At 52.2% G+C, this 140563-nt stretch overlaps 1 protein-coding gene across 2 annotated transcripts; it reads left to right on the top strand.

Annotated features, from left to right (window-relative positions):
* The first annotated feature begins 25008 nt into the window (after positions 1 to 25008).
* On the top strand, positions 25009 to 98561 carry MGAT5B (alpha-1,6-mannosylglycoprotein 6-beta-N-acetylglucosaminyltransferase B). 2 transcript variants are annotated; one of them, XM_038157410.1, is made up of 18 exons: positions 25009 to 25295; positions 31599 to 31711; positions 52673 to 52817; positions 65611 to 65723; positions 66840 to 66913; positions 68350 to 68520; positions 69254 to 69418; positions 70426 to 70595; positions 79658 to 79789; positions 81122 to 81255; positions 83642 to 83772; positions 84395 to 84400; positions 86066 to 86221; positions 87221 to 87367; positions 89494 to 89610; positions 96092 to 96166; positions 96603 to 96877; positions 97941 to 98561. In XM_038157410.1, exons 1-18 carry the CDS (start codon positions 25228 to 25230, stop codon positions 98137 to 98139), a joined length of 2391 nt encoding a protein of 796 aa, XP_038013338.1. In that variant the 5' UTR covers positions 25009 to 25227; the 3' UTR covers positions 98140 to 98561. The 2 variants fall into 2 exon arrangements, with proteins under 2 accessions (XP_038013338.1, XP_038013339.1); XM_038157411.1 differs by lacking the exon at positions 84395 to 84400.
* The last annotated feature ends 42002 nt before the right edge of the window (positions 98562 to 140563 follow it).

Raw genomic sequence — 140563 nt, forward strand, 5'->3', positions numbered from 1 at the left:
CCAATTAGAGTGGGGAAAACATCCTTAAAATGCAATAAAGAGCAAATCTGGAAGTGAAAATTAGTCTCAGTGGGCACATGAAGGGGGTGGTTTGTTCAGTTGAGTTTGTGCATTAGAAACTGAGGTTTCTATTGAGTTCATACTGCCTCTGTTAAGTTGGTTATCTCAGCTGCTGAGACTCTTCCTCCAAGCTCTCTCTTTTATTTACATTTTGAAACTGAAGTCTAAATGATGGCAACTTTTTTACCTTAAAAGGGTTTCCTTGGGTTGGAATTGGTGATAATTGGGAGCAGGCTCACACAATGATTATCCCTAATGGAACTCTGATTTCGAGTGAGTGTACTGATTCTCCCTTTCATGGTCACAGGCACGCAAATAAAAGCGAATTACAGACATTGTTTTTGTTAATAGGCTCGTTAAGTTGTCGGGATTGCTCTTGTCACTGTTTTAGGAGAGGGAGACACAGTCTGAACCCTGGCTTTGGAAGTGCTTTGTAAGAGCCAGCTTAGGGAAATGAGGTGGTTGGTTTAGGGCTAAGTAGTCCCTTGGCAATGCTTCATTCTGGTTTAGACACACCAGTGAAGTGTCTCAGGGAAACCAGAGGCTGCTTCAGCCTCAGCCTGTTCCCTTGTCCTGTCTGAGCCTGTTCCCTTGTCCTGTCTGAGCGCCCATCCTAAGGAAACCCATGCTGTTGTTGAGAAGTGTCTAAATGCTGGTTTGGGGCTTTTTGTTTGTTTGTTTCCTCTCCCATTATCTTCTCCCAGTATTTCAGTTACTTCCTTTTAACTCCAGTGGTCTGGTCTGAAAGACTTCAGAAAATCAATCAGAATCGTGGAGTGCTTGTGTCCTGTTTATCTAAATTTAAATGTGGCTGTGCAGGGCTTTGTCCTGGCTCAAAGTCAGGATTCAGTGCAGGCTCCATCCTGCAACTGAGGGGAATGGAGGGAGCAGCAGGGTACTGCCTCTCATTTGCCTGGGAATACGTGAAATAATTCAATTGCAGAGGTGAAGATGCTCAGGGTAACAAGGAGGAGGCTGGTACAGATGAATTCTGCCTGCTGCAGTTTTCCCTCGAGATTTAGTAATTTGCAGATGGGCCAAAATCCACTGTGGTTTCACCAGTGTGATCTTTGGATGGCCTTGGCATTCTGATTTCTGAGGGGAAGAATCTGTATTCAATACCTGACTGTACAATCCTTTATGTGAACAAATAGAAAAGAACCTTGCAGGTTAACTTTTGCTGTGCACAGCCCTTTGAGTCTTGGATGAAAGGACATTCAGGAGTTTGCACTTCAAAGTTAATCATGAAGGGAGGAAAAAACAGAAGGTTTGTGCCCTAAATTTAAAAAAAAAATAGTCATTCTGTCACATGAAAAGGAAATTGCTATGTAAGATCACTTAGTGAAATTAGCTTCAATTAAACATCCTTTCTAAATGCAGTGCTTGTTGTCAGAGCCACTCATCTTGTGGTAATGCCTGACCTGCTGAGTTTACGATGATTAATCTGTGTAAAAAAAAAACAAAAAACAAACCCTAAACCCCCTAAAACCAAGCAGGTTCTTATCTGTGTAATCAGCTGTTGAAAGGAGCCCTGCCACCATACATCACTATTTGTTTTGTGCTCACGAAATTGTGACTGACAGAGCATTTGTTTCACAGCTCCAGAGCTGAGTGATGGTGCTGAGGAGGTGTTTCCTCAGCTGGAAATACCTCTGAGCTGAGTTTTGTGGGCTGAAAGCAGAGGAGTGGAGAGAATCAGAAGCTGCTTGAGTGTCCCTGCTCTGTTCCCAATGTGTGACTAATGGAGGAAAGCACAGCAGGGAGTGCTCAGCCTTTTCCCTCACTGCAATTTCTCCAAATGCTCATTTAAAATTTGCAGGCCAAACTTCTTAAACTGCCTTTCTTCCCATTATACCTATTCCCATAAAATATCTGTAAAAAATACACCACTGTGGTGTCACTGTGCTCAGTGACACAGGCAAACCCAACACGTTCAGCTGCTGCTCCCATCTCAGGGTTTCCTCTGTGTGTAGGTGACCCAGCCATGGAATTGGCTGCTCTTCCTCCCTGCAGGGCTGGGATTCAACAGGCACCTGTGCTGTAATTGGAAGTTTTGGAGAAAATAGGACACGAGTGAGCCTGAAAAATGAGTGTTCCAGTGCTTGCATTCATCTGCCACCCTTACCCCGCTGCAAGTGAAAGAGAGCAGCGATCACAGGCACATCTTGATGGCATTTATGAATAATTATAATAATTATACTTCACAAGAGCCTAATTCTGCTGATTGTCAGACGTGTCAGTGAGACACGAAGCAGTGTCCTTGGCAGGGACAGGGCTGAGCACCCACGGGCGTTCAGTGGGATCAGCTGGGACTGTCCCTGCCCACGCTCCCATTCCACAGACACAGGTGTCTTTGCACAGACAGGTGTCTGCCAAGGAAGGCAGGAGCCTCCCCTGAAATGGGAAATGTGAATCCCCTCTGTCTGAATTATTAGAATTTTGAAATTAAGGGGCTCTCAGGCAAAGATATGGGAGTAGGAGTAACGGTTCTGTACTAGGAAAATTAAAAATACAAATGCAACAGTACAGAAAAGAAAACAAACCACTGCCAGAGCCAGACCAGGAGCTGACCCCCTGTGGGTAGGGTGGTGGCAGCAGTGCCATTCCATGGTGGCTCAGCCCTCCTGCAGTGCCAGCTGTGGTTCTGCTGGAGCAGGGATCCTGCACAAGGGGGGAGTTTTCCTCTGGAACTCCAGGGCTGCTGGAGATGGGCCTGGAATTCCTCTGGGAATGCAGGGCAGAAGAAAGCTGCTCCTCTGGGAATGCAGGGGGCAAAGGCTGCTGTGCTGTTGCCAGGCTCAGATTGTATCCAGGTAGGAATGCTTGGCTCCTTCCCTGGGCAGAGCATCTCCCATGGGATGATGGAATTTGATCAGCCCTGCAGGGCCACTCAGTGGCCATGGACAGCAGAGATCTCCTGGAGGGAGGATTGGCTGTGGGAGAGATAAAGGAAACTGCCCACTGCACAGCAGAGAACTGCCCCAGCTCTGACAGATGGTGATGGAATGCACACATATCTTACAACACAGGACAACAGGAAGGAAAATGACTTCAAGGGAAGGAGAGGGCGTTATGCACACTGGGCTTTACATCATGCAGAAAGCAATCGGATTTAAGTTTGCTACCTGGTAGAAATGTTTATGATATTGTGCAGCAAATAAATAAACCACCACTGGTGGAGATTGCGAGGGGACGATGGCTTAAAATGCTTCAAGGCTGAAAAGTTAATGTTCAAGACTTCTTCTTTCCTGGATAAAACACCTTTGTGCTGAGGCACATCCTGGTGTGTTTGTAATGCTGTTAGTGAAGGTGCTTGTTTGGGTAGCCTGTGCCCTTGCTGGGGGTGGCACTGCCTCAGGTGTTGGGCAGCTCAACCTGCCTTGGTAGCCAGGTGTGCTTGGGGAGCCCAGTGGGTCTGCAGGGGATGGATTTCCAGCTCATGGATGCATTCTTGGGGCTGGCAAAAGGCCATGGACTACCAGACCCTTTTTTTACCCACTATGAGCTTTTTCTTTCCCCAGGCAGGGGAGGTTTTGCTTGGCATTGGTGACTGGGCTGGTGAAAGGGTTCCAAGGGCATAAATTGGGCAGTTTTGAACACCCCAGTCTGAACTGTGGGGGGGGAAATATATTTGCATGGTTTTTCTTGGCTTTCCAGCAGCAGCTCACCCCCACTGTGGGTCTGGATCCACTACAGAATCAAAGCCAAAGATTTCAGTTAATGAGGGAGCCAAAGGCTGCAGCAACATGTGGTCAGGAGAGGTTGGTAACAAGGCAGGTGAGAAGCAGAGGGGAGTGCTAAAATATGTAGGAGGAGAACAAGAGGATTATTTTTCATATTCAGGCAGCCAGGAGTTGTGAAGTGATGATGTGTTGATAGGTAGCAACACTGAGGGATCAGCAAAGCTTGGGTTCTGCTTGTCTGTGAGGCTGGACCTGTGAGCTGGCCCTGTGCAGAGCACAGAAGAGCTCTCTCTGTCTTCACTGCCTTTTGAACTCACAGCATGTCGTGGTGTCGTTTGGTTTTCCTCTGTGGGAACACGTGTCACTTCATTTGGAGGGGAAAGAAAGGTCATGTTGCTCCATTAAAAATTAAACTTCTTTTCAGCTGGTGGTGAAGCTGTAAGGTGACAGGTGCTCAGGCTGTGGAAAAAAAGGAGTGGGAATGCCCTGGGTGGTTTTAAACAGCTGAAAGTGCAGTTTGATGGTCAATATTTTCCTGAAGGGCTACATTTAGCAAGAATGATAATGTTCCCAAGTCATTGACTGAAACTCTCAAGTTGACTTGTTTTGTTTCTGGTGTAATTAAAGGCTTAAGATATTGATAATACTTAGATGTGGAAACTGGTCAATATTTTCTACTGGAAAGTACTGCTGGAGAATATTTGATTTGTTTTTCCTCTATTAATATATTCCTTCCCCCCAAAAAACTACTTCATGCAGGAAATAAATATTGCAGAAGAGGAGAATTTTGAAGCAGAAAGGCAGTGGTTGTGCCTAAGGCAAGAAGCAGCCTTAGAGGAGGAGCTGGGATTAGCAGCTGGTTGCTCCCAGCTAATCCAGTTTGTAAATCCCCAGTCAGCACCGCTGTCCTGGGAGCTGCCTGGAGCTGTGAACAGCCCGGGGCTCTCCAACCCAAACCCAGAGCCCACTGCAGGTCCAGGCTCTGTGGCTGCAGAGGGTGCTCTCTGCTCGTGTGGTGGCTGTTCCCAGCCTCTGCCACCCTCCACGGAGCCTCCCCAAGGTGCCCTTTGGATCTCGTTCCAGCTGGCTCCCAATTAAATCCAGCTCAGGTCAGCTCTTGACAAGCAGCCTTCCTTGTAACTCAGGGAGGTTACCAGCCAGCAGATTCTTGAAATGCATCTTAAAAAGAGAAAGGTTTGGGCTGGGAGCCAAGATGATTTTCAATCTTTCTTTATATTTTTTTCCTGTCTCCTGCTTCCCTCTCTCCAGCAAGTCTTTTGGCAGAGCTGTGGCTCAGCTGGGAGGTTGTGGGGACCAAGAGCACAATGTTAATTAGCTGTTGTACCTTCCAGCTTGTAAAACCCTGATAGAGACCCAGTTGTCATAATTAATGACCACAGAAATAGCAGAAGGGCTCTTAGACCTTGTGCTGAGGGATGTGAGCCAATTCCTCAGTACTGGAAACCAGGAAGAGGCTTGAGTGAAGGTAGGTTGTCCTGGGTGTGTGCAAAGGGTGTCCTGCATCCTCCTGAAGTGTCCAGAATGGGATTTTTAGTGGGACACAGCTGCTCCCAAACACAAGCTGCTGTTTTGGAGTTTCTGAAGTTACCTCTGTGTCAATAATTATAATTGTTTTCATTAATAAGTTGTTTGGTGTGGCACAGCAGAGGTGGAAGATGGGTTTAGTTTATAATTGAGCTCTCTGTAGTGTGTTTTGTACAGAGCAAAAGGAAAGGAATGAGGTGATGTTTGCTTTGAGGCTCTAAGTGTGAACAGTCCTGTTCTGCTGTGACAGGACACAGAGCAGGAATTGCTGCTGGGCTGGGAGAGGAGCTCCCTGTGAGGAGCAAATGCAGCTGCAGCAGCAGCCAGGAGTGTGAAGGTAACTCCTTGCTCCAGCTAAGAGCCAGCAGGAGCTGCTGTCCCTGTCTGCATGGTTGTGGAGATGGCAGGTCCTGGATTTGGGGTCAGCTCGGGTGGGACACCAAGGGAGGAGCTGGAGGAGCTGTGGGGCTGACCTGCTCTCTGCTGGCAAGGACTGGATTTTGGAGCAAACCCACCCAGCTGTGGAGGACATGCTGGGAGAGGGAAAGTGTAAGAAGAGCACAGAAAGGATTGGGAGATGTTGTGGCTTTGGGGAGGAGTTCATGGCCAGCTGGAGGGGGATCAGTGGACACAACACTGCTCTGACTGGGCATTTGAGGATGTCTTAGGTTGGAAATGCAAGATGTGGCTGGGGTGTGCATTCCATCACCATCTGTCAGAGCTGGGGCAGTTCTCTGCTGTGCATTGGGCAGTTTCCTTTATCTCTCCCACAACCAATCCTCCCTCCAGGAGATCTCTGCTGTCCATGGCCACTGAGTGTCCCTGCAGGGCTGATCAAATTCCATCATCCCATGGGGAGATGCTCTGCCCAGGGCAGGAGCCAAGCATTCCTACCTGGATACAATCTGAGCCTGGCAACAGCACAGCAGCCTTTGCCCCCTGCATTCCCAGAGGAGCAGCTTTCTTCTGCCCTGCATTCCCAGAGGAATTCCAGGCCCATCTCCAGCAGCCCTGGAGCTGCAGAGGAAAACTCCCCCCTTGTGCAGGATCCCTGCTCCAGCAGAGCCACAGCTGGCCCTGCAGGAGGGCTGAGCCACCTTGGAATGGCACTGCTGCCACCACCCTGACCCACAGGGGGTCAGCTCCTGGTCTGGCTCTGGCAGTGGTTTGTTTTCTTTTCTGTACTATTGCATTTGTATTTTTAATTTTCCTAGTACAGAACTGTTATTCCTGCTCCCATATCTTTGCCTGAGAGCCCCTTAATTTCAAAATTCTAATAATTCAGACAGAGGGGGTTTACATTTTCCATTTCAAGGAAGGCTTCTGCCTTCCTTAGCAGACACCTGTCTGTTCAAACCAAGGCAGAAGCCTTTTCTCACTGGCTACTCCTGGCAATTAAATCCTGATTGTGGCAGTATCTCTGTTCACCAGGAATTGTGTTCCACCCAAGCCAGACCTGTGGCTGGGCTGGCTGAGCACACAGCACTGGTGTCATCCCAGCAAGGCTGGCTCTAGCAGCTCTTGCTGGCAGAGTTCATTCCCCTGTTGGGCACGTACAGCTCCTGAAGCAGCATTTGCTTCTCCCTTATCTACAGGAAAGACAATTCCAGCCTCTGTAATTAATGGCTCTGTCCTGCCAGGGTCTGGGGTGAAGCATCAGCACAGGAAATTGGCTGGGCTGAGTGGTGCCTGTGCCTGGATCTGGGCCGCAAAGGCAGCCCTCAGCCAGCTGAGATGAATTGTGGCTGAGTTGCTGAATTCATTTTTCATCCTTGGGTCTGACAGCGACACAGGAAGAGCTCCAGTGCAGCCCAGTGTAATTCCTCCATCTGCAGCCTCCTTTGTTGCAGATATCCCATGACTGGTGGAGACCCAGGGCTTGTTGGGCTCTGTCCCTGGGGATTACCTGTGCTGGGGTTCTGCAATGGCATTCAGGGACCAGACAGTCCAACACCACTCCTCAGGGAGACCAGGTTACAGGACAAAGGGTTGATTCTCAGGGAGCTGCTAAAGGGCAGCACAACTGCTCTGATCTGACCTAGCACTAGGTGAATCTCCCAGAATATGGGTTCTGAGGTGCTGTCAGGCTCCCACACGTGGTGTGCTCTGTTTCCTTCCTCTTAGAAAAAGCTAATTTATTTCACTTGTTGTGAAGCATAGCCATGCATCAGGAAGCTCCTGTTCCTGTACCCCTGTGCTCACCTGATTTGCTCTCTCTCCTGTATTTTCCTGGCTTCTTGTTTGCCTCCTCCTTCAGTTTATCTCTCTTTCCCTCACCCTTCCTTCCCCTGTAGCTGGACAGGGAGCTGTGGTCACCTCTGTCCCAAAGGTTCAGCAGTGTCACCTTGGGCCGTGTCCCTCTGTGGTCCAGGTGAGTCAGTCTGGTGAGCTGAGCTTTGGATTTCTAATCCTGGCTCCTTTGCTGGCCTTAGGTGCCTTAGGACAGGTTTTGGCTGCCTCACCTGCAGGGTGGCATTGCTGCTAAAACAGCCCATGTCTGGGGCAGTGTGAGGTGGGTCAGATTGGAGGATCAGATTCAGGGGGAAACAGGTAAAAATGGGTTACTCAGACTTGCTGGCCCTTCAGTTTCAGTACCTTCCTGGGAGCAAACCCTGACAAGAACAGCCCAGCCTTAGGCTGCAGATGGATGCACTGGGGGCCAGGTGGGGCTTCCAGATGTGACCCCTGGCTCCAGGCTGCCCAAATAATGTGCCTTGCACCCAGGAGGGGGCTGTGTGTCTGTGTCCTGAAGCAGAGCTGGGAGCAGGTGATGCTGCTGGAAGCTCTCAGTTATTTTTGGAGGCTGTAGGTGAGTGGGGAGCATCCAGTTCCTCTCCAGAAGCTGAGCCAAAGGCTGGCCTGCCAGTCAGACCCAGCTGCAATGCCTCCCTGGGGGTGTTAAACCCAGTCTTTCCCCTCACACAGACCTTTGGAGCTCCTGCCTCCTCCCCAGCCCCAGGAAGAGCTGGGAGCCTGTGCCCTGTTGCCAAGAACAGCCAGGAGCAGTTTGGCCCTGGGGAAAGCCTGTGGCAGTGCTGGGGATGCTGGGGACAAGCTGCACCTCCCCACAGGTTATTTTTCCTTGCTTTTAAGGCTCTAATATTTGCTATTTTTGGCACATAAAGATATTTTGGAGGCTGCTGGGTGGCTGAGGAAGGACAGCAGCGTTTTCCCATTGCTGTGGTAAAAGAGCAGCTGGGAGGGAAGGAGCAGAGCTGCTGGAGGAGGAAGGATGCTGAGTGCTCTCACATGGGGTGGCTTTCAGCCTGTGCACATGAGAGGGGAAGTGCATTTTGCAGGAGTAGCTTTTCCTGGCATTGCACTTCATCTTGTTAATAAATCTCTTGTAACGCCTCCCCGCAGAGCCCCTCAAGGAACTGGCTAACCAGGAGAAAGTGCAGCTCCAAGAAAAGCCTCCTAATCCATTATCAGCAAATGCAATCAGACTCTCCATCTGCTATCCCAGGCCCCTGCAGCCCCACAACTGGGAGCCAGCCCCTGCTGCCTGCTGCACAGATGTTTGGTCACCGTGTGCCTGCGCTGTCTCTCTCTGCATTCAGCCCGGTGTCACCTCGGATTAGTGGGCTGGTGCTCAGAGCCTGTGCCTGCCCTCGGGAGGAGCCAGGTACAGCTGACAGGCTGAGGCAAGCACACCTTGAAAACAAGGGTGTGTGTTAGAGGTTTGCACAAAGGAGGCAGGACTGCTGGGGTATGTTCCTTGAGCTGCACTGCAGCATCAGCCTCATTGCAGGGCTGAGACAATTAAAAGATGACAACAGCTCCCGTGTTACCAGCAGCAGCCAAAGATTTCTTTGTTACAGAACACCTTAAAAACTTTCTAGCCAATAACACATTGCTAAAGCTTACAGATAATTTGTTGTAGTAGCTCTCTGGTCACAGAGAGCAACAGACAACTTTCCCAGGCATCGTTCTGGGAAAGGCTGTGAGAAGATCAGAGAAAAAAAAATGAGAGACAATTCTTGTCTTAACTTGCTGCACCTGGTGTTGTGAAGGGGTGGAATGTGTTATGGAGATTTGTTTACCAAAGGGTGGTTTCTTAATTAGCCAGTGGTGATAGTGTCTTAATTAAAGGACCAATCAAGTCCATCTGTAACAAAGTAGGGTATAAAACATGGGCTTCTTAATGAAGATTATTATTAGCCTTCTGTAAATGCATGGAGTCTATGTCATTTATTACCTGGTCCTGGCCCATTGCACTAACAATAATTGTTCTAGCCAATCCCTAAAAACACATGTACATCTGCTTCAAACAGTGCTTGCTTGTCTGCTTTCTATTAACAACACACAATACTCCATCATTAAGCTTAAAACCTTCTACTGTCTTGCTAAACATATTTTTCTACAGTCTTAAAGTCTATCTTAGCCAAGTCTAAAACTCAAATTATTGTTTCATTACCTTACTTGCTGTACTCTAGTAATTCTTCTACTTTCAGACCTTGCATCTACAGCTAACTCTAAGTTCTGTGCTCTTTCTGTTTCTGAGGCCTGCTTTCACAGCTTTCTGAAAGTCTTCTTACCTTTCCTATTTCCCACACTGGGTGGTTCACGGAGCCACGTTAAATTCAGTGCTGTGTGCTCCAGTGTGGGAATGAGGGCTTTGTCTTGGCCAGGGTTGAGTTGGAGAGAGTCTGCAGGAGGAGGAGGAGACAGAAAGAACCTCCTGTGATGGATGGGTATGAAGGACACGGGTGGGAGTGCTTGGTTTTCCTCCCCCTGCCTCTGAATCACAGAATGATTTGGGTCGGAGGGACCTTAAAGATCATCTCTTCCAGCAGAGCAGGCTGTGCAGGGCCCCATCCAGTCTGTGCTTGGACACTGACCTCAGGCCTGTACACAGTGGCAGCATCTGGGAAGCCTCAGGTCTGTAGTTGGTCACCAAGGGGACAGTCCTGCCTTGGAGGAATCTGTGATCTAAGCTGGGGACCCTTCTTTGCAAGGAGGGCACAAAAGATGAGACCTGACTGCTCGATGGCACCTGAGTGTGGAGCCCAGATTTGCAGGCAGGGCTGGTGGGATCCTACAACACCATCCCTCCTGCTCCTCAGGCTGGACACCACAGAACCCCAGAGGGGCTGAGTTGATGCCTCAGGTTTAGCTTTTCTATTTTTCAGATTCTGTACTGCTTTAGTGTGTGGGTCTGAGCTTCATATTAGGGGATGCTGAGCTCTCTGCACAGAGCAGGGAGACAAAACAATTCCTGCTCCAGCTGGGCACCAAGGACAAATGATCCAAATCTCAGCCCAGGAGCACAAACAGCGTGGGCTGAGGAGAGAAAAACAAGCAGGATGGGAGTGCCTGGGCTAAAGCTGGAGCTGGACAATGAACTGCAAGGTGCAAATAAACCAGAACTTATAAAAGTGACAGACCCTGTGAGCGCTTGTGCATTTTGTGACCATTTGGGTTCAGCTTGGGTGCAGCCCTGGCTGGGCTCTTGTGCTGCCCAAGGTGGATCCATTGAGGCCTTTTAATAAATCCCCAATTTATTCTTTAACTCTGTCCAGCCTCTGCTCTAGGTCAGCCTTCTCAGGGCATCAGGTTGGAAAGGACCTCTGGGTATTGCCTGGTCCAACCCTCTGGAGTCCAGCAAGGCCACCCCCAGCAGGTGTCCCAGGACTATTCCAGTTGGATTTTAGACACCTCCAGGGATGGCAAACACCACCTGTCTCCCCTCAGGGATGGGTCCACTCCATGCACAGCACAGCAGTGGGGCCCAGGGGGCTGGGCCAGCTTTGTACCCGAGCTGGTGGCCCTGGTTTGCCCCGGTGGCAGTGCTGGGGCAGCAGAGGGGTGGTGGGATGGAGATCTGCCGGCAGAGCACCTGCCCCACGAGGGCACCATTCAGTCTGTGCCAACCACGCCGTGCTTTGTCCACCAGCCCCATATTAACATTTGGGCACCTGCTAGCATTTCCTACTTTTCCTCTTTTTTCCTGTGTCCTTTGAAATATTCATTATCCAGGATAAAAATCTGTCCCAGGTAATTTCAGGATTCAACTGCACAAAAATGAGAAAAAGAGCCAAAGTAACAGCAGGTAAAGAATGGTTTAATTTAGTAACTAATTTTCTATAAAGTAATTATTTCTTTAAAAACCTGGGATTTGCTCAAAGTATCCCAATTACTTTTTTCATTATGGCTACAGAATGAAGTTCTTGTTTAATTAGTAAACATTTGGCATGCCTTTAAATAGGTTTTTAATTACATTAAAGGGACACTGTCAAGGTGTCTTTCATAATTTTTAACAGACCTAGATTTCTTTTTTCCCCTCGCAGTTGGATGCAACTCCTTGGGTTTGATTGGCTGTTCCACACAAAAACTGGAGAAGCCATTTCCCTGGAAAAGATTAGACAGAGAGGCTCATTTGTGGGTTTGGAGCTGAGCTGTGGTCTCCCCACCTCCTGTTTTTCCAACTTTCTGCCAGCAGCACTTGTAGCCTCCTTTGCAGTCCTGAGGGTGACCCTGTGCTGAGCGCCCAGAGCTAAACCAGCAGCTTTTCCCCCCAAAATCTCCCTGGTGCAGCAGATGCCCGTTCTGCAGCCTGACAGCTGCTCCCCAGAGTAGCTCTGCTAATAATCCCCAGCGCTCTGACTGAGCTTGGAGGAGCTCCTGGAGGAAATTGGGCTCTAGGTGAGCCCCCAGGCTCCTGCTTGCCTTTGGATTCACAGCCTGCTCCTTCCCTGGGCTGGGAGGTGCTGCTGGCAGAGGCCAGCCCTGATGGAGCTATTGTAAATTCACAGGGTGCCCTGTGGCAGGGAGGAATGATGAATCTGACTCCATGTTCTCAGAAGGCTAATTTGTTATTTTATGATACTATATTATATTAAAGAATACTATACTACACTAAAGAATGCAGCAAGGATACTTACAGAAGGCTAAAAAGATAATAATGAAAACTCGTGACTCTCTCCAGAGCCCGACACAGCTTGGCCCTGATTGGCCAAAGAGTGAAAACAACTCCCAGCAGAATGCAATGTTCACCTGTGGGTGAACAATCTCCAAACACATCCCACATGTGAGCACAACACAGGAGAAGCAAATGAGATAAGAATTGTTTTCCTTTTCTCTGAGGCCTTTTGCTGCCTTTCAGCTTCCCAGGAGAAAAATCATGGGTGAAGGGATTTTTTCAGAGAATGTGAATGCCACAGTGGAGCTGCTGGTGCTGCCCGTGCCCAGCCCAGCGTGGGGCAGCTGCATGTGCCCATGGTCAGCGTGAGATGGGTCAGGCTCAGAGCAGCCACCCCCAGTGTGGCAGGGGACCTTTGTCTGTGTCCCCCCTCTCAGCTCACAGGAGCTGGGGCCTCTGGTGCATTTTTGGGGAAGGTTCATTAACTGAGATGGACGGGAGTTGCTGCAGGTAGCTGGGATTGAGCACAGGCTTCCTGGGTGTCCCCAAAGGGAGAGCAAACAGAACCAGAGCATGGGGTGTGTGACACAGGGGCTGCCTGGGGGCATGTGCCAGTCCTTTCTGTCCCCTCTGAGCCGTGTCCGTGCTCTGCTCCCCGTGTTTTGCAGGCTGAACAAGCAGACTGAAGTGTCTCTGGCTAAATTTCTGCCTGTGTTTCAGAAATGCTCACTCTCCGCTGAGGAGCAGGAGCTGCAGGGAATGAAAATATCCAGTGTCTTTGCTTTAATATCATTGACTTTCTGCTCTGCTGGGTCCTGGCAGGCTCCCCTGAGGCCACATCCTCCTCCAGCACTCTCTGAGCACCTCTTCTTGGTTTCCTCAAATTTCCCCCTTACTCCCATCTGTTTTCCTCCTCCTTGTCCACCTCCTGCTCCTTCTTCCTCCTGCTCCGTTGGCTCTCCACGAAGTCCTTTGCTTTTCCTGCAGTGACTGAATCACTGTGGCCTTGAATCCAGGCACTGATCCCTCCTGACCCCAAAGCAGATGGAGATGTGGAGCACTGGGGAGGTGTGGGAACGGCTCCTGTCTCTCCACAGCCTGGAGGATCCCTGGGAAGGGAAGGTCCCGCCTGACACAGCTGGAGCTGGGCAGCAGAGGAGCCTCAGCCTTTCATCCATCCCCCTTCCTGGAAGGAATTGCTGCACAGCTTGTCCACCCACCTTTCCCAAAGGGAAGTGATGCCCTTTCCTGCTTCCAGTTTCCAGGGAGACAGCTGCTGGGGAAGCACTGGAAGTGCTGGAGCTGGCAGGAATGCTCAGCCCACCATCAGGCATTGGCAGCCCAGGGGGCCCCTCTGCCCCGGGCTGTATCCTACCCATCAGGGGACAGAGGGACCCTGGGAGCAGCTCCTGCCCATTTGTCCTGCTCAGCATCACTGAGGAGTTTCCTGGGCACAGGGAATGGTGCTGTGGGCACTGACCCTTTCCCAAGTCCCTCCATGGGACCACAGAGCCTCTTTGCTTTGGGAGTCAGAGCTGGGGAGGGCTGTGTGGTGGTGGGTGCAGGAGTGGGGTCGTGGTGGGAGCCCTGCTGCTGTGCCAGTGTCCCCTGTCCCCTCTGCCCTGGGATGGCTGTCCGCAGGAGGTACTGGGGGATGCATGCTGGAGTGGAGGGGCACAACGCAGCCCTAGGAATGTGGCTGCCCTGGTCAGCTCCATGCCCTGCCCCAGTGCCACAGGGAGCTGAGGTCCCTGAGCTGTAATTCCCACTCCAGCTCCCAGCACCCCTCACTGACAGAGATTTCTAGAAGGGAGCAAATGGTCGTGAACATCCACGGCTTTGCAAGACTTCCATAAAATATGAATGCACGACAGCATCTGCATAAATTATTCAAGATAATCAGCATGGAGGACATTTCCCTGGCAACTTCATGGGGGCTCCTGGAGCTTGATTGTCCCACCCGTGGGGTGTGTGCCAAGCTCCTTAAGGCAGAAGGGAAAGTCCTGAGCATCCCAGGTCTCCCTCTCCTCACATTGCCAACTGCTTTCCTCCTGCCTCCGTGTGCTTTCCCCCAGCTCCCAGTGCTATTAACACCTCTAATTAGAGCTGCTTATTGATGTGCTGCTGTTTATCTAAGTGCAGCTGATCAAGGCACAGAAGCCGTGGAGCTGAAGTGAATCACAGCCTCCTGCAGCCTGCACAGCCAGCACGGCCTTCCCGGGGCTGGGGAACGAGGAGACAAAAATCCAGACAGGAACAAGGGGGTGCTGCCAGCCTGACCTGATCGCTCTGCAAGTTACTCCAGGGAATGCTGGCCTTTCCCTACAGGAGCATCCCTCAGGAGAAGGGTGTCCCTTGTGTCCGTGCCTGCAGTCAGTGTTGTCCCATCCAGACTGCCTTGGTCCAGGAAAACCCCATTGGAACAGGGGATTCTCCAAGGAGATGTCTTCTTCTTCCTGAGGGGTCACCCAGAGCAGATCCAGGGAGGATGGATGGATGGATGGATGGATGGATGGATGGATGGATGGATGGATGGATGGATGCTAACCACAGAACATGAACACAGGCACCATGTGGGTTTGAGCATTGAGGGAGGATCCAAACCCCCAAAACCAGCTGGACACAGGGATTTACCCCACACTGGGGTGCTGGGGGGCACAATCCTGCTCTCTCCTCCCAGGGCAGGGACTCGGAGGGGCTGTGTCTCTGCAGTCCATAAAGCCACTCTCAGGTGAGAGCAATTCCTGGTGCCGAGGCAGCGCTCCAGGCACCAGCAGCTCCTGCTGCATGCAGAGAGAGGAAGGATTAGCACAGCTCTGTGAAAGCACACCCTGGGACTCTGCCAGGGGCTGTGCAGTGACCTGGGTGTGCTGAGCCAGCTTTCCTGACTCCCTCACTTGGTTTGAACCCGGCATCTCCTCCTGGGCCACCAGCACTGACAGAGGACGGTGGCACTCTGGCTGCAGGAGGCAGGATTTGGCTGTCCCTAAAGCATGGCAGCCCCTGGCACCTCTAACCAGCCATCCCAGGGACAAGAGGAGAGGCTGATGTGCACCAGGAGTGCTTCCCTTCCCCCTTGCCATCAGGGTTTATTAATTCCTCACTCGGTGAAGTCTCTGTTAATAATGGCTGCAGGATCTGGCTGGGAAGCTGCGTAATGAGATCCTCTGCTGGCTGTTCCTGGGCTGCTGTGATTGTGTTTGGAGGACAAAATTCTATGTGGATTAATTAAAATGAAAAACAAAAGGGGAAAATAAAAAAAGAAAGCAGGGTTGTTTGAATTATTTACTAGTTTCCAGGAGACAAAGCAGTAATTGCAAGTGTCTTATTGCAGGTGTTTGGAGAAGGGATGCTCCTACCTCTGGGCAAGGAGCAAAGTCTGGTTATTTACTGGTGTGGAGGAGACTTATCAATCCTCTTTAAGCCCAAGTGCAGCTCCAACTGCTCCTCAGTTTGCTGATTTTCTCCTCTTCCTTTTGGAAATTCGGAAGACAGAGGCTCTGAGAGAGCTTTGATGTGGCTAAATGTGGGAACAAGCTCTGCCATCAGTGTGCTCTTCCCTCCTGAGCAAGGAAATGGAGAGGGAAAACCTCAAACCATCCTTCCCTGAGGACCTGCCTGTCCTCTGTTGGCTTTTCCCCCTGCCAGGGCCCCTCTGGGTCACACAAATGCCACCTTGTGCTCCTTGTGGTGCCCCTTTCTGGATGCCTGTTGTCCCAGGGGGATGTAGAAGGATTGGAACCACCCCGTGATGGGGCCAAATGCCCTTTGGGAATGAGGTCTAGTCCCTCATGGACACATCTGGGCTAGATCCAAGCCCAGGGAAAAAGCCACCACGTGCTGTGTCCCAGCTGTCCCAGGGCTCTGGGGTGGCTTTGGCCATGTGTCCCAGCCGTGCCCTGGGAAGGAGGGTTGGTACAAAACCAGCTTCAAGCCCTGGCTTCCTTCACAGAGCCTCTTGGCTGATGGATCAGCAGCATTTTAGGCAATTGCTCCGTGCTTCTACTGCTCTTTTACTCAAGTGCTGCTCCCCTTGATTGCCTCCGTCCGTCTCTTTTCAAGCCAGGGCCTCGGGAGCCGCCTAATTGATTTCAAAGGGAACAGGACTTGCTGGAAATTGAGTTTTGCATTCCTCCCTGCCTCTGTGACAGAGCACCTGGCAGCTCCAGCCTCGGCTCCTGCAGCAGTTCACCTTCACTGCCTTGTCTGTAGGAGAAGAATTATAGAAAAGAAAGAAAAATGAAGGAAAGAGGTACAAAAAATTCCATTTAGCAATATAGGGCGTGATCAATATTCTTTTGTCTCCATATTCAAATTGTAATCCTGCTGAGCAGAAATAAGTGGAGCTGCCTTGCTGGAGATGAGAAGTTAATCTTTAAAGCCAATAAAGATTTAGGGCAGTATAATTGCTTTAAGATTTGATGCTTAAGACTATTCAAACTTTAAGTTTTTAACCGAAGGACCTGGATACTTGGCAGTGGAGATGAGATGAGGAGCAGCAACACCTTGTGAGGGAACCCGTGGTGTTGCTGTGTGGCCTAGGATGGGGACCCTCAGGAGGGGACAGGGGACAGCTGGATGCTACCTGTCCCCAAAAGCACCAGCAGTGAGTGGAGAAGGTGAAGAGGAATGGGATGGGAAGAGGAGGTGCTCTGTAGGAGAAGAGGACCAGCCTGATGGGGGTTGCCAAGCACAGCACCCCATTCCCTCCCCTGCTGGATGGAGGGCAGAATTAAACCCCAATCTTTTCCACTGTTGTGATTTTACAGTGTTGTTACAGGAAGGGAGCACATAAGGGATGAGGTAGATCATTATGTGCTTATATTATCAGCAGTGAAGCAAAGTCTCTTAATTCCTAATTCCACCATTGTCTGACACATTTCTTTGTGAGTTTCCTATTCATCCATATTTTTTTCCCCCGTGGTCTCCACTAATAGAAATTGCTTTGTTGTTCAACTCAATTTCACTCTTGACTGGATTGAAATATGCTTATTTCCTTTCTAAAATAATAATAATAATAATAAAAATCTAAAATTATTTCCACTCATTGTATGTGAAAAGTGAACATTTTTCTTCATGAGGTCTCTCAGGTTTGAATGTCTGAGGGTTTCAGGGGTTTATTTTCTAACAGTCTAATTGCATGATCCCAGCCCGTAGCTGAGGGCTTTCCATTTGTTTCATCATGAATTTGAATAACTCAGGACAGTTTAGGACTTCCTGGATTAATTTTGAAGTCTTTTGGCAGAGAGGGGGCTGCAAAATGAGACTTCTCCCACTTTCAGCCTCCTGACACACAACAGGGCTGTGAGTGCTGCGCAGCAGCCTTGACTCTCCCGCAGTAATTAAAAGGTTGGAGACTTCTCCTCACCCCTGACTTGATTTTCTTTAATTACAGCTGAAGCTTGATGTATCTTGTCACTCTTAATTTGGCTGAACCTTCCTCCTGCTCCAGCGCTGCTCACTGCAGGACTCGCAGCTCTGGCACTCCCCAGCTCCTTGCAGGGGGTGTGAGTGCCCTGCTGGGCTCATTTTGGGGTGTTGAAGTGAGCCCTGGGTTGCTGGGTAAGTCCTTGTGCATACAGGAGCCTCCTGGGGAGGTTTCAGCTCTCCCTTCTTCCCCTCCTCAGCCCCACGTGAAGCACTTTTCACCTTGAGCTCCACCACGACTCCACGCTGTGCATGGTGATGTCCCCAGGTTGGTGGGCTTGTTCCCCGAGGGATAAAATCTATCCTCATCCTTTGGGGTGGCTGGGAGTGCTCCTGAACTCCCCCAGGTTTGTTCCCCAAGGGATAAAATCCATCCTCATCCTTTGGAGTGGCTGGGGGAGCTCCTGGACCCTGCTGGGCTTGTTCTGCAGTGGATAAAATCCATCCTCATCCTGTGGGGTGGCTGGGGGAGCTCCTGGACTCTCCCTCTCGGGCAGGCAGCACTTGCTGCAGGAGCTCAGGATAACGTGCTACAAGCCGGGGAGGCTCGTCCAGAGGGTTTTTCTTGTCCTTTCGATGCTAATCCAATGGCTGAGCAATGTATTGTCCTCCTGGGACCGCACCGGGCTGGGAAATGTGCTCAGCTGAGTGTGACAGAGCGGCACGGGGGGAGGCAAACCTGCGCTGGCAGCTCTGAGAATCTGCCTGGCAAAGGGGCAGATCCAGCCCTCGGGGCTGACTCTTTCCCTGGTCCCCTTCCCCGTGAGGGCTCTCTGGAGTGTTCGGCCTCAAATAACCGCACCCAAAGGGAGGAAGGATGCTCTCTGCCCTGCAGGAGAGGTGGTTCAGCGTTTCCCACCCTGCCCTGCTGCTCTCCTTTCCCCTGGGCTCTGTCCCTCCTTTCCCCTGGGCTCTGTCCCTCCTTTCCCTGGGCTCTGTCCCCTCCTTGTTGCCTCTTCCCTGCCTGGATGGAGCTGGGCAGAGCTGCCCAGGGAGGGAGTTGTTCTCCCCGGGTGGGTCAGGAGCTGCTCCTTAATGCTCTGCAGCCATCCCAGGGCACCTCCCTTCCCTGCTGCACACATCTTCCTCTCTCTTTAATTTTTAATTGCTGCTCGTGTTTCCTGTGAGCGTCTCCCTTTGCAGCCGGGGAGCCAGGAGCCCTTCGTGACCGATAAAGCTGGTTCAGGTTTTCCTTTCACCTTTTGTGTTTGCTTCTCGGTGAAGCCGGGGTCGTTGCTGGGTTTAATTAACATAGTGAGAAAAATGCATGAGTTTATTTAAGCAGGAGGAGAAAGGGAAATTCAGCCTCCCCGCTGCTCTCAGAACACATAATCCTATTGGGAGCTGAGGAGTGATCCCTACATCGATTATTCTCCTCTGCTGAATTAGCAGCTAATGGAAGTGAAGGATTCGCAGCGCTGACAGGCTGAAGGGCAGGAGCTGCCCAAATTCCCCTGCAGGGCAGCGCTGACAGCCCTGTGCTGCAGCTGGAGAATCCCGTGGTTTACTCCTGACCCGCTCTGCTCCTCCAGCAGTACCCGAGCACAGGACGTGTCCCGGGCTGCGCTGCCAGCGCTGGGGGCTGCAGCACCCCTGGGGACCCAAGGGCTGGCATGCTCCTCCTGCTCCCCCCTGGATGCTCCCGTGGGCTGAGAGCCCATCCTGAGTGCCGAGGGCTGCAGCCAGCCCCAGCCCTGCTGGATCTGCCCCCGGCCCCAGCCCTGCTGGATCTGCCCCGGGGATGCCTTCAGGCAGTGCAGAAGGGCTGAACATCACCGCTGGGCTCCCAGCTGCTGTCCCAGGGCAGGAGGGGACAGAGATCGGGGTCTGCCTGGTGGGGCACCCCACTGAGACCCAGCCATGCAGGGAGCAGAGAACAACTCCAGAAAACAGCTCCAGGGACCAAATAACAGCTCCAGGGATCAGAGAACAGCCCCAGTGAACAGCTCCAGTGACGAAAGAACAGATCAAGAGACCAGGGAACAGCCCCAGTGAACAGCTCCAGGGAGCAGAGAACAGCTCTGGGGATCAGAAAACATCGAGAACAGCTCCAGGGATCAGAGAACAGCCCCAGTGAACAGCTCCAGGGATCAGAGAACAGCTCCAGTGAACAGCTCCAGTGATGAAAGAACAGATCAAGATACCAGAGAACAGCTCTGGGGACCAGAGAACATCCCTGGGGACAAGAAAACACTGAGAACACCTCCAGGAACCAGAGAACAGTTCCAGAGACCAAAGAGCAGCTCCAGGGATCAGAGAACAGCCCTGTGAGCTGGAGATCTGCCCCAAAGAACAGCCCAGGGGAACAGAGAGCAGCCCCCTGGCGCAGAGGACAGATTCTGGGCCCCTCATGATTGGTGAATCTCCCCAGGGCAGTGCCAGGTGCCCTCTCACTGCTGCCTGATAGCTCAGCAGTGTTCCTGCATTTCAGGTGTTCCAGGGAAATGCTGCATCTTCTGCAGGCTGCAGTCACAGGGACTTTAGTCTGGTGGATGGATCTTCAGCACCCACATTTCCTGCTCTGGCAGCAGCAAGGCCACCCGTGCCCAGGGTTTCTGCTGGCTCCTCTTGGTCTCTTTCAGCAGTCTCGGGGAGCTCCTGAGCATCCCGTGTGTGGGGACACTGCCATCCCCTCCCTGCTCTTTGCCCGGTGTTCTGAGGAGCAAATTTAGGGTTTTTTTGCTGCCCCTGGCTGGTGATGCTCAGTGGCACAGAAGGTCCCTCGGAGCCTTTCTGCCCTGGTGTTACAGAGCGGGGCAGAGGCGCGAATGCAGCAACTGAGGCTGAGCCAGTGGTTTGTGTCGATAAAAGAGCTCCCTGTCCCCAGCAATGTGGCCTGGGGGGACAGAGGAGTTAGGGTGACTGAGTGATCCTAACGCCCAGAGCATTTGGGCACAGCAGCTCCTGCAATCAAATTCTCTCTCTTATCTCAAGGGCGAGGCTGTGTGCGGGGAGAACTTAAGGAAGTGGCTTGTCACAGCACATTACAGCTCCGCTGCTTGCTGTCATTCTCCCCCTCTGGGATCACTGTTTTCCCATGAAGTCCCAGTAGCTAGAGGCTGGAGAGGAGGCTCCAAGACGAAAGATGGGCAGATCCAGCCCCCAGGTTTTGGAAAGCCCTGAAGGAGGGTCTGGGCTGGAGTGGGGAGGCTCTGGAGGGTCCTGGGGTGCTTTCAGGTCCCCAGCCCATGGCACTGCTCACCGAAAGCCCAGATAAATCTGTCACTGTGGTTCTCTGGAGGTGCCCCCAGCTGAGCAGTGATGTGTGCGCGTCTGTGACCTTTGCAAGAATACATTTTAAGCTTTATTTCTGGTGGGTTACAGCCCCCCTGCATTCATAACCCTTTCCTGCAGCTGTGGTGACCCAAACCATGACGTTCTGTGCAGCCATGGCTGCTTAGGGAGCTCTGGGGCTCGGGGCTCACCAAGGGTCAGCTGAAGATCCCCAAGATCTTTTGCCAGGTGACCCAGGGTGACTTTATGATGCTTGCATCCCCAATTGTCTGTTCTGTTTGTACTGGATATTAGGTTATCCACCCTCAAGATTGGTTCTGACAAGGAAGGGGGTGAGAAGAAGTGTGGAGTTTGTTAACAAAGTTAATAACAAAGTTGTTAACAAAGTTAATAACAATGTTATTAACAAAGAGTGGTTTAATACTTTTTGTTAAGCACACTTATTTTTTAATAACAGAGTTAATAACAAAGTGTGGTTTTCAGAAACTGCACTTGCTCCTCTGCATTCCCTCTCTGGACTGTGTCGTCTGCAGCACAGACAGACAGCAGGACAGAGCTCTCCTTTGCTTTGTAGTTATTTTTTTTAGCTAGCTGAGGCAGAGAAGTTCCCCAGACTGTGGCTTTTCTTTTTCTTGGAACTGATCAGCCCTGCCCTGGACTGAAAACCCAGAAAAACACCAGGAGCTCAGACCTGTGGCCCACTGGAGCCCAGGATGCAGCATTTTCCAGCACAGGTGGATAAGAGACTGAGACGAGCCACAAAAGGAGTTTCTGAGTTTGCCATCTCTTCAGAACAGCCAGAGGTTCCATTGTTTAATGTTATTCATTTTCCATGTCTGTGAGTACTTTGCTTGTTAAATAAATGGTTTTTAATTGTTAAATAAACAGTTTTAAATTGCTAAATAAACAGTTTTTTCCACTTCTTTTGAAGGAGGTTTATGTCTCCCAAACCAGTAGAGGAGAGGGGCCACTTGAATTTTCTTTTTACAGGGACCCCATTTTGGAGGTTTCCTCCCAAATTTGCCCTAAACCAGGACGCTGGGGCAGTGGTGCAGGATGAGTCCCATCTCCCAGAGGATGCTCTGGTGTTGGATCTGGAACTTTGGCCCTGCCCCAGTTACAGGCAGAGCTGGGGAGGGGCAGCCTGGAGCCTGCACGGGGATGCTCCGTGTCTGCCTCTGGGTGGGCAGGGGCTCTAACTGGTGCAAAACTGGTTTCTTTTGGGCCAGCTGGCTGCTGAGTCGGTTCTCTCCATTGCCTGCTGCTGCTGAATCCAGAATAACAAACAAATGTGTGTGAGTGTGCAGTATAACTTCAGCATATTGATTTTTGGGGCTATTGCTTCTCAGCTGCCGAAGAAGATAATTCACTCCTTTATTACCATCCCTGGATTGTAGATTTATCCCTCTAAACAGACAGTGAGCTGGTAGTTAATTAAGCTTTTGTTTCAAACAGCAGCACAGGGAAAGGACTGGCTGCTGCAGCGCTTCTCCTTGGGGATGAGGGCCCTGGGGGTGGGGAATGCCACATTCCCATCCCTGGGGTGATGGATCCTGCATGGCTGATTCTGGTGGGAACTGGGAGCTGCAGAAGTAACTCTGACTGTTGCTCCCTTCTGATCCCAGCACCCTGCCAGGCTGTGCATGGAGATTGACAAGAGCAGATTTCTTTATTTTATATTTTATTATATTTTATTTTATTTTTATTTTATTTTATTTTAATTTCCTGGTCAGTGCTGCAGGAGGCACCTGGAGGAAGCCAAGGTGGCTGAGCTGCTTTCTGCCTGCCCAAGAAACACCCAAACCCTTTGGCGGTGTTTTCCAGCCCAGGATCAGCTCTGGAAGGAGGAATGGGAGGACACCATCTCCTCCCTGGTCCCTTCTCCCCTCAATGTCACTCACCCTTAATCCTTTATAATTAACGTGTGGTGCTTTGCCACACCCCAGACTTTTCCTGCTGGGAAGCTGCTGCCACCGGGAAGAGCTGGATTGGCACGACCCAGAGCTCGTGGGATGTACAGAAGGACCTTGGGGTTGTCCTTATGGAGGCCAGAGGGTCCCACCCCACAGATTTCACCTCTCGCTGGAGCTCTGGTCCCCCCTGCTCTGCGCTCCTGGCTGGGGTGTTCCCTGTCCCTCCCAGGCTCTTGGGAAGGCACAGCTGGATCCTGGCACACGCCAGGCGGTGCCCTGGTTGCCCCACCACCCACTCCATGCAGTGTTTATGTGCACTAGGAAGGTTTCCAGCCCCACGGAGCTGAGCTGATCTTGGAAAGAAGTTCTTGGAATGAAGGGCTCTGCCTCCTGCTGCCGGGCTCTGGAGGGCAGCACCAGATTTTGAGGTGGTTTTATAGCTCAGGTGAGCACCTGTCAGGAGCTAGGAATGGAGTGAGCAGTCAGGAAATCAGGGGTAGCAGGATCCCCACAGCACCTTCACTAGGCTGCTGCTCCCGCCCTGCCCAATGGCCAGGTGAGGATGCCAGGTGGCTTTTCCAGAGGAGGCCAGGTGCTCCCAGCTGCACCTAAAAGAGCAGGGACTGAGCACCCAGCTGGTGTTTGGGGTCTGTCCCTGCCTGGCTGTGTCCATAAGGTCCCCACAGGCTCCAGGGAAGGGTGTCCTTGCCAAGGTGACCTGAGGGTTTGGCTTGGCAGTGCTGGCTGCTGCTCCCGAGCCACACTTGCTGCAAATCCTCTGTCTGTGCATCCCTCTGCATCCTGCTGTGATCCCAGCCAGACCTGGTGTGGCCATGGCTCCTTCCCTGTCACCTGCCCACGACAAGTGTGGATGAACACGAAAACCCTCCTGCATTTAAGAAGTCCTGGAGAATACGGTTTTGCCTCTCACTTCTGCTTGGAAAAAATAGTTTTATGGGGAAAAATTCTGGTTTGGGGTAAATTTCCATCTGCTGTCCCTCAGCTCACTCGTGGCTGGTGCTGTTGCAGCTTTATGCTCCCTGGAGCTTTGCTGACCCTGGTTTCCACTGGGGAGAAGGAAGCAGTGTGAGCATCTGGGGTGCCTATGGAAATGCAGTGCCGCAGCAGCATCCCTTTCCTCCTCCTCAACCCCACGGGGAAACCCTGGGACTGTGCACAATCAGGGTTAGTTTGTAGAGGAGTGGGTGGCTGTGCTGGGAGGATGTTGGAATTCAGCACCTGAGGTGCAGATCACTAAGCCAGGCCAGGCAGGTGGGGCTGGAGGGAGGTTTCTCTCTCTGCAGGAAAAGGGGATGGAGAAAGGCTGGGGAAGACCATGGGAGGAGAGCATCCTGCCCTGAGGAAGGCAAAGGGACAGCTGTCCCCAGTGTCACCCTGTGCTTTATGGTACCTGTGGTGGTATTCGGAGCAAAGAGGGACAGCCAGCCATGGGCCAGCGGGGCATGAGGGGGCCCTGTTGGCACCACAGCCCCCCAGACCACGGCCTGGCCCTGTCCTGTCCTGTAGCCTGGCCAAGGGGGGACAGTGTTGTCCTTCCAGCCATCCTGTGCTCACCCCGGGTGCTGCATCCCTTCCCTCACCCCCAGTGGGTGCACCCATCGTGGCTGGGGTTGGAAATGGGGCATCTCTGGTCTCTGTGCACACTTGGCTCCTTTAAGTCCCAACTTTCGGGGGGCTTTTTGTGCTTTTCACTTTCCACGGGAGAGGCGGAAACACCTCTGCTGAGCTCAGCACTGCTTCTCCTGCCTCAGCTCTTTGTCTTCCCAAGGACACTGCCCCGCTCCTCTTGGCAGCGCCCTGGAACACCTGGGGACTTTGGGGAGCCACATCGTGGCTGTGACTGTGCCCCCCCGAGAGAACACAGAGTGATGGGGCCGCCGAGCTGCAGCCTGCTGCTGTCAGGGACTCCAGACACGCTTTTCCCCCCAAGGGAGGTTTGCCCTGCTCCTGAACCCCCAAATCAAACAGCACCCGGCGCTGGGTGGCATTTCTGGTCTGACTGCCCCCCCCAAGGGCCACCCCTGCCTCCCGAGGTCCCCGCGCCGGGGGCTGTCACCTGCGCGGGGATGCTGCCGCCCTGCCCGCCCAAAACCCGGTCATGCCCCGCCAAAACGCCATCCCCTCACCTCGGGGGGCTGCCCAGCCCCAGCTCCCCTTCCCCCGTGCCCCGACCCCCCCTCGGCGGGGCCGGTCGCCGCTAGATGGCACGCGGAGCCCGGCGCAGCCCGGCGGAGGCTCCGCGGGGCGGTGCGGGGCGGAGCGGAGCCGCAGCGCGGGGTGCGCGGAGCGGAGCGGAGCCGAGGGGCCCGGCCATGGGCTCGGCCGGCAGCGGGCAGGGGCAAGGCTAGGGCGGGGGGGTCCCGGTGCTGCCCCCGCCATGCGCCCCCGCGCAGCCCCGCGCCCCGCCCGCTGAGCCCCGCTCGCTGCCGCCTCGCTGCCGCTGGGGGGGTGCGGGGCCGCCCCCTGCCCGCAACTTCGAACGATGATCACTGTCAACGCGGATGGCAAGATAATGGTCAGAAGATGCCTCGTCACCTTGAGACCCTTTAGGTAAAGTTGGTGCTTCCTCCCGGCGCTGCCGCCTCGCCCGGCTCCTGCGGCCGGGGAGCGCGGATGCTGCGGGGGCTGCGGCGGGCCGGGCTCGGCTCCGGGGGGGTGTGCGGATCGAGCCCAGCTGGGCATGGCAGGGATCCAGGCAGGGATCAGGGAGCCAGGCAGGGCTGCCCGCGGGGCAGAGTGCGGCTCCTGCAGCTCTCGCCGGCTCCCGGCTCGCCCCGCCGCCCGTGTCTGCGGGGTTATCGCGGGGCTGCTCGCCGCTGGCTTTTTTGGGAGCCGTTCTCGGAGATGTTGGTACTCGGGGGGATTCGGTTCCTCTGGTTTAAGCCTGCTGGTGCAGCTGGGGATTTCGAAACGCACCCTGAGCTGTCAGTGGGGCTGGGGTGGATGTCCAGACCTGAGCCCCTCCGCCTCCAGCACACCCGTACCCACCCATTGCTTTTTGCCCTTGCTGTAACTCCCCATTTTTGCTTCCACACATTCGCTTCCCCTCTCCAGCCCTTGCTCTCCGGCTTCTTTGCTTCACTGGAGACGTGCTGGGGTTGGTCCCGAGCCTGAGACACCCGGCAGATGTTGGCAGATGTTGGCGGTTTCGTGGTTTTCCGGTGGGGAGAGGGACCAAAACCCCTTGGAGATAGAGGGGAACGTGCCGGGGGACGGAGCTCAGGGTGGGGTGAGCCCAGCCCAGCGGCTCCCCGCCGTGTTTGGAGCTCTGGGGTCACCGGAGGGATCTGCTCGCTGCCTTTTTGCTTAGCCCAGGTACCGCCCGGCGTCGGGAAGGACGGGCTGGGCTGGCACCGCTCGCTTGCACTCAGGTGCGGAGAGGTTTTCTGCCTCTCCTCGGGAGCTGCCTGGCTCTGCTTGCACTCAGGTGCGGAGAGGTTTTCTGCCTCTCCTCGGGAGCTGCCTGGCTCTGCTTGCACTCAGGTGCGGAGAGGTTTTCTGCCTCTCCTCGGGAGCTGCCTGGCTCTGCTTGCACTCAGGTGCGGAGAGGTTTTCTGCCTCTCGGGAGCTGCCCGGAGCGATTTCTGCTGCTGGATGCCGCGGCACTGCCCTGGGACTGGGGAACTTGGCCAAGGGGATGCCACAAAGAGTGGCAGAGGTGTGAGGGCTCCCAGAGCTCAGGAGTGGAGCAGGGAGTGACTGCGAGAGACACGAGAAGGGCACACTCACCCCGCGGGTTGCTCTTTGCCTGGCTGTTTGCTCTCTTAACAGGGTTTGAATTCCACAGTGAGGAGGTGACTGGCTGGAGCATCCCTGTGCCCTGGGAATCGCCCCTGAGGCAGGGAACCCCCATCTCCAGCAGCGACCTGGGGTCAGGGTGGGCGAGCACGGGGAGTGCATGGCAGGGTGATCACAAAGTCCTGTTAGGAATGAGGATGTGTGTGGATGAGGGGTTTGTGATGGCTGGATGGTCTCTGGTGCCCAGGTGGAGAACTTGCACTGTCCTGGCCATGTGCCCTGGGCTGGCTTCTGCTCTCCAACCAGTACAGACCAGTGTCGGTGCCACTGGAACCAGGGGGGTTACCTTGTTGTTAACAGCCAGGCTCTCCCTGTGCAAGAGGAGGAATTCCCAAGACCCTCTCCTTACTGTCCCACAGTGTCCAGGACCTCTGCACTTCCTCCCTGCTGCTGTCATGCTGAGTGTGACCCCCCCATGCCACAGTCCTGCGTCACCTTGCTCCCAGCCCAGCGTGGGTGAGTGTTGGCACTGCCCAGCTCCAGCCTTAACCCAGATCAGCTCTGCACCCCTAACATCAGCACCCCCCATCCTCAGCTGATGTGGGGCAGGATAACCTCCAGCAGCGGCAGAAGGTCCTGGCAGTCAGGATGGGTCCTGTAAATGTCCAGGTTCCCTGCTGCTGGCTGGGCAAAGCCTCCCTGCTCCGGAATCCCGTGGTGCGATCCCCTGCCTGATGGGAATTGGTGCCATCGGCAAACAGCACACAGGAAACCTGATCCTGTGCACCAAAACATTTCATTAACCACCCTCCAGACACTCAGCAAAGCCATGCAGAGCCCTGAGCTGGGAGAGCTCCTGCAGAGAGGGAGCAGATCAGTCTGGAAACCACAGGAATGTCCAAGGGTGCTCTGACTGCATCTCGGCAGCAAAGGGGGTCTCACTTGTGATGGTGAGAGGCAAGAGAGCTGGATCCAGGCAAGAATTCATCAAGGAGTCCTGCTCCAGCTCGCCCAGCTCTTGGCTCTGTAGCTCTGTTTGCCAGCTGGGAGCCAAAGCCAGGCTTTCTGTGGGATGTGGCAGTGGTCAGTGAGGGCTCACTCTGGTCCCTTGCATGGATCATGGTGCCCATGGCTGAGCATCAGTCTGACAGCACCACAACCCTGTTGGGCTCCAAGCAAAAAGGGTTTTGAGGGAGAGGAGTCATTCATTAACCTGACTTCTGCTGGTAGGAATGGTGGCTCAGCTTTTGGGAGTTGAAAACTTGTCTAATACAAGGCTCTGTAGCCCCTGGTTTCCCCCTGCACCAGTGTAGGATTCTCCCCGTGGGTTCCAGGTGGGTGATGTGGCACCATGGGCACAGCCCCAGTGTCACATTCCCAGTGTCACAGTCCCATCCTACTGAGGCCTTCCTCCCCCCAACACATCCCAGCTCAGCACTCAGAGCCTCCTGGTCACATCCAGCTTTCAGTTCCGTGGGCCAAAATCCTCCATGACTGGGGCACCACTTCCAGTTTTCATTTAAGACTTGAGGAATTTCACCTCCTTTTGTTTTGGGCACCAAGTCCGAGCCCAGAACTGTGAGCATTTCATTTGGGGAGGATGTGGAGAGGGACTTGGCACTAGAACTGTGCTCGAGTGATGAATTAAATGTGACATGGGATGACAGCAAAGCCAGCATGCAGGATAGGTGTTATTTGGTCCTTGGAACTCCAAAGTCTTCAGGGAGTTAGTTTTGATTTTGGGGGAGAGGACCCAGTGCATTTGGGCCAGCTGGGATCTGTATGTTTTACCTACTTTGTGGTAAATTTGTTTTTTGTATAAGGAGGTTCCACTCAGCTGAGGCTGGGTTTATTCACCTGGAGAGTATCAGTAAAAGTAAAGGAGTTGGGGTTCTCAGGCTGAAAGCCCAGCCCTGCTCCCTGGAGCACTGTTCTGGGCTGGATCCACTGATCTCCAAGGACAGTAATTCCAGTAAGGCTCCAATTCCCTTTTTTTTTCTTTTTTTTTCTTTTTTTTTTTTTTTTTTTTTTTTAAGGAGAAAAGCATCTTGCATCTCCCCTACTCTCTCTGTAATCCAACCAAAATGAAAAAGATTTAGTTTCCTCGGGAGATGGTAGAGCACAGATCACCTTTGTATCTTTTTCTTCCCTTCCCCCTTTTCTTTCTGCTCAGAGTTTAACGATCCCTCCTTGCCAGACTATAATTATGAAGATTAAAAAGCATCAACAAGGTCTCGCATAATGATGAAGATATTGCCAATAGGAGGTGTGAGAGCAGGATCAGGGCTGAGTATTTGCTCAGGTGATGCTTTGTTAAAATGCCCCCTGGGGAAGGGGACACCAGGACAGGGCCATGGGTGGGTTTTGTACCAGGATGGACCCTGGGGCGCAGGACCTGCCTGGGCTTTGAGCCCTTTCAGCTTGTTTCCTCTCCAGCCTGCTGGTGTCCTCTCCTGCCAGGGAAGCACCATGGCAGACAGCATTCCCTAAGGGCAAATTCAGCCCTCCAAAGCCAAGCTGGGTGCAGCAATCCCCTCCAGGGTGCTCCTGAGAGCCTTTCCCAGAGCCAGCACTGCGCTGGGCTCAGGCTGTGATAATGGCAGACAATGCACTGACGTCCCCAGATCACCCCCTCTCCAAGCTATTTATGGGACACCACGTTACTTTGCAGCATCAGGGACGCTCTGCTGCCTCCACAATCACCTCCCTGCTGGAGCTGGACCACAGCTCTCTGCAAACCCTTCTGCCAGGTCTGCTCTGGAGAGGGGCTGAGGTCTGTATCGTGTCTGTGAGCACATCCCACAGCTCCATGGTTCATCAGCCTCTGCTGGGCAGGGGGAGGCTCTGCTCCCCTGCTTGCTGCTTGTGGGGCTGTGCCTGCAGCCAGGCCTTTAGGGATGGGAGCCTGGGTTACTGAGTGCACAGGGGTTTATGGTTCTTGTAGAAACTGCTTTCCACACCTCCAGGGATGGCTCATTCAGAAATAAAGGAACCTGAGCTGGTCCAGGCTGCACGGGGATGTCAGGCAGTTCTAGTGATGCACTTGAGCATCCCCTCTCCCAGGCCAGCTCTGGCCTGGCTGTCAGGGAGGGTTTGTGCTGGTGCTGAGTGTGCTGCTGGCAGAGCTCATTAGTGCTGACAAGCCCAGGGTGTTGCTTTTCCCCTTGATTAGGTGGGGGTTGAGAAGGGGATGGGGAGCTGGGCTGTGCTGCTTGCCCAGGGCCAGGTGCCCCTGATCTGCTGGGGATGGGGCAGGGCTGATCCATAGGGATGGGCAGGAGTTGTCTGCTGTGGGCAAGGCTGATCCTCCTCGGAGCAGGCAGAGAAACCCTTTGTTGTTGAGCTGGCTGCTGCTGAGATGAGGCTGCCCTGGATCTGGGCTCAGGTGTGTGCTGTCTGTGTGACAGCAGCATCAGAGCTGCCTGGATGGAGGTAGGGAGCTCGTGGGATCCCCTGTAAGTGCCATACCTTGCCCAGGAGTCTCTCCAGGCAAAGAAAGCCTGGCTGTGCTGTGCAGGGACAGCAGGGAGCTGCCCTGGGAGCTCCTCCACTAGATCTCCCTGGGGAAGCCCAGCCCTTCTTGAGCTGCTTGACCTGGTACTTGAGCTCTCCACAACATCTCCAGTCACTAACGAGGGCTTTGAAGCAGGTCACTTTATTTGTTAGCCCTTTCCAGCAGCAGATAATTGCAGTGCTGGCGTGCTGTAGCCCAGAGTTGAAGGCTGTTCCTACTCCTCTGCCTTTTAGCTGCACAGGAATGCTTAGGTGGAGGGCTGGGGACTCCTCTGCACCTGGAAAAGCCTGGGTGGCTGTGCTGTGGCTGTGTGCAGCTCCTGAGCCCTGTGGAGGATGCTGTGAGCTCCTAAAGGAGAGCTGCAGGCTGCTGTCCTCTGTGGTTTGCTTCCCTTTGGCTCAGGGATGCTGAGAGGCAGCGATGCCCGGGCGCCCCGAGGGCTTCCTCAGCTCCCTGCCCCACACGGGATTGATTTACCTGTTGGAAGACAAACCTGTTGTTTCTCCAGGCTGGCTGGGGGTTGTCTTTTCTCTTTCTCCTCCTCGAGCTTTCCCCTGGGTTTGAGATCACGCTGCTGCTCTGGGAGTGTCACACTGACACCTGGCAGTGGCTCTGCCAGGGCTTTTCCCGTGTGGCTGCCGGAGGCTGCTGCTCCTCCACGGAGTCCCGGGGATGATGGCAGCGTCTCTGAGCAGTGGAAGGAGGCCAGACATCCATCCCTTGGCACACAGCACTCTGCTTTGCACTCCCTGGTGCACAACAGCCAGGCTGGCACAGGGCTCTTGCCTTCAGTCCTTCCAGCCCCGAAAGAGGGACTGGCTGAATTTGGGCTGAGCAGGAGCAGTGCTGGGAGCTCCTGCCCCTCGCTGGAGGTGACATCCTGCCCAGGGTGTCCCCTGGGAGCCACTTCCCTGCCAGCCCTGTGAACAAAGCAGCGATGGGGTGGCCCCAGGCCACATGAGTGCTGCCGTGCAGGTCCTTCCTTGTCCCCTTGTGCACAGGGGACACACGACACTGCCGGTGGCCTAGTTACAGGGGAACAAAAGGCTTTGTATAAAAAACTAAAAGGGTTTTTTTTTAGATCCTTTGGGAGGAAGGGAAGGTAAAGGTCTCTCTTTACTCCTCTCTCCCAGGGGAGCACGGGTATTGTTTGTTGTAGTGGTTCCTGCGGTCGGGGTTGTTGGGCTGCACCTGGTGGAGCATCACAGGGCAGTCGTGGTCTGGCTCAGCTTCCCTGCTGAAGATGCAGATCCGCCACTCCCCCTGAGTGCAGCCGAGGATTCCTCAAGGCCTGCCCGTTGGAGAGGCTGCAGGGATTTCAGAGGGGGTTCTCAGGCAAACCCCCCGCTCAGTGCCAGGGTTAGTGTCCTGGGCTCTTTGTGAAGGGTCTGGCGTGGCTGGGGTGAGGTGCTGGTAGGGCTGGGGCTGCACGGATGCTCCCTGCCAGGGCTGGGTGGGATGAGACACAGGGAGGGAGCTGGGATTGTCCCAGACACCCGAAGCCTCTCCTGCTGCTGGGCAAGGGGATTATCCCAGGGGAATGGTGGGGTGGGGCTGGCTCCTCATCAAACCTTGCTCCAGCTCTGCTTTCTCTCCTGCAGGATTTTCGTGCTGGGCATTGGATTTTTCACCCTGTGCTTCCTGATGACATCCCTGGGAGGGCAGTTCTCAGCCAAGCGCCTGGGGGACTCCCCCTTCACCATCCGCACCGAAGGTGAGCACGGCTCTGGTTTGCACAGACAGGTGTCTGCCAAGGAAGGCAGGAGCTTCCCTTGAAATGGAAAATGTAAACTCCCTCCCTCTAAATTATTACAATTTTGAAATTAAGGAGCTCTCAGGCAAAAATATGGGAGCAGGAATAACAGTTCTGTACTAGGAAAATTAAAAATACAAATGTAACAGTACCAAAAAAAAAAAATAGAAGTCAAACCACTGCCAGAGCCAGACCAGGAGCTGACCCCCTGTGGGTCAGGGTGGTGGCAGCAGTGCCATTCCATGGTGGCTCAGCCCTCCTGCAGGGCCAGCTGTGGTTCTGCTGGAGCAGGGATCCTGGACAAGGGGGGAGTTTTCCTCTGCAGCTCCAGGGCTGCTGGAGATGGGCCTGCTCTCCCTCTGGGAATGCAGGGCAGGAGAAAGCTGCTCCTCTGGGAATGCAGGGGGCAAAGGCTGCTGTGCTGCTGCCAGGCTCAGATTGTATCCAGGTAGGAATGCTTGGCTCCTGCCCTGGGCAGAGCATCTCCCCATGGGATGATGGAATTTGATCAGCCCTGCAGGGACACTCAGTGGCCATGGACAGCAGAGATCTCCTGGAGGGAGGATTGGCTGTGGGAGAGATAAAGGAAACTGCCCAATGCGCAGCAGAGAACTGCCCCAGCTCTGACAGATGGTGATGGAATGCACACCCCCATTTCCAACCTAAGGCACTCATGTGGTGCCCCCCCATGCACGGTCCAGCTGAGCTGATGAATGCCAGGAACACAGGAGGATGGTGCTTGCATCTTCCATTCCTATGGGTCCTTCCTGGCCCTTTTTGGGATTATCAGGATGGCTCAGAGTCCTGTTGGCCTCTCTTGCCGTGTGTGGCTTTGCTGTGTGGCTCCAAGCTGGCTGCGCTCACATCCCGAGCCGTGGCAGGAGGGGATGGCTGCTGGGCTGTGGATGCTGACCCTGGCTCGCAGCAGAAGATGGGGAAGCAGCAGGATCAGAGCCTCAGCTGGCAGCAGTGTGGCTGTGGGGGCTGCCCCTGGTCTGATGTGTGGAGGATCTGGCTCAGGTGCTTGGAGGTCTCAGTTTGAGCACCTGTGGCCTGCAGGGAGTGGGAATTGCTCCTTAGGGAAGGGAAAATAAAAGGCCTTTGTGGTTTTATGCAGGCTCTGAAATGTAGAAGAGAAATATTCTAATTTTTACCAAGTGTGTGTTATGTTGCATTTAACACCTCTTTTGGTGAGACACGAAGCCAGCTCAGGAGACCCTTCTGTGGTGGGACAGTCCTGGCCTGTCCCTGCTCTGGGAGGACACTGCTGCCATGGATTGAGCTTCCCCCAACTTTTTCTCTGAGATTCCAGTCAGATGAAATGCACAGAGGGAACTGCCCGGCTTGAGCTCCCCTGAGCAGGGTGAGATGGGCTTGGTCAGGCCCCTGTGGTGTTCTCCTCCATACCAAAGCCAAGGAAGGATCTGAGCTCCACAGCCTCACCTAGGATGTGATTTTGGAACATTAAATGCATTCCTTGAGGTGCTGGAAGAAGTGCCAGCTGCTTCCCTATGGGAGGAGAGGGATAAAGTGGTGGCTTCCAGAAGCTGGATGGTGTTAAACATCTTAGTTGACTTTCCAAGAGCTGGATTTGCAGCCTGTGGAGGCTGGATCTGTGTTCTCCCTATGGATGGAGGACATGGTGGCTGATGTTCCTCCCCCTCTGCTCCCCTAGCTGTTCCCATCACCAGCTCCATTCAACACCTTTCTGAGGTCTGGTGTTTTCCTGGAGACCTTACCTGGTCAGTGTTTTCAGGGTTCCTGCAGTTGCTCAGGGCACGTGTCCCCATGGGGAAGGTGGGTTTTGTGTTCCTGACCCCAAGCCAAGCACATGGCTGGTGAGTGAAGTCTGGTTTGAGGGGATTTCTTCCTTCTTGGGATAAGAAACAGCGTAAGGAAAGTGGGCAGGAGCCCCCAGACCAGCACCTTCTCCAGACCTGGCTTTTGAGGAGATGGGTTCTGAAAAGATTGCTGAGTTTGAAATGAAAGGTGTCACTGTTACAGCTGCCCAGAGGAGCCCCAGTGTCCTGAAAGTTTGCAGAGAACAGAAGGAAAGGCAGAGATGCTGATGAGCTGTGGGGCCAGCTGGGGTGTGGCACAGGTTGTGCTGCAAAGAGCAGCAGATGTTTCCAGAAACCTGCAGAAGCACCTGGGGTCACCCCAGAGAGCTCTAAAGTTGGGCTGAAATAATGGCAAAGAGACCATTACTCAGCTCTTCACCCCCTTTTTGGATGCCTTGGGGTGGTTTTTCCCTTCCTTATCCTTATCCTTAACCCAGACCTTTGAATCCACTGGCTGCATCCTTGGCTGTCTCTTGTTTCCTGGGAGCAGTGTCAGCACAGCCCCAAATCAAAACAAATCTCCTTTTTCAGGCCCTCACACCTCAAATCCTCCACATTCAGGGGTTCAGGTGATTAAATCAAGGAGTGTTAATGGGTTCACCCTCTCTCCTGATCCTCTTTGGCTCTGCTGAGGGCTGTGAGCAGCAGCCTTGCTGGTTGGGAGAGTTACTGCTTTGCTCCAAGCTGGTGCAGGCTGAATGTTGCTTCTGGTAATGCCTGACTGGTCTCATTTAAAGAAGAAAAGAAGTAAATTATGACCTAGGTCCTCTAATTTTTCAAGGTTTTGGTCTCTTAGCTTTCTAACTGGGTAAGGCAAATCCTGCTTTGTTAGAAAGCTCAAAAATTCGATGCAAATCCAATTTTTTTCCCCTGCATTCAGTGGCTTTGCCAAACAAACTATTGCTTCCAGATGAATTGCTGCACATTTGGCTGTTGCTGTGCTTCTTATTGGGGAAGATGAGCTTCATTCATGGCCTCACACACTGGTTTTGAACACAAAGCATCCTCTCTCCTGTCTCTGGAGGAAGATGCTGGAGGACGGTTGTGTTCTTTGTCCCCAAAGCTTGGCAGGCACAACCTGAGAGGATTTTTCTCACTCTTTAACACCTGGTTCAGGCTTTGGGGGTTCATCCTTTCCTGTCACACTGTCACAGCTTTTACAGAGGCTGCTGTGGTTCCCACTGTGCCAGTTTTATTTTCTGAAGTACCTGCTGCCTCCCGGGCTCAGGATGAATTTTGATTTAGGGTGATAAAAGCATAAAGAGCCACTAACATTCCTCCTGGCCACGGTGGGGTGTTTGTAGGGACTGGCTGTGCCCCAGGGTGATGCAGCTGTCCCCAGGGGAGAGTAACCCCCAAAGCAGAGTGGGACCAAGGCTCAGGGAATGTGCTGGCCAGGAGCTGGCCAATGTCACCACAGGCCTCCCCGTGTCACCTGGGAAAGGCTGTGGCTGTTGGGGGAGGGTCTGATGGCTGGGAGAGCCAGCTATCCCACCCATGGCAAAGGCAGGAAGGGTGATGGATCCTGGGCATCCTCCCCGGGAAATGGGGAGTCACAGCCTCTGGGGAGATGGGAAAATCCATCCCTGCAGACTCTGAGAGCACACCTGAGGTGAGGTGAGGGCAGGGCTGAGCCCTGTTTGGAGCAGGAGCTGAGCAGGGCACTCAGAGGGCTCTCCTGGCTGAGGGGAGCTGCATCTCACGTGGAGTGAACATCCACGTGGGGAGGGAGGGAGGCAGCAGGGGTGGATGTGCTGCTTATTAGCACTGTGAAGTCTCCAAAGGTCTGTTTGAATAACAAACTGGCATTTAATTAACATGTGTTCTGGATCCCAGGGAAGCCCAGGAAATTTTCCTGGCAGTTCTGGTGGCTGTTAAGCACACAGTGCTGGGCTGGAGGCGAGCTCAGAGGAGCAGGTTAATTGGGCTGGGCTGATGATGAGCTCTTGGCGCGATGAGGGATGGGAATCACCTGGACAGGTTCATGGCCAGTGACCTTGGGAGAAGTCCTGGGCTGTGGCCTCAGCTGTGCCATGCCCAGGCCTGAGTGTTTCCCAGGAATGGGCTCCTGGTGGGGAAGGAGCCTGCTCCCTGCTGCTGCTCCCTGCTCCACCTGGGCTCCTGGAAGGGCCTTTGGAGCATTATTCATTAACTGCTGGCTGTTGCAGGGAAGCTGCCATCCCCTCCACGGGCTCTGGGGTGTGCAGCTCTGCAGTGGAGCTGGGGTATTAAATGGGGTGGGCTTGTGGTGAGTGAGTGTCAGCTCCTTCCTGGGGCTGATCCCAGCTGTTGTGGCTGTTTGTGCTGCTCCTTGTTCCCAGTGTCCTACCAGACCCAGCTGTGCAGGGGAAGCTGCCTGTGCCCTGCAGGGCTGGGGTGGCTGCAGAGAGCTGGGGTATGTCAAAAAATAACTTCCTTTCAAATCATCCAAAAAATCCTTTGGGTTGTGGATGAATGCTGAAGTTCATGGTCCCTGGTCCAGTGCAGGCTGGGGCTGTTCCTGTTTCTCCCTGAGTGGCCTGCCCAGCCCAGCCTTGAGCCTCAGCTATTGCAATTCAAAGGGAGACATGAAAATGCCCCAGCCCTGCCCAGAGCTTTCCTGGCTCCTGAACTGTGCAAGCAGCCAGTCATAACCAAAATAAACATAGATGTGAGGCAGGAGCATGAACAGGAGAAATGGATAATGTCACAGTCCAGAAGTTAATCCCATTTAAAATTTGATTTTTGTATGTGAATACCTTTCTCAGAGGTTCTCTCCAAAAGCCAAGTTTCTTGGTGTGTGCCAGAAATCTTTCCTCAGATGGATTCTCTGCTTGGTGATTCGCTGCAGCAGAGGCTTTGCATCTTAACAATAAATAAAAAAAACCCTTCTGAAATGCAAGTTATTTTATCCTAATCCGCTGCTGTCAAGTAAACACAGACAGAGGTTCCTTTGTTTTGAAATGGCCACTGAGAGAATTTACATCTACAAAGATGTAGATAAAAAAGGGAAACAGAGAAGTCTATAAATTTTGAATGTGGGAGATGCTTTGGGAAGGGCTCCAGACTCAGGAGATTGAGTTTTCTGTGCCCTCTTCTCTCCCCTCATTTAGAATTTAATATGTTTGATGATCCCTTTTTTCCCCCAAGCATCTTTCTTGTGGTTGTTTTACTGCCAGAGTCAGGGGGCAGGAGGCTGCTGCTGAAAAAGCACCAATTCTGTAATCATGGTGCTGGGAGGGCTTTGGCTGTGGTCCCTCAGCCCGTGGCTGTGCCCCAGGCTGGATTTGGTGGGATGTGCATCCCGCTGGTGGAGCTTGCTGCTGCAGGGGATTAGCCAGGGAAAATCGGTTATTAAGTGTTAAAACGTGATTAGATGTGGCTGGAATATTGCCTGCAACTGCTGTAGCTGGTTCAAAGAATCCAAAGCCTTTGGATTCCCCTTGCTGTTGATTCCTGCAGGGTTGGACGTGAGGTGCTGGAGGAATTTGCTGCAAACCCAGGGGAGGTGTGGGACAGGTCCTGAAACGGCTGGAGCAGAGCTCTGCCCTCGTGCTGGGCCGCTGCTTCCTGCAGGAGGGGTCTGATCTGATTTCAGCTGACCTTGCTGGGACTTTGATGAAGCATGTGAAGTGGCTCACAGGTATCTCTGTGCCTGGGGTCTCTGCTGCAGCAGCGGCTCTGGTGCTGAGGTCCTGGAATCCTGCTGCCTTTGGGGTTTGCTGAGCGGCTGGGGTTGTGTTTGCTGTTCCCATAGCTGTTTTTTCAACCTGTTTTTAAGTGTTTCCTGCTGCTCAGCTGCAGAGCTGACACCTGCCTTTTCCCACTCCCCATCTCCAGCTGGTTTCCTGTGGCTGACCACAGCTGGGCTCCTGTGCTGTGTTTCCTCCACTGCTTTGGGAGCAGGATTGGTGGGAATGGGATGAAGGAAGGACAAGGGTGGGGGAGAGCTGATTTTAGAGCACAAGCTGGAAAACAGAAGCAAGGAAAGGTGAAGCTCAGCCTCTACAAGGCTGTTGCACCTTGTGCTAGGTTGCTGAGTTGTGTTTTGGGGTCTGATCTCAGGGCTGCAGGATATGGACCCTGATGGGGTGATAAGCAGCTTGTGGGCTAGAACAGAAATCTTCTCAGCCCTACAGCACTGGGACATTGCAGCTGGGCAATGGTAACTCACCCTGGAATCTGTCTGGGGGTGGGCAGTGCAGCAGCCCCTGCAGGGACTTACCATGGTCTGTGATCCAGCAGAATTGCAGGTCACCAAAGAACAGCTTCTGCTGCAAAATATTTGGTCATTTAAATTCATTTTGGAGGGAATAAAAATAAATGTGGAAAAGAAAAAAATATAAAAATAAATATAAAATATAAATATAACATATAGAATGTGGAAGCCTGCCTTTGCTGGCTTGAGGTGTCTTGTCCCACATGCATACCATGGGGGGGGGAGCTGAGCACTGGGGCTTCCTTGTGCTGTCAGAACGGCTCTGGTTTTCCACGTTGAGCTACAGGACTCAGGAGAGCTCCAGAGCCAGCAGCCAAGGCATGTTGTGCTGAGATGGTGTGTAACATCACCTGACAGGAATCCTGCCCTGCTCTCCTCAAACCCTCTCAGTATTCCAGCTCTGCCTCTCCTGCTGCTGCTTGCTCCAGTTCCTGGAGTCTCACCTGCTTAAAGCGATTTCTTCCATCAGTGAACACAGAAGAGGAGAGAGGGAGATGTTTAGGGCTGTGCAGTGCAGCTGTAAGCTTTGGTGTTTGTGGCTTCTGTTTCTCTCCAGAGCAGGGGTGTTGTGGAGGGGTGGGAATTGTGCTGCAGATGATAATGCTGAAGGTTGCTCGGGGTTTTGTAGGGCATTTTCACCATTTCAGAGCCACAGCACCGTGAAGCAACGGGATCTCATGTTATTTCAATGCCTTGGATTGCTCCCTGAGGAGAGGAGCAGAGAGGCCAAATAGAAATGTGAGAACCTACATGATCTCCTCAGAGGGGTCCTTTGCTCCTGCTCCCAGCTCTGCTGCTTTTCCTTCTGCTCCGGCAGCGTCCCAGCTGGGTTAGCATGGCCAGGTAACATCACCATTTGTTTTCACAGAGGAGGCAGAAAGGTCAGGCTGGGATTTGCTAATGATCAGGGTGAGCTTGAGTAACTCTGTCATCCCCCCTCGCAGTCAGCTGTGCGGGGAGGGCAGCAGGAGGAGGAGGAGGAGGTCTGTCCATGATCCTGACCCCCTGTGCACTCTCTCCTTGTGAGGGCTGACAGCAGAGGAGGGCACAGATCAGTTCAGCTCCATCCTGGCTGCACTGAGATGCTGCTCAGCCCAGGAGAGCTTTAAAATAAAACACAGGTGTGTGCACCCTCCCTCTCTCTTGGCAAAGGTAATTTTCAGGACCCATTTGAAAATTTGGGATGCTGCCACTTGTGACAGATCCCAGTCAGCTCCTGTGCAGAGCACACAGTTCTTCTGACAGGAGCTTGGGTTGGGCAGAATACCCAAAAGTTGCTTTGTGGCTTTGGGAATCCCTTTTCTTACCTGCTCTGGCTGGGGAGAGCACCTGGGAGTGAGGGCTTGGGCTGCTGCCTCCTTGAGACACAGCCCACAGACCTGTGGGTCCAGGGATGTTCCTGTTCCCTTTGCTTTCAAGTGTGGCATTCACATTCTGTGAACACTCCTTTCACCCAGGATTTTTCTCCTGGGAAACTGAGAAGCCATAGAGAAAAGGAAAACAATTTTTATCTCATTTGCTTCTCCTGTGTTGTGCCCATGTGGAATGTGTTTGGAGATTGTTCACCCACAGGTGATTGTTTCATTGCATTCTGCTGTGAGTTGTTTTCACTCTTTGGCCAATTAGGGCCAAGCTGTGTCAGACTCTGGAGAGAGTCACGAGTTTCCATTATTATCTTTTTAGCATTCTTTAAGTATCCTTTCTGTATTCTTTAGTTAGTATAGTATAGTATTCTTTAATATAATATAGTATTATAAAATAATAAATTAGCTTTCTGAGAAGATGGAGTCAGATGCATCATTCCTGCCTTCGTGGGGACATTCCCAGCAAATACAATATTCAAGAAGTCATGTGAGTTATAAATTTATCTTGCTGTCTTTAACGCTCAGTGGAGGCGGCAGGAGAACCAGTTGTGAAGGCTCTTGTAAGCAAGTGACAGTGACAGGGCAGGGCTCTGCTCAGCAAACGGGACACTAATTATTCCCAGTTTCTTCCTGAGTGAGTTTTAAGCCTCTCCCGGGCTGCTGGTGTCATGTTTTGATGTTGTCTGCTGAGCAGCCCTGGATAACTGCAGCCTTTGTGAGCGGCTTGTCAGGATCAGCGGATGCTGGAGCGTGTCTCGCTGGCAGTGCCTGGGATGCTGCTCCAGGAGGAGGGATGAGACTTCTCAGGGTCTGAATCCAGAGTTTGCTTAGGTAAAACTCCCTCAAAAGACAGGAGGTTCCCCTCTTGTGGGAAATGAATTTGTAGAAAATTTTTAAAACTTGATAAAAGGTTTATATAGTGTGTATTTTTATATAAATTTTAAGATAAGAAATGTTGACTTAGAAATGTTATGGAATAGGATAAATACAGATAAGATTATTAAGAGTAACACTATTGTTAGTGTTTTTAAAACACTCATCTCTCAGTTACCCCATCTCTTAAAAAAACCCCAAAACCTTAATCCAATACCCTCTCCCATTGCCTCTTCCTGCACTGCCTGGGGGTTGTTATCCAGGCTGTTTCCCAGGTGCCAGGTGTGGGTCTGAGCGTGGTGTCACCTCCTCAGCACCAGCTGGGACCTGCAGATCCTGCACGTCCCAGTGTTTCCTCTTCCTGCTGCTGCATCCAGAGCTGGATTAGGCTCTCCTGGAGCCTGTGGGTGCCAGCCAGGGGGAAGCCATGTGGAGGAGCGTGCTGGGCAGCTCTTCAGTGCTTGGGGCTCACTTCCAGCCTCTCTGCATCCGTCCCTTCCAAAGCCACTCCACGAATCCTCGGAGGCTGGAGCAGCCAGCTGATGCTGGAAGAAGTTGTCTGGTTGGTGCCAAGTGGAGCTGGCTGGCTCTGGGAGCATCTCCTTGGTGAGGAGCTTTGCTGGGAGCTGATGGGGTTTTGATTTCTCCTGGAGCAGGGGTTTGGCTCCTGGGCTCCCCTGGAAATGCTGAGCTCGGCACCGTTCCCCTCCTTCCTTGTCCGAGCATTGGTGGGGAGAAAGGAGTTAAGGGAGACCCCAAGGCCAGGGAGAGCCCAGCTGCAGGGTGAGGGCTTTCTGCCCCAAACACTGCCTTTTGCCAGCTCCTGCTGGAAGCTCAGCTGTCCCAAGGGCTCTTTGAGCAGGTGCCACAATGCCCACGAATGCCAGCAGTGTCACCGTGCTGGGGTTTCACCCCATGGCCAGCACAGGAGTGTCCTTAATCTGCAGTTTTTTGGGAGCAGACCATTGTTTTGCCTGAGTGGAGAAAATGAGGGTTGATTAAAAGCATGTGGCCTCTCCTTCTTGTGCTGGTGTCCCCACTTCAGCCCCAAGCTCTGCATCCATCGTTAGGTGCACTGTGCTCCCATCCTTGACTGACTCGTGGAAAGGGAGTTTAAAGTGGAGGTGTAAAACTTTACTGCCCTTATTAAATTGGTGTTGCAGGCAGGGAAATGAGAGCCATTGAAATAATGAAAATAAAGGCATCCCTGGGGCTCCACATGACACTGGATGTTCCTGCCCACTTCTGTGGGGATTGCTGGGGGAGCAAAATGCAAAATGCAGATTGGTGCTTTGCAGGGCACAGAGGGGTAAAGAAAAGTGTCAGGGCTGCTGTTGTAGTGGTTAAGGCTTAATCCACCCTGGGAAAATGTCTCTTCCTGAAGAAGTGCCTGTTTCATGCAATTACTGCTCAGAATTGAATGCCTGCAGGCTTCAAGAGAAGAAAAAAAAATTATGCCACCAAACTTATTGGAAAATGGAAGTGTGAATTCACACATCTTGAAGTGGGGCAGCAGTGACGAGGTCCTCGGAGCAGGGATGTGTGCTGGCCCCTTCCCTGCTGGCCCTGTGTCACAGGAGGCAGCAGCAGCTTCCTGCTGCCCTGGCACTCTGTTATCTCCATAAGCGGGGACACCCAGGGAATGATTAAATCAATTAATTGATTTTCTATAGCTCATAAGGAAGTCAAATGGCATTTCCATCAACTTGTGATGAGCCAACACCCCACCACGGCCAGGAGGAATGTTAATGGCTCTTCATGTTTTTATTACCCCTTTCCACTCCTAAATCAAAATTCATCCTGAGCCCGGGAGGCAGCAGGTACTTCAGAAAATAAAACTGGCACAGTGGGAACCATAGCAGCCTCTGTAAAAGCTGGGTTTTCCCATTGATTTATTTGTTTCTCTGGCTTAAATGAGAGAGCAGGGCTCAGTTCAGCTTGAGAAGAGATTAGCTGAGGCTCATCCTGCAGCTCTGCCAATGCCCCCCAGCTCTGGCCCTGCTTTGGGCTCTGCTGCTGCTCGGAGGATCCGGCCCCTGGTCTTGCTGGAGATTGATGGGTTTGGAGGAAGGGATGATTTATTTGCCCCTGGAAGCAAAGTGGCAGAATGCCCAGCACTGTCTGGCCAATCTTTTTGGCTGAAGGAGAAAGGGTGATCATTTTAGAAGTGTTAAATGAGTGAGTTCTAAGGAAATCATCTTTTGGGGCAGCTGTGAGTGTGGCTGTGGGCTGGAGCACTGGATGTGCAGGGCTGGAGGATTGCTGATGGTGCTGAGCCTCCTGCAGCCTTCCACTGTCTGGTTTTGGGCTGTGTGAGTGCTGGGTGCAATCCTTCCTTCCCTGCAATCCATGGGGCACTGGCTCCTGGCAGTACAGTTGTCCCTGGTTGAGCAATGGGGACCATCAGGAGGAGAACCTAAAATGCTGGAGAGACTCCTCTTGTAAACACAAAGAACCCACACAAAGGTTGGTCTCTGGCTTGTGGCTCTGTGGAGTCACTCTGGGGCTGTCCCTGTCCTGTGGGACCTCTGTGTGCTGCTTTTCCCCTGAAATTGGGGTCTCAGCTGCAAATCCAGGCTCCAGTTTGCCCCCAGTTCCTGCAGCATCCACCCCAGCGTGGGGTGCAGCCATGCCCCAGGAGCTCTGGTGTCCTTTGGGCTTTGCTACAGCAGCTGCCCTTCATCCATGCCTGTGCTGGAGCCCTTGTGTTTTAGGAAGCAATTTCAAATCAATGTTAATCTTGTAATTTGGAAGCCTGTCCTGCAGTGTGAGGTGTTTGAAGCGCTGCAGAACAGCTTAAAATGCAATTTAAAATAGTGCTGGCTGGCAATAGAGAAGGGACTAAAAACTCCCTGCTGCTGCTCTTTTAAAAGAAAAAGTGAAAGGGGGATGAGAAGGAGGAAGAAAGATGTGTTAAAAATATATATTAAAACAAATAAAAGCTGAACTGCAGCTTGTGTTGGGGTTGTGTGTATTTATCTCTCCTTCCCCGGCTTCCCAACTCCCCCAGCCCATCTCTAGGGGCTGTGGGGCAGAGGAGATGATCCAGCTCCCTTTGCCTGCCGTGATGGCTCATGGCAGGACTCCTGGGACTGTCCCCATGTCCCAGAGGGGACATCAGGTCTCTGGTGTGTGTATGGTGGGGTAAGAAACAATAAATTTGGGGGGAACAGCCCTGGGCTCTCCCTTGCAGCAGTGAAACGCTCCTGACTGGGATTGTGAGTGTTTGTATTGTTCATTTTCCTGCCTTTTCTTCTTTGTATGGAAATAGGGAGCAGACATGTTTGGGTGGAGCTGCAGGCTGTTCCTACAGGGTTTCCTTTGGCATGGGGGAGCTGGAGGGGTGAAAAAGCATCAGGACCCTCTTGTGCAGGCTCAGCTCGGGGTCCTGCAGCTGAGGGAGGGAGAAACGAGACCCCAGAGCCAGCAGGGCTGGGACAGGGACACCTCGGGGTGGTTCCCTCCTCCAGTAACCCTCCTGGGGCATCGTGGCAGCAGGAGAACCCGCAGTGTGAGGGGCAGGGCCTGCAGGAGGGGAGCAGAGGTGCAGCTCATTGCTGCTGAAGATGTTGGCCGTGGATCCCAAGTGAGAGGAATAGTGGATTTGTCTTTACAAACAAGCTGTGGGTCTGCTGGTAGATAAAACCAGCACTGGGAGATAAAAGAAACAATGGGAAGGATTCCACTGATTGATGAATGGAAAAAGATATTTGCCTTTACAAAATAACTTTAGGTTTGCTGATAAATGAAATTAGACATTGAAAGATGAAAGAAACCATGAGGAAGAAAAAACCCCTGAATTCCATAAGAATTAAAAATGAAAAGGGAGGGTTATACATTAGAGGGGAATCTTTGGTATCAGGAATTTCAGGAAGTCTGTACCTCTCAAGTACCTCAGAAATTGAGAGAGGGATACTGGGATAAAAAGGAGGCTGTGTCCTCCAAAAATTTGAGAGGCCCTGGGGTAATGCCCCATGGCCTCTCCCTTTATTCAAATAAAGTAAAAAGACTCCTCTGTCTCCTTTTTGGACATAAACCTCTGGTGTTTGTGGATTGATTTTCCTAGCACACGGATGTGGCTTTGCTGCTGTAGACGAGCAGTGGAATGGTTGGCTCTCACAGTTCAGGGGTAAATGCTATGTATATGTTAAGAGAAGTTTTGTAGATATACACTTAGGTTACTGTAATGTGTCCTCCCCCTTACACTGTTATCATGGGATGGCCTTGGTACGCGGGGCATTAGGGATGGTTGACCTGTTACTATGGCAACACCTGATCTCCAGTCAAGGTGTAAAAAAGTGATCTGCACCCCTGGACAGCAAGGAAGGAGTCAACTGACAGGGCTCCAGAAGGGGCTAGGGATAAAAAGGGACAGCTTCCATCATGAAGAGGAGCACGTGGCTGGTAGTCATGGGGGCTCTCAGTGCTGTAACTTTTCCTTACTTAGTCATTTTGTTGCATTTCTGTTAAAGTTTAATCAAATATCAAAAAGTGAGCAGTCGTTTCTCACACTGTGACAGTCTGGACAGAGCAGTGCCTGGCTGTAGGGGTGGCATGAGGCTTCCAGGAGAGGTTTTTGGGGCTGAACAGGGTTATTTCCTGCCTGCTGGTGCTGCTCTGGGCAGCAGGGAGCTCCTGCAGCACATTTGTCCCCCTGCTGCCATGGAGCCCAGGCACGGGTGCTGTGAGGGGCTGCAGCAAGGCAGGGGGGTGTGAGCCCAGGGAAGGGTTGCAATTGCTGCTGTCACAGCTGCACCTGCAGAGCTGCCTTGGTTTGCACAGACAGGTGTCTGCTAAGGAAGGCAGGAGCCTCCCCTGAAATGGAAAATGTAAACCCCCTCCCTCTGAATTGCTCTAAATTTGAAATTAAGGGGCTCTCAGGCAAAAATGTGGGAGCAGGAAATAACAGTTCTTTATTAGGGAAGAAAATAAAAGGATAAAATAAACAATGCAGTAAACCAAAACAACACTGACAGGGTCAGAACACAGCCTGACACCCTGTGGGTCAGGGTGCTGGCAGCAGTGCCATTGGAATTGTGGCTGCAGCCCTCCTGGAGTGTCAGGGCTGGTTCTGCTGGAGCAGGGATCCTGTGGAAAGGTGCAGTCTTCCTCTGCAGATCCAGTGGAAGAGGCAGCTGCTGTTCCTCTGGGAATCCAGTGGAGAAGCTGTGCTGGTGTTCCAGAAGCTCAGATTCTATCCAGGTAGGAATGCTTGGCTCCTCCCTCTGGGCTCACATCTCCCAGTGGGATGCTGCAGTTCTTATCAGCCCTGCAGTGGCATTCAATGGCCTGTTATCAGCAGATGTCTGCCCTGAGAGAGGATTGGGTGTGGAAGAGATAAGGAAAACTGCCCACAGAACAGCAGAGAGCTGCCATGCAGATGGCAAACAGAATACATCTTGCCTTGTGATCTGGGACAAGAGCCCTGGGTGAGGTCCTGCATGCCCGGGTTGTTGGGAGGGCACAGAGGGTCTGACAGGCTCTGGGATGCAGGGACAGTGAGGGAAAACACCCTGAGGCTGCACATTGACCCAGCAGTGCAACAGGAGAAGCAGAAATCCAGGAGTCAGTGATAGCAGGCGGGTGGGACATAATCCACTTTACCAGCCAGTGGCTTAAGGCTGCTTAATTTGGCTGATTACCAGGGAGCTGCTTCACTGCAGGCACTCCCAGGGCTCAGCAGCAGATCGATGGTGCAGCTGGAGCTCTGCTCAAGTGTCCACTTCACCAGCAGCCCCTGAGCTCCTTCACGGGCACCTCCAGCTGTGTGGCAGCTCCCTGTGTGCCTCCCGGCGCTCTCTTCCTTTGGGGCACTGGCTAAACAGGTCTGTGTTTTCTCTGTATAACTTAAATTAGTAAATCTGGAGCAGTTTCATGGCAGATGTGGGTGGATTTGCTGGCAGGAATAACTGGCTAGGAGCCCATGCTGGGGGATGGGTGCCCTTAAGGGGTGCAGCCACCCTGAGGGACCTTGTCCATCCCTGGAGCAGCTTCTCCAAAGGGATGGAGACAGGAGGGGGCCATTGGTGCCAACCTGAGCCTGGCCTTGGGCTCTCTTGTTTGCAGCTAGAGCTGGGTCTCTGGGCTGTGATTGCAATGGATTATGTGTCAGAGTTAGTCCTTGGCTAGTTGGCTCTTTGGTCTTTTAATCTGCTTGAATCAAAATCGATAGTGAAAGTAAATAGAGGAGCATCAGAGGGGCAGGCAATCAAAGGGCTGGGGCTTTGCTCCCTGGGAACATGCCAGGGTGAGTGCCCTCATGGGAGGATGGGATCCCCAGGACAGCCCTGGGTACCACCCCGAGGCATGAGGTCTGGGTGTGCCTCAGCCCCACTGGTGATCCCCTGGTTTCCTCTGCAATAAATCTTTCAAGACTGTGCTGCCCTTTTGAGGGGTTTAAGTAGCCTGGAGTTGTCCTTTAAAGGAGAAAACCATAGCAAATGATGCTTTAGATTGAAATTAATTCAGCTGGTATTTTCAATGGACATAGGTAATAACTCACTCTGTCTGAGCTCCAGTACCAGCAGGGGATTTGCTGTTGTGGGATGGCCAGGGAGGGCTGTGACACATCTGAGAAGGGAGGAGACCAACAGCCAACCAGCCAGGTTATGGATATTGGGAATACAGTGTGGGATTGCATTTTAAAGGAGACTCAGGGGTGCCCTCATCACTCTCACAGCTCCTGAAAGGTGCCTGTGCTCAGCTGGGGCTGGGCTCTTTCTCCAGGCAGCACTGACAGAACCAGTGCACACAGCCTCGAGCTGCACCAAGGGAAATACAGGTTGGATATCAGGAAAAAGCTCTTTACAGAAAGGGTGATAAAGTTCTGGAATGGCTGCCCGGGGAGGTGGTGCAGTCCCCATCCCTGGGTGTGTTTAACAAAGCCTGGATGTGGCACTGGGTGCCAGGGTTGAGTTGAGGTGTTGGGGCTGGGTTGAACTCGATGATCTTGGAGGTCTCTCCCAACCCAGTGATTCTGTGAATTCTGTGAAGTCAGGGAGATTCTTGGTGCTGTTCACATGGGTCTGTGGAGTTGTGGGTTGAGGCAGTGCCTTGGTCTCCCCACAGGAGGGCAAGGGAGGCTTTTGCTGCCCTTGAAATAACTTGAGTTTGGGTGTAAAGGTGTTTTTCCCCATCTTCTCAGCATGGAGCTGTTGCTGAGCAGTATGGGATGCCCTGAGCAGGATGGGGCTGAGTGACCCGGGGATGGGAGCTGCCATCATGGAGGTTCCAGTCACTCCAAGTGGCTAAAGGGATGTTGTGATTTAAGCCCAGATGGAAATTGAGCACCACAAGGCCACTCTGTCCACCCTCATCCCCCATCCCTATGGAAGGGGGAGGAGGACTGGATTAAAACTTGTATGTTGAGAAAAGAAAAATTTATTAATTGAAAATGAAATTGTGGTTAAAATATTTAGAAATATTTCTTCTGAAAATACAGAATAATTGTTTTACTACTTTTTTTTTTCAGAAGTAAAACACATTAACTATGGTACATGATAATGATAACAAAAAGGAAACAAACAAGTGATGCACACTGCAATTGCTCACCATCCACTGACTAATGCCAGAACCCCCTCTTCCTTCTTCCCCCACTTTATACCATGATGTGAAGGGTGTGGAATATCCCTTTGGTCGCTCTGGGTCCCCTGTCCTGGCTGTGCCACCTCTCAGGCACCCCCAGCTTCCTCACCAGCCTGGCAGGGTGAAAAGCAGCAAAGGCTGTGGCTCAGTGTGAGCCCTGCTCAGCAAGAACAAAAACATCAAACCCTGTGCTCAGCACAACTCCAAAACACAGCCCCACGCCGACACTCGGGACAAAATGAACTCTACCCCAGCTGAAACCAGCACAAGGGGACATGCCCCACAGTGCTCTTTTTATTTTCCTGGGGGGGTTAACTCCTTTTGAACACCTCAGCCCAAGCATTCCAGAGCCTGGGTGACGGGGTGACATCCTCTGTGCTGGGGAAGCGCAGGGTGGGGAGGGCTCCCACTGCGAGCAGTGCTGGAGGATGCTCAGGATACCAAAATGTGGAAAACTCAAGGGAACTCCTTCCTGTCTGCTCCTTTCCCTGTGGCACAGCCTGGGCTTTGCCAGCACCTTTTCACATCACCCTCACTGGCCCCAGCCCTGGGCTGGGCTGCCCAGCAGGGTCTCCCCTGCACTAGATATTAGCAGGAAATTTTTCACTGTGAAAGTGATGAGACACAGGAACAGAAAAGGTGTGGATGCACCATCCCTGCAAGTCCTCAAGGCCAGGTTGGATGGGGCTCTGAGCAACCTGATCTAGTGGAAGTTGTCCTGGCCCATGGCAGGAGGGTTGGAACTAGATGATCTTTAACGTCCCCTCCACCCAAACCATTCTGATAACATGAAGGAGTGGCAAGGAGGAAAGGAGATGCTCCTTTCTCAGCTGCTCTCCTCTCCTGCGTGGTCAGAGAACTGCAGAAACACAGAATACCCTGAACTGGGAGGGATCCACGGGATCACTGAGCTCCACTGAACTTCACCCTTGAGTTCACGTTGGCACACGCAGCAGAACTCCCCTGACTGCTCATCCTGGCTCCTCTTCTGGAGGTTCCAGTGGCAGGTACTGGCAGGGGGTGACGCCTGCTCACGGCTGCTTTCACTCCAAGCAGGTATTTTAAAGACAAGTGCATCATTAGTGAATTCCCTAGGGTTTCAACCCATCCAAATTTGAGCATATTGGCTGTTGACTATTCCACTGGTTTCACACAGAAGCTATTCCTTCTTCCACAAGACATCACCCTTAGGGGTTGCTTTCCTTTTTTCCCCTGATTTCATCCAATTACTTAGCTGTGTGCTCTTCAGAAGCCCCATAAATAATTCTCCTCCCTCTGCTGTGTTTACCAGCGTGTCTCATGAAATCCGGTAAGATATGATTGATTGCAATCATTATTTCCTAGTGCTGCTATGAAAACCTCTGTCAGTTCAGTGATTGCCTGGAAAGCGTGGCTGCCACTCAGGAAGACTGTCAAAACCCTGTCATACTTTAACAAACTCCAATTAATCTATTGGTTTGGTTTACTTTTATTTGCTGTCCCATCGCTGCTGATTATCAGGGGAAATTAGAATATTTTTTTCTTTCTAATTAGCAACTTGGTGGCTTTGTTTTCTAAAAGAAAATGGTTTTCAGCACTGCCTATTTTTTCAGAACTGTTTACTGGAGTTTTGTGCTGTTAAGGTGGGTTTGGGTTTATCCTGCCTGCCTGCAGTGCTGTGGGTAAAGTCTCCTTGGGGATCTTCATCGCTGGCTTTAGGGAGAAGCCTGAGCTGCTGGCCAGGATCTTCTCCATCCTCTGGATCCCTGTGCCTGGCTCAGGCAGCTGAGCAGCCCTGGGTGGGAGTCTGAGTCTCTGTTCCAAGTTAACAAATTAATCCTGGCTCTTGCATTTTTAAAAGAGTCGCTTCAGCACTTTTCCTCCTTTCTTCTGGTTTTAATGAGACACACTTTCCAAGAGATGTAATAATCATTGCCAAAAATGTCAAGTCGTTGTTAGCTTCCTTAAGCTGCTGGAAAAACAACAACAACAAAGACCAGGAACAGAAAGAGAGAGGTGTTGATGCGGAAGAGCTTCGACTTCATCTCCAAGTGCCAGGGGAGGGCTGGGGGAGATGTGTCCTGCCTCAGCTCTGCTTTCTGGCAGGCTGCCCCAAAAGATAGTACAGGGAAAGCTGGGAATTTTTTTCTATTACTATTTTTACTTAGTATTTGGGATTTTTTTTTTTTATTTCTTTATTTGAGAAGGAATATCTCGGCTCACTGTTGACAGCAAAGCGCAGAGCTCTGCTCTCAAAGCATCCTGCAATGGCTCAAAACCAGCTGGGAACTGGATGGTGGCAGTGGCAGGAGGGGAGATCTCAGGGAAATTCAGGGAAGCCACTGGGAATGTCAGGGGCCAGGCTGGTGGTGGGTGCAGAGCTGGAGTTGTGGCTCTCTGGGATCCACAGGGAAATGGATTTGTGCCCTGGTGGCAATATCCTTGTCCCTCATTAGTGATTTGGGAGCAGAGCTGTCTTGTCAGCTGTGCTTCTGTGATGAAGCCTTGGAGCAGGCATCCTTGCCTGGCCTGCCGGGAAATCTCCATCTCCATCTTCCCAGGCACAATCTCTGTGTGTTCCTAGCAAACTGTCACAACCTGACCCCCCAAACAAGCTGGGATCCAAATCCCCAGGTCAGGATGGACTCCGTGGGAATCTGGGGGTGATGGTTTCACCTTTCTGGACAGCTGTAGGGGTTGGGTCAAGTCTTTTTCCTGACCTCCAGCCTCCCCCACTGCAGCACAGGAGCATCCAAGAGGGATTGGTAATCACTGTATCACACAAAATCTAAGTTTAAGGTCTAAGCTCTGACCTGCTGGCCATGCTGGGATGTCAGAGCAGGAGCAAATTCTGAGTAGAAATCCCCGTTTGGGGGATGGTCAGTCCTGGGATGGACAGAGGGCTCTGGGGGCTGCAACCCATGAACAAAGCCCAGCTGTGGGAGGGATGTCACTGGAATGGGCTCAGTCTATGGACAAATAACTAAAGTGGATTTTCTGATTTAATGTCAGAGCTGTTCTGTTTCCCTTGGCTGTGCCTCTTTGTGATTTGGGGCAGCCCTTGTCAAATAGGAGCCCCATGTTTCAAGATTCCACTTTTTTACCCCCCACTAGCATCTTTTAATTGCAGGCTCATTAGTGCTGCTGCTCTTCAGTGGGACAGGCTGTGACTTTGATATCACCCAGGGGACAGGGTGATCTTCTTGGTGGGTTGGGCACGGGTGGCACCTGCGTTCCCAAACCCACCCAGGAAGGTCTGGGGCTGCACAGGACCCTGGGCACCCACTGATTGAAGCAGAAGTCACTGACTTCTTGCCATGGAGCTGAGGGAATGGGAAGAGGCCAGCTTCAATCTCCATGAATGGTGGTTTGTCCTCTTTTTTGAGGAATCACTTTTGCTCTCAGTGTTTCTTCTGTTTAGTTAGATAGCGTCAGGAAAAATAATGTGCTGCTGATAATCTCAGCCAAGCGTGGAAGGCAGCCTTTGGCAAGGTCTGGCTGGCCCAGTGTCATCTTCTTGGAGGGGTTAAGGGTTGGCTCATAACCCTGTGTTCGTGTGCCGTGCCGCCGTGATCCGATGTTATCCCAGCGCCCGCTGGGGTGAGAGCCTGGCAGGGGAGTGTGGGGGGCTGGAGCCTCCAGTTCAGCTGCAGTGCCGATGCTGCCTTCCCTGGGAAGCCGCCTTCCCAGCCCCTAGGAGCTCTGGCTGAAGAGTGGGTGAATTCCTGGGGGAGCAGGGATGGAGCTGGGGCTGCAGCTCTGCAGCAGCAGGAGCTGTCTCGGTGCCCCTGATCCCACCACGGCCACGCCCCGCTCCCATCTGAACACCCAAACCACCCAAACACCCACACCGAGGCCTCTGTGCTGTTTCAGGTGCTCAGCCAGCTCCTGTGGCAAGGAGAAGCCCGTGCCAGGGCTGTCCCTGGCACACAGCGCCATTGGGATGCCCCTGATCCATCCTGCTGCCCTGGCTGTGCCAGGATAGGGAATCCCAAACTCCCTCTTGCTTTGCAGGACTGGTTGTGCATCTGTTTGGAGGTACTTGAGGTGTCCCTAAGTCCTGATGGCCACCCAGGACATCCAGCATCTGCTTGCCTTCCCAGTGCCACCCCCCTGGCTCCTGCTGCTCCCTAAATTAAACATGTGCTGCCTCTTGGAAAGCACATGAGAGTGGAACGGCAGAGATAAGCTAAACGGGAGAGGTTCAGGGGATTATGCACTGATTAAGTTATTACCAACGTGAAATGAGCCGAGCTGAGATGAAACAGGAGCTTTATTTTCTGTTCCCTGGCTCCGGGCTCGCTGCCTGTCACTAGGTGGCAAATCAAGCTGGGAGCCAGGAGCTCCTGGATCCCCCTGTGCTTTCCATGTGGCAGCAGGTCAGTGCCATGCAGACCCATAGGAAACAGGGTGAAACAGGGCTGGGAATTGGGGGCCTTCCCTGCTGAGGGGGTTTCTGAGATGCAGCCCTTGAGCTATTTCCAGTGCTGGGTCACCCTCCCCATTGCAGATTTGGGCAGAAAATTTCTTCTTTTCTGTGACAGGAAAATGCAGTGCTGCTGGGAGGATGTGCTGGGGGAGCACCACCTCTTTGATTAGTTTCCCATGTTTTTCCTTAAGCATCCTCTGCAGGATGCTGTCAAAGGCAGGATGCTGGGCTAGGTGGAGGGTGAAAAATAGAATTGCCAAATGCAAGGCTGTTTAGTTGGTGCTTGGGAATAAAGTCAGTTTGCCATAAGCCCTTGGGACAGGCTGGATCAGGTGGATAAGTCAGGAGTTCATGCCTGGTGAGGGAGCTGGATCCAGGCTGAGATAACCACTGGCTATCCTGAGCTGGAGGAGCCCAGCTGGATTTGGGCAGGGATTGTCCCTGCTTGGGCAGGATGATGGGGCTGTGGGGCAGAGCCAGGGAGGGGACACGGGGACAGCAGGGCACCGAGATGCTCCATACACCACCGAGCCCACCCGTGGGGGTGGGGAGCACAGGGCCGGGGGCAGCTGTGGGGCTGGGGCAGGGGCTCCCGTGGTGGGGTCTGTCAGTGCCAGGCGTGGCCGTGTCTCAGCTGCTCTCTGTGTGCTGCAGTGATGGGCGCGCTGGAGTCCCGAGGGGTGCTGCGCAGGATGAGCGACATGCTGGAGATGCTGATGAAGAGGATGGACATCCTGGCCAGGCTGGAGAACAGCACTGACTTCCACAAAGGGGATGAAGCACGATTCCCTCTGGACAGGTCAGTCAGACCCTGTGGAGCAGTGCTGGGTGTGGGGGCTTTGCAGGAGCAGAACACCCCAATGTGCTGAGCTGCTCTGAGGGTGGTGGGACCCAACGGGACATGGGGCTTGGGGAGATCTTTTGTAGTCTCATTTGCCTGGAACCTTTTCTTTTGGGGATTTCTGCACTGACTGTGATTTTTTGGATTAGTGGTCACATTCCCAAGCTTGTCACATTTGCACTACGCTCTCAGGCACACTGTGTGACTTTTGGGGGTGTCCAGTGCAGGACCAGGAGCTGGACTCAGTGATCCCTGTGGGTGTTGTCCAGCTTGGGATATTCTATGATTCCATGATTTCCTGAAGCAGCTGTCCCAGCTGCAGGTGTGGCAGTGTCTGCACTGCTGTGCTGTGCTGCAGCCTGGAGGTGGGACTTGCTGAGAAGCACCTGGCACATGGGATGTGCTCCCTGAGCTCTGGGCACTTGCTCTGTGCCTGTAGCCCTGGGGTAGCTGTGGAGCTGGTGGTTGCTCGGAATCCAGGGCTGATGTGTTCAGCCTTGGAGTTGAACAAGGTTTAAAATGTGCAGAAGGGCTTAAAATGATGCCCTGGCTCTCTGTGATGCACATCTCAGCTGGCAGTGTGAGAGGTGCCATCAGACCTCCCTGCCGTGGCACACTGATTCGCTAAAAAGACATCTCCCTGTGCTCTGGGAGCCTTTAAACATTCATGGATACTAATTGGAGTGTCAGTACACAAATGGTAACTGGTGGTGGGGGAGCAGAGATGAAAAACCACAGGGGCAGCACTTGGGACAAACTTGGCAGCGTGGAAAACATGCCAGAGTGGATTTTGCTCAGGTGGAGCCTCGGGTGACACAGGAGAGGTGGATGGCAGGGATGTGACATGCAGGGGTCACCCCTGCCCTGTTCTGTGCTGACAGCACAGGAGCTGTGCTGCATCCTGCTGGATCCCTCATAACATTCCCTCCTCCACCTCCTGCCATCACTGTGCTTTTCCCTGCTCCCATCAGCATTTCCATCCCTCTCCCTCGCTTTCCTCACGAGCCTCTTTTGTGCCTATAACAGAAAACAGAGTCAGTGAGCCTGTAATTAAAGGCTGAGCTCTGCCACAGTACCTGCACACCTGAGCTAGAGCTGTGGGGCAGCCGTGGAATGCGTGGTCCTGCCTTTTATGTAGCATCATTTCCAGCACTGAGAAAATGTAACTTGCCTCAGCCATGGTAGGTGCTGGGATTTTGTTGTTCTGAGGCTGGCTGGTATTCAAGCGAGTGAGATCACCAATAATCCCAGAGAGGAGTGGACAGGACTATTACAGGCAGCCACTGGAAGGTGCTTGCTCACGTTGAACGATTTTCTTGGCTGGTCTTATGTTAAAAGAACCAGTAATTTCAGGTGATGGTTGTTTCTCTACACCGGCAGCCAAGAGAGAAACTTAAAAGTGTTCCTGTGGGCTGGCTGCAGTGGCTGCAGATGGAATTTGGTGTTTCAGATCTGCTGTGGGAGTGATGACTCCAGGGCCATCACCTGGAGAGAGGATGGGAGCTGATGGACCCACATCAAAAGAGCCTCAGGTTTTGTGTGTGTGCTCAGATGGGCCTGAGTGGTTGAGATCACAGATGTCTTAATTTGCAGGAATGGAAAGTCAGGGGCAACGAGTTTATTACCTTTTGCTCCTTATAAGTCACCCCTTAAAGAGAAATCAATTCTCGTCACCTGATTCTGCATCCAAACCCATCTGTCCCCTCTCCTTGTTCTCCCCTGGCCTCTGAAGATCCCGCTCTGCTCATGGGGCAGAGCATCTCCAGGTGGAGCAGCCACCACGGGGGAGTTTCTTGAGGGTGAGATTGTGCTGCTGCAGTCCCTAATGAAGCACTGGCAGCATTTGCCAGCGCTTGGGAAGCATTTCCTGAGCGCTCCCTTCCTTCCCTGCAGCCCTGGGTCTGGCTGAGGGCTGTGCCCAGAGGGGATGTGGTGTGCTGGAGGTGTTCCAGCTGTTCTGGGTCTCAGCAGGTTTGAGTGGCTCCACCTCTGCTGCCACACGTGCTGCCTCATCACGGGTGACCTTTCTTGGCTTGTCCTGGTCCCTGCTGCTCTCTGAGGGGTGCATGAGGCAGCTGGGAGGGTTCAGAGCCATCCTGCTCTGAGCAGAGCCCGGCTCTGTGCTGATCCCACAGCTCTGGGTGCTCTCTGGAGCTGCACAGAGCATCCCAGGGGGAATCCAAAAGCAGCTGGTGTGAAGCCCTGTGGAGTCTGGGTGCTGAGGTTCCTGTCCCTTGAGGGAAACCAGCTGCAGTCCTGGGGACCCCTGTGCTAAGGTGGGATTGGGCACCTCCAGCTGCCCCTGGACCCAGCAATGACTCCTGGACCCAGATCAGCCCCACGGAGACACCCGGGTGCTGTTCCTCCTTAGGATCCCGGGATTCCTCCAAGGGCTTGTCTCCTTCCCTCCCTGTCTCTGTCTCTTTGATCACCAGTGACCGACTTGAGGCTGTCAGGGAAAGATAATACAATTAAAGGGTGGTAATTTCAAAGGGATTTTAGTCTTCAAAGCATCCCTGCTTGGCACGGCTGCTGCCTCCGTCTCCTTCCCGCTCTGCACAGCTGCCAGCGTGCGCTGTGTGGCTCCAGTTGCCCAAAAGTGGATTAATTCCTGTTTTTACAAAGTGCTCTCCTGCTTAAGGCTGGATCTCCAATGGAATCAGGAGGGCTGGGTTTTGCAGAGCCCCAGCTGAGAGGAAGGAGGTGAAGGCTTTGCTGAGCTTTATGGAATAACCTGTGAGCACTGTACCACTCCAGCAGAGGCTTGGGCTGGCTTTACCCCTTGGAAAGTGCAAGGAAAAGTCTGTATATGCAGGGTGGCATTAATGGCCTGCCGTGGAAAGCCTCCTTTCCAAGCTGCAAAATCTTTCTTGCTCCATGGGGGCTGTCTGATCAAATATTCCACAGGTGCCTCCATTTCCATGCCCTTGCGATGCTTTAGATAAAACTCTTGGAAAACCGAAATGTCCTGCTCCAATTTTCTTCCCCTTAGAAGAGCTGCCCAAAGGTGTTGTGGGATGGCACACAGGCTGCACCTGCGAACCCCAGGGGTTGCTGGCTCCCTTCTCCAGCCCTGCCTGGGCTCCCTGCTGCCTGCATCCTGCCCACACCCTGCCCGTGCTGGGAAGGGAAGGATGGATTCCCTAATGAGGGCCAGCAGGCTGCCAGTCAGCTGCAGGAAAATCAATACTGCTGTTAATTGAATGCAACCCTCGTAAATCATCAGAGGGGAAGGAAATTAGGAGTACTTATGGAAGCCTCCTGGAGAGCTGTTTACTGGGCAAGGGAAATATTAGTTTGCAGAGGAAGTGTTGATCTCTTGCTGAAAAGTGCTTAGGAGGGCGGGAGGGAGGGGAGGAGGGGGTCTGAAGTGGCTGACCCAAGCTGGCACCATAACCCAGCAGTGCTGGGGCTTGGAAAAGCCCTTTTCCAGGAGCTGGGCTGCCCCTGCCCACCTCATCCCCCAGGGACATGGCAGAGGGGAAGGCTGGGGTCTGCAGCACTGGCCTTCCTGGTCATCCCTCTCCCCACGTGGTGGTTAGCCTGCAAAGGGTGTTATTTGCTAACGACTGATTAATCTTCAAGCTTAATTACTGCCAAGGCTCAGTTAATTTCCACACACTTTAAGTATTTGTTCTTGTAATCATTACATGACTCCATATTCCCCCCGTAATTAAAAGTCTCGCAATATGACACTAAATGGATGATGTCCCTGCATCCTGCCAGCCTGGCTCTATTAATTCCTGAATTGTTGCTGGTGGTGAGCTGGCTGCAGTGAAATCACTGCCGAGGCTGGGGTCTCCTGCTGCCCAGGTGAGCCTGGAGCAGCCCTGGATCCCTGTGAGCACTGCCTCCCATCTTCTGAGGGGCTCAGTGGGGGCTGCAGCAAGGGGAGGGGGCACAGCTCTTCAGAGCAGCCCAGGGAAGCTGAGATCCATCCTGTGGTCCAGCCTGGCTTTGCTGGGTGTTGGCTCTGCTGAGCTGAGCTCTGCTGCAGGAGCAGGGGTGCATCAGGAGACAGGGGCCTTCCTCCCCAGCACTCACCTTCCTCACAGGTCCCACAGCCTGTTCCATCCTGGCAGAGGTGATGAGCTGTTTCTTACCAGCTCCTGAGGATGTCTCCAGCCTGGCCCTGGATGATTTCACAGGATTCACAGAATCACTGGGTTGGGAGAGACCTTCAAGATCATCGAGTCCAACCCAGCCCCAACACCTCAACTCAACCCTGGCACCCAGTGCCACATCCAGGCTTTGTTAAACACACCCAGGGATGGTGACTGCACCACCTCCCCGGGCAGCCACTCCAGAACTTTATCACCCTTTCTGTAAAGAGCTTTTCCTGATATCCAACCTGTATTTCCCTTGCCCAGCTCGAGGCTGTGTGCTCTGGTTCTGTCAGTGCTGCCTGGAGAAAGAGCCCAGCCCCAGCTGAGCACAGGCACCTTTCAGGAGCTGGGAGAGTGATGAGGGCACCCCTGAGTCTCCTTTTCTCCAGGCTGAGCACCCCCATTTCAGAGTTACTTGGAGAGGATGGGCACAGTGTAGGGACTCACTGCTGGTCTGGAGTCCCCATCAGGATCAGGAGATGACATAAATGGGGGAATTCAGGCCTGGGCAGCTGAGATAAATTGCTTTTCTCTCTAAGGCAGAGCAGGGAGGTGGCTGTGTGCTGCTAGCAGGTCAGCAGGGTCCATCCATGCATCCCACATTTCCAGAAGGGCTGTGGCCTCATGGAAGAGCCCCACAGCCCAAATGGTTCTGGACATCACCAGCATGGTGATAGGACAGGTGTCAATGTATGCCCAGGTCACTCACACCCTCCCCTCCTGCTCCCAGGCTTGCACCTCCCCCAGCACCTCCTGCTCAATTTGCTGAACCTAATTCAACAATAGGCTTTGCTTTCTGTTTATTTTCTTTATTTTCTTATTTTATTTTATTTTATTTTATTTTATTTTATTTTATTTTATTTTATTTTATTTTATTTTATTTTATTTTATATATATATTTAATATTTTATCTAATTTCCATGCCAAACCATTGACACACTGTGGGCTCCTTTATCACAGGGCTGGCAAATGAGGCTTCTTGAATGAGCATCTGAGGCCTGGTGTCTCTGGTATTTTTGGGCTGTGGTTGGTTTTGGGTGGCTGCACAGGGGCAGGGCTGGGCAGTGGAGGTGTGGGGCTGCCTTTACCCAGCCTGTGTGTCTGCTTTACCCCACAAGGAAAATCAGAGCCTGTCAACCTCCAGCAGATCCCCTGATTTTGGAGCAAACAGAGGGATGGGCTCAGGGCCTTCCCAGCTTGGGGCATGGACACGATGGGAAGGGGTGTCTGGGCGGGGTGTAGTGCTGGCCCTGGAAACACAGGCTGCCAAAATACCCCTGCTAAAATTAAACAGAGCATGAGCACCAAACACACAGCTGGCAAAGGAAATGGGGGGCTGAGGATGTATCTTGCCCCAGGGGATCGTCTGCCCCAAGGATTCTGATCAAAACTGGTGGTTTTGGGCTCGCTTTTGGCAGGTCCCTCTCAGTCCAGCCTGTGAGGCTGCAAATGCCCTCCCAGCTCACTGAAGGGGGTTTCTCCCAGCCTGCATCAGCTACTCAAGCCTGTAGATAAATATACCTGATTTATGCCACAACAAAGTGGTGATCCCATAACTCTCCTTTTCATGATCCCCTGTGATCCCATAAATAAACCCACAGCTGCCCAGGCCTGTGGCTCAGCCCAGTTCTGCTCTGAGGGTCAGGAGGAAAATGAGGGTTTGGGCTTGTGGCTTCAGTTTTGTGTTCTGCTTGGGGAAGATCTCAAAGCACTTTACAGCACTGATAAAATATTTTAGTTAATGGTGTCGGTTATACTTTGCTGGCTGTGCTGGTGAGGTACAGGGTTTGGTTGGAAAGCTGGTTTTCATCATTTTTTTCATGAAGTTTATTGCCAGCTCACTGAAATGTCAGTGTTCCCACCCTGGGGTGTGCAGCCATGGGCTTTGGGTTGGCTCAGGGACTCTTAGAAATGTATTTGTGTGAGAAATATCACCCACAATCAACTGAAATGAAAATAAATGGAAATGCTTTAGTGAGTTAAATGCTCCTGTATTTATTATGTGATTTATTATGTAACTTGGTGTTGGAGCAGTTCAGCCAGGGCTCTGCCCATGCATCATCTGGTATTTGCTTCAAATGACTTTCCAAGGAATGCTCCCATCCCAAGTCATGTTCTCTGGCATATTTTCCCAGAGGGAATTCCCAGTGAGCACAAACATGGCCAGAGTGGGCTCAGGTCTGTACTCAGGTGTTCGTGGAGAGGAGATGGAGCTGTTTGTGTCACCCTGAGGTGGAAAACATTGGGATGTACAGAGACCTCAGAAATTACACTGGCAACAAATGCTGTGCTCTGGGTTTTTTAAAATATTTTTATTTTATTTTAATTTCTCCTCCAGTTGACTGGCAGGAGCAGCCTGTGAAGAATAAACCCACTTCTCAGTGGCATGGACCTTCTCACATGTGCAAAGCCAGGTGCCACATCCCTGTCCTTGTCCAAAGTCAGGAAAGGCACCGGGGGTCTGAGTGACCTGGCAGGGCCCACTCCAGTGGGGAGCAAAGCAGCCGTGCCTCAGCCCCTGCACTTTTTCCCTCCAGTATGACTCTACATTTCTACCATGCTGACCATAAGCAGAGCTTTGGGCTTTTGCTCTGCTCCCTGGGGGCCTGAGCCTTTCCCAAGTGGGATGTGGAACCCTCCCTGCACATCCCTCCCACCACAAGGACCAGCCCTCAGTCCAAGGCCTGGCTGCTCACCCAAGCCCAGGGGAACAGCACTGCAATGATGAGGATTAAATCCAGGGTTACAAGGCCAATAAATAGAAACTGCACAGCTGAGCTTCCTGAGCCACTGCTGCCTCTTGTGCTACACCTCCTGTGTTGGTCATTGGTGTCAGAGGACTGTGACACAAGTTTTAGACAGAGCATCAGCCCCCCAGTAACCCCCCTGGGTCTGTGTCCTGCCCTCTCCCACATGGGCAGCCCTGGCTTCTGGATTTTTGGATACAAGCCATCTCAGAGAAGATGTGGAGATACACACCAGGGACCAGGGCATGGATCTCCCAAAAATGTTTTTCCTCCAGCATGGATGAGTTTTACTTGAATTCTCTTATGTTAGTGGAGTAAAGTTTTTAATTTCTCCCCCTTCTTGGACATTTAAATGACTCTTTTTGTTATCCAGAACTTGGATGAGAGCTTTTCCCCACATCCCTGGGACCCCTCAGCTTTCCAGCCACAGAGTTGGTGACTTCACAGAGTTGGGTGACTCTGAGTGTTTTCCATTGGAGGGGGTTGGGGATGAAGGGACAGATGGGTGGATGGGAAGAGCAGCCTGAGCCCTCAGGGTGACCTGCTGGAGATGCCCTTGGGGCTCATTTTTCCTGGACGTGTCCCAGCTGTTTGAACAGGCAGCACCTCACAAGCTGCAGCAGGAACCAGGAGGATGGGAAAGATCCTTTTCCCTTGGCCTTCCCTTTCCTTTCCCTGTGGGATTTCAGCTCCCTGTCCTGGAGACTGAGGCTGCTGTGGGGCTGGATGTGGTTTGTGTCCCCAGAGCAGAGAAACAGCAGCACCAGCCCTGCTGCTTTCTGCTCTGCTTTGGGTCTTTGGGCAGAAAACTTAAAAAAAAAAAATTTAAAGAGGCAAATGGCAGCACAGACCCTGGATGTGAACAAGTGGAAATCCTTTGGTAAACTGCTCTGTGCAAATGCTGAATTTGTTGATGTATTATCTTCAGAACATCTGCTTTTCTCCATCTGTATTGGTCTTCCCAAAGCCGTGGCTTTCACAAGTTAATAGCAAGAAATATCGGATGAGCAAGCAAATATGTTTAGGGCTTGTATTATGAAGACAACACACAAAGAGAAAGAGATTCATCTTTTCATAATGCCACTTTTATAAAAGGCAATAAAAATACAGTGGCTTGTAAAGGGATAAACAGGCTGGATCCGAGCTGGTGCTGTGGAGTTGGGGACAAGAGCAAAGTGAAGGGAACCAAATTAATGCATAAAAAAGTGATGGGAAACCCAACCTCCGGCTATATTCTATGGCAAATGATCTGTCAGTGGGGAAAGATACATCTTAATAGCAGTTTTTGAAAGGAGATGAATACTGTATACAGAGCATTATAAGGCACAGTGTGATCTGAATCTTAATCAACGGGGGGAAATATAAATCTGAAAATAATAAAGACGAAATCTATATTGATGGTTAGGAGTAAAAATACTGTATTTGCTGTAGTAAACGGTTTTAAGGTCCCAGGGAAAAAATTGTTCTAGAAACGCTGTGGAAATTTAGTGTAGTTTCAATAGCTGGCACAGTGCCAGCACATTTTGGTGGCATTTAGCATGTCGCTATGGAAAAATTTAAAAAGCAGGAAGGGAAAAGGCACAAAGCTGCTCCCTGGGCAGTGGTGGTGCTGGAAGAAGGGAGATTCTTTTTCCGCTGGGCTGGCAAGGGTTGTGCTGGCATCCTGGCTTGGATCAAACACGTGGTGGGATATTTCTGCTCTGCTGAGCTGTTGTTGAGCAGAACACTTACCTTGTCCTTCCTGGTGTCTCCAGTTACTAACAACAAGGCATCAAACTCCTACGAGGCACACAGAACCTTTTCACATTGGAGATACACCTTTAGATACCTTATTTTCTTGTCCCCTGCCTGGGTGACAAATTGCTGTGCTGATAGTTGATGTAACTTATGCTTAACCTGCTTGTCACCTCCTTAATGCTTTACATGAAATTTGCTGCTCCTGTGATGGCCTTGTTACCCAGCAGATACAAACACTGGGACCTGTCAGTGCTGGCAGCTGGGAGCGTGGCTCTTCTCCCCAGGTGTGAAATCCCTCACTCAGGAAAGCCCCACGAGGGTTTGGAGGCATCCAGTTTGACATGCGAGGGTGAGGAGCATGGGAGATCTGAGCCTGGTTCTGTGTTTCAAAGGGACTTTTCTACTTTTCTCCCTCTCCTTTTGATGCATCAGGTTTTGGCTTTTATATTTTTCAGGTTCTGTGCTGCTTTGGTGTGTAATTCTGAGCTTCATATCAGGGGATGGGGAGCTCTCTGCACAGAGCAGGAACACAAAACAATTCCTGCTCCAGCTGGGCACCAAGGACAAATGATCCAAATCTCAGCCCAAGAGCACAAACAATGTGGGCTGAGGAGAGAAAAACAAGCAGGGTGGGAGTGCCTGGGCTAAAGCTGGAACTGGACAATGAACTGCAAGGTGCAAATGGAGCAGAACTGAGCCAAGGGAGAGACCCCGGGAGCGCTCGTGCATTTTGGGACCATTTGGGTTCATCTTGGGTGCAGCCCTGGCTGGGCTCTTGTGCTGCCCAAGGTGGATCCATGGAGGAGATGCTTTGAATAAATCCCTGCTTTATTCTTTAACTCTGTCCAGCCTCTGCTCCAGCTCAGCCTTCACAAGGCATCACTTTCATGTCTTCCAGGAGTCATGGTGGATATTTTTAGTGTCCCTTTCCAGTAATCCTCTGTGTTTTGGGGAAAGCTTTGTGGTGCTTATGGAATGCCTGGCTTGTTTATAGGACTGGAGTGTGATGCTCAGCAATACATTTTGCATCTAAGGGCTTTGAGGTGAAATCTTTGTGTTTGGGGAACAGTTGTAGCTTCACAAGAGCTGGGCAAGCTGGCACAGAGCCTGGGCCAGCTCCATTGCCCAGCACTGTGGCTGCCTGGCAGGACAAGGCTGTGCTGGAAAAAAGCCATTTATTTAGGATAACAATCCTAATTTTTGTTTGAGCATTTTTGTGGCTGCCAGTGCTCAGCCCTGGCTGAGCTGAGGTCTGGAGGTCATCAGTGAGGAGATGGAGACTGAGGTTGCTGATGATTTTTGAGGTTCACCAGGTTCCTTGGGTGTTTGGGAGCAAGTGAGGATTGGGATAGCTTCAGGGAAGATCCTTGCCATGAGTGATGGAGAAACCTGAGGAGCATCTTCAGCAAGCCCACATCCTTTTCCTGTAGAAAACAGGACTTTGGGCTCACTGGCTCTAAGTTCACAGCATCCATGTGATGTTTCCTCTTAAATTGCCATCCCAGGTGTTTACTAAGTGCCTCTGCATCACCTGTAGGGTCTGAGGCTGCTTGCTGGTGGAAAAAGGGTTGCAGAAATGGGGGTTTGCGAGCTTTCAGACCAGGACAATTTTATCTCCTCGGAGCCATACTGACAAGCAGAGCTTCTCTCAGGTTATTTTTATGCCCATATTTTCCCAGGGCAGCCTTCCCTCACGAGCAGCCTCCCTGCTGCAGTGGTTACAGCAGGATACCTGGGGTTTATTCTCTGCAAAGGTTGGAAGTGACTTGGGGGCAATGGTGTCCTCTGCATTTAATTATTATTTCTTAAAAGCCCAAGATCAGTGGCTCCCTGTGGAGATATGCAGCCTGAATATTGATGGTCGTAAACCATGCCAGAAGGAAAAATGTGGGCTGCTCGCTGCTGGCAAATGGACTTTAAATCAACAAGCGAAGCAGAGTCGGTTCATAAAACCCGGATTTTTTTAGCCTTGAGGACAGAGGTACTTTAAATCCCAGCCTTTGGGTTCACTGATCTGCTGGAGAACAAACATAAAACTTCACCATGAAGGACCTGACATCAGCACATATTTTTTGTGCCATGAGTATTCAAGGTAGCCCTTTTGGTTTTGCTCACTGCATGTGACACTCCCTTGTATTATAATGACCTCGGCGGCAGCAGGAAGGAAAACTTATAACCCAAACACTGCAGAAGGGGAAATTATTTACCGGGATAACATGTTGAGATGTGGTGGCTGTTTGCAGTGGAAGTGGCAGGTATCTTTAGTTGGAAATGCAAGATGTGCTGGGGGTGTGCATTCTATTGCCATCTCTCAGAGCTGGGGCAGTTCTCTGCTGTGCATTGGGCAGTTTCCTTTATCTCTCCCACAGCCAATCCTCCCTCCAGGAGATCTCTGCTGTCCATGGCCACTGAGTGTCCCTGCAGGGCTGATCAAATTCCATCATCCCATGGGAGATGCTCTGCCCAGGGCAGGAGCCAAGCATTCCTACCTGGATACAATCTGAGCCTGGCAACAGCACAGCAGCCTTTGCCCACTGCATTCCCAGAGGAGCAGCTTTCTCCTGCCCTGCATTCCCAGAGGGAGAGCAGGCCCATCTCCAGCAGCCCTGGAGCTGCAGAGGAAAACTCCCCCCTTGTGCAGGATCCCTGCTCCGGCAGAAGCACAGCTGGCCCTGCAGGAGGGCTGAGCCACCATGGAATGGCACTGCTGCCACCACCCTGACACACAGGGGGTCAGCTTCTGTTCTGGCTCTGGCGGTGTTGTTTTGTATTACTGCATTTCTAGTTTAATATATTTTTAAAATGTTTTATTTTTTTCCTAGTAAAGAACTGTTATTCCTACTCCCGTATCTTTGCCTGAGAGCCTCTTAATTTCAAAATTATAATAATTCAGAGAGAGGGGGTTTGCATTTTCTGTTTCAAGGGAGGCTCCTGCCTTCCTTAGCAGACACCTGTCTGTGCAAACCATGACACAGGAGAGGTGTTGGAGTGGGAGGGCTCATTCCTTGTCAAGCCTGGCAGGGCTCCATGGGTGATGGATGGAGTTTTCTTTGCCTTTTTCCAGCTTACACCAGGTTTTAATTGGCACCTGGCCTCTTTACAGGGCTCTGTTTTCCTGTTCACACAACGTGTTCCTTAGATGAGTTCATTGGGGCTGTTCACCCAGGATGGTGTTGATTCCAGGTTTGATTCCATGGAAGCACGTGCGGCAATCCAAGCCGGTGGGACCTCAAGCCCTGGTGGAAGCTGCCTGTGGGCTGCAGTCCCCAGCTCAGCCCCAGCTCCCTGTCCCTGCACAGCCCTGGCTGCTGCTCCTTGCTGGGCTCCTGGAAATCCACTCACCTGAATCTCAGAATCGCTGAGGTTGGAAAACAACTCTGATAGCATCGAGTCCAACCATTAACCCAGCGCTGCCAAGCTCATCACTAAACCCTGTCCCTAAGAACCTCATCTGGGTATTTTTGGGACACCTCCAGGGGTGATGATTCCACCGCTTCCCTGGGCAGGCTGTTCCAATGCCTGGCATCACTTTCAGTGAAGGAATTTTTCCTGTTATCCAATGTAAACTTCCCTAGGTGCAGCTTGAGGCTGTTTTGTCTTGTCCTATTACTAGTTCCTCGGGAGGAGAAGCTGACCCCCACCTTTGGTGGATGGGCTGGCTCAGCTCATCCACATGCCCTGTGTGTTTTTCATCACTCTGCTCCAAGCCCACGAACTTCCTCAGCCATCCTCAGTTTTACCTTCTTTTCTCTGTATTTTTATTCATTTTTATCCTTTTTTTCCCCCCCAGCACAGCTTCCTACTGCAGGACCAATTATCACAGCAGAAGATTTTCAAACAGCACATCTGAAACAAGAAAAAACATCTTTTTGCCAGTCTATTTAATATTTTTCCCGCATAAAATGCACAGGTGGATCCATGTTTAACAGCACACTTCAAAAAAATGGCAGAATATGTATAAAACACTGATTTAAATAGGTTTTCAATCAAACCTCCTGGAAGGCAGTGACTTCTTTGCCTGTTAAATGCTGCAGCAGGCAGTCCCGTGTTTCATCCTGGAGCTAAGTTCAATCTGCTGGGTATGGATTTCTCTTTGAGCACCTCTGAGTGTCACTACTGGGAGACATCAAGTTCTCAGGGTTAATTTGGTTTCTTTCCCAGGTTCCAGCCAGCAGCTGGGTTGATGGAGAGGATCCAGGCCATAGCTCAGAACGTGTCGGACATTGCAATAAAGGTGGATCAGATTCTCCGGAACAGCCTCCTGAATGGGAAAGGTCAGTGGTCCTGGGGGTCCCCGTGCTCCAAACCCCCTGTGTGTTGTGCTCTGCCCATGGGAAGGTCCAACCATGACGAATTGGGTAAAAGTAAAATTTGGTAAAAGTCCCAGAAATGGAGGCTGATCTTGAGGCTGCTTTCCTTGGGAAGCTCGTGCCTGTCAGGGGGACAAGTGGTGACAAATCTGAATGGCTGTCAGGAATAAATGCTGGAGAATTAAATGCAAAATTAAAGGTGAGGAGCAGTGCACAAGCACCTGGATAGAAAAATTTGGTGGTTTGGGTCCAAATTCACAGGGGCTGGGATTCAGCAGCAGGAGGGACATTCCCATCCCCCTGTGGCACTGCTGGGAGGGCAGCTGGGCTCTGCAGATGTTTCCCCACATGCCTGCATGGTTCTTGGGGTTTAGGCTGAAGATCCTTCCACTGCCTCTTGCATCTCATGCTTTTCAATGATGGGCAAAGGAGGGCTTGGAGGAGGGCTGGTGGCTTTTATTGACCCAGCTATGGAGGGAGAAAAGATCCTGATGCCATTTTAACCACTTTATGGCTTATTCTGGAACTCACCCTGGGGGCTGAGTCTTCTTCCAGCAGCTCAGCAGGACAGTTTTTATTGCATAAAGTTTACAGCATAAAGGCTGTCAAGTACTTCTCTAGATCCTGCAGCCTGCTTAAAAGAGTGGGGATAGGTGGAACTTGGGGTCTGGGCCAGGCAGAGGGCACAGGGAAGTGCTGGAAATGGATCTGCTGAGATTTAGAGAAAGAGAACATTCCCAGCATTGAAGCAGGGTGGTTTCCTCTGTTTCTTCCCTGATATGGGAAGGATGCTGAAGATGCTTCACATCTTAATGTCCTGCTCCATCCAATAGGATGGGGCTGTCTGCCAGCCCAGCTGTGGCGCCAGTGAACATGCTTGGGGGCTGCCAGCCCTGTCCCATCCCATCCCATCCCATCCCATCCCATCCCATCCCATCCCATCCCATCCCATCCCATCCCATCCCATCCCATCCCATCCCATCCCATCCCATCCCATCCCATCCCATCCTCCTCTCAGCATTTCTAGCTGCTCCTCTGTCACATCCCAGCTCTCCCCATGCCCAAATTGTCTCTCTGCAGTGATGGAAGGCAGGAGGGATCAGTGTGAGGTGCCCAGGGACCCCAAGTACCCCGACTGTGCTGGGAAGGTGGAGGTGAGTTGGGGTTCCCTGTCTGGGAGAGGGTCTCCAGCTGGGATGGAAGGACCCAAAGCAGTGACCCTGGGGTTTAAGCTGGGAAGGGCAATGGGGAATGGGATGTTTTCCAGAATAAAATGTTTGTTAATGTTGGAAAGGTGCAGCCCATTGAAGGAGGAGGAGCAGAGCCAAAGGTGTGGAAAGCAAAGCAGGACTGTGCTTTGAAGAGAAAACACAAGGGAGGTGTTCAACCTTCTCTGGCAGCCTTTGCTACAGAAATGGGATTGTTTTCCCCCAGTAATGCCCTCCCCAAATGTACCTTTAGCTGGAGTGGTAGAAAGCACTGAAGCCACAGGCTGCAGCAGAATCAGCTGTGAGACCACCTCTGCCTGCAGCCCTCCCTGCCTGCAGTCTGTGTGTTCAATGCCAGAGGCACAGGGAGGAGGGAGCTCTGGCACATCATCTCTGAATATCTGGAGCATTCCCTGGTGCCTGGGGAATAAGCCCAGCACTGCCCAGAGCAGCACCTCGTTCAGGTGGCCAGAACCTCCATCTCAATCAGCCCTGCCTGATCCAGCCTGCTCTTCATACTGGAATGCAGCCTGGCACTTGGCCCAGAGCATGATGGCTTTGTCAGAGAGCATATTTACATCAACTAATTAAAAGCATTGCCCTTTTCCCTCCTCTTGCCAACCTGCTTCAAGCTCAGGCTTCTGCAGGGCCCAGTCTCCCTGGAAAGATGTTGAAGGGTATAAGAAAATGATGTGGGGGGTACAAGAAAATGATGTGGATTTTTCACTTCCAGGGGTGTTAGCCATCCTTTCCTTCCACGATTTGAGTAAATTCAGGATGTAATGCAATTGTGGAAGGCTGTAATCCCATCTCCCCTCCTGGTGATTGCTGTGCTTTACAGATTGGGCACAGCAACCTGTCCCCGAGCAGATTTGTTTTTGTAGTTGAATTAGGAAGAGGCTGGCAAGAGCCGTTGTGAGGGATGATAAATTGCTGCTCTGGTCCCTGGTTATTCTCCTCTGTGTGAAATCATCCCTGGGGACTGCTGGCAGATCCGTCTCCTGCCCTGCTGCTCCAGGGGCGATGAGATCAGCAGCTCCCCAGCAAAGCCAGCCAGAAGAAATCCCTGTGGTGCATCATTTCCTGGGGATTAATGGCTGTGCCCCCGGGGAAGGCTGGAACCAGTGCTAGAAACCCAGGGAGCCCCCAGCAAACCTCCCTGGCTCTTCCTCTGCCCCACATTCCCTGGAGGCCCCGAGTGGGTGAACACCAGCCCCGTGGCACTGGGGCTGGGTTTGCAGCCATTTTCCACCCTCTGCCCTTCATTTTTATCTCCCAGACAGAGAGAGGGGATGGAGAACAGAGGTTTTCCACGGCAGGGGCAGCTGGCAGGGCTGGCGCACCTCCTCCATGAGTCCCACGTGTTTCTTTGCCCCTTGCAGTGGATGAGGGCCCGCTGGACCTCTGACCCCTGCTATGCGTTCTTTGGTGTGGACGGCACCGAGTGCTCCTTCCTCATCTACCTCAGCGAGGTCGAGTGGTTCTGTCCCCCCCTGCCCTGGCGGAACAGGACGGTGGCCGTGCCCTCACCGCCGCCACCACCACGGGCGCAGGTAAGGTGGGCCCAGCCTGGCTTCTGCTGGGCCAGGGGCTCTTGGGGGGAGGCATCAGCAGAAATAAACATTCAGTGGTGCCTGACGTGGGTTTTCACAGACTCTCAGGGTGGTTGGGGCTGGAAGGGATTTTGTGGGCAGGGAACCTTGCAGTAGTACAGGTTGTTCCAAGGCTTGCCCCACCTGGCCTTGAGTGTGCCAAGGGATGGAGCATCCACCACCTCTCTTTGCAACCTGTGCCAGTGTTTAATCACCCTCCCCATGAAAAGTTTCCTCTTTATATCTATTCTAAGTCTGCTCTATTAGTTTAAAGCCATCACTCCTTGTCCTGTTGCAACAGGCCCTGTTAAAAGTCCCTGTCTTTTAATAAGTCCCTATAAGTATGGAAAGGTTGCAAGAAGATCTCTCTGGAGCCTTCTCTAGTCCAGGCTGAACACCCCCAGCTCCCTCAGTCTGTCTCCACAGTAGAGGTGCTTCATTCCCCTGATCATTTTTGTGGCCTCCTCTCCAACACATCCATGCCTTTCCTCTGCTGGGGAATCTGGGTGCAGTGGGATCCCTCTGGGATTTGGGGCATGAAGTGGAGAAGCTGCCACAGCTCCAGGAGAGCAGGAAGGGCTCAGATCACCTCTGCTGAGATGGACAAACCTCCCCCAGGCCGCGGGGCAGCCCAGGGGCTCCTCTCGTGGCCGCTTTCCCTACACTCACCATGCAGAGCGTGCTCCTTCCCTAGGCAGCTTTCCGGAGGGACCTGGCTCGCCTGCTGGAGCTCATCGGCACGGGCAAGGAGTCCCTGAGCTTCATGAAGAAGAGGATCCGGCACCTGGCCCAGCAGTGGCTGCGGGCAGCGCGGCGCCTCGAGCAGAGGCTGGCGGGACGGCAGCGGGACCAGAAACACGTACGGGGGACAGTCGGGGCAGCTGAGCCCGGGGACAGCTGGGAGGGGGCCAGCTGGGAGGAAAATTCGTTTATGGGAATGTGTGGGTATTGTATTTGCAGGGTGCCGCGATGAAGGAAGGAATGATGAATCTGACTCCATGTTCTCAGAAGGCTAATTTATTGTTTTATGATACTATATTATATTAAAGAATGCTATACTAAACTATACTAAAGAATACAGAAAGGATACAGACAGAATGCTAAAAAGATAATAATGAAACTCATGACTCTTTCCAGAGTCCTGACACAACTTGGCACTGATTGGTCAAAGAGTCAAAACAACTCAAACCAGAGTCCAATGGAACAATCACCTGTGGGTGAACAATCTCCAAACACATTCCAGACAAGCAAAACACAGGAGAAGCAAATGAGATAATAACTGTTTTCCTTTTTCTCTGAGGCTTCTCAGCTCCCAGGAGAAATATCCTGGGCAAAGAGATTTTTCCAGAGAATGTGAATGCCACATGTGGGTCTGTAGGGTTGGTCTGTTGTCCAAGGGCATGACTCCACAGGCATTTGGGATGTGGCAGGACTGGTGTTGTGAGCAGTGGGGTGGATTTTGGAAACGGGTCCTGGTGGGTGGAGATGGTGTCCAGCTGCCATTGGAGTGTGACAGGTCTCCTCTGAGGATAACCTGAGGTTCCTGGCCTTCCTGTTGGTGTTTCTGTTGGGCCTTTGGCCCCTGTGTGCTGGGAAATCCAGCTCCAGCCCGTGGTTCAGACTGTGATGTACATGGAGAGCAGAAGCCAGGCCCCGGGACACAGAGTGGCAGTCAAAGGGCCAAGCTCTGGCCATTGGTTCTGTGCTAATTGGACATAGCTCATTTGTCTGCACACCTGACTGTGCTCCCTGAGTAATTACAGCCTGCAAAGGAGCTGGAGGGAATCAGGGACCATAAGTCATTCTGGGCTGGAAAACCCAGATTGTCCCTTTCCCCAGTGCTGACCCCTCTCCTTGTCTCTGCAGATCCTGGTCCATATTGGCTTCCTGACGGAGGAGTCGGGGGATGTTTTCAGCCCACGGGTGCTGAAGGGAGGCCCTCTGGGTGAGATGGTGCAGTGGGCTGACATCCTGGCTGCCCTCTTCATGCTGGGACACAGCCTGAGGGTCACGGTCTCCCTGAAGGAGCTGCAGAGGTGGGTGCTGGGTTGCATCGAGGCTGGGGGAGGCTCTTTGCCCACCTGCATCTCAGACAGTGCTGGTGCTGTACTGCACCACCAGCGTCGTGGCTAGGAGAGATCCCATCCTTCTGCATCCCAGGAAAGTGGGAAGGACTGGTGTAAGGTGACACTTTGCGTGGAGCTGATGTGGACATCTGGAGCAGGGCTTTGCCCTGTGGCTTCGGTGCTGGATCCGAGCAGAATGGTTCCCTGCTGCCAGCACACAGCATCACCTGTGTTCCCTGACACCTGCCTGGAGCCAGCCACGGAAAAGCTCCCTTTGCCAGCCCATTCCCCAGGGATGCTCCCTGCCAGGCTGCTGGCCAGATAGATGCAGGTGTTCTGCAGGTCACTGGCTCTTCCCACCATGCATGGCTGCACTCAACCTCTGGGGCTTTGCTGGTGGTTGAGCAGTTACTTCCCTTCCCTTCCCTTCCCTTCCCTTCCCTTCCCTTCCCTTCCCTTCCCTTCCCTTCCCTTCCCTTCCCTTCCCTTCCCTTCCCTTCCCTTCCCTTCCCTTCCCTTCCCTTCCCTTCCTTCCCTTCCCTTCCCTTCCCTTCCCTTCCCTTCCCTTCCCTTCCCTTCCCTTCCCTTCCCTTCCCTTCCCTTCCCTTCCCTTCCCGTGCATCCCTGACAGGGGGAGGTGGTCCCCAAGTTGTCCCACTTCAGGAGGTGCTGGGGGTGGCTTGGGGCCCTGTGGGGGGATTTGCTGCTGCTGGAGGGACTTCCCACAGAGGAATTGGCTCTTTCTGCCATGGGAGATGGGGCAACATAGGATGAGTCTCCAAGAGGGACCAATATTAGATGGAAAAAGAGGGAGAAGCTAACAGTGGGCCCTGTTCCTCTCTGCTGATGCCATTCTGTTATTACTGGGCTGACAGTGCTGCCTTGTGTCACCTCATCAGGTTTGCTCCCCTCCCGAGAGGAGGGCAAGTACCGGGGAAATTGCAAATTAGATGGGTTATAAATCAAGAAGAGCCTGAAGCTGCCTCGGGGGCTGGGCAGGCTTTGGGAGATGCTAAGCCAGCATCGGCCACATAATGAGCCATGCTGAAAAGGGAGTGAAAAAAACCCAACAATCCTGGAGAAAAACAACAAAAACCCCCAACCCAGCCCTTGCAGCATTCAGAATTAATGGATGGAATTAGCTCCTAACTAATTAACTTTAAAAAAAAACCCGGCCCTAATGCAAGAGGCAGCATCTCCTCAAAGAGGCGGGAGTGACATGCTAAATAATACCCGTGTAGTCAAGGATGAAAGGAGTTAATGGCTGGGAGGGTTGTGTTGTTGCTGTTGTGTGGTTCTTGTTTGTGTTTTATAATGACAAACCTCATGGTGGTTGTTTAGGGAGGGGAAGGAGCTGCCGGCTCTCACGGGGTGCCTCTGCAGCACCCGTTTCCCTCTGCGAGTGACTCTGGCGAGAGCTGCCCTGCTGCCTGGAGTATTTTGCCTTTGCCAGAAGCCTGGGAGCTCCCACGTCACTTCTCATTGATGAGAGCTCCTCCTCTGACACGGATTTGGAGGTGTCCCCTGGGAAGCCTGGGAACGGCAGCTCCATCTCTTCCCCTCGGTAGCTGAGATGGGAAGTGAGCTAGCCGGGCTGGGGCTGCACATCTTGCATCTCTGTGCCCCAGAAACTGTCCCCACCTCCCCGACCATGTGTCCTGTGCCTTTGGTGACGTTTTAAATGCTGGACACCCACACTGAGTGCTCACTTTCATGTTGAGGGGCTGGGGTGAGTGGAAGCAGGAGTTGGGGATGTAACCATGTCCCCTCTGTCCCTTTGGAGACCAAGCCCAGCGCTTGGAGGGTCACCACTGGCACCTTCGTGCAGCCCATCAGGAGATGGGTTAATGTGGGTGTCACAGCGGGGCAGAGGTTCTGCCCAGGGATAGAAGAGTGGTGCCAGCAATCCTGGAGCTGGATCCTGCAGATCTGTCAGTGACATCCCTGCTGCTGGGCTGCTGCCTCTAAGGAGAGCTGGGAAAAGCTTTTGCCTGACCAGGAGCGAGTGGGAGGCTTAGCAGAACATGAGTAATTAGTCCTGAGGTGTGCTAAGAGTTAATCTTGGGCTCTTCCTTAAAGCCTGGAGGCGTTTCACCTGGAGCCACAGTTTTGGGCAGGGGTTGCAGAGGCAGGGATGCACAAAGGGCTGGAGCTGGGCTGGGGGATGCAGCAAAGCTAAATTCCTGTTCCTGGGGAAGTGGCAACCCAGGTGCTCTGATTCCTTGTCCCTCCTGCCCCCTGCACCCCCTTGAAGCAGCAAAGCTTTGCACCTCTGGTAGACTGAGCCTGAATTTGTCCTCTCCCATCCTGGCTGTGTCTTGCTGACCTTGCAGCAGTGTTGGGGTGGGTTTGGGGATATTTTGCTCCAGCAGTGTGAAACGTTGAATCCATCCTTGTGTATTTTTCTTTGGCAACCCCTGCTCTTTTCATGGCTGGGAGCTGTAGCTGCTCCAGTCCAGCAAAGCCTTCACTGGAGCCCATAAATTATTCAGCACAGATTAACCTCTCTCCTGGTTTGTTTTTTTTTTTTTTTTTTGTCTCTTCAAATTTCTGAGCTGATTTTTCTGCGTGTATTGATCATTGGCAAGGGATCACTGGAAGATTTGCCTGCATACACTTCAGCCAGTGGTTATCTCAGAGCTGTTCATGATGAGCATCTGTATTGATTGCAATGCAGCAGTGCCTGGAGGTGGTCTGGAGTGGGTCAGGAATGCTGAGGATCAAGAAAATGAAGGAGGAGGAGAAAGGCCCTGGTCAAAAAAGCGGGTGATGGAGGGCTGGGGGTGAAAACGTTGGGAGTGTGACACCCATGTGTGTGCTGGGCACCTCTCCCTGCCCAGCAGTGAGGACCAGGGGTGTCAAATGGTTCTTCCTATGGTTTAGGGATCAATGCTAATCTGGAAGAAAGATAAGGAGCTCAGGGAATCTGCAGGTTTCATCCCCAGCTCAGCTTGGCACAGTCCAAATGTCCCTGTGGGGTCTGAGATCACAGCCGTGCAGCTCAGCCCTGGTTTTTCAGGGCCAGTCTATTTGGGTTATCTTTTACCCACTACAGACTTTCAAGATCTGTGAATTCTACTGCCAAGTCCTACCAGGGGCTGTTTTTTTCTCCTGTAGTTGAGCTAAGTGCAGGTGTTTATTCTCCTTTGAACTCCCAGTGAATTTGTGAGCCGCTTCTGGTGCCTCTGGAGAGGCAAGGGGTGAATCACAGGGTTATCTGTTCCCTCCCAACCCAAACCATTCCATGTTTCTGTGTGCATCTTCCCAGGAGGAAAACGAGCTGCCGAGCTGGAGCAGGGAGCCAGGAGCTGTTTTCTCTCTGAGATTTGTGCTGGGTGGGCAGCCAGCAGCATTTTGAGCCTTGTCTTGAAGCGGGGAGGGAAGAAGCTGAACCCCAAATCTGAACAGCAACACTTGATTCTTGCTGAAGACCCCTGGTGCTGTGTTGGTAGCCCAAAAGTGCTTTCAGGGAGGTGAGAATCCAGGCCAGTGTTGGTGTTGTTGCTTGCTAGGGGAGGAGTGGGAAGTGCCTGAAAGCTCTGAGCTGGGTTGTTAATGAGGCAGCTCATGAGTAGATGCTGGAAAATTACAAGCAGCAATTTGGAGCAATGGCTGTGCCCACAAAAAAGAGCTTTAATAAACTGAGGCTTTTCCTCTGGAGCACCCGTGCCCTGGGGTCAGGCAGAAAGGATCCTCTCAGCCTTTTTCCCTGGGAGAAGCAGCACAAGGAGCACTCCCGGAAGCTCCAGTTCCTACCCTCATCCTTGAGCCATAGGAATGGTCATCTTGGCATGTCCAACTGCTTTTCTGGGGCTAAGGGAGAGGCTGGGGGAGAAGGGGCTGCAGAGCCATGAGCTGTTAGGGAGTTCAGAGAAGCACTGAAAGGTGATTTTCTCAATGGTCCCCTCGAAATTAACTGCTCATAAAGCAGGACAGAAAGTCGAAGAAAATGGGATTTGATGCCTCTTGGGGTCAGGGCTTTACAAAACGTTCCCAGAGCTTAATTGCTCCTGTGTCAAGTTCTGGACTCTTAATTCTAGTCCTGGCAAAGCGCTGGATTTGCAGCACGTGCCTGTACCCTGTGCTGGCAGCCCTTTCCTGCTGTGGCACGTGGTTTGGGTGCTGAGCCACCCTCCCTGTGCTGGGCTGGGGAGGATGGAGTCTTGGAGCTGTGGTGGGACTTGGCTCTGCTCCCACTGCCCCATCTCCTCTCAGTGCCTGGCACACAGCGAGAGCTGCGATTTTCCTGCTCTCTCCGCGCTCACCGAGGTGTGCTCAGGCTGCAAAAAGGGCTGTTCAGATGGAAACACGATGTCCAGAAAGCACATTTCTGATTGTCTCCTGGCAGATTAAAGCCATCTTTCTGTCTCACATCTGTTCACATGAAAACCTGCACCATGCCCAGGCTCTGGCTTCACTCCCCTCGCCAGCTGGCAAAACCAGTCCTGCTGTTGTGTGGGAGAGAAAGGAACTGCTTGTGGAAACAGCCAGAAGTGGCTGGTTCCGTGTGATCCTGATGGAGCTGCAGGGAAAGGCTGTGGATTGATCAGCTCTGCACCACTGGGGAGGAACCTTCAGCCTTTACCAGGTGCTCCTGGTACTCGAGTCCAAGCTGGCCTTGGGCACTCCCATGGATGGGACAGGCACAGCTTCTCTGGGCAGCCTCTGCCAGGGCCTCACCACCCTCACAGGGGAGAATTTCTTCCTTTTTTTGGAGCTGCTGGAGCAGCTGGGACAGCAGGAGAACAGCCCATCTGTCCCAGGGTCTGCCCAGGCACTACCAGCATGTGAGTGCTCAGTTTCTGCTGCTCCCTGCAGGAATCCAAGTATTGATTTCTCCTTTCCCAGGAACTCCCTTCATATTTGCTGAATCTCTCACCTGAAAGAAGTGTTTGTTCTGGCACCATCCTGTGCATCTCCAGGTCTTGGGAATAAATAAAAGGATTACTGAACTTCCTCCCTGGACGTGTAGGGCTGTGTCTAACAAGATCAGTGATGGACCAGAGAAACAGTCCAGGTGCACCTTGCAAAAGTGAAACCATTGCAGGTGCTGAAATTGCTTGGAAATCCTCATTTCCAGTGAGTGTTCATTCCAGCGGGGGAAGAGCTGGGGGCAGAGGGCAGGTGGTAGGATGTTCATTTTGTGGACTTAGATTTGCACTTGTTGGTTGTGATGGGGTTGTCACAGAGCCCTGGAAGCTGTTCAGGCCTGGCTCTGGCGCCTTTTATCCCTGCATAAGATCCCTGTGCCTGCTGGGCTCTTGCAGCTGAGGAAGCAGTGAGAACAGGATCCCTGCTCTGTTCTCAGCCTTGCTGATGGCAGCAGATGTGGGCAGAGAAGATGCAATTAAATATAATATAAAATATTGGCCCAGGCTGCCAGGAGATGCCCACGAGATCCATTTAGTGCTGGACTTCTCAGCACCAAGCGTGATAACGCAGAAAGAAACGTTGGGTTAATTTGAAAATAGGTCAATGGCATGTAAAGATAACCCTGCAGTCATCTGACTCCAGAGCGCCTGCACCATGCCCAGGGAGGGGACGGTCCCCTGGCTGATTAAAGTACCTCTGAGAGGAAAATAGCAGGACAAGAAGCTGCTGGGGATTTATTCTGGAGTAGGCACAGCTGGTGGAGGCAGCTGGCGGAGAGGCGAGCTCGGCATCCACTTGGATCAGAGCCGCTCCGGCTGCTCCCTCCCAGAGAAGAGCCAGGGCTCAGCTGATCCAGGTTTTGGGATGGGACAAACCCCTGGATCACCAGCCAGAGGTGCTGAGCTGGTCACCACTCATGGCTGGTCTGGGAGGGGAGGTTTCCCCAGCAGATCCCCGGGCTGTGCTGGCGGCGAAGGCGGCGTTTGCGCTCATCAATTTTATTTGCGTAATTTCAAGCGCCATTAATAGTACATGGCACGAGGAAAAATCAGGGAAATTGCACTCCAACCATGAGTGAAATTGGGTTTAGTAGAAAATTAGTTGACTTAACTGGCAAATGATGAAAGCCTGAATAAAGAATGTTTAAATAAGGAGGAATAAAAAAAAATTCTCCCCCTGCCCCCATCTCAGAGGTGCAGGCTGGATTTGCATGAGCGGAATATTAAAATCAGTGGTTATGAAGTGTTTAGGGAGGATAAGGGGGGTAAATGGAGAGATGTCTGCTCAAAGCCACTGTTCCTGCTCTCAGAGCTATTCCAGCCACGCAGCCATGGCACAGGGAGTATAAATGGATGTGGCAAGTCCTGAGCACCTGGAGAGGGGATGTGTGGCAGATTGTGGTGCTGATGAGAGCTGGGAGAGTCAGACCTGCTCTTCCCAACTGGTAGGAACTTTTTTAGAGGCTTCAGTAGGAGTTACACTAATTGCTGCCTCCTGCAGCCCCTCGTCAAGCTTGGTTGGGGCTTCCTTAAATTACAGATTATTTTGTAGTGCAGTGGCTTGTGTGACACGTACCAACTAGAGGATGGTGTGTGCTGCAAGCACAGTGTAATGGTTTGGGGATTTTTAGTTAAATACAAGTTTTATGGATTGGTTCCACCACAGTGCAGATTGGCGTAAATCACCGTTTGTCTGATGACTGAGGAAAAAGCAGCACTGTGTGAGCAAACGTGTTGTTTAGAATTCCATCTCTACAAAATCCTGGCTTAAAAATTCCCCTTCAGCCTTCCCGGGAGACTGAGTTTCCTTGGTGCCCTATTTATTGTACCGAGGTGGCTGTGGGAGGTGAGAGCCTTTCTATTCCTGCCATCTTCCCAATCAGTCCTGTCGTGTAAAACTGTGCATAAAAGTGACAAAACTGCAACCTGTTCCCCCTGCGGCGTCCCCGGCCAGGCTGCCCTGAGCTGATGCTGAGATTCCTTCTGACAAGAGCAATGAAGCAGCTGCAAAAGCAGCTCTTTGTCTTAAATTGAAATTCTCTGTTTTGCCTGGCTTTGGCCTGCGAGGCTGTTCCACATTTACACATTTTCTGGAGTCCCTGTCATGGTCAGGAGTTTGGGTGACCCTGCACTGGTGTCAGGTTGGGATGGGGCTGGAAGAAGGGTCTTGGTGCTCAGTGCTCAAGGGCTTGGAACCACATGAGAGTCATAGAAAAGTCTGAGTGCAGAGGGGCCTTTTAAAGCTCTTCTGGTCCAAACCCCTGCAATGAGCAGAGCCATCTTCCACCAGGTCAGGTTCAGAAGAAGAGGGAGGTGTGGCCAGGAGCCAACCAAGAGCCCTTCATCATCTTTCTTATGGTCAACAAATTTCTGGCTCTGCGTGGCCCCCTTCTGATGTTAGTGAGAGACTGGAGAGCAAATCCTTGTGACAGTTGTGTCCCTTGGCCTTCCCTGGATGGGAAAGCCATTGATCCCCTCTGGAAGCAGCCATGGATTGAAAGGTGAAATGCTGAAGGGCTCCTCAGAGGATGGAGCCTGGGGCCTTGGGTCCATTTGAACTTCAGCTGAGGAACAGATAAACCCCAGGTAGGGGTGGCAAGGGAATTCTCAGGTTCAGAAGGGAAAATGCTGAGAAACTGAAAGAACCAGTAAGAGAGGTCACAGAGAAGGAAAGAGCCTGGGAGTGTAAAGCCTGACCAGAACTTTTATTCCTTAAAGAAGAGAAAATACCGACAGGCATGGCTGGGATAAATTCCCAACTCCAAATAGGGGTTTGGAGTAAGTGAAGAGCCCAGAAGAAAACAAAGACAGACGTCCTGGCAGGCAGGAGCTAAGGGTGAGATTTCACAGTGTCTGAGCTCAGACTTGTGAAATAAACCAGGAATTCCTCAGCCTTGTTGGAAGGACTGAGAACGGAGCGGGACAACTGTGTGGTGGGAGTGACACAGCCTGGGTGGACCAAATCAGCTCAGCAGCTTGGTTTTCCATGAGGATGCTGCTGCTTATTGGGTGTGAGTGGAGTTATGAGGATGAGGAATTATCATCTTTAGGAGGAAAAACAAAATACAGGAGCATTAAAACTGCGGAGTGAATCAGCCTCTGAGCAAACTGGCACTGGGAAATCACAAGTACAAGCAACATGGATTTTTTAGAAACCTGCTGAAGCACTGGAAGGTGTCACAGGGTTTTTTTTTTTCTGAGAAGGAGGAAATATGGTCCAGACAAGCAGATGGGCTGTCAGGCTGACATCAGTGGTACACTTGGCAGAACAGCTTTGGAGAGAGGCATTCATCAGTTCACAGAGGTAATTGGAAATGGAAGGAGACACACCACAGGTTTACCAGCCCTGTATCTTGCTGGATTAATCACATCTCACCCTGGCAGCGAAGTAACTGATGGTCTTGATAAAGAGATTACAGTCAGTCGAGTTTATCTGGATTTTCATAGTGCATTTTATCCACTGGAGGAGGGCAGAGGGGCTGAGTGTGGCTGTTTGTAAGGAACTGGCAGGAAACCCCCTGAGTGAGACCCAGAGCCCAGCTGCCCCTTTTTATGGAATTATTTCATAAATTGGACCAAAACTGAGAAATGCGAATGAAATGTTCCCAGCATCCAAGGACAGGCATTGCCAGCAGAGTCAAGGAGAAGCTGAGAGTGCTCTGGGATGTGGTGGGTAAGGAGTGGAATTAGAGAGACATTCCAGGGTGTGCTGGGAGGGATGTGGAGCTGGGAACAGGGAGCTTTAGGCTCAGCTGGGAACCTTGCAGGCAGAGAGGAGAGGAAAGATGTGGCTTTACAAGTCTGTCACTGGTGTGACTGCAATGAAAATAAATGAAATCTGGTGTCTTCAACAAGAGAGGTCCAAGGGAGGGTGTGTGGGGACTGGGATGCTGGTGAGCCCTGGCTGGGAGTGCTGTGCCTCACAGTCCATGTGGGAGGAGCAGGAACTCAGCTGGAGCAGGTGCAAAGATGGGGAGGGACCAGGACTCTCCAGATCTTTGGCCTGGGAAATAAAAACTGGGGCGAGGAGAACCATCTGCCTCCCCCTCTGTCAAAGAGGAGCTGTTTGATGGCTCATGCTCAATGCCCAGCAGAGAAAGGAGTGCTTGTGCTGCAGGGCTCTGGTGGTGCTGGGGGCTGATCCCTCCTGCTTCTCCCCAGTCACTTAGGGGTGCCTCCAGGACGGGGGAACTGCCCCTTGACCAGTCCTCTGCCTTTCGACCTGATTTACACTGACTACCACGGCCTCCAGCAGATGAAGCAGCACATGGGGCTCTCCTTTAAGAAATACAGGTAAGCAAAGCCACTGCCTGCTCTTCATCTCCATTTCATTAATTAGCAAGCAAAGGCTAATGCTAATGACCAACCCAAGGAGCCAGACCCTTTGATTTTACCTTTGATTTTTGCCTGGCTGGTGCCTTGCTGTGTCCCCTGCGGCCACGGCACGAGGCATTCTGAACCTCAGGTATTTAGGATAAAACCTCAATAAAAGAGAGAGAGTTGGGGAAAGACCAAACCCTGCATGTGCCTGCAGTGTGTTGATGTGTGCTTGCATTCCATTCCTGCAGCCAGGGGTGGGCACAGCATGGAGGGGAGGGTGAGCCTTGGGAATTTGTAAGGAGCCCTATCCCTGGCTCCTTGATCATCAAGACAAATGTCATCATCCCCTGCTACATCACCAGCCTGGAAAATCTGCGATTTAATTTAGTGCTGATAGACCTGCTATTTATTACATTTTTTCCCATCTCTTCCACTATCCTACTCAATTTTATTAGAGAGAAAAATGACAAGCTGTGTTATTGCTTTTATTATAAATGCATTTGCTTTCGCATTCAGCTTGTTTTGCTCTTCTCTTGCTTGTTGTGTCTCTTCTCTCCTCAGCCTTGTGCTGGTAGTGCCTGCCTCAGCATTCCCAGGATATTGGGAAAGGCATTAATAATAAGCTTTTGGGAGGTTCATCATTCTTGCAGCCATCTGGGAGCTGAGGGTCCTGCAAAGGGAAATTGTCCTGTGAGGAGGGAGCAGTGCTGGGAAGGGCTCCTTGGGATGCTGCTGCACCCTCTTGTCAGGAAAATCAATCCACAAACATCAGAGGTTTATGCCCAAAAAGGAGACAGAGTCCTTTCACTTGATTTGAATAAAGGGAGAAGCCATGGGACATTCCCCTGGGGTCTCTCAAATTTTTGGAGGATGAAGCCTCCTTTTTACCCCTATTTCCCTTCTGTCTTTCCCCATTGGCTGAGGTACTTGAGAGGTTCAGACTTCCTGGAATGCCTGATACCAAAGATTCCCCTCTAATGTACAACACTCCCTTTTAATTTTTAATTCTTATGGAATTTAGGGGTTTTCCCCATTGTTTCTTTCATCTTTCAATATCCAATTTCATCTATCAGCAAACCTGCAGTTTATTTGTAAAGGCAAATATCTTTTTCCATCCATTCCATTCCACTGAGTGGAACCCTTCCCATTGTTTCTTTTACCTCTCGGTGCTGGTTTTATCTACCAGCAGACCCACAGCTTGTTTGTAAAGACAAACCCCTCATTGCTCTCACTCTGCTCGGGGTGCAGACGAGGGACAGGGTTCCTGGGGACAGCAGGTGTCCTCAGGGGGTGTGTGCCCCGCAGGTGCCGCGTGCGGGTCATCGACACGTTTGGGACAGAGCCAGCCTACAACCACGAGGAGTACGCCACGCTGCGCGGCTACCGCACCAACTGGGGCTACTGGAACCTGCAGCCCGCCCAGTTCATGACCATGTTCCGTAAGTGCTGATGCCTGGATGGCCACCTAGAACAGGGGCTTGTCACCATCCGCTCGTACCAGCGGGGGTCGGGATGGTGGGTTAGCTGATCTCATGGTGCACAAACAACACGGGGGGGATTTCAGTATTAATCAAAACGAATGCACCTTTACTGAGTGTCCACAGCAAACGTGATAGAAGGGTTGGAGAGGAGTTAAAGGATAGAGAGAGAGAAGGAAAGAGGGGGGAATATAGCTACCAACGGAGAGACAAAATCCTCGTGGTCCAGCCAAGATCCATCTTGTCACGTCGGGGAGAATCTCAGTCTTGGTTAACTCAGGGGTCTATTATAGTCCTCCACCGAGGGGGGAACAGGTGGAGGACTATAATAGACCCCTGAGACTATAATAGGAGGACAATGGAGAATAAGTCTATTGAAAACGGGTACAGACAGTCCATGTTCCAAAACAGGATAAGTCAATCTCAGCAGTGAGCGGAACCCATTGTTTCTGGGTCCAGCGAACACACCTGCAGACAACACTTAGCAAACATCCCGCTTCAGTCAGGACAGCGCTGAATTGTAAGGGTCTCAGTCACAGTCCTTGGGAGGGAGCTTCAATTCTCCCGCCTTGACAGTGGTCGTGAGGCAGATGAGGGATCTTCCGTGGGGGGATCACCAAAGTTACCCCAGAAAGTTGATTTGGCCAAGAGGTGGGGAATTCATGGGCTAGTGTGAGGAGCAGGGATCACGAAGCAGGTGTGAGTGTACAGAGCAAGCCGCCCCTTGCCAGGCCCTGCCCAAAGCAGTGTACCACGGTGGCACTGCCAACACACCTGCAAACAATCCCTTGGCAAGCATCCGCCTCAACCAGGCCAGAACTCCAGCCAGGGTCTTCAGGGTCTGAGTCTCTGTCCTTGCAACAGTCGTGAGGCAAATGAGGGAAACTTGAGACTGTCTCTTACAAGGCTAGACTGAGTTAGAGAATAAAGTGGGTATTTATTAAAGGCCTTTAACTGATACACACTGGGCTGCCAAAAGCCTCCTAGAGCCTACACCCAAGATGGACGATGGTCATGAGTTTTTCAGACAATTATAAGTTTGATCTTTTTGCATATCAGGGGTTAATTGTCCAATTACAGCTTCAGGTAATGAAGTCACATTCCCCCAGTTTGCTTCTCCCCAGTTCATTTTTGTTTATAGGAATAAATTACACAAGACTTTATTTTCCTCATGGTGGAAAAGCCCATTCTTTATTCACATAACTCCTATTTAGACGTTGTGTGTGACTTCAATTGGTCAGGAGCTGTCTTCCCAATTACTTTATTGGTTAGTAACAAGTTTTTATTCTGTATTGACTGGTTACTCAAGCCCTGGGTGTGTATGTGCAGGAAAAGTTGTTTGTGAGAGATAGTTTTTATTTTTCTAATGGTGTAAAAACAGTTTATACAAGTCCTAGTTGTTTTTCACCCAGGAATAGATTGTTAAGCTAACCAACTGATCACACCAGGATTGCTTTCACATGGGAACTTGCAAAAGTGCTGGCTTGTCGAGGCCAGCCACTGACACAACAGAGCAGGCCTGATTTTATGAGGCCTTCTTCTTGTAACTTTTCTACCTTACTGCAACATCTATACTTTTCAGACCTGAGGCTGTGCTGGTGACCTTGGTTCTCAGGCCTGGAAGGATTGTTTTGTCTGACCAAACCGAGAAGAGAGCTTACTAACACTCTGTATGGAGTTCAGAGTTACACCCTAATGCAGTACAGGATCTGAAAAATGTAAAAGCTAAAAACTCAAAGCATCAGTGGGGGCCTGCCAAGGTGGTTCTGGGGCTCTGAGATCCTCCATGAAGTAATGCTTGGACAGCGTTGTCCTCCCTGGCTCCACTCCTGCTTCCCCCCATCCACAAGGAGCTCCTGCTGAGCCGCCTCTTGGGCTACAGAATGATCCAGGGAGAGAGACCAGGCTCCTTCCACTGGTCCACCACAGTCAGGGCGCAGCCAGCAGCTTCCAGCTGGGGTGGTGTTGGTTGCAGAGCCTGCTTTGCTTCCAGCTGGGATGCTGAAGGTGAGAGCAGCTCAGTGGCTGGGATTTGCCTGTGTCACGGATGGGAGATGTGCATGTCTGGAAGGAGCCCAGTGTCCCACCAGCTGCTGGGTGACTCAAGCATTCCTTTTTCTGCCTGGGTAAAGCCCCTCTGGCAGCCTTAAAATGCCTCACTGTGTGAAGAGCTGCTCGAGTGGGTTCTGAAGCCTGCATTTCATGAGCTGCCTGGGTAGGGATTCAAGCTCCATTTTCCTCCGTGCTCCAGCAAGGCTCTGGAGCCAGGCTCATCTCAGGCTGTATCCCCACCCCTGGGGACATCCCAAAAAACATCTCTCCTGTTCCCTCCCCTTGGTGCCCACAGCTCACACCCCTGACAACTCCTTCATGGGCTTCGTGTCGGAGGAGCTCAACCAGACTGAGAAGCAGCTCATCAAGGCCAACAAAGTCAGCAGCATGGCCGTGGTGTATGGCAAGGAGGCCAGCATCTGGAAGGTGGGTGTCCTTAGGCTGCTGGGGACAGGCCAGGCAGGCAGGGTTAGCACAGGCAGGGCTGGGAGACAGCCCCAGCCTCTGGATCTCACCCTGAGCCGTGGAGGTGCAGATCTGGGTGTGTTTATGGAGAACCATCCTTGTCCTGGTCCTGGGGGAGCGATGGGACACATCCAGAGCCTCCAACAAACAGGGAGGGGCTGGTGGGGCACCATTCCCTGCTCCTTGCTCTGGGTGATGCTTCCTCCCAGCAGGCTCTGAGGCTGAGGATTTCGTATCGATGATTTTATGTAATTAGTTATAATGATTGCCACTAATTAATTGCAGTGATTGCTGCATTATGATGGGGATAGTTTGTGTCTGCTTTCAAGCACTCTGTGGAAAGGGGTTGTGGTCCCCAAGCCTGGAGCACCTGGGGGAGAGGGGTGGGTCACTGCATGGGAACAGCCCCTCCAGCCCCCCAAAACACCCCCCTGCATCTCCAGAGGGGCTGTGCATGCTCCCCCCATCTTATCCAGAGCTAGCAAGCTGCTTTTCCTTCCAGGGTTGTAAAAAGGAGCTAATTCTCATTGTCTGTTGATTTATTTCTATTTTTCCCTCTGTGCACCGCCTGGGGCTGCTCCAGTTGCAGGTACTGTACCACACCAGCTGCTGCTGGGCTTTGCCTCTGCACCTCTTCTCGGGAGAGAAAAGGTTTTTGTCAGCGTTGACTTTGCCTTGACGTGGGCTGAGTCCTCTGGAGCTGCTGGGATTGGTGTGGGTTGATGCAGTGGGGGCTGTACCTCCTCCCCTTCCCAGCTTTCCTGATTAGCAGCTGCTAATTAGCAGGGATGCTTGTGGTGAGCCAGGATCCAGCCACACCATCCCCTCTTTACTGGTGTTTATGGGGTTTCCATCCCTGCCCAGGTCTGAGAGCAAATCATCCCTGCCTCTGCCTGGCTTGGGGGCTTCCTAAAAGCCCTACTAAAACCCACTAAATCTCATTTTAGGAGCACTGCAACATCTTGTCTTATTTTTCTACCATTCCCCTGCCCTTTCTTATCCAGAAGTTTCCTTGGAGCTTAGTTAAGGTAATTTGGGAAGGCACTAAAGAGAGCTCAAACCCCAGAATGGACATTTCCCTCCACCCTTGCTGCTACAGGCATTTTCTGTTTTGAGTCAGAACTCACAAACAACATCAGTTTTCACCCAACTGCATATTTGGGGTCATTTATTGCTGGGTGAAGAGGCTGGGGCTGGGCTTTGCTGGTTCCTTGAGGCCAGGCTGCCTGGCCTTTGCTTCCCATCTTGTACACACCATGGAATAAAAAAGGGAATAGAGGGGTTTTTCCTTATTTTGAGTGATTTTGAGGTCTAGAAAGGCACAGACCACCTCCATCTTCTGGAGCCAGGTGCTCATTTACCAGCCTTGGACCAAACACTCTCTCCAGAGCAGGATGTTTTTGACATTTAGAAACATTTCATTAAACTTCCCTTCCCTTTATTTCTCATTTCCTACCCCTCTGAACTTCTTGCCTCTGGCTCACAATAGGAGCTGAAGTTTTAATAAGCTGGGAAAGCCTTAGAGCCTTGGAGGATTCCAGGGATCCATGGCTGAGGGCAGAAATACAACATTTAAGGAGGCTTTAAGGCAACATACAGAGTTTTCTCAAATTCCCTATTTGTAACTCCTTATTCCCCTTGGCCTTTGCTCTTTTGGGGCTGTTGCAGCAGTGGAAAATCCAGTATCCAAAGGATGGGCCCTTTGTGGTTTTTTTTCAAGCAAAAAAATTCTGCAGTAGAGAAATTGTTAAAAAGAAAGGCTGCTTGGAGGGAAGCCTCCAAGAGAAGAAAATTGATGACCCCCTTCATCTTCCAGGTAGTGAAACAGGATTAAATCTGAATGAGAAAATCTTTGGAACTTGTTACTTGGAATAAGAGGCTATTAACAAGTTCTGGTCTTTGCAGACTTTCTTCTGAACCCTCTGAAGCCTTTAATTCAGGGGCTCCAGAGTGGAAGCTGCCCTTGGAGGGGACAGGGGAGGCAGGAATCTGATGATCAGAGTGAAGGATCCTGCATCCACTCAGGCTTTCCAGGAGCCTGGGGCAGTCCAGGAGATGTGTTTCCAAGGAATGAGGAGGGTCAGGTGGGGATTTTGCACTGCTGTGGGTCTGCCTGAAGCGTGGCAGGTGCTCTGGGACACCAGTTTGAGAGTTAAACCCCATCTCCCCCCCCCCCCCCCCCCCCCCCCCCAAAACCACGGGGAGGAGGTCAGACCCATCCTTGGGTAGTTCACATGTCTGCCTTCCTCCCCAGGGCAAGGAGAAGTTCCTGGCCATCCTCAACAAGTACATGGAGATCCATGGCACGGTTTATTATGAGACACAGAGGCCACCCGAGGTGCCAGCATTCGTCAAGAACCACGGGCTGCTGCCCCAGCACGAGTTCCAGCAGCTGCTGAGGAAGGCAAAGGTGGGTGAGGCCATCCCAGGCCCCTGTCCCCCATTACCTGTGCTCCTCCCAGGCCTGCAGGCACTCCCAGCTGGGATAATTAACCACGAGCCTCTCAGCCCCGATAATTAGGCAGGAACAGAACAGAGCGCGTTTCAGATCAAGATGTGTCTGAGGAGTTTCTCCTTGCAGACTATCCACAGGCAGAGTGCAAAGTTCCCTCATTAATTCATTTATTGCCGAGTGGGGTGGGGTTTGGGGTTTTTTTCACCTTATAGCTGTGATAAAAATAAACAAGATTCTTGGAGTGTGTGGGTGTTGGCGCATCCCCGTCGCCTTCAGCTGCTGCCTGGGGGAAATATTCCTGATTTACCAGCCCAAACAGCTGTGGCAAAGCAATGTTGCTCCATGCAGGGCCAAAGTGATGGTTGTGAGCACCATGGGAGAACTTGCAGCTCCTGGACACTCCATGGCTATGCAAAGTGGGCTGTGGTTGATGGACTGGGGTTGTGAACCCTGGAGAAAAGGAGACTCAGGGGTGACCTCATCACTCTCACAGCTCCTGAAAGGTGCCTGTGCTCAGCTGGGGCTGGGCTCTCTCTCCAGGCAGCACTGATAGAACCAGAGCACACAGCCTCAAGCTGCACCAAGGGAAATACAGGTTGGATATCAGGAAAAAGCTCTTTACAGAAAGGGTGATAAAGTTCTGGAATGGCTGCCCGGGGAGGTGGTGGAGTCACCATCCCTGGGTGTGTTTAACAAAGCCTGGATGTGGCACTGGGTGCCAGGGTTGAGTTGAGGTGTTGGGGCTGGGTTGGACTCGATGATCTTGGAGGTCTCTTCCAACCCAGTGATTCTGTGAATTCTGGGAAAACGGGGAATTCTCAGCGTAATTTGCTGAACCCCATGAGAGGCTTGGTGTTCCGGAGCCGAGCAGCAGAGAGGTGATGCTGGTGGGTTTATCTGGGAGGTTTCCCTGTGGGGAAAATCCCTCAGCAGCACTGTGTTTGTGCCTTGCAGCTCTTCATTGGCTTTGGGTTCCCCTACGAGGGCCCGGCCCCGCTGGAGGCCATCGCCAACGGCTGTGTGTTCCTGCAGGCGCGCTTCAACCCTCCCCACAGCTCCCTCAACCACGAGTTCTTCCGCGGGAAGCCCACGTCCAGAGAGGCAAGTGTGACAAACACGGTTCACTGTCCTGTAAACATTTAGAAAGTTTAATAAAGGACAATAGGAGACAAAGACAATAAAGCAAGGATTTACCGCCAGGTGCCTCTTGGCATTCCGCCAAGAGCACACCTGCTAATTTGGAAACACCCTTTGTAGACCATTTCTATTGCATCAGCCTGTTACATATTTGTAAACAATATAAATATAATAGAAAATATAAGAATTTATAAATATAAATCTAAATATAATAGTACACTTTTCCCCAAACTAGTTCACATATTCCAATAACTGTTTAGCATGGCTCCACCTCAGTTCCGACTTTTTAGTGCATGCATATTCCTTGGCTGTGGTTTTAGTCCATTCTTATCATCACCTTCAGTTTTGGGCCTTGCTTTCTAGCAATGGTAAGTGTTGATAGTTGGCATATCAGTGGCAGGGTCCTCATCATATGTTCCTTGTATATTATCCCATCCAAGCAGGCATTTTAACACAAGCATGTCTATATCAGCTATTTCTGAGTTTTAGTTAACAACAGAAATAAAAACTGTATCTTTATAGCAAAGTTACTTTAACACTACACATATAGAATCCATTTAAATATTTGCAAAAAGCCAATATTATAACATATATCTGTAACACAAGTGTGGTGTGGGGGCTGCATGGAGCCACCCCCTTGGCACTAGGCCTTGGGCCAGCCTGGGAAAGAGCAGCTGCTAGGCTGAGGTTACTTTTTCTTGGGCAAGATTTCCCCTGTGCATGTCTGCAGATGGGGTTCCTGTTTGGGGATTTGCCTTGGATAGAAGGGGCTGTGCTGTAGGTTTGGGGTTTCCAAGGAGAAGATTGTGCAGGAGCCTTCTGCAGACCCTCAGCCCCTTCCCCACCAGCCCAGATTCACATGTCCCCACACCCTGCTCATCCCTTTGTCCCCCCAGAGGGACACCAGGACCTGCAGGGCTATGAAATCCCTCCCAGGCTTGCCCAGTGCCGGGAATTCAATCTAAGTAGAGCAGGAACTCTTTAAAAGTTAAAGGCTTGGGAAAATTGCCTCTTTCATTATTAATAAAGTGGATAATGCAGTGCAAGGCTCCCTCGCCGAGCAGGGAGCGAGCTGGGGGCTGTGCAGCTGGACTGGGCTGTCCTGGCCCCCCGATTCTCCATGCACCCCCAAATTTGGTGTTAATTGTGCAGCTGGACTGGGCTGTCCTGCCCCCCCGATTGCCCCATGCACCCCCCAAATTCGGTGTCAGCATTTGGGTGGGGCTGGGGCTGGGGCTGGGGCTGTACCTCAGCCTGGAGCCAGGGTGAGGGCTGTGAAATGCCTCGGGGTGTTTCTGTCCCGGAGGGGAAAGAGGTGATCAGTCTGCCAGGAGAGAGATGAGGAAGGACAGCAATGAGGGGGGTGTACCACACAGCTCTTCTCCTCCAGCTGTCAGCACTTCAGGCCCGTCTCTGATGTTTTGTGGTGCCCCCAAAACACGTCCTCTGCTCAGCAACCTCTCTCTTCCCTTCCCAGAGGAGATCAGGGCTGAAAAGGCACCTCAGGGCTGAAACAAATGTGGTAGATCCCCAAAAGTCACCTGTGTGGGCAGCTCAGGGAAAAGCAAGGATGTCAGTACCTGTGGAGTACCAGTGTGTGGGCTGCCCATTGCATCAGGGTGATGCAGCTTCCAGCACTGCTCTCTCCCAGTGCCAGCCTTTTCCAGCCTTCTTTGGCAATGGATTTTCTCCCTGCCTTGTTTCTAGAGCTGGCAAACCTGGGAGATGTGGTGCCTTCACACACCTTTCCTGCTTTGGTGTGTTTTTACCATCCAGACCCACAGAATGGCTCAGGTCAAGGGTAAATTGTTCTGTGGTACAGAGTGGAGATATTCCAGACTACCAAAGGAATTCAGTGTTGTTGGGAATGGGGCATCCCAGCCCAGTGGGAATTATAGCACATCATCCTGAGGCTGGGGAGCAGCTGGATTCAGAGGAAACCATTTTCCAGCACTCCCTATTGCAGCGGGTCAAACCCCACTGTGTCTGTGAGGCTGCTGCTCCTCTCTGCCATCCAGCTGTGAGCAGGAAGCATCCATCAGCCACTCCAGCAGGGATTGCAAAATCCAGCTAGCACTGCTGTGTTTCAGGTGTCCTCCCAACACCCATATGCTGAGGACTTCATCGGGAAGCCCCACGTGTGGACTGTTGACTACAACAACTCTGAGGAGTTCGAAGCTGCCATCAAAACCATCATGAGGACACAGGTAGGGCTCGGAGCAGTTTTGGGGTGACCTCCCTGCTGCTGGGTTTGGACAAGTGTCTTGATTTGAAAAGACAGGTGTCTGCTAAGGAAGGCAGGAGCCTCCCCTGAAATGAAAAAAGTAAACCCTCCCTCTGCATTATTATAATTCTGAAATTATATAATAATTATAATTATTATTATAATTTTGAAGTTTTGCTCTCAGGCAAAAATATGGGAATAGGAATAACAGTTCTTTACTAGGGAAGAAAATAAAAATAAAATAAACAATGCAGTAATACAAAACAAACCACTGCCAGAGCCAGACCAGGAGCTGACCCCCTGTGGGTCAGGGTGGTGGCAGCAGTGCCATTCCATGGTGGCTCAGCCCTCCTGCAGGGCCAGCTGTGCTTCTGCTGGAGCAGGGATCCTGCACAAGGGGGGAGTTTTCCTCTGAAGCTCCAGGGCTGCTGGAGATGGGCCTGCTCTCCCTCTGGGAATGCAGGGCAGGAGAAAGCTGCTCCTCTGGGAATGCAGGGGGCAAAGGCTGCTGTGCTGTTGCCAGGCTCAGATTGTATCCAGGTAGGAATGCTTGGCTCCTGCCCTGGGCAGAGCATCTCCCATGGGATGATGGAATTTGATCAGCCCTGCAGGGACACTCAGTGGCCATGGACAGCAGAGATCTCCTGGAGGGAGGATTGGCTGTGGGAGAGATAAAGGAAACTGCCCAATGCACAGCAGAGAACTGCCCCAGCTCTGACAGATGGTGATAGAATGCACACCTCCATTTCCAACCTAGGACAACAAGCAGCAGCAGCAGATGTTGGAGCCTGGCTCTCCTTTTCCTTTCCTTTCTCCTTTGGATGTTTTTGGTCCTTTCCTGCAGCCCCAGGGGCACACATGCTCCCACCTTCCTTTGGCATTGTAGGTGTTTCCCCAGGGCAGGGCTGGGCCTTTGAAGGATCCCCTGGGAATCCTGTGGGTACGCCTGGAGCAAGGGTGGGATGAGATAAGGTTTGGAGCAGGAGGCTGAGGTTGCTGCAGGTGGAGAGCAGTTCTGGGGGCTGGTGTGATAACAAAGATTAACCCAGAGAACTGCAGCCCTCTGCACCTGCCTTCCCCCCACTTCTCTGATTGTTTCCTTTGGATGGAGAAGATCAATGGGAATAACTTCAGGAGTTGCCTCTGTGAGGGATGTAAGAAAGGGGGGAACCCCAGGGAAGGCAGCACTCCTGCTGTGCCCACTCTGGAAACACTCCCTCATGAATATTTAGCTCCTCCCCTGTGGCACGAGCCTCTCAGGTTGTCCAAATTATTAAAGTCAGTTTTCCTGGAGGGGAGGAAAGTGCTGATAGCCGTTTTGCTGGCCATTTGCTTCACCTGGCATGAGCCATCCTCTCTGGAGGACAGAGATGTGCTGTGGAACTGAGGCTCTGCCTGGGGCTGTGTGGGATCGGGGTTGACGGTGCTGGGTGGGATTTGGGGGGGACAGGGGTGTGGTGCTGCTCAGAGGAGGGTCATCCTTGCTTTTCCCTGCATTAGAAGCTGCAGAGGGGGTGCCTGTGGCAATCTGGGGGCCTGATTCAGGTAGCGTGGCCATGCCATCACCCTGTGTCTCACCTCCTCCAGGGTGATTACTGCAGCTCTTCACCTTACGTTCATTTTCTCTGTGAGTTTGTAAAGACTCATCAAACCCGACTTAGGAAAACAGTTGTTGTTCTGCACATTCATTCCCGTATCTCAATTAGAATTAAATTAAAAATAATGACATCCCTGCTGCTGTGCTGCCAGGCCAGCTGTCAGAGCTTGACCCTCCACCATCTGGGCTGGAGACAGCCCTGAAGTGAAGGAATTGCTGTGGGTGGGAGGCTGGGAGCTGTTTTGGGAGAGAGAAAGAAATTTTCACTTTTTCCAGAAGAGAAGAAAGAAAATAGTGAAGCCTGGTGCTGCTGTGCTGTTAAAATTATCAAAGAATGGTGAGATTGAGGATGGAGGAAAGGGCTGTGCTGGTTCCTGAGCAGCTGTGTTGTGCTGCTGCTGTGCTGACTGGATGTGCACCAGGTCATTTAGGTGCTTAATGGTCTGGTTAAAAATTAAAGAACGAAAAAGGATTTTAGGGAAGGTTTTGTGGCATAATGGGCACTGGGCAGGAGGAGCTGGTGTCCAGAACTGGGCACTCACTGGAGTGTGCAGCTGCTGTGCCCATCCCTGGTTTGCCCCAAACCAAGCTGCTATCTCAGCTCTTCTCCTCATTCCCAGTGTCAGGAAAATTAATCCACAAACACCAGAGGTTTATGTGCAAAAAGGAGACAGAGGAGTCCTTTTACTTTATTGGAATAAAGGGAGAGGCCATGGGGCATTTCCCTGGGTCTCTCAAATTTTTGGAGGATGCAGCCTCCTTTTTATCCCAATTGCCCACATTTCCCTCTCTCTTTCCCCATTTCTGAGGTACTTGAGAGGTTCAGACTTCCTGGAATGCCTGATACCAAAGATTCCCCTCTAATGTACAACACTCCCTTTTCATTTTTAATTCTTATGGAATTTAGGGTTTTTCCCATTGTTTCTTTCATCTTTCAATATCCAGTTTCATTTATCAGCAAACCTGCAGTTTGTTTATAAAGGCAAATATCTTTTTCCATCCATCAATCAGTGGAATCCTTCCCATTGTTTCTTTTATCACTCAGTGCTGGTTTTATCCACCAGCAGACCCACAGCTTGTTTGTAAAGACAAATTCCTCTCACCACTCTGGATCAGGACCCCCACTCTGTAGTGCCCTCCCACAAAGCACCCCAGCCTCTGGAATTACCCTCAGCTGCTGGAAGTCCTAAATTTGCCTCAGATGAACAACTCCAGTCACTGAGGCCCCATTTGCATTGTGACATGAAGTCACTCTGGAGAGGAGGGATTCCTTCCAACCAAGGAGTTGACACGACTCACCTCTGTGATGTTTTAAAGAAATTGTAGAAATCCTCCCAGAGCAGAGCAGGGAGTGAGTGTGAATAACTTACAGCAGCCTCTTACCTCGCCCTCCACCTTTTTACCTTTTAAATAGAAAGGTCTGCTTTATTAGAGATGCTGTCAAGGCAATTAAGCCTAAAAATTGACCTACCCTACAGGTTTAAAAGCCTTATTATGGGCTTTGGCTCCAGGAGTCCATGGGTATCTTGTCTTTAAAATACTGTTTGTTACAGCAGGAACTGAAAACAAGGGCATTAGCAGGAGGAGCAGCAGAAAGATGGTAGCTGGGCAATTTAGTGTTCCAGTTCCCAGCCAGTTCCTGGAGTTCGGAGAAATTATTTTACTGACTCCTTTTTTTTTTTTATCCCAAAGGCAAAATGGGGTGTTCTGTTATTGGAATATCTAATAAATTTGTCTGTGTTTCAGAATAACCACCATCAATTTATTTTTTTTCTGTCAAAACATTTCATTTCAAAATTACTGGAATGAAATACTATGGTTTTGTTTCCCATCTGCCTGCCTTTGTTTGGAAATACCCTGCCAATTTATTGAAAGGAATGCTGGATCTGAAATGATGCATTTCCCTTTGCTTCACTAACTCAGACAGATTGAACCTGAAACACAACATTTTCCCCCTAGCTGATGGGTGAAAACATTGGAAATTGAAAACTGGCCTGAAATTGATTTTATTTAGGGATTTTTTTGTTGCCATATGACCGAAAAATCACATATCCCACAGATGTTTTGCATCTTCCAGGCCAGAACTCACTCAGACATTTTTGGGGATATGGCATCTTGTGGGAAAACTGTCTCTGCCATCAGGAGGAAGCTGTGCTGGGCACCAGGATGCTGGGAACCTGTCTGGGAATTTGGGAGCTGGTTGATGAACCTGGCAGTAATTCTGATGTGGTTGAGCTGACAACAAGCTTTGGTCCCAGGGGGATTTGCTGACTCTCAGCAATATTTTAATGTCACTGCAGCACCCCAATTCCTCCTGCTGCAGCTTGGGGCAGGCTGTGCCATCCCAGAGCTCCTGCTGGGCTGGCAGAGCTCCCCAAGCTGCTGGCTGTGTGCAAACAGAGCAGTTGGGATGCAGCCGGCGTCCCTCCCAACCCAGTTCTGCCTGAAAGAAACTTCTTCCTTCTGGAGGCAGAGCTGAATCATGCCTGGGACGTGGCTTGGGTTTGCAATCTGTGTTTTTCCCCTCAAGAACAGCCCTTGTGCTGCCCTCTCTCATCCTTTTGGAGGTGGCACCCGCTCCAGGTCACCCTCCAGCTGCTGGGCAGGGTTTTTGGCAGGCTGTGTCTCTGCCATACATCTCTCTGGGAGCAGTCCTGGGTTTCCCTGATGGTTTGCATCCCTGAACTATTTATAAGGAAGATTAAAACCAGGGAAGCACCAAACCCCTCTACCCCAGAGATCAAATCTCAGCACAGGGACAGGGGTCAGAGAGATAAGTGGTGTCCCCTTGGGACAGGTGATGCTGGAGGCTTGTCCCGGGATGGATTCTGTCTGTTATCCTGGGGTTAGAGGCTGGAAAAGGAGAGAGATTTGCAAGCACCACCATTTTCTGGGCCTTCAGCTTTTCCCATTGTCAAAACCAGTCCTCACACAAGCAATTTAATAGACCCAATATTCTGGTGTAGTGAAGGGAGAAGGCTTCATTATATTAAAGTCAAACATACAGGACTATAATGGAAAATTATACATTTCAGACTATGCCTGAAAGAGCGGCACATTAAACATCCCAGTGAAAATAGCTGGTTAAAATGTTCCAGCCTGCTGTTACGTGCCAGCACAGAATTGCATTATTTTTCTACTTATTTGTCTGATGACGTTCAGATTTTTTTCCACCCTGCTTTCTTTTCCTTTTGAATGAAGGAGACTTCCTCCTCCCTTCCAGCTGGAGATGCTAAATGCAGGGCTCTCGTGGTGGCATCCCCATGGGACACCAGTGACTCCCTGCCTGGCTGATGGAGAGAGCACTGGGGTTTGGAAGCTCTCCCACCTGAGGAAAGGATGGCAAAGTCCATCTTACCAACCCCTCCATTCCCTCCCATGCCATCCCATGCATCATTCTGCAGTGGGATGCAGTGACCCCCACCTCAGAACCCCCCTCCTCCTCCTCCTCCTCCTCCCACCCAGGGCTCTGGGGACATCCTGAGCTCCCGACGTGAGGAGTGCCATTGACAACGTGGCTGTTGAGAAGAGGCCGAGCCTGTCAGATTTTAATTAAACAATTATCTCCTCAAAATTGGCATTTTCTCAGTCCTGAGTGCACGAGCTGAATCCTAACAAAACCTGGAGAGGAGAGCAAAGGGAAGGAGACCCTTTAGGATCCTCCTGAGAGGGAGAGGAGCTGGAGGAGCAGTGCCTGCAGTGGGCTCCAGCCCACTCCTGATGCCCAGGGATCCCCCAGGGCCCCTGGGAGCCTGTGGAGAGGTGGGATTGCACCTGGAGCATCACCTCTGGATACATGTGCAGGCGCAAGGAGGGTTTGTGTGATGTGCTGCAGCATTTTGGGGGATGAGGCCGTTTCTGGAATTATATCTGCACTATGCCTGGCAAAAGGGAGTCCTGGGAAAAGCCCCCCATGAAAGCAGTGGTGAGATGAGACTGAGCACTGGTGATGCTGAGCAAGGGGGGGTTTGTCGCCTCCAGACTGATACCAGGCAGCCCCAGCCTGGCTCTGAAACTGAGACAGGCAATTTTGCTTTCAGAGGGCTCTGCCCCAGTTAGCTGAGAGCCCATCAGGAATTCAGAGGCAGGATTGGTGCCTGTCACTGTGTCAGCCCTGATTAGCGTGCACATCTGTAATTAGATGAAGCAGCTGTGATTTCCAGCCTGGCTGAGATCTCAGGTGGGATATTTATGGCAGGGAGATGCTTAGAGGGTTCTCAGCAGACTGAGCCTTTGAGCTTGGTTTTGACAGGTACTTCAAAAGGAAATAGCTATTTTGGAGGTGCAGAGCTCAGAAAATAGAAGCAGCAGTGTTTTCTGGATTAATTATCTTTGGGTGGTTTTGCTTATAATCCTCCTGAATAAAGCTCTGCAGAGATACACAAGGGAAAGGGAGGTCCCAGGACTGGCACCAACCTCCTGCACCTCATGTAACATCTCTCTGGAAAGTAAGAGAGTGTGGAAAAATATGTCTTCCCAGGGCAGAAAGTGCCTTAAAAATAATTTTTAAAAGATTGCTCCTCCCTTGCCACAGCTGCAGAGTGTTTCGTGGGCTGGAACAGTTCATGCTTTAGTTTGAAGTGACCCATTGGATGAAAACTGATTTGATTGTATAACTTACTAAAAGTGGAGGAAAGGGAGATTGAAGTGGAATGGGGGTGATTTCATTTTCACCAATAGGTTGAACCCAAAGTACTCCTCTCTCTTTATCACTTTATGGCTTGTGAGGTTTCTCCAGCCCTAGGATTCTTCCCTGCTTGCTTTGGTGGACGAGTCGTGGGAGAGCCATGCCCAAGGTTCTGCTGTCCCAGGGGCAGGGCAAGGCTGTCCCCACCTGCTGCCTGTGCTCTGCTCTTGCCCTTCACAGGTGGACCCCTACCTGCCTTATGAGTACACTTGCGAGGGGATGCTGGAGCGGATCCACGCCTACATTCAGCACCAGGTTGGGGAGAATCCCTGTCCTCCCTGGGGAACCATCTCTGTCCTCATGGCCAGCTTTTCATCCTCTCCCTGGGGAGCATCCCTTTTCTCCCGTGGGCATCGCGCAGCCAGTGCCCTGATTGCAGAGAGCACCAGGAGATGGGGCTGGGGGAGGTTCGTCTTGGGCCAAGGGTGCCGGGGGTTGGTGGAGGACACCCGGGGGTGCTGGGGCTGGGTCAGGGCCTTTCTGCTGCAGAGAATAAGGCAGCACTGGGAGAAGAAGTGGTGAGAGAAGCAGAGGTTCATCCCCCACAGCAGGAGATGCCATCTATGCATGCAGGGGACCTGAACCTGACGAGCAAAGTCATCATGCCAAGTGTCCTCCTGTCCCACCAGCGGCCTCCCTTCCCCACTGTTAACATCTCAGGGCACTGACCCATTATCTTGTCTGCCACCAGGATTTCTGCACCACGTCATCTCTTCCTCCGTCTCCCAAGACCAAGACTCCTGCTATGCAAAGCCCTCCAAGCCCGCTGGCCCTGTCCCCCAACTCCACCCACCTGGTGTGGTCGCCCAGCGCCGGGTGGGCCCCCCAGGCGTGGCCCCCGGTGGCCTCGCTGCAGGTGTGGGTGTCGGAGCCCCAGCACACGTGCACGGAGACGTGCCGGCGGCGCGGGCTGGTCTGCGAGCCCACCTTCTTCAGGTTCCTCAACAAGGAGGAGGTGTTTCTCCAGTGAGTTGGGGCCTTCTCAGGGAGCTTGTGGGGGGCCACCAGCCAAACGATGTTCCCTTTGCACCCCCCATCCCCTGCACCCATTTTCCTCATGTTCCCCCTCCCAAATTCCCAGTGATGAGCCCTCATGCCCAAGGCAGTGCAGGCAGGGCCCCAGCTTCACTCTTCAGCAGGCAACAGCAGCGTTTCCCGGCATGGTTCCGCCTCTTTCCAACCCCATTCCTCTCCACCTCCCGCATGGTCTCTCCTTTTTAATGTCTCTCTCTATAAAACTGCGTTTTGAACACACAGTGGTGAAGTTTTAATAGAGTATAAATCTGCCACCGGGCTCTGTGCTGCTCTCTGGGCAATTTAAATGCGAGCGTTGCCGGAGCTGTCACGCTGGTCAGGCAGGCGCCGCGTGTCCCGCTGACATTTTTATGTGATAAATTACAGCTGGGGCCTGGCTTTCACTCTTTCCCCCTGCACGTCCTCCTCCAGACCTTAAAACGAACTGGCTCAGGGACTCATCAGTTGAGAAGGGTTGGTGGGAGGACAGTGCCAGTGCTGCTGCTCCATCTGGGAGAGGAGGGGTGTTAAAATCCACACTGGGCATTTCTGCTGCTCCTTGGGGCTTTAGCTGATGCCCACGTCAGTTTTCTGGCTAATCCCAGCTACCAGGGAGCACGTGGCCATTCCCTGATCGCCTGTCCCTTCCATGGAATGTATCTACAGTAGGAGGTGTGCATGGAGCTCTGTCCATGGACAGAGCCGTTGGTCAGCAAGGGGCTGTAAGAGAGCCATTGAACTTCATGAGCTGGAAGGGACCCACAAGGACCAACGAGTCCAACTCCTGGGTGGGGTTTTGGGATGATTCTGAGCCATCTGTGGGTTGGGGCGACCTCTGGGCTGCAGGGTTGAGTTGCCAGGGTCTCCCCTTCCTGCGTGCCGTGTTGGGCTGGTGACGAGCCAGGGGGTGGCAAACGCAGATCAGCAAAGGAACCTCCCCAGGAAGGACAAAAACCCTTCAATGACCCCCTCAATGGCCGCTCACCTGACCTGCCCGCCTTGCCTTGGCCCCCAGGCTCAGCATCGCGTGCGACAGCACCGAGTACGAGATGAACCATCTATACCCCGCCGTGGCCGAGAACGTCCGCGAGTGCTACCTCCAGAAGGAGCCGCTGCTCTTCAGCTGCGCCGGCCACCACGCCAAGTACCGGCGCCTCTGCCCCTGCCGCGACTTCCGCCAAGGACAGGTGGCTCTGTGCAGGGACTGCTTGTGACACGGCGTCCCCACCGCCTTTGTGACACTGGCAGCGGGTGGCTTCTCCTCAGAACTCCGCAGCAGCCGAGGAGCTGGGACAGGTCCCTCGCGGTGGGTGAGCCGGGGCTGTCAGACTCTGGGGGCTGTTTCACCCACCAGCCAGCTGTGAATGACCGCGTCCTGGACTTTGGAGTCATTTTCTTCCCGAGGAGCATTGTCCGACCGCATCCGAACCCACCTGGGCCTGGTGGCGCTGGGATGGGGTGGTGGGGAGAGAGGGGCTGGGGACACTCTTCCCCTCCTCTGGCGATGGGACAAGCCACCAGCAGACTGCAGTTTCAGGGTTTTCATCTTCTTCAAGCATCCTAAGTTGTTTTATTTATTGATTTTTTTTTAACCCTCCCCCTGACAAGTGGTAAATTAAAGGGGAATCCACACCCAGCCCTTCTGTGGGAGTTCTTGGGCAGAGCTGCATTGAGAGGGGTGACAGGGGTGATGCTGGTGGCTGTTCTGGGTGTGGAGCTGGGGAAGGACTAAGCACAAGGAGGGTGGCTGGGTTAGATGGGCACATTGGGGACTGCACCCCTGGTAGCCCCAGGAAGAGCCAGTGTGGGCTGGACAGTGGTGGAATGGGGCTGGGGTGGGCTCCTGGGAAAGCTGCTGGTCCCTGGGCGGGGCAGAGGTGCCCAAAGTGATCCTCCCAGCCTCCAGGCTGCTCTTCACCCTGCTGAGCCATGCACGGAGCTGAACATCCTCCCCAGGGATGGTTGGAGGTGGAGGTGAGGGCAGAGGGGCTGCTCGGGGTTCAGCTGAGTGGGAGAGGGGAGGATGTGCTGCAGCACCACGTGAAGGGCATTCCTGGTGGGCATTGACCGAGGGCACAGCAGCTGAAGAGCAACATCCTGACTCTGTGCCCCAGATGTTGCCAGCACAGCAAGAGGTGAGCTCCAAACAACCATAGAACTCTTTGCTTCTTCATCTTTCCTTAGTGCTGTTCCTCTTGCTTTGGGGGTGGTTTCCCCCCCACTGCCGATGTGTCCCCTCCTGGCATGTCCCCTGGCTGGGTTGGTGCTGGCTGGGGTGGCCTGGATTGTTTTTGTAGGGTTGCTCACCAGGGCAAGGTGTTGCTGTAAGGTTGGTGCTGAGCCCTGCTGCTGTTTGCAAGGTTGAATGGGGAGATTCCTGCGTGCCATAAAACATGTGGCTGGAAAATCAGGGGCTGGAAACTCCTTCTCAGCCCTTCCCTGCTTGGAATCGCTCCTGGCCTGGCTGGTGAGGGAGGCTGGTGGGGTGGCAGCCTAAGCTGGCACTGTCACTGCAGGATCCTGGTGGAATTGTCCCCTCTGGCTCCAGTGACTGATGGAGAGCAGCAGCAGGATGAGTGCAGGAAGTTGCCCTGGAGCTGGAGCTTTGCCACACCCCTGGCACCTCCAGCCTGTCCTCCCCGTGCCAGCTTTTGGGAGAAACTCCCATTCCTTCAGCTGAGCTGCAGCATCAGACAGAGCCCAGCCACCCTCACCGTGTCCCTGCTGTGTCACCACAGGGTGCTGTGTCCTCTGGGCACCCCCCACGTGAGCCTGGCCACATCCTGCCCTGGATGAGCTGGAGACCCTGCTGTTATCCCAGAGCAATTTATCATCTTCAGCTCCCAGCTGCGTGGGCAGCCTCCATCCTGCCTGTGACGCCAGCCCAGGGGAAGGATTGATTAAATAATTTTTGTGTCTTGCAGCCAGCGTGTGTCTAAATAAAAGCAGCACACGCCTCTCTTTGCAGAGCTGAGCAGCAACACCTCTCCACAGCACCTTTCATCTCAGCCTCAAAGCATCCCCTGGCACAGACTGCTGCCAGTGCTGGGTGGGCAGGAGCTGGCCTGGGAGAGGCACGGGGGGGCTGCCAGCAGGAACCACTAGCAATTCACTTCCCAGGGTTGTAAAAACCAAATAAAACCGGACTTTATAGAAGATCTAAGCAAGTTTTAAAGACCAAGAGGCTTGGGATGCCTCGTGAGGCAGTGCTTGTTACACATCAGCTCCCTGGGCAGCTTTTTCCACAGTTTCTGCTCAGCTGCTTTTAAAATAGCCTTCACCTTTCAGCAGTGCAGCGCTGCCTCCCACTGCAGAGAGCCCCAATTATCCCCTGGCAGGAGAATTTTTCTCCAGGCTGAAATAAAAGGTGGCTGGCTCACCTTCGCCACTGTCATGGGAAATAATGATCTGTCTGGAGCCTGGCTGGATCTCAAGTCAGCCTGGAAGTGTGGGTGGTGGGGCTGAGTGAGGCTCTGCTATTGCCTGTCATGTCTCTGCCCCATTAGTGGGCGCCGAGTCCTGCTCAGGAGCTGCCTGGGGATAAAGCTTCTCCTTTGGCCTGTTAGTGATGGAGCATCACTCATGGATGTTGGATGTAGCAGGGACCAGAGTGTGGGTGCTGGGGCAGCCCCTCCTGCCCCATCCCATGTGCCTTGGTCTGCAAAATCCCATGGTGGGGCAAGCTGGGGGCTGGGCTGCTTTGGGAATGCCCGTGCTGGGTGTTAACATCACTTTTGGGTGCAGAGCTGGCATCAAAATATTTGTTATGTGGGGCGTGTGTGTGTGCCAGGGGCATAGTGGCACCCTGATGTGGAGGTGGCACCAAGGAATGGAGCTGCTGGGGCAGCAGCAGCTCCTGCAGGAGCTGGTGTGGGACAGAAGGCACTTCATCACCTGGAAATGCTTTTCTCTGCCCTGGTTGTGCCTGGTGATCACTGGGGCATCCCAGCTGCCTTCCCATGCTATTTCCTGAGCAGGTCTCCAGCCTGGTCTCCCTGGCCAGGACACAGTTCCATTTGGAAGGGAGATCTGAGGATGCAAACATCAAATTCACCATTTATTTATCAGGAGCATGAAAGAGATTTGAAGGGAAGCAGAGCCACTGCCATATGAAAGAGGTTCTAATTCCCGCAGCTAATTGCAAAGAACAAATCCCCAGTCAGGAGGGGGAAATGGTGTCAAAAGTGTGAATAAACCCAAACAAAATGGAATGAGGCATTGTCAGCTGCACTCTCCCATGCTGCTGGCTGGGGCAGTTTAACAGCCAGAGTGGGTGTGTGGGGAGCCCCTGGGGTCCCCTCAGGGTGGGGTTGGACCTTTTGATTTCCAGATTTCTGGTGGCATCCACCCAGCAGAGCCTCCTGGAATGTCTCGGATTTTTTTCCTAACCTGTTTTCTGGCAGCTGTGAAACCAGGACAGGCGTGTCAAAAGAATGATATTGTTCTGGAAATCCATTTTCCTTACCTAGAAATGAAGCCAGGGGCAATTTATGTTTCTGAGCCTCACTCTTCTACTAAATAATTCCACCCAGAACTTTCTTTATGGAGTTGATTTTGGTTTTTTTTTCCTCCCCATTTTGAATATTGCTGGCACCAAACCCTTCCCCTGCCAGTGCAGTGGGGGGAGGATGAGTGGTCCCTGCCCTGTGTCCCCTCTCAGCATCCCAGGCACCTCAATTGTAAATGCAGGGCTACTGACAAGGGGAGAGAATGATGCATTTAATGCCATGTCCTCAGAAGGCTAATTTATCACTTTATGATACTGTATTATATTAAAGAATACTATACTAAAGAATACAGAAAGGATACTTACTGAATGCTAAAAAGATAATAATGAAAACTTGTGACTCTTTCCAGAGCCCGACACAGCTTGGCCCTGACTGGCCAAAGAGTCAAAACAACTCACACCAGAATGCAATGGAACAATCTCCAAACACATTCCACATGTGAGCACAACACAGGAGAAGCAAATGAGATAAGAATTGTTTTCCTTTTCTCTTGCTGCCTCTCAGCTTCCCAGGAGAAAAAGCCCTGGGTGAAGGAATTTTTCCAGAGAATGTGAATGCCACATCCCTCCCCTGCAGCAGCTCCTGCCCTGTGGGTCCAGCCTGGAGCAGCTACCAGGGCTGGGAATCGCAGCCAGGAACTCTCGGGCTGCTCCGCTCTTATCTCAGCCTTTATTAGCAAATGGTCCAAGCAGCTTTTCCCTCCTGATCCTCCTTATCAGCGCCTGGGTAAAGCGGCAAATCGCATCCCTGATGTGGACGGTCCGGGCAGCTGAAGCCCATTTATTTCCCCTAACGGGTTTATCAGCAGATCAAGGAGCTGCTGAAGATGTAAGCACCGCGGTTATTTCCCCAGGTGATGGATCTCGCTGCCACACAGCCTCCGGGAGCCTGACAGGGATGGCTGATGGACCCTGCTCGGCGCTGCTGCCTCATGTATCTCAAGGTCTTGCTTTAATTGAGTCCTGTCTCCCTGATGGCAGGGTTTTTCCTACTTTTTTAATATTATTTTTCCCCCTTTAGGATGACTTTCCCAAAATAAACGAATGCATTTAATCTCCTGTCCCTTTCCCTCATCTCTCCCTCCCTGTGGCAAATCCAGAGCTGAGAAGAAAGTGAACAAATTGAAAATCTGTCCTCAGACTTACTGGGTGAAAAGAGCAGCAAAATCTTCTGCCTTTTTTTTTTTCTCTTTCTTTTTCATTCTTTATTTTATTGTATCTTGTAGAAGGGACGTGGGTTGGGGGTGAAAGTCCTTTTCAGAGCTGTGGGGCTGAGCATTCCTGTTTTTATCAGCTCCAGCAGTGGTGCCCAGCCATGCTCATTGTGGCTCGTTAGTGGAAAGCCATTAAAACTCGGGATCGATATTTTCTCGGGAGAGATAAGGCCCATTCAATGTTAGTCCCCGAGGCAGGCAGAGAAATACCAAGAGCCATCCCCAGAGCAGAGCAGAAATGCTGCGGGAGCAGCTTCTCCTGCCAGTGCCTGAGGAGGGGACAGGATGGGACATCCCCCAGCCCAGGGAGGGTGGCAGCTGAGCTGGGACCCAGCCCTCAGCATCCAGCTCTTCTGGAGAGGAGGGAAATTAAATTTGGGGAGGATGGGGAGAGAGGGGAATGTCTGGGGGGATTTGGTGGCTCTGTGGGGTTTGGCATCCAGCCAGGCTCCTTGGCACAGGTGCCACTGCTGCTGCAAAGGGCACCAGGAGGGCAAAAATGAATGAATGAAGGACGTGTCCATTCCCAAGCCCTGGCTGCTGGCTCTGGAATGCCAGAGGAAAGGGGCTGGTGGGTGTTCCCATCTCCTCCCCATCTCTCAGAGGGCTCCCACCACCTTTCACCCTCTGGAACTGAGGTTCCAGCAGAGACCGGTTAAAAACAGGAGAGAAGTTTGTTTTAGTGTTAGAGAGAGCTGCCAGAGGTATCAGCTTCTCTCTAAATATAAACCAGAAAACAGGAAATAACGATCTGTCCTAATTTAGTGCCTTTCATCTAAGGATTCAAAGCATCTGACAGCATCACTAAGAAATAAGGGAAGACTTTGCAACCTGCATGGAAATGCAGCCACTCCAGAGCTTTGTGTGCAAAGCATTTCATTTTCATTTTTTGCTGAATGTTGCATTGCAACCCCTCACTCCCAGACCCAATTCCTTCCCAAATTCCCCCAGTTTGCCATCACTGGGACTGAGACCTGGAAGTTCAGCCTGGCAATGAGTGATGTTCTTGCAGCTTGATATCGTGCACAGCTGGCTCAGAGTGTGGAGGAGTGTTTATTTAATGAATTAATTGAATTAATTAATTTTCAGGAGAGTGCTGAGAAAAATAATAGGGAGCTCCAGCAGCTCTGCCAGCTGTCTGGCTGTGTGCAGCAGTGGGAGCAGGGCAGGGTCTGTACATGGAACAGGGAGCACAGCAGGCCTGGACAGTGCTGGGACAGATGGGAATCACAGAATCGTGGGATGGTTTGGCTTGGAAGGTTTAAAGCTCATCTCATTCCAACCTCTGCCACGGGCAGGACGCCTTCCACTGTCCCAGAGTGCTCCAAACCCTGTCCAGCCTGGCCTTGGGCACTTCCAGGGATCCAGGGACAGCCACAGCTGCTCTGGGCACCCTGTGCCAGGGCCTTCCCACCTTCACTATAAATATTTTTTCCTTGTATTCAGTGTGAAATGTTTTAATTTAAAACCATCACACCTTGTCTTATCACACCAGCCCCTGCTAAAAAGTCTGTTCCCATCTTTGTTATCAGCTCCCTTCAGGCCCTGGCAGGGGCTCTGAGCTCTCCCTGGAGCCTTCTGCTCTCCAGGTGAGCACCCCCAGCTCTGCCAGCCTGGCTCCAGAGCAGAGGGCTCCAGCCCTTGGAGCATCTCCAAGGCCTCTTCTGGACCCACAGGAACCCCCCCATGTCCTTCCACAGAAGCTGCACTGGGGAGATCCTGGTCTGCACTTCCAGCAGTGTTGTCCTCAGGGAAAGGCACCCCTGGCTGCCGCACAGAGCCTGGGCCCTGGAGCTGCTCCTTCTCCCTTCCCTGGCATTTCCTGGCATTCCCAGTCCTGCACCTTTGCTGCCCACCGAGCCCCTGGGTGTGCTTTGCCCCTTGTCTCTCGCCCTCACCAAGTCTGGCACACCAGGATTTCCTTGCATGGTTTGCTCTGGAAACAAAGGAGGAGCCAGGCCGGTGTGGGGGTTTCACATCCCAAGGCTCTGGAAGTAAATTCCTCAAGGAACAGCAAAGGTGTGCTGGGATGCTCCCACAGGAGCTTCATGAGCAGGAGAGGGGTGCTGGGAAGAGGCTCCACCAGATCTGCCTGCAAGGTTCCTCAGCCACCAGCCCCTCGGGGCACCAGCAAGAAGACATTTCTTGGCTGTCCCCAGGCTCCTGTGACATTCCTGCCCCTCTGCAAAGGCTCGTTCAGGTTTGGCACTGAGGTCTGAGCCCTTTTGGTTCCCGTCCCCACCCTTTGCCATCTCTGCTTCTGGCTCAGACAGTGGCAGTGGCTGGGTGCTAAAGTGGAGCCCCTCTGGCTGTCACCAGCAGCGCCACCACAATCTCTGTGTCACCACACAGCAGTGACAGCAGGGACAGTCCTCTGCCCTTCCAGCTGTGCCCAGGTGTGGCCAGGCTGGGACTGGGAGCGAGAAGTTCATAAAACAAAAGTGGGAGGCAACAGATTTCCACACTTAATTAACTCACCAAATTAATCCCAATTAGGAGCTGTAATTGGGGTTATAATGGTTAATCATCTTTCCCCCAAGCCACAGCTGCACTATCTCCTCAACTGCATCACAAAGGGGAGGGGGTGCAGTGACATGCCCATGACACCAGAGCTGCCACCCAGGCGTCCCCTGGGGAGGGGATTCGGTCTGGTTCCTCGACCTGCTGCTCTGCAGGGTGAGGGACAGGTGAGGGGACACCCCTGTGTGACCCAGGGTCCCCTGACTGAATTTCAGCAGCAGCGCTTTTTCAAGAACGCTGCAATTTAGGCTGCTTGAGCTCCTGTTTGAGCAGGTTCCTACCAGAAAGCCAAAGTGCAGGGACATTTCAGGGACTCCCCCACTGCTGCTTTGTGCTGCAAAGAGCCTGACTGAGAACATCTGCTTGTCCTCCTTTTTCTGGGCACGTTAACCAAGCAGTGCCAGGTGGCCTCAGCAGGGATATGGAGCAGCCCTGTCCTCCTGCTTTGTTCTGGATCACACAAGGGGCTCTGGACCCCTCTGATCCCAGAGCCAGCTCAGGATTGTGCCCAGCCCTGCCCTCAAACCCTCCTTGCTTCACTCCTGCTCCCTAAATCCCACCAGCAAAACCCCTAAACCTCCTCCCAGCACCCCTCTCCTGCTCATGAAGCTCCTGTGGGAGCATCCCAGCACACCTTTGCTGTTCCCTTGGTGAATTTGCTTCCAGAGCCTTGGGATGTGAAATCCCCACACCTGCCTGGCTCCTCCCCGGGCACTGGGAAGGATTCTGCCAATGCTCTCCTGAAAATTGACCAGGAGGCTGAAAGATGAACTCCTGGAGAGGCTTCTCCCCAAAGGCTGGCTGCCAGCATGGCCACAAGGGAATCTTGGATGCCCAGGGTCCTGGATGCACCAGAGCAGCCAGACAAAGCTCCATTAAATACACCAGAAAGGACAAATTCACTGACAAAACCACACTGCCAGCATTCAGCAGCACAGAAAATAGAGCATTATGCTCCTTACATTTGGCTCAGCGTCATCCAAAGCTGCAGAGAATTGTGCATCACAGATCTTGGGGTTATCTTCCTTGGAAGCCTGCTCTGCTGCAGAGGAATGCTTCTTCTCTTCTTCCTCCTCCTCCTCCTCCTCCTCTGGCCACCCCAGCAGAGCCAGAGCCTTCTCACCTGCCCACCCCCAGCTCCTCCATCGCCCACCAGGGGCTCAGCCGGTTTTGTAGCTGCTATTTCGGCTGGGTGTTTTTGTTGTAAGTGTTGTTGAACAGGAAAAATAAAAACTCGAGGCCCCTGGTGGTATTTTTAGTCCCGTATCGGTGACTCGCTCAGAAGCCTCAGCAGGACGGTAAAATAAAATTAATCTGCATCTGCCGTGCATCACTTTTACAAAGCTTGTCTCCTTCTGCTATCACGGGGATGGTTTGCAACCCTCAGCTTGGGAGAGAGCCAAGTACCTGCCAGGCAGCCCTAGAACACAGACAGCACGGGGGAGCCAGCAGGGACGGGGTGAGGGGCGGGCAGAGGGAAGGAATTTGGATTTTCCTGGAGTTTGCAGGAAGGCTGTGCCTCATCCGGCTGCTCAGGTAGCCCACGGGCTGTGTCCGTGCAGGTGGAGTGAGCTGCACCAGTTGTACTGGTTTGCTGGCAGGGCAGAGTGCTGGGGGAGACTGGGGGATCTGCTGGGGGGCTCTGGGAAGCCCTGGCAGTGCCCCACCACCCTGGATGGGGAGCAAGAAGAGTTATTGCCATGGAGACCGATGAGAGGGTTGGAAACTGACTGCCATGGAAACCAGTTTGGGAGTTTGTGGGGGCATCCCACTGGTCACGGGTGGGGGAGATGGTGATCCATGTGGCATGGGGTGGCTGGGGTGGTCTGAGGCTTCAGAACAGGGCTGAGCCCCACTGCATCCCCCCATGGGTTATCAGGGGCCAAACTGGAGTAGCAAGTCCCCAAAGTGGGAACAGAGCAGCCCAGAGTGGAGTAACGTGGTGGGCACGGAGCTGCTGGGTATTTCTTTCACCAGTAAATTTGCAGATGACACTGAGCTGGGAGCGTGTGCCAATCTGTTGGAAGGATGGAGGGCTCTGCAGAGAGACCTGGAATGGTTGGATGGATGGGCAGAGTCTGACAAGATGAAGTTTAATCAGTCCAAGTGCCCCGTCCTGCATTTTGGCCACATTAACCCCCTGCAGCGCTGTAAGCTGGGGACACCGTGGACAGTGCCCAGGCAGAAAGGGACCTGGGGGTGCTGGTCAACAGCTGTCTGAACATGAGCCAGCAGTGTGCCCTGGTGGCCAAGAAGGCCAGTGGCTCCTGGCCTGGATCAGGAATGGTGTGGCCAGCAGGAGCAGGAAGCTCATTCTGCCCCTGTACTCGGCACTGGGGAGGGCACTCCTCGAGTGCTGGGTTCAGCTCTGGGCTCCCAGTTTGGGGAGGACATTTGAGAACTTGGAGCACATCCAGAGAGGGCAGCAAGGCTGGTGAGGGGCTGGGAACACAAACCCTGTGAGGAACGGCTGAGGGAGCTGGGGGTGCTCAGCCTGGAGAAAAGGAGACTCAGGGGTGCCCTCATCACTCTCCACAGCTCCTGAAAGGTGCCTGTGCTCAGCTGGGGCTGGGCTCTGTCTCCAGGCAGCACTGACAGAACCAGAGCACACAGCCTCGAGCTGTGCCAAGGGAAATACAGGTTGGACATCAGGAAGAAGTGTTTTACAGAAAGGGATGGTTGTGGGGCCTGAGGCTCCTCTGGGAGTTGAAATCTCCACCCCTGTGCCCTGAGGGGAGGGTTGGGGGTACTGACAGCCACAGGGGTGGTGGTTTGGGGCCTCTCTCCTCAGGGAGGCAGCCTGGGCTGGGCAGGGCTTGTGGCCCAGACCCCCAAATTTTGGGGGTAGATTGAGGGGCTGTGCCCCCCCAGTGCTGGGCTGGTGCCCAAGAGCTCAGCTCGCCCCTGCTGGGGCTGAACACAGCTCTCATGTTCACTGTAACCTGAGGATGCCCTTTAATTTTTAATGCTTCAATAAAACAGTAATTACAAACACTGGAATTGGTGTTTTTTAAGCAGAAAGTATTCACTTCCCAGGGTTTAATTATTCAACAGAAATGAAGGAGAGTGAGGCTGGATCCTGCTGGCACTCTTGGCTTTTCCTGGTCCCCATCTGTTTTGCAGGGAGGAGGGCTGGGGGCAGGATGGAGCCCATCTCTGGTGTCTCAGGGCTCCCCAGTGCCTTAAAAATCCAGGGCAGAGGTGTAGGGGGGCACCAAGGGCTGGGCTGGGTCAGGCTGAGGAGAGCTCTGGGGGGGCAGAAGGAATCCCCCCCAAAATGGCTCCTCCTCTGTTCCCTGCAGGGTTTCCAGCCAAGGCAGGGCAGGGTCAGAGCTCTCTGGGAGGGTGGTGACTGCTGGGGTGTGAATTGATGCCACCGGGGTGTGTGCATTGACCCCAGTGGGGACCCCGGGGCAGGTGGCACCTCAGGAGGTGACACCATCACCCAGCGGCTGCCCCTTGTGACCCCCACCCATGGCCTGCCCTGTTCCCTGACCAGGAGGGGACTCAGGAGCTCCCAGGCTTTGTTTTCTGGAGTTTTCCACAGCCTGGGTTTGCTCTGAGTTCCCTGGGAAGGTTCCAGCCTCTGTGCTCCAGCCTGGTGGAGTTTAAAGCACCTGTGGTGGGAATGGTCTGGGGAGACCAGGAGAGCTCCCAGGGGTGCAGGAATGCAGCAAAGCAGAGCTTTGGCAGAGCCTGTGGATTTGGGCTGGCTGATTCTGGACCTCACCCTGCATGGGGCAGCAGTGGGGTTGGGAAAGCCTCGATGGAGGAAGGCAAAGGGGGGGGGAAACAGGGATGAAATATTCCCTGTGAGGAGTGGGGGGGACTGGGGGGATCCTTGTACTGGGATGGGACCTGTTGGGGTTTTCCAGTTACTTGCACCCACATCTCACACCTCAGTCCTGTTCCCACCTCCACAAAAGCCCTTTTCTGTATAGGGCACCCTTTGCATTATCCCACCCTAAGCCACAGGGGGATGGGCTGCAGGAGCTGGTGCTGGATGATGGTTTGGGGACCCACATCTGCTGGAAAAGCAAGTTGTTAATATCAACAGTTAACTGCAATAACCTCAGTGGTGAGCAAACCTGTCTGCAGTGGGATGGAGAGGTGGGAATGGCTTTGTCAGGGCTGGGGGATGAGCTGAAGTGAGTGGGGTGGGCATGATGGCTCTGCTGATGAGGTGCTGGGGACGGGGAAGGAACGTGGGCTCATCTGCAAGGGAAATGAAATTATCACCTGCTCTGTCTGCTGTCCTCACAGCCAGAGCCTGATGAGCTGTGCCTGGAGGGGACTGGAGGTGGCCATGAGAGCACCCTGGGGTGGGGGCCCTGTCACAGATGGGGCAGCTGCAGCCCCCCGATGAGTCTGGGGTGACCCACTGCCCTTCCCGAGGGGTCTGGGGTGATCCCTTGCCCTTCCCGAGGGGTCTGGGGTGACCCACTGCCCTTCCCGAGGGGTCTGGGGTGATCCCTTGCCCTTCCCGAGGGGTCTGGGGTGACCCACTGCCCTTCCCGAGGGGTCTGGGGTGACCCACTGCCCTCCCGGAGGGGTCTGGGGTGATCCCTTGCCCTCCCGGAGGGGTCTGGGGTGATCCCCTGCCCTCCCGGAGGGGTCTGGGGTGATCCCCTGCCCTTCCTGAGGGGTCTGGAGTGATTCCCTGCCCTCCCCGAGGGGTCTGGGGTGATCCCCTGCCCATGGGGTGGCCTCATTGTCCCCTTGGGCACCGCTCTGCTGGGAGCCTCAGCTGGCTCTGCTCTGCCATATTTAGGGCAGGTGGCAGCAGAGGACGGGGTCAGTCACTCCTGGAAGAGGGGTGGTGGGTGATGATGCTGATCCAGGGGGATCTCCACTGCAGCAGTCAATCCTGGAGATGCCCAGGGTTCTCACACTGTGCTGTCACACAGATTCATGTCCCCAGGTGGGTCTCACCATGGAGGATGGTGGCTTTGGCACGTGCTGGGAATGCTGGGGGCTTCAGCAGGACCTTCCCGTGGTGCCCCCTGCCAGGGACAGGCTGTGACCAGCTTCCTCCCCGAGCTGGGGGGCTGCTCTGCCACAACGCAAATGTTTCCTCATTGCCATCCCATAAAGAGCCCATCAGTGGTTCCCAGATGGGAACACAACTCCCTGCTCTCTGTTTCTCAGGGTGGTGTCTGCTGGCCTGGAAAGAGAAGGGAATTGGGCTTGAAGGGGGGCAGGGAGAGGGGAGGGGTGGCTGAGCTGCCTCACTTGATGAGCTGTGGCAGTGCTGGCCTGGTGAGAGACCCGGCTGCTCCCGCCGGCTGCACAGAGAGAGTTCACAGCTCTGTCACCAATCATTTGGGGCATTTATTCGGCTCTAACTTTGATTTAACTTCACTAGATTATAAAGAACTAAAAGTCATTCCAAGGCACTTCATTCAGAGGGGAAAAAAAAAAAAGAAGAAGAAGCCCAGACAGGGTAGTTTGATGTTGTCAGAATGATTTTCCACTCCTTCAAAATAATCTCACAAAACTGACCCAGATTTTACAAGGCACTCCAACTTTCAAAGTCCTGCCTGCCTGTGCAGGAGATGGATCTGTAAAAATATATATATTTTTAATTTTTTTTTTCTTTCTCTGTCAGTAATTTCACAGAACCTGTGCCTTGCCTCATTCCTGGAGGATCCCTAAGGCCACGATGCTTTGTGGGAAACACAACCAGCCTCGTGGTGCATCCCTGAGCTGAAAGCTGCTGTGATGCTCCCAGGAATGAGGTGAGATGCTCGGGGGAGAGGCTGCAGAGTGGGAACAATGCAAAACCCCAGGTCACAGTGGGTGTGACAGCAATGCCCTGCCCCAGCTGCCTTGTGGAAGAGCCTGTCCTTGGACTTTGGGCAGCTCTCTGAGGCTGACTCAGGTGTGGGTGGAGATGAGCAGAGGGTGAACAATAATTGGTGACTTTGTGCTCCGAAGCCGCCTGGAGCAGCAGGGAGGGCTGTGAGCTTCCATCTGAGAGAGGCTGGGCAGCAGGCTGATGGAGAGGCTGGGTTAATTGCTGCTTCCTTGTTTATTCAGTTGATTGGCTGGGTGCTGGAGAAGGAGGAAAAGGCAGCCCTGGGCTGACAATCCGGAGAACAAGCAGGGCTGGCTGGCTCTGTGCCCCCAGCCAAGGGCTGAGGGAGCCGTGCTGCCCACTGCCTTGGCTGGCCACTGTTCATATTGATAGCTAATCTTCATGAGTTGTCCCAAGGTCCCAATTTTATGTCCCAGTTTTCATGAGTTAATGATGATTGTGAACGGATCTGGCTGATCCTCCCGGGCTCCTGCAGCTGTGGGGGCTGGCTGGATGTCCTGGATGGCCAAGCAAACTGTATTCTGTTTGCCATCTGCATGGCAGCTGTCTGCTGTTCTGAGGGCAGTTTTCCTTATCTCTCCCACACCCAATCCTCTCTCAGGGCAGACATCTGCTGATAACAGGCCATTGAATGCCACTGCAGGGCTGATAAGAACTGCAGCATCCCACTGGGAGATGTGAGCCCAGAGGGAGGAGCCAAGCATTCCTACCTGGATAGAATCTGAGCTTCTGGAACACCAGCACAGCTTCTCCACTGGATTCCCCAGAGGAACAGCAGCTGCCTCTTCCACTGGATCTGCAGAGGAAGACTGCACCTTTCTCCAGGATCCCTGCTCCAGCAGAACCAGCCCTGACACTCCAGGAGGGCTGCAGCCACAATTCCCATGGGGCTGCTGCCAGCACCCTGACCCACAGGGTGTCAGGCTGTGTTCTGACCCTGTCAGTGCTGTTTTGGTTTGCTGCATTGTTTGTTTTATCCTTTTATTTCCTTCCCTAGTAAAGAACTGTTATTCCTGCTCCACATTTTTGCCTGAGAGCCCCTTAATTTAAAATTTATAGCAATGCAGAGGGAGGGGGTTCACATTTTCCATTTCAGGGGAGGCTTCTGCCTTCCTTAGCAGACACCTGTCTGTGCAAACCAGGTGGAGGAGGGCAGAGCTGTGGGAATCATTCCCAGCTGAACAGCCCAGCTCATCCCGGGGTCACCAATCTGTGGGTGCAGAGTGGCAAAAAGCACAGCTGTGGGGAGGGGTGAATGGGCATGGTGCAGGTTTGGGGGCACGTCCCAGGCTGTTCTGGGCCCCACTCCCATCCCCACCTGGGCTGTGTCCTGCTCATGGGAATCCAAGCACTGCATTCCCTGGTGGAGATGGAGCCCGGGAGCACCAAGGGGACTTTGGGCAATGACATGGAGTGACAGGGCACAGGGAATGGCTTCACTGCCAGAGGGCAGGACTGGGTGGGATATTGGGAAGGAATCGTTCCCTGCGAGGGTGGGCAGGCCCTGGCACAGGTGCCCAGAGCAGCTGGGGCTGCCCCTGGATCCCTGGAAGTGCCCAGGCCAGGTTGGACAGGGCTTGGAGCACCTGGGACAGTGGGAGGTGTCCCTGCCATGGCAGGGGTGGGGTGAGATGAGCTTTAGGCTCCCTTCCTACCCAAAGCACTGTGATTCTCTGACAGCATTCTGCCTTCAGAGATGAAGATGCATGGATGTTTCCAAAGGAGATTGCTGTAGGCAGGTGCAAAGTAGGCAGCTACCTTCCAAAAACGGGGAAGTGGAGAGAGAAAAGAAGATAAAGAGGAGCCAGATGAAAGCAGGGACTGCGCCAAAAGTGCCTTCTATTTATGATCACACAAGGTCAACAATAATCCCCACAGCTACGAGCACATAAAAATTGATTCTTTCCTGAAGAGATTGATGGATTCGTGGTCAGGACATTCTCTGATCCTGCTGCCCTCGACACAACTGGAATTTATGGAGATGGCGTGTGTTCCTCTGTAGAGGTCTAAATAGCTTCTCAAAAAGCAACCACTTTCCCTTCTGACCTGGGGTCCCGGGAAGTTGCTGTAAATAAGGGAAATGCCTCCTCCAGCTGCTGGGCAATTGTCCACAGCTCTTCATCCTGCCTCAAATGCCAGCCTGAGGTGAGCAGGGTGACGCTCATCCCACACAGCCCTCTGCTCCTGCTCAAAATCTTTTCTGCTCCTGCACAAGACCTGGGCACCTGGAGAGGTGACATTCGTGGGGGTCACATCCACAGCGGTGTGACGCAGACCCCGTGAGGCTGAAGGCTCTTTCACTCTCTGCCAGTGCTGCTGTGGCAGGGAAGAAGGGCTGAGCATTTCCAAATCCTCCATCTCCTTCCCCAGCTCTTCCCAAGCTCATCTTGCTGCTCAGATGTCAGCTGGAAATCTCCCTCACTTCTTTATTTTAAAAATACCCAGCTTTAAAAGCCGTGGTGTTTGAAACCACTTTGTTTCCCACAAGGGGCAGGAAGCTACCAAACAAAGACCATTCATTTTTCACAGCCTCATCCCTCCAGCTATTAAATCCTCAGCACTCCTGAATTCCTAGGGAGTTTGCTGGGCAGAGCCAGGACCTGAGAGCAAAGAGCACACGCTGTAATATCCCTGTGAGTAGCTTGTGCCCTGTATCTCCCATCTGGTGAACAAGCAGCTTTAGGTGTGCTCAGAAAGCCTTTCTGCAGGTGCCTCTGCAGAGTTCTGATGCATTTTGAGTGTGTTACATAAACTGCTGCCACACAAAGGGATTCCAGTGCTGGGGGTTTGGGAGGTCAGGGAGGGATGGGCCGGTGGGGATGTGCAAAGGGAATCGATGCCAGGCTTTTTAACAACCACACAGGTATTGAACAAAGCTTTTCCAGGGCCTTTCAGGCAGCAGTGAGCTCCCTCTGCGTGATGTGCTGGGAATAGGGACCCGTGGAAGGGCTGCCTGCCATGCCCAGAGCCTGCTTGGTGTTTGTCCTCGCTGTGTCCAGGGTTGTTCTCCAAACTGCAGGGTGAGCTTGGATTGTGGTGTGATAGATGAGTAATGCAATGGTCGACTCTCACAATTAAAGGGCAAATATTATGTATATGCTAGGAGAAGTTTTATAGACTTGTAGTTATGTTCCCTCCCTTTTGCATTGTTATTGTGGCCTGGGTTTGGGACATTTGGGAGGGTTGGCTCATTACTATGGCAACACTTGACCTCCAAAAAAGATGTAAAAAAGTAAAATTCCACCACTGGACAGCAAAGAAGGAGTTGATGGACAGAACTTTGGGAGGGGCTAAAGGGTTAAAAGGCAAAACCTCCATTGTGTGGATGAGCACAGGGTGAGAAAAATCCTCTGCTCCCATAATATTTTCTCTATTCAGTCTCCTGTTGTATTTTTGATAAGGTTTTAATAAACCTTTTGCATTTTTTGGAAGCAAGTATTTCTCACAGTGGCGTTGGTGGAGCTGCTCTGCTCTGGGCTGTGGTCCTGCACTGCCTCCCCTGCCCAGGGCTCTGCCAAGAGGATCCTGGTGGGCTTCCTTCACCTCTGGTGTCCGTGCTGCCTCCAGCCATCCCCTCGTGCTGAGGGGAAAGGACAGGGAAGGCAGGAAACAGGGAGAGGAGCCCCCAGGGTCAGCTGGAAAGCAGCTCAGAGCCAGGAGAGGTGGAAAACTCAGGAAGCAGCCTGAGCACGGGCAGGAGTGTCAGGTTCAGAAATCTCAGTGGGAGATGTCCCTGTTGTGGGACCCAGGACATTCCTCTGGCTGCCCTGGCTGATTCGAGACCCTGGTGAGGGGCTCAGAGACCTTGGCATGGAGTCCAAAACACCTGTGCCTTCGATTTTAGCCCATGGAAAAAGTAACCAACTTCGTGTGAAGATTACAAGCCACAAGAGTTCGAGTACTCTGAGTGATAGTTAATTTGTCACAGGGTGAAAAAGTAGAATTTTGGGGTGTTAGAATGGAGGTTCAAGAGGCAAGATGGAGGAATCTGGGTGTGTCTTGTCCTTCTCCTTCTTCTTGTCCTCCATCTTCTGCTGTGATGGTGGCACTTTTGGATTGGTTTAGAGTAGAGACAGAGTGTCCAACATGGGTGATAGGTATTGGAAAATTATTGTAAATAAAGTACAGGTAGTTTTTAGTATAAAAAGTTACACCACCCCACAGGCAGGCACTGGGCCTCAACCCGACCTGCTGGACAGATCTCAGAGGTCAGAGAAACAATGTAAGAGATAAGAAAAAATAAAAAACCTTGAGAAGCTGAACCGATGAATCTCAGCTTCTTCTTTGGTCGCGGGGCTGGGAGAAAAAAAGACTTTCTAACACCTCGGGGGTCATCACAGGCACAGAAACCCGAAACCTGCTGCTCTGACAGTGCCACCACTCACCTGCCAGCTCGGTGTGGGCTCCCCAGCTCCGCGCTCCTGGGCTCAGTGTGTTGGATGGGACCATCCCCATGATGTCCCCCAAGCTGTCCTGGAACATGGATCCCTTCCCGTGCCCAGGGAGGCTCCAGATCTGCCCTCAGGTGGGGGGAAGGCAGGCAGCTGACTTGATCTCCTCTTTGACCCAAATTCCAGCCTCCTTGGAGCAGTGCTGAGCTTCCTCTGTGAGCCCGTGCTCACAAACAATTCCTTGGAGGCTGCTGCCTTTTCCAAGCTTTCCTGGCTGCAACATGCTGCTGTGGGGTTTGCTGCTGCCTCCATCCCTCCCTCCCTCCTTGCAGCAGGGCTGACCAGTCCTGCAGAGCATCCTCATAGAGGCATCACCTCCTCCACACGCCCAGCTGCCCTTTGGCTCCGTGGGACCTGCTGGGAGGCACAAAGAGGGAAATGCCAGGGAGCCCTGGGCAGCCTTGGGCTTTAAATGCCATGTTTCCTCATCCCCTGGTATCCCCCTGCTCAGAACAAACCCTTCTGCTGCTGAGCAGCAATCCCACACAAATCCTTTGGTATAAAGCTGCTTCCCAGAGGGGGTTTAACAAGCCCTGGATGGAATCTGGTGATGCCTGCTCTCGCTCCCAGAGCATCCCAGCACCGAGGAACTCTGTGTTTCCACCTGCCCTCGGGGAGCAGCTCCGGCAGGGCTGAGCAGAGGTCGCCAGGTCAGCTCAGTGCTCCCTGCCAGGCTGGCAAAGGGGCTCTTGCTCCCAGTTTAACCTCCTCCTCCTTCCTGCAAGCCAGTAAACAGAGAAACTTTTCCCCCTCCACCTCCAGCCCCGGCTCCCTGAGCTCTGGCTGCCAGATGGCAGCGAGCAGAGGCTTTTCTGCCCCTCTCTGTGCTGCTGCCAGTGGAGGGGAAGCTTTTCCCAAGCCTCTCTCCAGTGCTTTGCACCATCTGCAGCACGAGCCCAGGGGCTGGGCCAGTTGCTCAAGGCTCTGCCTGAATAAGCAGCATCTTTGCTGAGTGTAAAATTGGAAGCAAAGGGGAGCTGGAGCAGAGGCAGCGGGGGTGTGTGAATGTGCTGCCTCCCCTGCATGCAGCCAGGGCTCATCTCCAGAGGATTGGCTCTCTTCTCCATCTCCTTTGGCTTTTTCCAGTGGCTTTTGATGGGTGTTAAAAGCAGCCTGGCCTCAGAAGATGCTGCACACAGATTTATGGTGCTGTAAGTCACCTGCTGCAGGAGCCCTAGCAGGGATATTTGCTGCCTGCAAAAGCTGTTTTACTCATTTTCTTGGAGGCTGTTGCAGCTTCACAGGGTTTTGATGGATCAGGGAAAGGTCAGCCTGGGCAGGATTGACCAGGGAAAGTTCAGCAGCTGTGAATCCTTGTGGGATGGCTGCTGGTCCCAACATCACTGAAGGAAGGGGACACAGGGGAGTCCTGCCCATCACCTTCCCCTTGGGGCTGAGCCCACGGCCATGGCCAGCTGTGGGCATGTTCCCATGTGCTGTCACCCTGAGCCACATGAGGACATCAGGTCAGGACCACCCAGAGTGGGGTAACCTGCAACCCCCCTTGGCTTATTTCCAGAAGGAAAGAATCCAATTTGCCCCACTTGTTAAAATGTGATTCATTTTTGAATGGCTTTTTTCAAATTGGAAAAGGGGGTGCTCAGGAAAGGCTCTGTGCAATGTGGTGAGAGCTGAGAGCTGCCTCCCCTGGAGCTCAGCTCTGTGAGCAGCAGAGGGACCAGCCCCTGTGCTGCAGAGAGGATGGGGAGCCCTTCCCTGCTGTTTTCCCAGTTCTAAATGAAAGCTGGGATGCTGCAGGAGACAGTGATGGTGCCCATGGCACTGTGCAAAGTTCTGCTTTGGCAGCTCCCACAGGATCCACAGCTTGAGGGCTGGGACCCATCACAGGAGGAAAAACAAAATCGTGTCTGTGTCAAAAGCAAGAACTGAATCTGCTCCGTTGATTTCCCAGGTGAGGTCTCTGCCAATGTTTAAAAAGGATAAATGAGACGACCTGGATAATTACAGGGCTGTCAGCTCCACTTCGATCCCGGGCAAACTGATGGAGTGGCTGATGTGGGAATTGATTAATAAAGAATTAAAAGAGAATAACAGCAGTAAATGAAAGGAAAGGTCTCAGCGTCTATCAACAGGTTGAAGGCAGTAGGATTTGCAGAAGCAGCTTTTTGGGGCAGAGCTGCCTGCTTTGGAGGGAGTGGGATTCTGTGAGAGGTGTTTCACTTGGAGCACAGATAGAGTGACCATCAGAGTGACCATCAGAGTGACCAGCCCAGCAGGCCCACAGCTGGACATCACCACGGGCTGCCAGCTCCCTGTGCCTGTACCTCCATCCCATCCCAGCTCAGCCTGTGCCCCTCTGGACGAGCTGAGCTCTTTCCAGCATTGCCACATCTTCCTGGCCAGGTGTGGACACGGCAGAGCTGCTACAAGGTGAGCAGGGGACAGAAAACACCAGGAAAACACCAGGAAAACACCAGGAAAACGTGTTCCTGCCCTGCTGGCTCCAGCACTGTGCTTTCCCCAGCGTTGTCCTGGTCTCCTGGCAGGCAGGGAGGGATGGCAGCATCCAGGCAGGATCCATCCCCGTGCTGGCTGCAGTGCTTGCCTCCTTTCCAGTTGCCATAGGAACAGACAAAGGCCTTTAAAGCATCGCAGTGGGGTGCGTGTCTAGGTCATGCTGTGGAGCAGGCAACCATTTTATAGTGATAATAAATCCAGGGAATTGGGAATTTGGCCGAAGTAGCACGCAAGGAAAGGACTTGAAAAGGCAGAATGGAGATAAATGAATGAAAATAATTTTATGACGAATGGCCACACGTTGTGCTAGACCTGACTGAAATCCTTCTCTGGAGTTCAGGCGAGAGGAGCTGGGAACACAGATTGCAAGGAATTATTTGTCCCTGAAGCCTGAAGATAGAAAGGCAAAGGCAGCACCTGAAAGTGTTTAGGGACTATTGGATTTCAAACCCCTCGGTTATCGTCAGTCCCTGCGCTGTCTGGCTGTGAATTACTGCTGGCCAAAGATTTACCATCCCTCCATTTGCATGACAGCAACAGAGAGGCTCCAAATCATCGGGGACGAGGGCTGGCCAAGCAGGGACAGCCCTGTGAAGGTTATCAAGAATCTGCTGGAAGTGTCTGCACAAGGGGATGGGGGCAGATGGCCTGAGTGAGCTCTGCAGGTCCCTGAAGGTCTCCCCAAGCACTGCAGGGCTGGGGGGCCTGGGATGTCCCCTGGGATCCTGGGGAGCAGCTGGGGCAGCTGATGTTGGGAGCAGGTTGGATTCTGGAGCTCTCACCCACTTGGCTGAAGTTCTCCTGCATTGTGGTGTGGAGCTGCTCTCCTGCTCCAGCCTGGGACCCTGTGTGGCTGCTTCCCACCATCCTGGCAAATTCCCTCCCTTCCATGTCAGATCCACGTGCTGTGCAGCATCTTCCTGGCTTTTCTTCCCCTGCCTGGTGAGGCAGAAGCAAAAACTCTGTACCAAAATGTTCTTTGCTGACAGAGCCCAACCTGTGTTAGCAGCAGCTTTCACACAGCCAGCTCCCGCTGCAGAGTGTGGCGGCAGCAGAACGTGTGGGCAGTGGGTGTGGGAGGGAGTGGCAGGTCACTGACACATGGCAGCGGTGTCCTCACATGCCCTAAGGAGCTGAGGGGCTGAAAATGGGTGGGATTGGGCAAATCGGGCAATCTCTGTGTTTTCCCAGCCCTCGGAGCTGTGGGTAAATGCAGACCCGCTGTTTTCCCCAGGCTGGCACTGCTGGCATGGCACAGAGAGCTCTGGGAGGCCCATGCAGATGTCCCCCTGCCCAAAACCATCTGCATCCTTCCCCTAATTGAGCTGAGATTTGAAACTGGTTTTATGTCACCGCGTCCTGTTGGCTCGGAGCAGCAGAATTTCTCACGCTGGTTTAATCACCTTGTTATGTCAAACGAGTTTGGGTTATTTTGGGATGGCTAAAGGGTGCCAATTTGTACCTCCTGGCACCACAAGGTCCGTGCTTCGCCTTAGCACTTGTTCTTGGCAAGACAAAGAAAGCCTTGAGCTGGTGCCTCATACGGCAAACAAGGCTCCTGTGGGACCTGGGACAGCTGGTGCTGGTGCTGCTGCTTTCAGCTGATGCCCAGTTTGGTTTAACAAGGCCATGGGAAGAACTTGGAAGGGGCTGAGCTGGGGTTGGCCAGAGCCCAAGTCAGGCAGGCACCAAAAGCTGCAGCAGCTCCGCGGGCAGGGACCTGGCTGTGGGCTCTGCTCCCTCCTGGGACCTGCAGAGGGGCCTCTGACCCTCCCAGACACCAAATCTCTGCTTGGCTGCTCCAGCAGAGGGAATTAGACTCTCCTCATGCTTTCATTATCCCATCCACAGCCCTGGCTACCGGGCACCTTTCCCTGTGCTGGCTGGAGGCATCTCCTCGCTTTCCTGGGGGCAGGAGGATGATGAGGAGAAGGGATAAAGCTCAGATGCTCAGGTCTCCTTTCGGAGCCATGGTAGGGGACAGATGGAGGGGACAGGGCAGGCACAGCTCTGTGTGCTCCCACTGCAGGCACCAGGCTTCAAATGGGGGCTGGAGTCTGGCCCTGCCTGCCCTGGGGGGACCCTGGGGGTCAGCGCAGAGCCAGGGGCACACGGTGACAGCTGTGGTCATGGGTGGCCCTGTCCCTTGGCTGTTCCCGAGCAGGGAGGGTCTGGAGCAGCCCTGGGCCAGCCGTGGAATTATTAAGGTTGGAAGAAACCTCTAGGCCCTTGTGTTGATGCCTCAGGTTTTGGCTTTTCTATTTTTCAGATTCTGTGCTGCTTTAGTGTGTGGGGCTGGGTTCACATTAGGGAATGGTGAGCTCTCTGCACAGAGCAGGGAGACAAAACAATTCCTGCTCCAGCTGGGCACCAAGGACAAATGATCCAAAGCTCAGCCCAAGAGCACAAACAGCGTGGGCTGAGGAGAGAAAAACAAGCAGGGTGGGAGTGCCTGGGCTAAAGCTGGAACTGGACAATGAACTGCAAGGTGCAAATGGAGCAGAACTGAGCCAAGGGAGAGACCCCGGGAGCGCTCGTGCATTTTGGGACCATTTGGGTTCATCTTGGGTGCAGCCCTGGCTGGGCTCTTGTGCTGCCCAGGGTGGATCCATGGAGGAGATGCTTTGAATAAATCCCTGCTTTAACTCTGTCGAGTCTCTATTCTAGGTCAGCCTTTCAAGGCATCAGTGTCCCAAAGTTAACCCAGCAGATGCTCAGCTCCTGGAGCCAGCCTGGCTGCTGGAATGTGGGTGCCTCTCCCAGAGGAGAGGTGGCATTTTTAGGATTTCTCTCTCTGGCCTGGGTGACTTGCTCAGAGTTTGCCTCTCCCCCAAACCCAGCATCTGCCAATTTGTTGGGATGCAGCAATCCATGCCAAGCCAGGAGGCTGTGCCGCGTGTGGGTGAGGGAGCTGAAGTGTCCCCACTTCCAAGCAGGTGTGACCGGGGAGGCCCTGGGCTCTCTGAGCTGCCCCTCTGAATCCTCCTGCCTCTTCCCATCAGCTGCTGGGAGCTATTCCCAAACAAACAAAACCATAGGGCACCTCACAGTGCTCTCAGCCCAGCCCTTTCCTTGGAACAGGAACAGGGAAGGGGAATGTTTGCTCTATTTTGGGATTTCTGTGCTTCTCCAACTGCACAGAGTGGCTGCCGCTATTTTGAGGTCCCTTTCCTTCCCTGCCATCCCCAGAGGCTCCTCGCTGAGCAGTGGAATAGAAAACAACACATTACTGCTACATTTTGCTGAGCTTCTCTGTTTCATATGAAAGGAAGATGCTCTGGAAGCGAGTCAAAGCCAGAGATGCCAGGAAGGAATTGGATTTTTTCCTGAGTGTCTTCCCAGGATGCTGCCACAGCCAGTGAGGAGATGCCCCACCATGACCCTGCATGGCCTCTGGGCTGCCTCAGGTCCTGCTAAAATGCAAAATTCTCTCTTCAGACTTCTCTCCATCCACTCCAAAGGACTCCTCTGCTTTAAGAGCACGGGAGCCAGGCATGGAGGGATGTGAAGCCTCCATTGCTTCACTCTGGGAAACTCCCAGCTGGTGGCAAATCCAAGTGCCAGGGGGTCTTGGCATTCTGTGGGACTTTGGGATCCTGCATCCCTGGGCTCCCCACAGCACCCTACCAGCGTGGAAGCAGGAAGGTGGATCCATCTCCTGTCCAGGAGGGATGGATTTCCAGCTGGGATGCAACTGCTGCCCTTCTTGCCTCATCCTGCTGGTGGGATGCCTCCTTGGGAGGATCCTTATTAACATTTTCCTGCCAAACTTGCATATCCTGCCCATAAAAAACTCGGGAAGGGGTGGATTCAGTGGCTGCAGGGGGCCAGGATCCCATCTCCCCACCCCAGGGCTCTGGGCCACCCATCAGTGCCTGAACATCAAGAGATGTAAAGCAAAATGGAGCATCAGCCAGGAGTCTGCTGCTTTTCTGTGCCCCTGGCTCTCCCCAAATCCTACCTTTCTCTCCCTGACCCTGGGATTCAGGAACAGCTGTGGGACAAGTGTCTTTCCAAGCATGTGGTGTTTGATGGAGCTGGGACTCGGGAGGATTGAGTGACCTGGGCAGCTTTGGGCTCTTCTCATTTGGATTTTTTAATCCATTCTGGGCACTTGTAATTTAGGGTTTTTAACCCATGAGAGTTCAGCACTGTCTTAGGTTACAAGATGTGCTGGGGGTGTGCATTCTATCACCATCTGTCAGAGCTGGGGCAGTTCTCTGCTGTGCATTGGGCAGTTTCCTTTATCTCTCCCACAGCCAATTCTCCCTCCAGGAGATCTCTGCTGTCCATGGCCACTGAGTGTCCCTGCAGGGCTGATCAAATTCCATCATCCCATGGGAGATGCTCTGCCCAGGGCAGGAGCCAAGCATTCCTACCTGGATACAATCTGAGCCTGGCAACAGCACAGCAGCCTTTGCCCCCTGCATTCCCAGAGGAGCAGCTTTCTCCTGCCCTGCATTCCCAGAGGGAGAGCAGGCCCATCTCCAGCAGCCCTGGAGCTGCAGAGGAAAACTCCCCCCTTGTGCAGGATCCCTGCTCCAGCAGAAGCACAGCTGGCACTGCAGGAGGGCTGAGCCACCATGGAATGGCACTGCTGCCACCACCCTGACCCACAGGGGGTCAGCTCCTCTTCTGACTCTGGCAGTGGTTTGTTTTGTTTTGTTTGTACTATTGCATTTGTATTTTTAATTTTCCTAGTTGAGAACTGTTACTCCTGCTCCCATATCTTTGCCTGAGAGCCCCTTAATTTCAAAATTCTAATAATTCAGAGGGAGGGGGTTTACATTTTCCATTTCAGGGGAGGCTCCTGCCTTCCTCAGCAGACACCTGTCTGTGCAAACCAAGACAAGCACCACGCTGAAGTTCCCTGCCACTGCCCCACCACTTCCAGCTGCATCCCTCAGCATGCCAGGGCTGCTTCTCACCCTTCCCAAGCTTTTCCTGGGGGGGAAGGAGTTGAAAGCTGAAAACTCCAGAGATTAGTTATTTCAGCCACCTCTTTTAATGATGATTTGAATGAGAAAAGCAGAAAGCTTGGTTTAAATTGCCAGCTTTTAATCTTGTTTCTCATTTGTGTGTTTTATTTATTCCCATAATTTGATTCTTTATTGGTAACCACCAACCTGCAGCTTTGATTCTTCTAAAACTCCTCTGTTTTGCTAAACAGAAGAAAACACTTTGTATGTGGGAGGTTACTTAAGCAATTATGTGGCTTAATGTACATTTACAGCAATTCTTTGTGTTTGGGTTTTATTATGTTATAATATAGGGAATGATGCATTTCTTCTTTACGAGATGATTATTAAGTTTGGACTCACACCATGTGCCATGGTCTATTTGGATGGAAATTGGTTTTCAATTTAAGATGCCCAAAAAAACAGTATCAAAAATGGGTTTTATTAGTTAAATAAAACCATTTAATATGTGCTAGCCACAGATGAAAAAAATTAGCTTATCTGAGAGTTCATTTAAAGCTGATTTCCTAAACAAGATAAGCACTATCCACCAGGAGAGAGCTGAGTGCTTTGTTCCACTTTTCATATTCTTTATGGGTTTAAAATTAATATAATACTTTGGATTTGTTCACAGGCAAGAAAAGGCAAAGGAGCTTTGCCACTTTTTCATCATCCCAAATTCCTAGGGATTGCAATGACTAAATTACTGGGAAAAGTTAATGCAGAAGGAATTTTTTTTACCTGCAGTTTCGGAGGGTAGGGATGCTGGGAGGTGCTGGATCCACCCTTTCAGCCTCTAAAACTTCCATGGTTTTAGAGCTTCTTTATAGAGCTGACAGCACCCACATGCTGCCTGATGTTTTTATACAAGCTACTTCAATTACAGGGGAGTACTTCTCAACCACAAACTCAATTTTTAATTAAAAGGGGGGAAAAGTGTATTTCAGGTAAAGAGAAACCACTCTGAAACTGGAAACACTCCAAGAATGAAGGTGGAGAGCTGTGGCAGAGCAGGCAGGGAGCACTTCAGCCCCCAGGCTTTCCAGGCACAGAGAATTATGATTATTTGCCTTGCCACAGCACTGAGTCCAGTCCATAACTTCTCGTTCTCCTTCCTGCGAAGGGGAATTTTTTTCCCATTTGCAGGTCAGAGCCGACAGTAATTGCCCACTACTGCCTGCTCGAGGTTCTCACTGTAGCAATCCCACACAAAATAAATGGCTGTCTGCTGTTATCAGCAGTTTTCTGCCCAGCAGATCCGGGGGGTTTTGTTATCTCAAGGAAAAGAATTCCACGGATTGCACATAAACAGGGACAGGGCCATCCTAATAAAGATAACGGATTATGTGCATCACGCCAATAAAAACGCCCCCAGGGTGGGTGGAATCTCCTTTTTGGAGAGGCTGGAGCTGTTTCAGGGCACATCCTGTGGTGGCTGGTGCTGGAATGGCCTCTGGGTGAGGGGGAATTATTTGGCATTTCCAGGGATGCAATTCCAGAGAGCTCAGGGATGCCAGAGGAGCAGCCCCGGTCCCCATCGCATCCTGGGGGTGTTTTGGGAGCTCCTCGTGGGGCTGGCTGCAGAGGCACCATCTGCCTCCATCCCTGGGCATCGCTCCCGCTGCAAAAATTTAATAATGAGAAAAGGCAAAAGCAGGAAAACAGGAAAACAAGGCACTTCTGTGCTTCCCGCTCTCCAGCAACTGGCAGCAGTTTCATGTGTATGTATCACTAATGTTGCTTCGCGGGCTCCAGTCCTACTGGCATCGTTTTTTTAAAAAACCCTTTTTCCAGAGTAATTGCTGTTTGTTTTGTCATTTCTCAGTGGACAATTACAGTTCAAAAACAAGAGTGCCTTTGAAGATTGCGAGCGGGTGGAGGCTTCATTAGCACACTATTAGTGCTCCATCGAAACTCACTTGAACTCCACCTGCCTGGGGCCTGGGACACAAAAATCTGGCTTTGCAAAGCGAGGATTATTTGATCTATTTAAAATACTCACAGTATGGTCTCCTGGATACATTACAACGTCAGCAGTTTGGGAGGCTGAAATATCTCCTGTAGGTTTGTGCTGTTACTTATCATTCAAAAAAAATATTCATTGCGAAGAATAATCCTCTCTTTTATTTTTTTTTCCTGGAGAAGGGAAACAGAGAGACAAATCTGAACCTGTTTTGTCTCAGGATGGGGTTCTTTACCTGGGATTAAAGTATTAAGAAGAACAGAACAATTTTGATTCAAACAAGCAGCTCCCCAGCCCAGAAGAGCTGAGGTCACCCCACCAAGCCTGTCAGGGACTCAATCCTTTTGGGAGTGCATTGGGAGAGTTTCCAAGGCCTGATGGTGCAGTGATGTCAGGAGTGAGAAGAGCTGTTAAAAATAAAAAAGAGAGAAAATCAGGAAGTTTCCTGCTTAGCTCATTTTTATAATTTGTACTGAAAGGGAAGCTCTGGTAAATCAGGGGTTTGTGGTGCTCACCACCCATCCATCCATTCATCTATCTGAGGTTACTCTGGTTATCACTCCTCATCAGGAATGTTTTCTTAATTAATATTACCCATCATCCATGAATGAGGCTGTTTGCTGGGAGCTGGGGGCTGCTGCCAGAGCTGGGCCCTGCTCCTGACTCTGCTCCCAGCAGGGTTTGGGAATGTTCCACCACCCAGAGCTCCCAGAGCTCAATAATCACTTCTATTAAAGATGCTAAAGTGGCTCTGGGGTCATGTCCCAGGGCACAGAAATTTTCCTAAAGGGAAGGAAAGGTTTTCTTTCTGTTGTGCTGATGCCTTAGGATTTTATCTTTTATATTTTTCAGATGCTGTACTGCATTAGTGCATAACTCTAAACTCCTTATGAAGCTTTGATTAACTGTCTTCACATTTTGGTCAGACAAAGCAATCCCTCTAGCCCTGAGATTCAAGGACACCCTACAGCCTCAGGCCCAGAAAAGCATAAACAAAACTGAATTGGGGGGGAGCAAATTGGGGAAATATGACTTCATTACCTGAGGCTGTAATTGGAGGATTAACCCCTGATATGTAAATGGACCAAACTTATAATTGTCTGAAAAACTCGTGACTGTTGTCCATCTTGGGTGCAGACTCTGGGAGGCTTTTGACTGCTCAGGGTGTATTTATTGAAGGCCTTTAGTAGATACCCACTTTATTCTCTTAATCTTGTCCAGCCTCTGCTCTGGGCAGCCGCTCCAAGGCGTGCTGCAAACAGGGAGGTGGCCCCGAGCAGGGAGGCGTTTGCCCAAAGCGCTGGAGCTGGCACCCAGCAGGGCAGTGAAGGGCTGCATCCCTGGAGATGTGGGCTGGGATGTTTGTGTCAGCCCTCCAGGGGAGCTTGGGCACGATGGGCCAGCAGCACCAGGGTTTAATTTGTGGGTAGGCACCAGATTTTGGGCACTTTGCTGTGATTTCCAACCCACTCCTATTGCAAAGTGCAACCCTGGAGCCCACTGAGCATCGCTGGGCAGGGGGTGGAAAAGGAGAAGGGAACAGGGAGCTGCTGGAAAAGAGCTGCCATTAAGCCATTCTTCTAAACCTGGAGAAGCTTCCTCCAGTCCATCTGAGGAAGATGAGAGACTGTGCAGCAGGGAGGAGAGCAGCCCTGGAATCACGGCGCAGTAATTGCTTGGTACTTACAGTCCAGGTCTAGAAAATCTCCAAGTCATAAGTCATTGGAAAGATATTGAGCTCTCATCACAAAGAGGAAATATGGTCTCTAAACAGGCAGCTAATGGTGTGCAATTTATCTGATGGCAAATCACCCACGTTCATTACTCTGCAGCACAGCCAGAAAGAGAAATACAAAATTAGCTGAAGGAGAGAGGGAAGGAAGGAAGGACACATTTCCTTCCAGTGTTCCTTCAAGGTGGCTTTTGGAATTAGGGTGGCAGCTCTTTGTACCCAGCACAACCCAGCCAGGAAAACCCCCTTTATATGCATCTTCCTCCCCGGAGACAACAAAAATGTTTTCTGTTGTTATTTTCACACTATTCAGAGCTCTTACTGAGAAAAGCCTTAACATTCTTCCAGGAAAACCTCGGACTGGTGGAATTTTTATTGTTCTTGCTCATCTTTGCCAGTGCTGTGGCTCCAGGGGTGAACAAAGAGCAGATACCCTTTCATGCCTTTCCAGCTCCTGAGCGTCCCCGTGCTAAGGTTGGGAATGCCTTCCAGCTTCCTCTGCTTTACAGCTTCCTTCCTCTCCAGTTCTTTTACTCTCTTCCAGGTATTTCTGGTGGAGGAAATGGTTTGCTGACTGCACCAGGCTTTTCCTGCAGGGTGGGTAATGTTTTCCAAGCATTGGTGAGGGGACTGCTGTGCAGGAGATGCCGGGTGAGGAACAGCCCAAGTGGGCACCCCCAGAAAGCAGCCACAGGCTCTCCATCCATCATCCTTGATGTAAACATGCATCTAATTCATCCCTGTGTGTCTGAGGAGCTGTGGTTTTCCTGTGCAGTCCCAAGTGGAGGTGTCTGAAGCAGCTGGGGAGGAGGGGGAATGTGCAGGGTTTTTCAAAGCTGTCAGTGGTGCAGGACTGACAGACCACGGACACCTCTCCTTCCTTCTGCCTCAGGGTGGAATCAATTCCTTCTGCCTCTGCTTAGGGTGGAATCACAGAGTTATTAAGGTAAGAAAAGGTCTCCAAACCCATGGGGCCCAACCATGAACCCAGCAATGCCAGCTCACCACTAACCCATGTCCCTTAGCATCACAGCTGCACAATTTTTGAGCTCTTGCAGGGATGGTGATTCCACCACAGCCCTGGGCAGCCCCTTCCAATGCCTGACCTTTCCATGAAGAAATTGTTCCTAGTAGTGAAATAAACCTTCCCTGGTGCAACTTGGAGCCTTTTCCTTTTGTCCCAGTGCTTGTTACGTGGGAGAAGAGACTGACCCCCACTTGTCCACAGCCTCCTTGCAGGGAGTTGTAGAGCACTTGGAGCTGAAATGTAGCAAAACCCACTGGCTGATCCTGAAAAATCCTGCTTTGTTCCACGAGCTGCTGTGGAAAGGCCTGAAGGACTGACCCCTGCCCTACACCTGCCCGGGATCCATCCCCCAGCAGCAGCCCCTGGGATCGCTGAGAATTTGTGGGTTGCAAACACTGAAAGGAAAAAAAAAAAAGCTAATTTTAGTTTGCAGAGCAAGTGCCTTCATCAATTAATTATCCTTCATTGTGGAGTTATGGAGGAAGGCTGGGAAAAAAGCTGTAGCACTTCTTAACTCCTAATTTGCCTTTCTTAACTCTTCATTTGCCTTTCCTAGATAATCAGAGGGACACAGTGGCTTGGGGGATGTTTGAGTGAGGTTGCTGTGGATTTTGCCTCCTGTTTTTTGATGGCCAACAGGAAGTTATAAACCCCTGAAATAACCTTGATTTCTGGGGAGGGGATGCTTTGCTTCAAAGAATTCCTTCCATTTCCTCCCAGAGTGACTACAAGAATGATCTAGAAACAATGTGAAATCTAATTTTCTGTTAGTCATACACAAAGCACATCCAAGTCATCGCTTCGTGCTTGGAAATTTGTCATTTTAATGCGACTGGAGATCCTGTTGCAGTTCTGAGCTGTCACCTGCTGGTGCCAGGGCCAAATCCTTGCTGGGACTTTTGCTGCAGTGGCTCATCCTTGAGCCCCTCTGTAACTCTGAATCCATCTGATCCTGTGCCAGGAAAAGAAACCAACAGCTCCAGGCATGGAAGGGAGGCACCTTTTCCTTCCTTTGCTTGGCCACCATCTGTTCTGCAAGGTGCTCTGCTCCTCTCCAGAGAGGTGGCTGCTGTTTTCTGCTTTTCATCCCCTCTCCTCAGATTCCCAAACAATTCCCACCACCTTTCCCCTGGGACAGGTGCATTTCAGTGATGGACAGATGTCCTTGGAGTCCAGAGATGGGAATTAATTTAAGATATATTTTGGTGATGGACAGACTCCCTCAGAGGGCAGAGCTGGGAATTAATAAATGAGGTTAAATCTGGGGGCAAATCTAACAGAGATTTTCTTGGAGATTTTCCTGGCAGGGCAGCCTGGCAGGAATCCTGCCTGACTCCACATGGCACCAGCCAGGCTGCCCCAAAGGCTTCCCCACCCCACAGCAAAGACCTTCCAATTCCATCCCCATCTCAAAAATTCCTGCAGTAAAAAGTTATTCCTCCAATATCTTTTAATCCCCCAGGTCTGGGGGTTAAGAGGCACCAGCAAGGGGTGATGCCCTGGGCTGGTGAGGAGCAGAGGCCAGCCCAGGCCCTGGGCACTGCTGGGGAAGGCACAGGGATGCTGGCACCTGTGATGGCTGTGTCCCCTCGTCCCAGGAGAGCTGCAGTGGATTCACAGTGGGAGCAATGATTTGCAGTTCCAAGCCAGGAACATTAAGAATAAATCACTCATAACTGGGAAGATGATAATAACAGAAGCCTCTGGGGAAATCTGTACTGCTGAACAGCAGCTTTTATTATTTTTTTCTTTTTTCACTTGAAGTCACTTAATGAACCCTCATGTTGAAATCTTCAGAAAGACTCACCTTAGGGGGTATTGGGAAATATTGATAAATAGTGTTTGGCACTCCTGGGGCTCTCAGTGAGTGGCACCAAAACCATCACAGCAGATGGACTGGATGCCTCCAGTTTTTATTTTCCCACTCTCTGTGGCTCTTCCTACCTACAAGGGGCAGGCAAGGTCCAGCAAGAGGTCAGCAAGCCCCATCCCAGCACTCACCCAGCCTAATTCCCAGGGAAAGGGGCTGTTAGCTCAGCAGGAAGATCCATTTAATCCCAAACTTTGCCAAGAAACAATATATTAGCTGTAAAACAGCTTCCACACTTTATTTGAAGGTAATTTACAGCCCACACTGTGAGACAGAGCAATATTTGCAAGCAATTAAAGAGAGGATGACTCAACAACAGCCACCTCGGGTCAGATTTTCAAGTGTTCATCGTTCATAATTAAGAAGGGATTTGGGACGCAGTGGCTGCTGGCCCTGCCCTGTCCTGGGAGCTCCTGCCATCGGGCCTTGGGGGCTCTGGGCAGATTTGCCACTGGAGGAAAAGGAAAAGATGGGAGGGATTGTCCCAGGGAGCTGTGGGCAGGGATAACCAGCACAAGGGAAAGTTTTGCATGGGGGCTGGGGTGGTGCAAGCCAAGCCTTGCCAGGGCAGGGGGGATGAAGGTGAAGGGGCTGTGCTGGCTCTGGCATGAGCAGGGTGAACACAGGGTGTCACAGCACATGTCACAGCTGAGATGGCCACGATGCACAGAGTGTCACCAGACAATTTCATAAGGCTTCAACCCATGCAGAGTAGCACCACACCACTTCAGAAGGCTGCAAGCATCTGCCCATACAGAGCAACATCAGGTCACTTCAGAAGGCTGCAAGCATCTGCCCTTCTTGTTCTTTAGCCCAGCCTTTTACACCCCTGATGTTCCTGCATTGCCCTGTGTGCCCTCTGCTCCCTTTGGTGCTTGCTCAGCACACCTGGGCACTCCATGGCTCACTGCTGTCAGTGCTGCTCACCTGCTTTGCACAGCTGCACCCACTGGGGATGAGGCTGGGCCACAGCCCCACTGCCAGGGACCCCAAACTGTGTGCCACACACAGCCCCAGTGACCCCAAACTGTGTGCCACACACAGCCCCAGTGACCCCAAACTGTGCCACACACAGCCCCACTGCCAGTGACCCCAAACTGTGTGCCACACACAGCCCCAGTGACCCCAAACTGTGCCACACACAGCCCCACTGACCCCAAACTGTGTGCCACACACAGCCCCATCCCAATGACCCCAAACTGTGTGCCACACACAGCCCCACTGCCAGGGACCCCAAACTGTGTGCCACACACAGCCCCACTGACCCCAAACTGTGCCACACACAGCCCCACTGACCCCAAACTGTGCCACACACAGCCCCAGTGACCCCAAACTGTGCCACACACAGCCCCACTGCCAGGGACCCCAAACTGTGTACCACACACAGCCCCACTGACCCCAAACTGTGTGCCACACACAGCCCCACTGACCCCAAACTGTGTACCACACACAGCCCCACTGACCCCAAACTGTGCCACACACAGCCCCATCCCAATGACCCCAAACTGTGCCACACACAGCCCCAGTGACCCCAAACTGTGCCACACACAGCCCCACCCCAATCCCACAAGCTGTGCACCTGCAGCAGGAGGAATTCCCATGAAATCCTCGGGCAGCTGCCCTCTCTCCTGCAGCAGCCTGGCACCTCTGGGCACCCCCGTGGCTGCCTCCTGCCCGTTTGGGCTGCGGGCAGGGCAGGGCAGGGCAGGGCAGGCAGGAGGTGTCGCTGAGGGTGGCAGCGGGCACAGCCCCGGGGCTGTCCCAGCCCGGCCGGGGGACAGCGCGGAGCCGCGGCCGGGAGCGGCTCTGTCCCAGCCCGGCCGGGGCTCTGCCGCTCGGCCCAGCACAGCCGGCTCTCCCCGGGAGACACGGACAGCAGCGTTTCACTCGCATTTACATCCCCCGGCAGAGATTCTCGCTGTACTTTGGACGTGTGACAAGTCACCGCCGAGGCTGTGACAGCGCACAGCAGCCGTGCGGCTGAGCTGGGAAACCGAGGCACAGCTCTGAAGTGGCACCTTGGTGTGACCCAGCGAAGCCAGTGGCTGTGCCAGCAGCACTGCTGGGTGTCACCAGGGCCAGTCCAAGCCGTGGACACAGGGCAGTTTGGCTGCTGGGTGGCATCTCGCTGGCTGGAGTGCTCCTCTTCCACCCTGCTCCAGCAGAACCACAGCTGGCACTGCAGGAGGGCACTGCTGGCATGGCACTGCTGCCACCACCCTGACCCACAGCGGGTCAGCTCCTGGTCTGGCTCTGGCAGTGGGTTTTTTGGGGGGTTTTTTGTGGGTTTTTTGGGTGTTTTGTTGTTGTTGTTGTTGTTGTTGTTGTTGTTTTGTTTGTACTATTAATTTTCCCATGGGAGTTATTCCTGCTCCCATATCTTTGCCTGAGAGCCCCTTAATTTCAAAATTATAATAATTCAGAGGGAGGAGATTTGAATTTTCCATTTCAAGGGAGGCTCCTGCCTTCCTTGGCAGACACCTGTCTGTGCAAACCAAGACACCACCACATCTCCCACAACTCCTCGGTCCTTTAAGCAGCTCTGTTTGCTCCTCCGATGCTCACTGCTAACCTTGCTCCGGAAAATGACTCTCTTTACCACCTGCTTTTCCTAAGCACTGCCTGCAGCAGCCAAACAACACCCTGGGAAGTGATGGGGGGCTGGAAAGGGAAGAAATGGGGTGGGACCAACAAGGAAACACCAGCTGGGGGAGGCGACTGGACACCAAGGGGAGGGTGTCTGGGTGGGGAAGGGTTAATGGCCCTCCCTGACTCTGTGAAAGGGAGGGAAATGGGGTTTGCATCTCCTTTCTGTTTTGGGGGAGGGAGGAGGTGCTGCTGGTGAGCAGTGCAGGGTTAGGGCTCTGCCATGGTTTTATCCCCCCTGCCCAGGGCTTTCCCCAGCCCCACGTTCCCGAGGAGCTCTGGTGCTGCTGGGGGCATCCTGGTGCCTTCAGCTGGAGCCACTGGCACACATCTGGAAATGTGGAAACCTGTCTCTGGAGCCATGGAGAGACCCCAGGGTCACACTGATGGCTCAGGGAGAAAGCAAACACACACACAAGTATGTTGGGAAGGATGAAAGTTTGACAAGAAAGTCTCACAGATATGTGTGCTTGCCATAAAGATTTTTGAATTTAGGATCTGAAGAAGGAATAGAAATGAAAGCAAGTTTTGATAGAGAAGAAAAGAATTGCTGAGCCAGTCTCACTGGGTAACGAAGAAGGCAAAGGTATGTTGAGATGCAAAGAGGTTTTGTGACTTAGAGCAAAGGATAAGCTGATCACAAACAAGAAGTTTTTACCAAGTAAAAAGATACTACAGGCAGACAAGACATGTCGATGTGGCAAGTAGAAAAAAGGTCTCAGAATTTTCCACTGCAAGAAAACTGAAAAACAACTTCTAGCTTAAACTTCTAGCTTAAACTGCAACGTACTGACTTTTAGTGATTGGAGAATAGTAACATGAATATGGTAAATATAGTAGTTATGATAGGCTAGAGGTAAAAGTTAATGTATTGATTGGTTCTTTGGTATTCAGATGCTCAGAAAAGAAAAGTATATAATGCATTGTAACCAAAACTAACGGGTCTTCAGGCTTGTGTGCAGCTGGAGCTGGCAGCTGTAGGCACAGGCTCTGTCACCCCCGACCCTGGACTGCTGTGACACCTTGGGTACAATAAACTGCATTTTGAAGAGCAGCCTGGAGTCCCACATCCCTCTTTCTGGCTCTCACACAAGTGAACCTGCCTTGCTCTGCCTGGTGGCCCCTTCTGTAAACAAACAGCTTTCCACAGCCAGGGATAAGTGCTGGAATAAATCACAGCAGCCACCAGAGCGGGTACAGCTCCCTGGCCACAGCAGGTGGCAGGGATCGTCACTGTCAGGGCTCAGCCCAGTTGTCATCCCTCGGGGTGGCTTTGTGCCATTCTCCTGGGACCCCCTGCTTTCCAGCCAGCTGGTCCATGGCACCTTGCCTGGCAACTCCCAGTGATTACAGGAAATCCCAGAGCTGGTCCATACAAGAGCTGCTGATGTGACAGTTTTGCCATAAACCATTCTTCATTATCTGGGTTTCACCAGATGACCCTGGCCCTGTTGAGGAAGTGCTATTTCTCCTGCAGTCAGCTGTATTTTAATAAGTTCCATTGTGGGTAAAACACCCCCGGAGAAAATCCATGCATTGTTCCATTAATCAGCCACAGCAAGTCCAGGATAAAAATATTCCAAGGTGAGGTAATGTACTGTGACACTGTGTAAGTTAATTTATAAGAGAATTAACTGTGTTTAGAAGAGAGGATGAAACTTTCTCCAGTCAGCCAGGGTTGGGAAATGTACTGATAGAAAAAAACAGTTCTTCCTTAAAAGATGGGTTGGTTTGGACATGTTTTTTTTGTTTTTGTTTTTTAAAAGTTCAGGTGCTAAAAGTGGAAGTGGAGTGGAAGTGCAGCTCCCTGAGCTGATCCAGCCAGGGAACTTCTGCTGCTTTGCTGATTCCCATCAGCTGGGAAATGGGGAAATGGCCGTGGGCAGGTTCTGCCTTTGGTCCCAGCACCAGCAGTGATGGGGGATGAGGGCAGCTGGGGACACTGCTGCCCTGCCTGGTCCCCTCCTGGCTGCCAATCAAGTGATGCTAAGGAGAGCTCTGGGATGGCCGAGGCTGCCAGAGCCTTTCCTGGGCTGTGGCATCCCCTGGAGCTGCCCTGGGAGCTCAGAGCAGCCCCGGGGCAGGAGGGCTCAGCTGCACCAGGAGCTCTTGGGCTTCAGGCTTCTCCCAGCCAAAGGTCACAGGAATCTGGCCACCAGGAGCATCCCATTGGCTTTGAGGTCCCCGGGCAGGGAGGGGACACGAGCGCTGCTGTGTGTCCTGTGTGGGCACAGGGAGCTGCAGGCTGTGGGTGCCAGCTGTAAGAGGCCTGGCATGCCATTATCCCAGGAGATTTCCATGCTGCTTTTTGCAGCTGCACCTCCCTGGGTGCCTTTGGGACAGGGGATCTCTGCTGTGAAAGTCCTGGAGAAAATTACCAACCTTATATGAAGATTTACAAGCCATGAAAGTTTATGTATAATGACAGGTAGTTTGTCACAGGGTGAAAAGTAGAATTTTGGGATTTTTAGAATGGAGGTTTGGGGTCCCAAGATGGAGGAATTTGGGTGTTTCCCGTCCTTCGTATTTCTCCTTCCTAACCTCCACGTTCTGGGTGATGCTGGCACTTTTGGATTGGTTTAGAATCAAGACAGACTGTCTAACATAGGTGATAGGTATTGGAAAATAATTGTAAATAAAATACATGTAGTTTTTAGTATAAAGAGACAACACCACCCTGAAGGCAGGGAGTGTGCCACTGACTGACCTGCTGGACAGACCTCAGCAGGTCAGTGAAAGAATGTCTTAGATAAGAGAAAATAAACAACCTTGAAAACCGTGGATGAGGAATCCTGACTCCTTCTTCGGCTGTCGGGCTGGGAAAAGGAGACTTTCTAACACATCTCGGGGTCATCTTGAGCAGCAGAGACCCCTGAGACAGGCAGACATAGGGACACATCCCAAGGTGACACCTGGCTGGGGACACACATCACACCCTGCTGGGGATGATCCCCGTGGCCTTTGGGTCTGGCTGCAGGGATTCCCCGGTGCTGCTCACCTGATCTCCCACCAGCAACGAAGGATGAAGCCAGGAGGACCCTCCAGGCCTTTTATTGCAATGAATGTTTGCAAATTCTTCCTCCTTATCTGGCAGCTTTTGCTTCAGCTTTGCAGAAGCAGCGAGGAGCCTCCATTCTGTAGCTATTTTTCACCATAATGATTTATAATAGATGACAAAAATGAAAGTGCTGGAGGAAGAGAGGCCCAGTCTGGGCACTCGGATGGCCCTAATGAAGTCCCATCCAAGTTCCCATTTGTTGTCAGCTATTAATTCTCTCCCCAATTCAGCCCCCAAATTACTTTCCCGGGAACTGAGTCTAAATATGAAAATCAATTAAGAAGGGAACGAGTAGCTACATCTGGGAGAGGAGGCAAATATAATGACAAATCACCTGGTTCCTTTCGAGCATGCAAATTAACATTTAGAGTGTATTTTGAGGAAGGGGAGCTTGGAAATGCTGCTTCACAGAAACTGCTAGATCAATTTTCCAAGCCTGAGTGCTGGAGATTCTTCAAAGTTACCGAGGGCTCTGTCTTGGGATAAAAATATAAAAAAGGCAAGAAATCAATGCTGATAATTAATTTAGCAGAATCTATTCGTTCTTTCTCCTTCCAGTCAATGCAAAGAAAAAATCATGCAGGAGCTGAATTTTACATTTCCACAGAGATTGTGCCGGGACAAAATGAATAAACGCTCATAAATTAGTTCAAAAGCTCTGCTAGGTTGCTGAAGTGGGGGTTTTTAATTAACTGCAGGAATTTGTCATCCCTTTCCCCCTGCCCTTGCCAGGGGAAGCGAGTGCCATCCGAAGTGCCTGGGCAGCCCAGCCCTCTGGAGATGCAGCAGCTCCAGACCTGAATGTGGAAGAGTTTCAAGCCGTGATGGTTTTGTTTTAGGTCTGGTTTGATCTGGTGCTCAGTCTGATGGGCACAGGAAAGCCCAGAATCCATGTCCCAGCCAGGATCCTCCTCATGTCCTGCAAACAGGAGCTGCCTGGGAGTTTGTGGGGTTCAGGCTTTTTAGCAGAGCTTGTGATGGGACAGGAATGATGTTTTTAAACTAAAACAGGGTTGATTCAGATTAGCTATAAGGAAGAAATTGATTTATGATGAGGGTGGTGAAACACTGGCACATTTTGTGTTTCTGTAATTACTTTGGGGTTTTGTAGGGTTCCTAAAGGCTTTTTAGGGTTCCTCAGTAAATATTTAAGGAGGTTGTAGGGTTGGCAAACAGTTCAGGAGGGTTGCAGGGTTACCAGAGGGGCTGGGCTGGGATCCTGGAGCAGGGGCAGAGCAGCAGCACATCCTGTGCTCTGTCCAGCAGCAGGCAGAGAGGAGCCACGTTTTAATTATTCAAAACTCATCTTCCCTCCCATTAGCAACAAATGGGAAGTGGATGGATTTTGGTAATGAATCCCCAGGAGGGTACTTGAGTTTAAAGCTCAACCTGTCCACTTAAATCTATCCTGTGGAAATGGATTTAAATGCTCTGATCCTCCAGATTCAGCCCTGTGGAAGCTCATTGCCAGGGAGAAGGGCTGGGCAAAAATGAGGAAGTGGAAAATATGAGGGGAAAATGGTCCTGGGCAGGTTTTGCCTTTGGTGTCAGCAGTGATGGGGGTGAGGGGAGCTGGGGACAGGGGGCTGCAGCATCTGGATGGATCCACCGGTGCCCTGGGAGAGGGGAAGGTCTGGTTTGGTGTTTCAAACCTGTCCAGTGACCCCTGGGCTGGGGCCCTGACCACGCTGGGGCTGGAGGAGGGATGAGACCCTGCAGTGCCAACAGGGACAAAGCCCAGGGTGCTTGTGGAACAGGGGATGTGTGAAAACCCAGGGCTGGTGAGAGGACTTTGCTGTGGTTGTTGTGGGTGTTTGGCCCTTGCTCCATCTGCAAATGGTTGAGGAGCTGATTCATTTCCATGGAAATATCCTGTTTATCTTGGTTAATGCATGGCAGACTCAGGGGCTTTGCTGTCTGGGGGGTTTGTGGCCCATCCCAGGAGCCCCAAGAGTGACATCCCTGGGGTGCTGGCCCACACCTCCAGCAAATCCAGGTTCTGCCCAATGCTCAGGGAGTGAAAAATAAGATTCTGCACATATACAAACAAAACTTGTTTCACTTTGCTTGTGTAAGAACACAGGGATTTTCCCCCTGCAGCCCAGGGATGTGGGATGTGCTCCTGGATCCCAGCTCACTGTTATCACTTTGATAACATCCAGGAAGAATTAATACATGATATCAAACTCTAAATCCCTCAGAACAGTTTATTTTGAGCCTGGATATCCCAGTGAGGAGTGGCAGCTGCTCACAGATTCCCACCCTTTATGAGGATCTGGTCGCTGAAATCAGATTCTGATGCTTTGCTCCAAGCAGGGCAAAAATCCTGCTGTGCCAGGCAGCTGAACCTTCTGGGTGCTGGAAAGAGAAAAAATTCACTGGTGCTTCAGAGCCAGGGATGGTTTCTAGGACAGGAAGGACAGCTGAGGAAAGGTTCATTTATTATCCTTGTCATGGATTTTATTAGCAAAGACCTATTGTAGGCATTTTTCTCTTTCTGCTTGCTCTTTGTTTTTCCTTAGGGGGGGCTGAGCTGCTCTCCCCTGATCAGGTAATGAGGTGCAGGGAGCAAACCCCATTAATCAGAGAGTGGGAAGGGTGACATTGCCCATTCAGCCTCTTTTAAACCCTCAGTGCTAGAGCAAACATCACCCGAGGCCAGCAGGAGCCTGAGCCTCCCAGGACAGGTCCCAGTGCCCTCAGGTCCCACTTCACTCCATGCAAACCCCCACGAGCTCCAGGGCCACGTTTGGCAGCAGAACTGAGCTGTTATTTCCCCGCCCCGAGTAACAAATAAATCTCCTGGTGGATGATGTGTCTGTGATGGGTGCTGGCCATGATCCCAGTAGGGCAGGCAGTCATGGTCAATTATTTAATTAGCAGGACGAGGCTCGCCCTGCTGACTCCGTGCACCAGCTCCAGGCTGGGGCAGCAGCTTGCTGCTCCAGAGGGGTTGGATGCTGTTTACTGCAGGTTTTCCAGCCCTGTCCACCCTCCCCAGGGCTTCTGAGCTGCCTCTGCCTCACCACTGGCCTGGGCCACACAGCAGCTGCTTGAAATCAAGGAATTTCTATTTCCTCTTATGTTTGGTTTTTTGTTTTTGTTTTTTTTTCCTATTTCCTCTTATATTTTGAAAAAAACATAAATGATCTCTCTGAAGAGAGGACGATCAAGGGTTAAGATTTTATTGGACAGCTCGGTTGCTGTGTCTGGAGCTTCCCTGAGTTCTGCCCCCACTTTGATTATCATCAAACCCCAGCACGTTTGTCATGGGGAAGGAGAACATATCTGACATTTTTAGGCCAGGGCCAAATTCATCACCTGCCAGGCAGCTCTGCAGCCGTGCCTGTGCATCTGGGGACATGGGGGGGATGATCCCAAGCCAAGCAGGTTCCTGTGGGGAACAAGCTGATCCCACACTGCCTGCCGTGTTCCCTGTCCCACCTGCCACTGTCCCTTTGTCCACTTTGTGTCCCAGCACATCTTGTCCAGACGCTCCCCAGCCCGTGGGAGCTGTCACAGAGTTACTGAGCTGGGCTTCTCCAGCCTGGGAGGGATCCTGTCCATGCTCGGGGCTCTGCAGGGACCAGGCTCGTGCCCTGCTGGCTCTGCGTGCTCTCCATGGCCCAGCAGCAATGGAAATGTGTGTCTGAAGATGGAGCCAGCCCGTGCTTTGCTTTCCCTGCACACACAGCCACGGCAAAGACAAAACCCGCTCAGGGGGTGTCACCAGGGCTGGTGAATCCACAGGGGCAGCACCCTCCCCCTCCCCAGATGTGTTTTACCCTTTTTTTTCCTGCACCATCCATCCCAGAGGGCTCAAACAAAGCAGTTTTGGTCTCTTGGCACCCTCAAAGGAACCCAATGAGCCCCCACGAGGGCCCTGCTGCTCCCACCCTGACCCCGACTGGCTGGAGTGTCACTGTCACATTTTCTGAAAAATCTCTTTGCCCAGGACTTTGCTCCTGGGAAGCTGAGAAGCCTCAGAGAAAAAGGAAAACAATATTATCCCATTTGCTTCTGCTGTGTTTTGCTGCTTCGGAATGTGGTTGGAGATTGTTTACCCAACATGTGAATTATTTTAACTTAATGACCAATCACCATCCAGCCGTGTTGGGACTCTGGAAGGAGTCTCGAGTTTTCATTGGTATCCTTTAGCCTTCTGTCTGTATCCTTTCTCTATTCTTTAGTATAATTTAGTATAGTATTCTTTAATATAATATAGATCATAAAATAATAAATTAGCCTTCTAAGAACATGGAGTCAGATTGATTCATTCCTCCCTTCGACGGGGATCCCCAAAAATACCACACTGGAGCATCCACACGGGGAAGGAGCTCACCTCAACACTGCCCTGAGGTGAGCAGCAGGAGAGGAAAACAGGCATGCAACGTCCTCTTACCAGCCTAAGTTTTACATGCCAGACAGCACAGGGCCTGGGAAGACAGAGAATTTATTGGAAGAGACATTGTCGAGCTGAATAGCATCAGAGGGGGTGGCACTGGGGCTTGGCATCTTGGCAGCAGCAAAGTCAGGCTTTGAAGGAGCTGCTGCTCCCACACGCACATTCTGGCAGGTCAGTCCCACTGATTTTGGGGAGGGTTGGATGGGTGCTTCATGCTGGGGTTTGATGCCTGCAGCCTGGCTGGATCAGCTCCTTCTTGGGCTGCAGAGAGTGGCAGCTCTGGGCTTTGTCCCCAGGTGTGTGACACCTCCACCCTATCGGGAGGGGGTGAGTGTTGTTCACGCTCAAGAAAGCAGAAGTTTGGAAAATAAGAGATGTGTGAACACTTGGTGAGAGGTCAGCACTGGGTGAATGCTCTTCTCCCTGGGGGGAATCCCTCTGTCCAAGCCCTGGGGCGATGCCCCTGCTGCAGCCAGTCAGTCCCCGCCCTGATCTAGGCTGATGCCAGCCCCAGGCTGCCGGTGGGGGAAATTTTTAACCCCATTTTAACACTTTCCTGGGTGTTATTCACAGCAATCACAGCAGGTTTTTGGTGCAGCAAAGATGTTCCAAGCGGAATCTGTCTGTCTCTTTTGCTCTTGCACCCTCACCCCCTCCCAGCCTGCTCCCTGGGCACACTGGGGTTGAAATCCCTGATCCCCCTCCTCATCTCCAGCTCTGCAAGAGGAAAATGGTTTGGTAGCTCAGCCCTCAGCTCAGGCAGCTCAGTGCTAACAGCAAATGGTTTTGGGACGATGGTTCAGGTTGATCAGGAGGCGTTTTCTCATGGAAAGGTGGTCAAGCATTGGCTGCCCAGGGAGGTGATGGATTCACCACCCCTGGAGGAGTTTAAAAACAGCTGGACATGGCCCATGGTGGCCTGGTGTGGCTGGCAGCGTGCATTGAGGCACAGATTGGCCTCAATGATCCTGGAGGGCTCTTGAAGCCCAAA

The sequence above is a fragment of the Motacilla alba genome, chromosome 18 (assembly GCF_015832195.1).
Source record: "Motacilla alba alba isolate MOTALB_02 chromosome 18, Motacilla_alba_V1.0_pri, whole genome shotgun sequence".
Lineage (NCBI taxonomy): Eukaryota > Metazoa > Chordata > Aves > Passeriformes > Motacillidae > Motacilla > Motacilla alba.

Excerpts from the sequence above, each read along its gene's own strand:
- MGAT5B (XM_038157410.1), top strand. The coding sequence starts at position 25,228 with ATGATCACTGTCAACGCGGATGGCAAGATAATGGTCAGAAGATGCCTC. Across the intron at positions 31,712-52,672 it reads CTTCACCATCCGCACCGAAG|TGATGGGCGCGCTGGAGTCC; the intron begins GTGAGCACGGCT and ends TGTGTGCTGCAG. Across the intron at positions 65,724-66,839 it reads CAGCCTCCTGAATGGGAAAG|TGATGGAAGGCAGGAGGGAT; the intron begins GTCAGTGGTCCT and ends GTCTCTCTGCAG.